At 42.3% G+C, this 116,675-nt stretch overlaps 6 protein-coding genes and 2 long non-coding RNA genes across 11 annotated transcripts; 5 read left to right on the plus strand and 3 right to left on the minus strand.

Moving 5' to 3' along the window:
- Positions 1–9,531: 9,531 nt before the first annotated feature.
- bbc3 (BCL2 binding component 3) lies at positions 9,532–19,527 on the plus strand. The gene is made up of 4 exons (XM_080888992.1): positions 9,532–9,903; positions 11,078–11,471; positions 15,389–15,594; positions 18,506–19,527. The coding sequence occupies exons 1-4, from the start codon at positions 9,832–9,834 to the stop codon at positions 18,599–18,601; spliced, it is 768 nt and encodes a 255-aa protein (XP_080745118.1). The 5' UTR covers positions 9,532–9,831; the 3' UTR covers positions 18,602–19,527.
- Positions 19,528–26,858: 7,331 nt separating this feature from the next.
- On the minus strand, positions 26,859–47,298 carry sae1 (SUMO1 activating enzyme subunit 1). Its single transcript, XM_080888712.1, has 9 exons — positions 47,081–47,298; positions 46,406–46,517; positions 45,248–45,421; positions 37,770–37,915; positions 37,537–37,636; positions 36,926–37,031; positions 31,003–31,147; positions 29,597–29,666; positions 26,859–27,159 (listed from the first exon to the last, which is right to left on the minus strand). The coding sequence occupies exons 1-9, from the start codon at positions 47,170–47,172 to the stop codon at positions 27,067–27,069; spliced, it is 1,038 nt and encodes a 345-aa protein (XP_080744838.1). The 5' UTR covers positions 47,173–47,298; the 3' UTR covers positions 26,859–27,066.
- A 791-nt stretch (positions 47,299–48,089) lies between these two features.
- On the plus strand, positions 48,090–62,498 carry zc3h4 (zinc finger CCCH-type containing 4). 2 transcript variants are annotated; one of them, XM_080888710.1, is made up of 14 exons: positions 48,090–48,393; positions 52,920–53,211; positions 53,304–53,408; positions 53,515–53,719; positions 54,088–54,239; positions 54,324–54,417; positions 54,844–54,974; positions 55,081–55,194; positions 55,795–55,906; positions 56,420–56,529; positions 56,723–57,201; positions 57,652–57,974; positions 58,076–58,324; positions 58,555–62,498. In XM_080888710.1, exons 1-14 carry the CDS (start codon positions 48,314–48,316, stop codon positions 60,252–60,254), a joined length of 4,146 nt encoding a protein of 1,381 aa, XP_080744836.1. In that variant the 5' UTR covers positions 48,090–48,313; the 3' UTR covers positions 60,255–62,498. The 2 variants fall into 2 exon arrangements, with proteins under 2 accessions (XP_080744836.1, XP_080744837.1); XM_080888711.1 differs by having other exon boundaries at positions 57,655–57,974.
- A 5,286-nt stretch (positions 62,499–67,784) lies between these two features.
- Positions 67,785–68,269, plus strand: LOC308401186. Its single transcript, XR_013972484.1, has 2 exons — positions 67,785–68,023; positions 68,104–68,269. It is a non-coding gene; the product is annotated as an uncharacterized lncRNA (long non-coding RNA).
- A 96-nt stretch (positions 68,270–68,365) lies between these two features.
- Positions 68,366–76,638, minus strand: LOC308401185. Its single transcript, XR_013972483.1, has 3 exons — positions 76,516–76,638; positions 76,342–76,447; positions 68,366–71,165 (listed from the first exon to the last, which is right to left on the minus strand). It is a non-coding gene; the product is annotated as an uncharacterized lncRNA (long non-coding RNA).
- A 3,328-nt stretch (positions 76,639–79,966) lies between these two features.
- On the plus strand, positions 79,967–92,388 carry LOC308400513 (cdc42 effector protein 3). 3 transcript variants are annotated; one of them, XM_080888259.1, is made up of 2 exons: positions 79,967–80,120; positions 89,245–92,388. In XM_080888259.1, exon 2 carries the CDS (start codon positions 89,668–89,670, stop codon positions 90,574–90,576), a length of 909 nt encoding a protein of 302 aa, XP_080744385.1. In that variant the 5' UTR covers positions 79,967–80,120; positions 89,245–89,667; the 3' UTR covers positions 90,577–92,388. The 3 variants fall into 3 exon arrangements, with proteins under 3 accessions (XP_080744385.1, XP_080744384.1, XP_080744386.1); XM_080888258.1 differs by having other exon boundaries at positions 79,974–80,124; XM_080888260.1 differs by lacking the exon at positions 79,967–80,120 and adding an exon at positions 80,738–80,772.
- Positions 92,389–93,456: 1,068 nt separating this feature from the next.
- Positions 93,457–101,698, plus strand: ercc2 (excision repair cross-complementation group 2). The gene is made up of 23 exons (XM_080889595.1): positions 93,457–93,621; positions 93,871–93,970; positions 94,891–94,968; positions 95,050–95,112; positions 95,239–95,352; positions 95,445–95,561; positions 95,989–96,105; positions 96,340–96,463; positions 96,590–96,686; positions 96,885–97,018; positions 97,234–97,402; positions 97,509–97,627; positions 97,733–97,802; positions 97,975–98,044; positions 98,544–98,645; positions 98,785–98,848; positions 98,973–99,094; positions 99,421–99,513; positions 99,655–99,727; positions 99,874–99,944; positions 100,146–100,289; positions 100,423–100,566; positions 101,029–101,698. The coding sequence occupies exons 1-23, from the start codon at positions 93,617–93,619 to the stop codon at positions 101,119–101,121; spliced, it is 2,283 nt and encodes a 760-aa protein (XP_080745721.1). The 5' UTR covers positions 93,457–93,616; the 3' UTR covers positions 101,122–101,698.
- A 198-nt stretch (positions 101,699–101,896) lies between these two features.
- klc3 (kinesin light chain 3) lies at positions 101,897–116,009 on the minus strand. The gene is made up of 14 exons (XM_080888329.1): positions 115,791–116,009; positions 111,989–112,237; positions 111,321–111,386; positions 110,179–110,343; positions 109,499–109,574; positions 108,401–108,546; positions 108,230–108,312; positions 107,490–107,577; positions 107,132–107,233; positions 106,379–106,552; positions 106,165–106,264; positions 105,366–105,540; positions 105,213–105,279; positions 101,897–105,092 (listed from the first exon to the last, which is right to left on the minus strand). The coding sequence occupies exons 2-14, from the start codon at positions 112,196–112,198 to the stop codon at positions 105,009–105,011; spliced, it is 1,536 nt and encodes a 511-aa protein (XP_080744455.1). The 5' UTR covers positions 112,199–112,237; positions 115,791–116,009; the 3' UTR covers positions 101,897–105,008.
- Positions 116,010–116,675: the final 666 nt, after the last annotated feature.

Below are 116,675 nucleotides of genomic sequence, written 5' to 3' on the forward strand. Positions count from 1 at the left end.
GCCGCCTGTCCTCCTGCATCAATTATCTACTTAAACGCAGAAGACAAATTTTTCAAAGAAAAAAAATAGCCCACCATTTAGATCCAAAAGAATAAAAATGGTTCTCTTTTGGAGAAATTCATCAGTTATAAAGAGATTTTACTTGGAAAGGTCAGTCAAGAGACAAAGATGGTAATAAAATGTGCAGGAAACTTCCTGTTCAGCCTGTATGAATTCTGTGAATTCCTCTGGATAGTGGCTGACGATGTCCTCCCTGCTGTTACTGCAGTCTCTAACAGCTCTTTCCCTCCTCAGTACTCTCTCCATAACATTGGTAGCAAACAATCTAACTTCCATTAGATGAATGTATGAGCAAAGCCTGGTTTAAGCCTGCAGACCCGTTTAAAGTATCTTTGTGAAACCAGCCCCTGGACAAAAACAACCTAAAGCACAACACTGGGTGTCTGTTGTTTCGACACATAAACACATATTTCTGATTTACTGTGCATGGATGCAATCTGGAAAAGTTCTTAATGGAGCTTTTTGTTAATCTGAACAGACAAAACCAAACTGAAGAAGAAGACAATAATATGTTAAGAGAGGTTACAAATTTCATTGTGGCCACAGATTTAGTTTGAGGTATTTGATTGTGCACACTTTGAGAAAATAAGGTGCTTTATTCTACCTTTATGGTACCACAGCTTGTCACGGTGGCAGTTCTAACACACTGCTGTAGGACCTTTAATAGGGATCCTTGTTTTCACAGATGTGGTTTAAATCTGTACCTACAGGTGGACCTCGAGAACAAAGGAAGGTTTGAAGTCAGATGCTGTGCACCACCACGCTAAAGACAGATACAGACTGAAACTTGTCAAAATGTATCAGATGCTGTTTATTTGGCTTTTATAATCAATAAACCTAAAAATGTAAGATTTAAATTTTACAAAATGCATTTTTCCATTTTACTTATATTATACTCGGTCCTGATATTAATCCTAAAATGTACAAAAATGACAAAATATGTATGAAATATGAAACATATATGTGTACGCAGGTGTATCAGGTGCAGTACTCATCCCGAGGGAGATATTTGTCAGATCTCTGGTTTCATATTGTGAAGAACCTCAGGTTTACTCTCTGAAATTGGATTTGCAGAGTTTAGCTTGGAAAAAGAAAAGCTTTTCACTTTTAGCTTTTTTAAATAACCTTGAGAAGGTGATTCATGCTTTTATCACCTCCAGATTAGATTACTGCAGTTCTTTATACATCAGACTGGGCGAGGCACTTTTATCCCTTTTATGCACTCGCTCCAAAATGCTGCTTGTAAACAGACTCCTGACGAGTGGATGGAAACATTTCACCCATGCTGGCATCGTTACACTGGCTACCTGTACAGTTCATGATTTGTTTATTCACTTATAAGTTCTTGTATTGGCTTGCCACTAAGGCTCTATTAGACGGGTTATAGTTTTATACCCCACGCTGAATGCTTGGGGCGGTTGACTGGCAGCTGTTAGTACTTTAAGACACCAGACAGGCTCTTCCTGCTGATTGGTCTGTCGCAGCTCTGAGGCAGCCTCACCCTCTGGTTCATGTGCCTCACAGTTTTCAAATCTAAACTAAGAACTAATCTTTTCAGTTTGAGTCTGTTTTAATTATACTTGTAATGATGTAATGTTGTCTTCCTAATTTTACTGACTGCTGTCGAGCAGTCTGATGGTGGAGCCACGAGTGATGTCGCACCTGAGTCGACTGAGTTAAGGTAGTCGTTGGACAAACAGGTAATGTTTTGCTCCATCATGAGGCAGAACCATTAAGCAGTCATCATGTCATGTCATCTGCAATAATGGGTCAATTTATGCAGAATGTAGCTGCAGGGACAGAAGAGGACATTTACCGTATCCCTCTCTAAGGTTTTACAGTCATGTGAAATTGAATTAACTTTATGTGGTCCATATATAGGAGTTAGGCTGCTGATAATCAAGATTAACTGATGATCAGTAACTGTGAACATCTCTGTAAAAGCAGATGTTTTGACAGTTTGCATTCTGGAGCATTCAGATGCGTGTTAATGTCACGATCTTCTCAGGGGAGACGTTCCAGTAAATCCACCCCAAGGTCGGACTATGCAATGCTCATGCAGTGCTTGTTTGAAAGGGTTGCCAGGAGACAGCCTGGCAGCAACAGATGAGACCAAAGTGGAGATGTTTGAAGATAATGCACCGTTTGGAAAAAACAAACACAGCACATCAGCACAAAGATCTCATACCAATTGTCAGCACAGTGGTGGAGGGGTGATGATTTGGGTTGTTTTGCAGCCACAGGACCTGGGCACTTTGCAGTCACTGAGTCGATCGTGGACTCCTCTGTAAACCAAAGTATCGTTAGATGTCCCTCAGCTAAAGCTCGCCTGAAGTGGGATCATGCAAAAGGAGTTCTACAACCCACTGGATCATTAGTTGTTCACAGGGCAGCATAGATTTTAAATGTGAGGTCCAGCAGAGCTTCTTTTCATTTTATCTACAGTTGCTAACACCCAGCACAAAGCATCGTTATCATGCCATCCACACTCTGCTAACATTACAACTCACATCTGATAACAGCGAGCTCTGGTCTGCCACAGTGCGTTCAGATAGCTTTACATTTACCTGTTAACAGGTAGCTTTCTGCAGCTCACCTGATGAGGTCCCTGCTTCTCCCGCTGCTGCTGGCTCTTTAGCTGATAGTCACCACAGCAATGAGGGCTAATTTGTTAAATGAAGACAAGAGATGAAGGGAGTAGAAGATAATAAAGGACAGTATAAGGGGGACTGAGATAAGAACCTGGTTTTGAATAACGGAAAATTCAAAACCTGCACCTTCTGTAAGTACTGTGAGCAGGACCACAGCATCATTCCACATTTTGAGATTGTTTTGAGATTATTTGACTGATCAAATTTACAAAAGTTAGCAATGGGAGCCTCAAAATAAACATTTGAAAGGGTGATTGCCAGACAGGAGAACATCAGGAATGAGGGTTAACAGTTTTAACAGTGATTGTGGTATTAAAACGGAAGTAAACATGTACAATATACCATGATTTCAAGCATTATTTAAACCTGTTAGGGTGCCTGGGTCGTTAACCCAGTGTTTTGAGTTTTGCATTTTTATTAAACTTTGATTTTGTCATTATTTATAATTTCTAGTCTTTTGGTTTATATGTTAGAGCTGTATCCCCTTGTCTAGTCCGTGTCTCTGTGTTATGTTTCCAGTTTTACTTTGAAAGTCCGTGTCTCACTTCAGTGTTTCTAATTTTGCTTTCCTTGTCTCGTTAGGTCTGATTTTTCCCAGCTGTGTTTCCCTTCTGTCTCGCATTCCCTGATTGCTCCTCTGTGTATTTAAGCCGTGTGTTTTCCTTGGTCTGTGTCACGATCACCCTCATGCAACACTGTGTGGGCTGGCCGCCATCCTGCTTAGTTGTTTTGTCGTGTTTAGCAATAAAGCTGTGTTGAGTGTGTATTTTCATCTCCGTGAGTCTGCACTTTGGGTCCACCATTAACCCCTGCTGCACACAGACTTGACAGAACATGCTGGCACAAGTTGAAATGAGCCTACTTAAGTAGTCACTGTGCAGAATCATATATGCACATTTAATCTGTTCATCACTTTAATTTTGGAGCTGGGGATTAATTAAAAGTTAAAATAACGATGCATAACTAAGACGTTCACCTTGAAATTCCAAGAGTATCAAATTTGGTACAGGAGTTTTTGTGGGTTTTGGAGCCCTTTGCATCATTATTGTGATTTTTATTTTTTATTTTTTTATTTTGAAAAACGTAAATAAAACTTACGTAAGTAAAGCCAGAAAGTAGATGGATGTTTTTATTTTATTTTTATTTTTTTTGGCTAACCAGGGATTCTAAATTACCCATAGGTGTGAATGTGAGTGTTAACGGATGTCTGTCTCAAATTAAAAACTCAATACCTTTTTACTCTTCTTGTCTGCTTTTCTCCTACATTTGGGTTTCTCCATTCATGCTGTGTAAGAAACACTTGAAGTTCAAGTACATTAGTTTGTTGCCAACTGGCCACCCAGACTCAGAGGTAATGAAAACATAGGAAGGGCTGAAGGATGACTAAGGAAAAGTAAAGTAAATAGGCTGAAAGAAGTGCAGATCAGGAAAGAAAGGATGACCTCAGAGAGTTTAATCCCTGCTTCATGTGTTGGTATGGCTGAGTATATATGGATGTGTTTCTGACTCTTTGGATGAATTTCCATCAAATTTTGTGCATGTTTGTGATGAATGTGTATATGAGTATACCCAGACTGGCTTTTCTGATGCTGGCGGTGATTTCCTGACCTTTTCTGTGGATGATGTCAATAACAGGGTGACATATTTTTTTAGAAACATACCATAACAATTATTATTGCCAAAACATTTAAGTCAGACCTCCTGCTGCCTACAGGATGAAATTTATTAACAGTAAGCTGTCATAATAAGTGTCAGTCACATGACTTTCTCTGTTAAATCTAAATAGTCCTTTTACTTATAATTCACCGATAATTCACTATAAGATCACTATCGAGTCTTTTTACATTTTACAAACACGTCCTTTCTTTCAATGTTGTGTCCGAGTGCAAACTCAGCCCTGGATGCAGGAAAGAGGAGGAGGTGTGGGATGAAGGGCGGAGTGGGTGAGGGTTAAAACGATGATGTCATTGTAACAACCCAAACAGTGGCTCAGCTTTCAGCTGTGGGGACAAAAGCTGAGGCTTTCTGCTTTGGTTACTGCAGGACAAACAGCAGCCACGCACACACGCACATGCACACACTCACACACACACACACACACAATGGGGATTCCTCTGACCTGTCTAAAGGCTCTCATCACGTCTCCTAACAAACGTACAACCAATGAAAAAGAAGCAGATTTGTTTGTTCAGCTCACTTCAACAAAACAAAGCGTTTTACATGAAATTTGAAAAGCATCCAGGTGAAAGGTAAACAAAAAGGTTTTCTTGATTAAAATCTAAAACACAAAGCACATTTAAATTTGGCACTTACATAACAAAATAAACACATTTAAGCTAAACTCTTAACTTTCAGGTCAGATCCATCAGCTGCGTAACCCTTAGATGAAACCTTACCAAATTCAGCAACGTTATGAAGGTTGAGGTTGAGGTTTTCAGTTGGACTGAAGAACAAGATGAGACTCGAGGTGATAGATCTCATTTACATTCTTATCACAGCTACAGAGGTATCGATTACCTGTCAGAGAGAGCGAAGAGAGTGTGTGTGCGTACACCTGATCTGGTGCCGTCATACCGTCTCTCTGTTGCACCAGTGCCCTCGGGTTACAGCGAATAACACCTCCAACACAGAGACATGCTTTGCAGGACAGAAAACAAGGTTGGTGATGCAGTTTGGAACCAAAAACCTGGCAGGTGACTCGATCACAGGTGGCATCAGCAGGTGTTTGGGGAGCCCTGCATTGGGTCTGAACCGTGCAGTTTGCACTTGTTCTCCTGCTGCAGGAATCTCAATATTATAACCAGTCGTTTTTTATGAATCAGAAAGGTTATGTATCAGTCAAAGGTCTGGCAATAAAGACTCAGAAGAGCATTATCCTTCAATTTGCCTCCAACTTCCTTTATTCTAACTGCTCTAACATCCTCATGTTTGGAGAAAGTAGGCAGCTTCAAGCAGAAAGGGGTCTAAAATGCAGCTGTGTACTTTTAGAAACAGGAATGTCGTAAAAGTCTATTTTCCAGCTGGTATAATCTCCACAAACCTTCTGGGACTAATTATTCGGCCTCAGTGTGACTATGTGAACCTTCCAAGGAACATAAAGGTATGTCTTTGTTTTCGAGCTGTTAAAGGAACATGCTTGCACCGTTTCTTCTATAATTTAAGGTTTGATATCAGGAGGAAAAAAAACAGAAAGATTTTTAACTGCACAGGTTAGCAATATCACCTCACGGCAAGTACGAATTTAAGTTTAAACCTGCTGTTTTTCTTCCTGCACATGTGCAGATGGGTTTCACATATATATAAATGGATAAAAAATAAAATGCTGCGTTAAGGTACAAAATCTTTACCAGAGGCTCAAGTCTAGTTTATGTAAGACACAAGCCCCCTGTCAAGGACACAACAGCAGTACCTCAGAGGATATTATGCAGTGAGAGGCTGTTATTCCATTAAAACTACAGTAGTGCACTATTTTCTGATAGTTGACCTGCTTATACAGAAAGACCAACAACATTTAACAGCCAGAGCCTGATATCATCCGCAAGAGTTGGTAGAGACCACAAAAGAGGAAACATTGGACTTGCATTCATGAACAAACACAAGTGCAAACGTCTGGATGTTTAAATACATTTATTTCGATTAGATTTACTCAGTCTAATCAGCTTATCACACTGCCTTGAGAAGTAACCACACAGGTGTGTTCACAGCTTTCAGATGCACTACAGGTGTACAACAAACATAGTGTTTAAATATAAAAATCCAAAACAATGACCAGGATAAATTTCTACATGGAAAGTCTGTAAACAGCATCTGTTTTCCTGAATGTGATCCAGGCCTCAGCCCCACTCATAACCCTGTTTGTGATCAAGCTATGAGTGTGACAGTAAAACTCCTACAAAATTTGCATGGGTGAAAGCAGAAGTGCATCCGAATGTGCTGCTCCTGAGAAGAAAGGTCGAAGACGACAGAAGAAGAACAAAGAGGGAGACAAAGCTGAAGGAAATTCTCCTTCAGTGATAATCCAGTTATTTCAGACTCTTCTGACAAATATTAGAAAGTTGATTATATTTAAAATAATTCATCGTATTCATAATCAAACCAGTAACAGACGCAGCCTGATGGTCTTGACTCAGATTACCATTCATTATCTCGCCCCTACAAGCTAACTGTTGACCACATGTCATGCAAAGTCTGCCCGTGTCAAAGCTGGCAGAGGGTGTTCGCCCGGGCATGTACCTGACAGGAGACCCACCCCCTGCACCAAAACAAAGGCATGTGCAGCAATCTGCTGCTGGAAGAGTTGGAAAGCGTTCCTCACTCGAGCTGCCATTTCCAGCCGATTAACCAACCTCCAACCCCGCTGCTCAGCTGAGCAGCCCCCCTGTCACATGCCCTGCAGCTGAGGGGTGCATCCAAAAAACAATGATCTGAGGGTCAGGGGTCGAGATGACGGAGTTTCTGGTGTCATTTAGGATGCTAATGTTATGCAGAGCTCTCAGACTTGGGGGAACAAAAGCTTGCACAGCTGAGTTGTTGTTGTGACTTTAAACTTTACTGCAGGTTTATGTCAATATGTTAAATATGAGCATTGCTGTGAGGTGAAGGGTTCAGCTCGGGTAACTATGTGGTAGTAAAAGAATAATAACCTTTAACTGCGAACCTTCAGTCGTGTTAATATTCAGAAGAATGTTTCAGTCTAATTCTTCTTCAGCTTTTCATAATTTTTTATAGGAATTAGCCTATTTGTGCCACGAGGATAGGGGACATTGTAAGTTTCCACTTCTAATCTCTGTATGCTGTCAATGTTCTGCAGCGAGCCATGGCTGACAGAGCAGATTTAGAGATATCCTGAAGTACATGCAGGTTTAACACACAAGTAACCGGAGCACACAGGCAGGCCATGGACAAACTTGCTGTTTCCAGGGATTTTTAGACCATGTTTGGAGCCCGTTTACCAAAATACTCCCCCTCTCTCTCCCTCCTACTGATCTCTCTGTGGATGAACAGTTGGTAGCTTTCAGAAGCAGGTGCAGCTTCAGGCAACACATCCCTTCTAAACCAGCCAAGTATGGCATAAAGATTTCGATGAAAAGTGATGTCAGTTGGTTTTTTTGCTGATTTTGTAGAAAACTATAATTAACAACATTAAAACATTTGAGACATCTGTCAAGATAAAGGAAGCACTGTAGGTATGAGAAACACGAGTATACAGGATTATAATTTCTAGTGTTTAGCTGCAGGAAATTCCTGATGAATGCCATTAAATTACTTTTAATGAAGCTTTCAACACACTCGCTTTGCATTTCAAAGACATATCCAGATATGGATAAGGTGGAATTTATTGCTGACGGTGTTGAGCTGAGTCAGAACAAAGCCATGGGTGCACCAGTGACGCTCCTGGATCTAAACTCGGATTAGCCTGCCAGATAACCCATGCAACAAACAGAATTCCCAGGGTTGTGACCTCAGTGCGGAAGATATGTTCCTTTTTTGCATGAATCACATGCACCCTGAACTCACCACAGTCAGAAGCACTAATGTCTTGGTCACACACACACTGATTATGTAATGAATGTGTTGTTAGCAGCACTACTGTATGCTAAAGGCTGACTCAGCTCCACTCCAAACAGGAAGACAGCCTGTTTGTTTACAGCTGCTGAGGATGTGTCTGAAAAAGAGAAGGAAACTAGAGGGAAACCAGCTGGGGGGGGGGGGGGGGGGGGGGGGGGGGTTGTGAGTGAAAGGAGGTGTGTGTAGGTGGGGGGTGTTTTGTTGATCGCTGTGTGGGGCTGTGGCATGAAAAAAGTTAAAGATAAGGGGGAAGGGAAAAAAACAGAGCACAAGAAGGGCATTAACTGTTAAATATGAAGGAGTGTTTGATGTGCGAGTTAAAAAAAAAACCATGGAGACGTGCTGAAGAGGATTTAAAAGTTTTTGATAAAATGTCAAATATAAAGAAAATGTAAAAGAAAGAGAGAAGGCAGGCAGAGGGGACAGCGGTGGAGTTAAAGACAGCAGCATCCTGTCAAGGAGCATGTCTGCACTTGTTGTGGAGGAGGAGAGGGAGGGAGGGACCGGAAGTTAGACAAACCCATCAAAATAAAAGCTAAAGCAAGAACAATGCAAACGCAAAAGTAAATTAAGCACAAATCATTGGATAGGTGACTCAGTCTGCACATAAAGTGAGCCCACATGTGGTGATTTCTATTATATGCACTAACTTTTGCTTTAATGTGTTGTTTTTACACAGACATTAATTTTTTTGAATCATTAATGATATTTGTTAAAATAAGTGTTAAAATACATCTTAGTGATTTTATTTTTATGCAAGTCAACTAGAAAGTTTTAGAGTCCAATTTTGCTTAACTTAGTTACTGAATGCGAAAGAGGCATGACACTCACAGATCCTTGGATTGAAATAGGAAAATTCTGTCACAGAAAAGATGGGAAATCTTTTTAAAATATCATATTTGGCAAACAGATAAGGGGGCTTTCTATTAGATTTGAGTGGTGATTGTACACCAGTGTCCAAGAGGGAAGGTGTGTGTTTGGAGGCGGTGATTGGGACTATACAGGTGAGAGGGGGGATATTAAATGTAGGGACTATGATTGGGAAAAGGAAAGCAGATATATTGTGTGTCTGAGATGGTTTAGACAATTGCAGAGGAGGGATGGTGGATATATTGGACAAAAGATGTTGAAGATGAAGTGAAGGAAGACATGCAGAGATGGAAGTAAGCTCCCTGACAGGAGAAGCCGAAAGAGAAAGATGTGTTTATTTTGGTTGTATTGTGTGGAGTTTATTGTGAAAGGCTAGACCGGATGTTTGACCGATCGCGTTTTAAACGCCGAGACGGACCAGCTCAGACGGAAAACCCTGACAGACAGCAAGCCAGGCAGAACGTAGTCCCGCTACCTGCCCGCTTCACCTCATCTTCATCAATATTATTGTTTTGACGACGTAACCCGAGACAAAAAGAGATTAAAAAAAATTCACCGACTCCATTCACAGCGGGACACCTGGGATGGAGTGACACGGCTTCCTCCGGGCGGACTTTAAACATCTCCGGAGCCTTCTCACCGGCGCATCCACGGTTTCTTTCGGCAGCTTTTATTCCGTCTTATGGCCACCTGTTACCGTCAGGTTCAGACCTGCAGACAGCCTCGCCGCGGATCTTCAGAAAACCTCCACCAAGTAAGCGCTTTCCGCCGGATTTCTCTCTGCAGAAGTTGGCAGCGCAAAGTTGCATCATCTGCCCAGCTGTGGGGATCAGGAGTGCGCTTTAGACTTCACCTGAACGAGCCCGTTTACTTCATGCTCCTTTCAGATTTTATACTCAAACAGTGCATTTTTACACAGAGTTTTATTTTCTTGTGCAGTGAGCTGATGTTCGCGTTGCTCTGACAGAGACAAGCCCCGACATGTCAGAGCACGAAAAGCTAACAACGTGGCGGTAAAAACATAAATATAAGCTAATTTTGTTTCGCGGTAGTGCGGACAGGTTCGTAAAGTCAACGCTGTTTTTTTTGTTTCTGTGTTTTTTTCCTCTCGTGGATTTTATTTTTAAATTGTCAGTGTTGACTCTGTGCCCGGAAATGAACAACATTGGGTGCATTTGTGGCGACAAAATATTAAATAAACGGTTTTGTTGAGTTTTGTTCGTGCCCCGCTTTCTGCTCGGTGACAGCGAACATCGAAGTGTTCCGCCGTTAAATCAGCGCGCGCGTCCCTGTTCTTCGCTGTGTGAGTTCGCGAGCGCGCTTCCTCGTGCACGGGCGGCACGGATTTGTTTACAAACACAGGTCTCGTGCTCCGAAAATGGAGCCGCTGGTGCCTCCTAGCGGCCTACAGCAGAATATACCGGAGGAAAAATCAGAGGCGCTAAAAATAGATCTGTGGTTTTTTATTTTATTTTTTTTAAATCTTCAGTTTACTTGTTTTTACACCGTCCAGCTGCCTCTGTGCGCTCAACAAACTAAAATGATTATTGTCTGACGTATTTTTAGTTGTTATAATAAATTAATTTACACAGTCTTGTATATTTGCACCTTTAAAAACAACGTAACCTCTAAAAACCAGTAAAAACCTTTTAAAACAATGAAAACTAAAATAACTTTGGATATTTATAAAAATGGGCAAAATAATAAAAAATCTATATATAGGAGAGGTCTTAATTTTGAGTTAAGCTTTAGTGCCTGTGTTTATGGAGACTGGGGTGTGTGTTATACTTTCTGATGAATGGCAGCCATAACAAAAACCAAAACCAACGCTGAAACCAATAAAAACAGAACTAAAACTTTAAACTGTAAAAACACAACTGAATTGAAAATTAACACAAAATTTTAAAACTTCTGTCTTCCTTAATTAGGCTACAACTGATATGGCCAGAGCACAGACCATACAGAGCGCTGGAGAAACCCCTGCTGGAGGAAACTCCTCTCTTCCGTGTCACAACACCTGCCGAGTGGAGCTGCCTTGCCCCCTCCACACCTGGCCTGGGATGCTCAATAGTACGACCACCACCCCCTCCTCCTCCGGGACCAGCACTGGTGCCATACACATCCACCACTATCACCATCACCACCATCACCTGCAGCCCATGCAGGCTCTCTATGTGTCGTACCCGCTGTCGTACTCCCACCCAGACGACAACGACGACCCCCGAGTTCACCAGCAGTTACCCGCAGCATCGCCTCCCAACCGGAGGGATTTGAGGTGCAGAGGTGCACCTGCACCCGGTGACGTCTCAGGAGAGCGTTCAGGTAATATTGAATATTTACAGTTTTCACAGTGAGTTGTAGCATGGTGTAATATTAAAACTACGTGGGGTAGTTCTACTTGTTTTGACAGGCTGGCAGAAAAGAAGGTTAATGTAACACCAAGCCCGAGTGCGGTGTTAATCATTACCCTTTCAGCCACAGCCAGAGTGATTCCAACAGAGTAAATGTGGAACATAGTATGTTTGTGTGAAGCCATGTGGGGCACATTCTGTCAGGGATATAGCACAAATACAACAACTCTTGTTCAACAACTCAGGGAAGCTAAACTTTGTCTTGTGCAGTACACTTGCAGCTTTAATTGAAGCTTTATTTCTTTTAATTTGTGGTAGTTTTTAACATATTCCAGAAAAGAAAAAGTCTCTGTCTTACAGTGTAACAGATCAAAATGTCAGAATCTGTCTCAGTTTGTCTCGGCTGGTCAGGTGAGCCTTAGCAAATCTGATTTTAAAAGCCGCTGCAGCAGGAAGCAAGCTGCATGTATACACAACGAGCAGTAGCGGTTGTGATCAGATGTGACTCAGCCACAACCACACGCAAGTGTTTGCCTTCCAGACCCCCACCCTTAAGTAAACACCAGCGTTATCAGTTAGCAGGAGAGTATCGGTTGGTTATGTGTTTACTGGAGCCGTGGCTTTATTTACTTGACATGAGTTTGTTTGGGCAGCGCTGATGAGTGGGGACAGGTGGAGGGTAGAGATGAGATGTTCTCCAGCTGTCGCAGGGATCAACATGTGGTCCCTCTTTGGCAGAGTGACCTTGAGGCCAGCTGGCCTTTATGCTGATCTTTCAAGAAGCTGCCCAAGGCGCCACAGACGCCTCAAACTGCTCAGAGTTTATGGCGCAAGGCCGGATTCATTCCAGGGGACATTAGAGTCGCTGCCACTTTGTAATATTAGTAAAAAGGGCTCTGAAAGCTCATTGTGCTGCTGTCACTCTGAATAAGGTGTCTGTGATAAGATGTTGATTTGTGCCTGAGGCTGTTTAAGACATTCAGCCCTCCGCTTCAGAAAGAAAATTACCTCTCCGGGCGATTCAGGAATCAGGTGAAGTAAGCCCAAGAGTCTGTATCCTGGAGGAAAATTTATCAGAAAGGTGAATTCAGGTGAGGTTGCAGAAGTGGCTCAGCAGGTTTGACTTTAACCCATGCTGTTGTGACAGGGCTGTAGCAATGTAAACAAATATCTTACCATCCTCCTCCTCCTCCTCCTCTCTCAGCTGTAGTTCAGCTGTGCATGCAGGCATGTTGAGACATGTCCCCGCCTGCAATAAAGAAACAATCTGCAGTTTCCTCCTCATGAGAGGCTCAGCCCGGCAGCACAGAGTCAGGTCAGCCTGTCAGTGTGTCACCAGCAGGAAATGAGGCCAAAGAGTCAAAGCTGCAGGGATTTATTCAGTTAGGTTTTTTATTATTATTATTTTAAAAAAACAGCTTTACAAAAGTCGGTTTATCAGATTAAAAGTTTGCTAAGCAGGCTTATGAGTCAATCACTAAGCCAGTTAATGGGCAAGTGGATTTGTTATTCAGTGAGTGGGTAAGTTGATTATTCAGCTATCTGCACAGAAACCGAGTTAATCAATTAGTCGTAAAGCTGTAATAATTATTGAGCCACCATCAGTCAGCCAATTATTTAATAAACCAGAGGGTCAGACTGTTTTCACACATGAACGTTGGATGATTCCTGGTCAGGATGCTTTACAGCAGGAAGTAGTCCGCTTCAAATGTTCTGTCGCTGCAGGAAGTACTTTAGGTGAGAGAGACACCTGAATAGCTGCTATTCACACATCACCGCAATCAAACATTACACAGATTTTTTTTCTTTATCTTTTACCAGGAAGCTGACAGGTTAAAGACCGGACAATGTGCCAGATTTTTATGCTTTCAGGTGATGTCTAGGAAAGTTTGTGGCCACGAGTCTTAAAATGGTTTACTCATTAGTTAATTGCTCCAAAGCTCGCAGCGAGTCATCAAGGTGAGATAGTTTGCTTTGCCGTACAATGCGCTCCTTTGCGGTCACGTCATTCGCGGGCTCGTGTGCAGCGCATTTGCTTAGGTTGTGTATTTGTTAAGGAAACAATGTTTCAGAGCTTCCAGCGCAGTCAGCGGAAATTCAGTAAACTAGATAGTTCCCAGTTCCCTGTTTTGCTCTTCTCTGTTTCGGTTCATCTGCAGGTATCTGTTTCTTATACGGGTGTTATAAAAGTAAAGACACTGCATTACAGACGTCCACGGTATCATGTCACGGGACATCCTCCCATAACGTTATGGCCATATTAGCCTGATGAGTGCTGTACTGCTTAAAGATCATTAGAAATGGTGGTTTTGGAGGCTTGTTGCATCCCAAGTTTATAGATATTAGTGAAATATTAATAACAGAACTAAAGTAGGTAGAGTTATCCAGCTCACCATTAAGCCTTCTGCCTCCCCCGTCGGTGTGTCTTTAGGTTTAGTCTGAGGTTTTTAATGCCACCCCCTCTTCACCTCACCCACCCCTTCTGTCTCTAGTGGCTCCCACACTTAACTGGTCAAGGGGGTCTCTCTGTCACCTTGTCACCCCGTCAGCCTATCAGACGGACAGGTTCATCTAGAAACCCGCCCCCTTTCCTCTAGGTCATCCTATCACAGCTCAGCCCCCTGTGCTGTCTTCCAATCACACGCAGATGTCTCCAGGAGTGCTGCCTCAGAGTTACCTTGGCAACAAGCCAGGGTTTTCCTGTTTGTGTTTTTTTTTTTTTTTTTTTTCTCCTCGCCGCTCTCTCTTTTCTCTCTTCCTCTCTCTCTCTCTCTCTCTCTCTCTCGCCGTCTCACTCCGTCTCTCTCTGTCTAGTCACCTGCATCTTTAAAGGATAAGTTATAATCCTCCTAGCAAAGTGGATGCTGCGGTTGCCGGGGGCGCCACTGGCGCTCGGCGTTGTGCCGGTGACAGGGTTGTTTCAAAGAAGCTGTGTGATTGGACAAAGTAGAAAACAAGCCGGGGAACCAAAGGTGTGCCGTAGGGAGGTCACAGAGGGCATCTGTTCAGCTTTTAGAGACGAGTTATTCAAATTAAAGAGGCCGAAATCTAAAATCGAAGCCAGCAGATGATTAACTTTTAATTAGTTCATCTGCATCAAAATTAAAAGACTGAGGTAGTTAAAGTATTTATCCGGTTACGATGCTTTCCACACTATGAAAAAGGATTTAAGAAATACTTAAACCAAAATGCACAAAGTAAGTACAGATATGTAAATGAAAAGAATAAGATGATATATATCGAGTTTTCTTAAAGTCATAATATCTCAAACAGATTCAGGTCTGATTTTAGTTTGGATTGTCACGACGGAGGAATCAGACTGGAGGCTCAGGTATCTGCTTGTCCAAGAAAACAAAACAAAAATCATTCTGTAAACACAACAAACACACAAAAGCTCTCTATGCCAGACTTATTAAGCAGATTAAGAGATTACTCTCCCAAGTTCCATGAAGAGGAAGATAAGTCACTCCATCAGCCTCCTCCTTAAGAAATTTGTATGTTTGTCGGTCTGTGTGAGAAAACGAAACATTTCTTTTTAGCCTGATTTACTCTCGGAGGTCAAGAAAATCCACCTCCTCGGCCTCTTTTCCCACTGAAATGCATAAAATTTAAATTATTATGATTCCCCTGTATGTAATTTTTAATCCGGTTTTCCTCTGTGGAGGAGTTCAGTGTCTGTGTGGGCACACATCCCCTCTGACTTAACCTGTCTGCACAAGGAGGCCATTAATGTATGCTGCTTGTTGACAATCAATTGATAATAATCAGAAACTCTGCAGGAGCTTCTGGCCGTTCACACGTGAACATTTCTTCTCACTTGAGAGGCAGATGGAGTTCATGGGGAAGGTAAAAATAAATTCTTATATGCAGTTTTCTTTTCTTCTGCAGACTCGAGCAGACAGGAGCTCCAGCAGCCCTCCAGCCGGCTGCGACCTCAGTCTAACATGTTGCCCCGAAATGAGCGGCCATCCTGGGCTTCGCCTCGCCGCAGAGCTCCTGGGGGAGAAGCAGTGCAGGAGCAGGAGATCAGGAGGGTGGCGAACCAGCTGAGGACAATTGGAGATGAGCTGAACGTCACGCTCCTCCGCAGAGCGGTAAGGAGGGTGACGGGAAATAACTGGGCTCAGTTTTAACCTTTAACCCTAAAGTCGCTGAGCTGTTTTGGCGACTGCAATGGTTTTTTTTTTCAGTGTGGAGTTGATGGTGACGTAAGTGCGAAGTGCTTTCTAGTCCTTGAAAGCAGCGCAGTTACATTGATTCTTTCCCCCGCCCTGCTCTTTCATTGTTATCAGGTTTATAAGTGGATGTGAGTTCAATGAGTAATTGCACGTGTGCATGAGAGCGAAGAGAGATCGATATTTGTGAGTGCGAACGAGTGGATCAATTACAACTGTGTGCGCTCCTATCTCCATCTTTTATTCATTGTTTGCTCCTGTTCATTAGTTATCTGTTTTCTATCTGGGCAGCAGGGAAGGACCCAAAGTTAGTCGCTGTTAGCAGATCATGTCAGATTTTAAAAGTAAAAGCCCTTAGTTGTTTCAATACATTTTTGCCATGAAGGAGCATCCACACAGGAAGTGACTTAGAGCAACCTGGTGCCCAAAGACTCTGTAGTGACGGAGTTTCAGCAACTACAAGGGAGCAGGTGTAAAATAATGAATGCTGCGAGGCCATAGTTAAACTTTTCTCACCTTTTGAAGCGAGTGAGGCGAGGGAAGCAGTTGTAGCAAAGGATACTGTTGATACATGAGGGTGTGGCAGGTACGTTAGATGGTAGCCTAGGCAACAGCTGCTCCATAAGAAGTTGCTTTATGTGTGCACTAAATGCCACTGTTAGTTGAAGTTAGGGGGGCAGGGATAGCTCAGTAGGTAGAGTGGTTGCACCATGATCGGAAGGTTGGGGGTTCAACTCCACTGAATGGCTACCCTGAGGTACGCCGGGCGCTGCCCACTGCTTCACTGGGTGAATGGGTTTAATGCAGAGGAGTAATTTCCCTACGGGGACTAACACATACACATTACACATTACATTACACGTTACAATGTGCTTTAAAATATGCAATTTTTTCAAAATAAAAGCCACTGTTAGTTGAAGAAAGTAATGAGAAAGATCAGGTATTTCATATTTTCAAAATAAAATCCATTATTTTGTTAAACTGTTGTTGTTTTCAAAATAAAAGCCTTCAGTTATATATGGGAAGTTATTAGGATGCTTTAATTCTGATGGACTTTTCAAATTACAAGTCCCTTGTAGATATCAAACCCTCGGAATGGTCATAATTATGTCAGATTTTCACAATAAGAGCCCCAAGTTAGTTATAAATGAAGAATAAAAGCACAATAAAGGCCTTGTGTCTAGTATTTGTTTTTTTCAGCTGCAGGTAAGAAACTAAGACCTGCAATAGCAGCAATCCTGAGGTTTCTCCAGAATTTGCATCATCTAGCTCTTTCTTCTTTCTCTCCTTTCATTCAGAAATTAGGTCACACATGGAGCTCTTTAATCCTTTTTTTTCTTCCTTTTGTCTGAATGACAGCGTTCTCCTCCCTTTACTGTCTGTTTCTTTTGATTGTTATTTCTTTATCTCGCTCCCTCTCCGGCCCCGCCCTGCCTCTGTGCTCTACATCGCGTGAGGAGTCGGCAGTGACCTCCCCCCCCTCCCCTCCTCCTCCCTCCCACCTCCTCTCCCCTCTCACTCCCTCACCATCCCGCCTTTTGCACACAAACAAAGATGACGTCACCTCCTCCTGGCTCGCACTCAGACATGAGTTGCTCACTTTATGAGGATGTAGCCACCCACCCGCCTCCCCGCGTACTCCTCCTTGCAGACAAGTGCAGCAGGTTTCAGGGTTTGCTTCTCGTGTAACTGTCTGCCGCTCTGTCTTCACACTGAGAGAGATACTTCAGTCTCTGGGGGAAACTGAGGAAACTGTGCGTGTTGTTTATGATCTAGTCAGTTTTTCTGAACGAGCACTTTGAAACAAAAGCAATGAGGAAAGGGAGGAAGGAGGGATGGAGGTTGCAAAGGAAGCATATAGGGAGGTGTAACCACAACCACAGCCACAGAGGTTCATCGTCCTCCACACAGGAACACTCTTGTTTTCCTCGTGTTCGGGCTCAGCGCTCCTCATTATTAGTCTTTCTCTCCATTTATCTCTTTCTGGCCACTTCTTGTTTCAGAAGCATATATTTATTAATATTTTAAAAACATGAAAAACAAATCAAAAAGCAGGAAAAGGCACCTTTCATAGCTCAACATGGAAACATCTAAATGCATCTATATTTTTTTTTTTGTCCATTCAAGAATTAATAAGAGATATTTTTCCTTTAGTAGATGTTATTCTTTGTCACAGTGGGGTTGACGTATGTGTCTTTTCTGGTTACTTCTCTTCCTAGGAGTAAGACAATGGCACATTTATGTTCAATCATGTGACATTTGTGTCCAATAACACGGTGACTTTGTCAGATTAGGCGATTACAGCGTCACGAGTACTTGCCATGTCACGACGGGGCTACCTCTGCAGGATAAGCGGTTTCTGAGCAGCATCCACTGAGCCTGAGTTAACCTTTGCACCTAAGAAGTTAAAAATGGGATTAAATAACTGGGCAGATGTTTGCAGCTGATATGATTTGAGTAAATCGAGGTTAAACATGATTCTGGTATATAAACGTTCTCTTCATTCAGAGAGGTGTCTGCACAGTTTTCTTCATAATCTTCAACCAATGTAGCATCTCTGAAAGTTCATAAATGATCAGCTGACATCGTTTATATAGTTTCAATCACTTTGTTGTTGCTGCTGCTCCTCCGTGTGTCAACAAGGGCATCTGGAGACAACATTGACTTGCATGAAGCTGCAGCCATGTGATTAAGTGTCTTCTATGAGCTGTTTCGGGGTCATTTTGTCAATGCATGCGCATTTTTAGCATCTAAAAAGGTCAGTTGTTGAATAATGAAATGTTGTTGAATCTTATTTGGACTTCATTTGGTCTTTTCCTTCTCCCTCCAGCACGGCGGCCCTCACTGGCACGACTTCAGAGACGTCTGCCGAGGCCTCCTCAGCTTCATCACCCAGACTCTCAGCACTCTCTACAGGCTCACATAGACTTGCTGTAGCGAACAAGACAACCCGGACTGGCTGCTGCTCTTCATCGTCACTCACACCTGGAGGTGCGACTGAAAACATCCGTTGAACAAAAGAGGCGTTGGGAAGATGAAAGCGGCAGCTGGATCGGGCTGCTTCCTGTGGAAACTGGACCCTGCCTGTCCGTCTGACTGCCTGTCAGTCAGCCCGTCTGCTGGTACGGACCGCTGCTGATGGACTGACCTGTATATTTTGTAAAATTGTTATTATTTTTTTTTCTCAATGTCGTGTCTCGGGGCTCAGCTCTTTATGTAGCAGGTGTGACTCAGCTCGTGTGAGTCGGAGTGTATGTGTGTGTGCACACATGGAAGATGTGGGTCAAACAGAAGCTGTGAGGTCCTTAGAAAAGTTTAAAGCCACTAGAAGTGTATGAGGTATGTGAACCTCTGAGCCTTAGCCCTAATTCCAACCCCGTGCTGTCAGAGTTTGGGATTTGTGATGCTCTTCCAGGGTTAAAGTACAGAAATGATATTTAAAATTAGGATGGTAAATCTTTTGATTTTAATATCAGCTGGAGGATGCAAAATCATTTCAGTTTCAATAGACTGCATCTCTCCAGCTCTTCCCTCTGAATATATAAAAAATTGTGTTTTTCTGCTGCGGTGTTCAGCATTACAGGACTGTCAAAGGCACAATTTGACCCTCGTCTGATGTGTGCGTGTTGCCGTTGTGTCTTTATCGTGCAACCTGTGTCCCTCTTCTTATAAACTGTGAAAACTGGGCGCTGTGGTTGCATCGCAGGGAAAAACAAAACGGAGCGAAGCACAGACCGAACCTTTCTCTCAATCTGCTTCATGTCAGTGTACAATGTGCCTTTCTGCTTGGCGCTCTGTTGAGGTCTAATCTCCAACACCAGGACAATCAGCCCCCCCCCCCCCCCCCCCCCCCCCCCCACACACACACACACACAGAGTGAATAAAACACACTTAATGTTGGAGTGGCTTGTTTGCAGTCACTGGATTCGAGCGTTCACATTACATTCAAACGTTCCAGCTTCACTCGCTCGCCCGCCTGTGTTGACAGTGTTCATAGTTACTTGATCAACTGTAAATATTCTTTTGGAAGATGAAACTTATCCCAATCCAAAGGTTTGGATGGAGAGTTGGAAGATGTTTTGTTTTTTATGTTGTAACTGTAGAGTCTGAATTTAAATCCAGTGGATTTGGGAAGATATCAGCAAAAGAGAAATATATGATTTGGATCTTTATGATTGTTGGAAAGTATTCGATGATGTTTGTCAGGTGAGCCCTCTGGTTGTGGGATTATTTTCATTGTAGTTTAAAAAGCGGGGGGAGGGGGGGGGGGGTCGATTGCTCGTATTAAGAGCATAATTTATTTTGAAAAGTAGCCTAGCTGTAGCATGGTTTTTGTTTGGGGTTTTTTATGTTATTGTTTTTGTTTTTTTTCACACATTCCTGATCAAAAACTTTAATTTAAGCGCTACTTGAGTTGAAACAGTTAAAAAGCGGACTGATTTAGAAATCACCCACAGTGAAAACACTCATTCATGCAGAAACACTCTCAGCAGTACTGTGTTAGAAAGCATTACAAACGGCCTCACTCACACTCTGTTCTCTGCTGTCTTTGGCCACGAAGCAAATGTGAAAAATGAGACGTGAGGAGCATTACTGAACCATGTGAAAGCCACATTTGTGAATATGAAATGAGATGGGGAAGAAATGGTACCAAAAAGTTTCCCTTTAGCCTCTTTTAAAGCACAAAGAAGAAGAAATCTGCCGTCGCAGGCTCATAGCAATACTCAGTGTTTAGCAGCTTGAATCGACTGGGGCGAACCAAACGGACGCCGAGTCGTCTGTGACGATTTTCTTTGTAAATTTATTTCCAAAACCGTGTGATTTCTGTTTTTATTCGACAGCTGTAGTGCTGCTGGTGCTACACATGCTCAAGAATGCAGATTGATGTACTGTAACGTACTTTGGATTAAAGTGCCCACTTATCGGTTTTCATTTTATTTCAGGAAACGTGGGGCCTTTCAGCCTGTCTGAAACGCCGCTCTCACTCGGCCGTTTTCTACGTTTTTAGCACGGGGCCTTGTTTTTAAGACTTTTGAAAGCCTTTGTGTATAAAGTCGTAATGATACCACAGCCTGTAGAAGTTCAGCTGACTCTGAGCTGAGCAGAGGTTAAACCGCTCGCTCCGTAGACTCTCCTTCACAGCCTGTATATTTATATTTGTCCGGCCTTTTGCTCGCAGTGCTTTTAGCCGTGTTTGCCGTCATCAGAGCGGCCGGTGAACTCTGCGAGCTCGTAGCTGATGTTTCTCCTGGTTTAGCGCTCGCCTCTTTCCTACCAGCAAAGCTCAGTGTCGGTCGGCCAGTTACATGCAGTTTGTATTTGCTGTTTTCAACTTTTTTTCTATTGTAAAATTTCTACATGAATTTTGTACTTTTTTTGTTTTTATACAATAAAGATAAGAATAAATATTTTTCCGTGTTTGGAGTTTGATTTCTCAGTTTTATCAGGAAAGTAGGATGAATGATGTGTCCTTCAGGTCCTATGCTGTTTTCTAGTTTCACATTTTTACTCTTTGACTCTGCTAGAGTAGCTTTGCATGATTCAGTTCAAAATAATCCACATTTGTGTTATACTACACCTTTCCTCAGGCCTTTAGTTCATTACCTGTTTCACACAAGTGATTTTAACTCCAGGAGCTCCAGAGCTAAAAGTAAAAACATAAAATTCTCTTGAGTCTAAAGCCTGAGCTTCTAACTCACAGGGTTTACTTCTTTATGCAGTACTGTGCAAAAGTCTTTAGCCCCCTGTAGTTTCTTAATACTTTAGTATGAAAATCGAAATAATGTGCAGGGATTTTTTTTTTTGAAACATCTGCAAACATACACAAAAGTACAGTTTATGAGACAAAAACACAAAAGCACATTTCCAACAAGCCTGAAAGCCGATACTTGGTATGACCCTCTTTATTCTCCAGGCATCTTTCTCTACATTTATTTAATTATTCTGCAGAAATAGGTCTCCAGGATTCTTAAAGGACATTCAAAGCTCTTTGGCTGCCTTTTGTTCTGCTCTTTGTCAGGATGATCTCACACTTTTTATAATAACGATGAGGTCCGGGCTCTGGGGAGGCCAAATAATGGCTGACCATTCTGTTTTCTTCTATCCTCACATGCTTTTACTCCCCTGGCAGTGTGTTTGGGATAACTATCATACTGAAATATGATTACGTTTCCAATCAGATGCTTTTCCAGAGGATCCTGCATCTGATTTTACAGTCAAATTTGATGCTACTTTTCTTTATTCATATTTCCATCAGTTTTGATAGAGGTTTGGCTGCATGTAGACAGTCACTGTTGTACCTCTCACCTGACCTCCCAAATTACTTGAATCAAAAATTTGCAATGTGGATTCATAACTCCAGAAGACCTGTTGGCACTGAGCCTCAAGCCTATCCCAGCTGCCGTAGGGTGAGAGGTGGCATACACACCACCAGATAAACCTACCTCACTAACTGTATGTCTTTATACTGTGGGAGGAAACCAGAGTACTCACCCACGCAGACAACATGTAAACTCTCCACAGGAAGGACCTGTTGACCACTGCACCACCGTGCTTGGGGGTGGGAAGAGTTTTAAATGATTTCTTTGCGAAGTTGACTGTCACATGTAGACACAACACAGGCTCATCGCTGGAGTTTGGTTCTTGTAAAAATGTTTTAATGATTCATTGGTTAGTGTGCATTGGCTTAACAAACAAAACAACATCCCCCTGGAAATTGTCAGGTACAAGGACTGGACTGAAAATGAGTGAACAAGCAGCCAAATGTCTAAACAACTATTATTCAAGAACAGTTTAAGACTGAGGAGAAAGTCTGGCCCCTTGGAGGCAAAATGTAAAGAAATGAGGGGTGGCTTGAGAACTTTGTTCATATCTGTTCCCAGATTTTAGGATTTGTCTGTTTTCATGCAACTGACAGATTATTAAGCTGCTGTTTGTTCAGCTTTAATTATCACCTTACAATGATTTCATACTGCCTTTAAGGTCTAAAGATAAAGACTGTCTGCAGGCTTATTAGCTTAAAGCTAATACATAAAGGGTGCCGAGGTGTGTACGTTGGCAGATGCTCACTTAATTCTCTCTCGTGGTGATGTAATGTAAGAAAATACATTTAAAGCTAATAATAAATCCGTTTAAATAACCAGCGTCGCACTAATATTAGCAGGAAGCCCAGCTGGAAGCTTGTAGTTTCATTTTGATTTGTGGGATGACATCACTCTGGTGATACAGGCGAGGACAGCAGCACCGTTTTAGGATGTTGTTCATCAGATGTTTACAGATGTTGGTGCTCTGTGGCTCTGCGTGACAGCGGGTGGTGGACATCTGGAGCAGATTAGCAGACATGAGGTCGAGACCCTCGCTGCTCACAGACACACCACAAGTGTTTACAGCGATTATCAATGCAACAATCTGACACCAGATCAGGACTGAAATACGTACGCAGGCACATGTTTGGGGGCTTCTAAAGAGGCCATGTGTGACTCCTCTGTCATTTAATGTTTACTCTGAGATATTGATATTAAATTTACTTCATCAGTTATCCGTTTTAGGATTGTTTGCTGTGTGGTTGATTCATTTTTTAAAAATGTAATAGAGCGCAATTTTTCTTTAGACTTCCTCTTAGCAGTGCACTGTTGATGTAACAGGCTAGCTTTAGTTAAAGAACAGTGTGTAAACTCAGTGCATGAGAAAAATAAAAGCCATTTTATTTATAGAAACCTTATTTTATTTAACCATTATTTAAGTCATATTTAAAGACAAAGGAAAAATAAAATAAGAGACAACACATCCATCTGATTTCTGGGCGCTGGAGCCTCTCCTGGCTCTCTGTATGTTAGCCCTTGTGATTGGCTGGCGGCCTGTCCAGGCTGCATTCACCTGGACTGGGATAGCTCATGTGGTAGGTGCTACATTAGGGCTGTTGGCTTCAGATCCACTGTTCAGTTTGTTTGTTTGTTCCCTGCGTGCACTCCAGCTTCCTCCCACAGTCCAAAGACATGCAATTAACTGCTAAAAGAGTTCTGGTGAGCCTTTACACTGTTCAGCCACACTAACACTGGAAGCCACGATGACTGAAACAATGTTTATGACACTCCTAATTATTGATTTAAGCATAGTTCTTTATATTTCCGTGAATCTTTTGGCAAAGTTTCATATTCAGATATCAAATTCAGAAAATTCAGTGTACACAAACACAACAATAATAACTGCATCAGTGATACTGAGCAAGGAGGTTGTTTCAAGTTTCAAGTCTAATGAAAAATATAAATACCGCTGAAGTGGCAGACGCTTGTATTGAACGCGACCAGTTAGAAGAAGTAATGATGTCAGCGTATGACGTAGCACATTTTTCTGTTAAATCAAGATATTTTAAGGTTGTTAAGCCGACCTGTGGAACATCAGGACATGTTTTACGAATTTATGAGACTAAATGGATAAAGAAAAAATATTTGGGCGATCAACTAGAATTAGAAATGACTGTTAGTTGGAGTCTTGATACATTTTACATAATCCACAAAAGACACAACTTTATCAGAGACAGACCTGCTGCTGAGCACACACACACACACACACACACACACACACACACACACACACACACACACACACACACACACACACACACACACACACACACACACACACACACACACTGTCTGTTACTGAGTCAACAGGCAGCACTGGAACTAGATAGCCTCACTAAAACTGCTCAGCACAAAGAGCCAATCACTTAGCTCTGAGAGTAAAACTCGGGATGTGATTGGCTGCCACAATAGGCACTTGGTTTTTGCTGCTAAGTGGAGGCCGAAACGGAGAGAGTGACCACACAGCAGGAGCACCGGGCTGGGATTTAACTGTGTGTGTGGGGGGAGAAGAAGAAAAAGAAGAAGGAGGAGGAGGAGGAGAGGACAGAAAGAAGGAGGCTGAGAGAAGAAGGGGATGGAGAGAAAGAGATAAAGTGCAGTGGAGTCAGCATGTAGTCCTGAGAGCACGGAGAGTGAAATGAATGTGTGTGTTGGTAGATAAGAGTTTAGGTTTAATTAAAGGGGCAGAATGAGCTTAAAGGGACCTTCCATAATTAATCTGCTTTGCTAATCCCGGGAAAAGAGCAGCACCCGTGCTGCCTAATCGCCCCTCTGGTTTCATCACAAGGGTCGGCTTGTTTTGGTGCTCTATAGCCCTCAATCAGACAAAAACACGACACCACTCAAAAGTACACGGAGTTACTCCATACGTGGGTATTTTTCCGCACCCGGACTCAACCTCGTTCTCTATTCATTCTCCTCGTTCTGCGTTGAACTTGCAGTGAACCCCGTGTGTGAATAGATCCGGTCCCATCTTAATTTAAAAATATGTTCATTTCTGCAGCAGGAGCCAAGAACAAGTGTGAGTCAAGGGATAGAAATATCCCCGTCTTGAGTTCTGACAGAATCAGACTAATACCAATTTGACATGACGGCTTTTATGTGGGGCAAGTTACAGCTGCCCGAGATTCTTGTTTACTTTTTCATAAAACCCCTTGAATGAGTGTTAGAGCTGTTCTACAAACGCAGATACAAGTCCCACATTAGTCTTACTGTAAAATACCTTAAAAATACACTTTCCTTTACAGGATTTGTGTACATTTTACACAACAAATTACAGTGAACTCAGTGGTTTAAAAGTTTGGATGTTGAGCCACAACATTAACTCTTTACCCATTGAAGCTTTCCTTTAAGACCTTCTTATAGACAAAATGACTGGGTTCACATCAGACGTTAGTGAGGCCGATCTCTACTATTCTAATAGTCACCAAACCACAACTTCAATGATATAGGATAAGGTATCAAAACTCATCTTTAAGGGTACAACAGAGGTTGTCAGATGTCTTTATGCGTGAAAGAGTATTTTGGGTATTTTACAGGAAAGGAGACACAAATGATACTGTAAATAATTTTAAGTAGTGTTTTGCAGAAAAACACTTCCCAATCTTACATCATAAGTGTGCTATGCTTTTTGGGGTGCAGGCCATATTGAGTGAATTACCCTTTTATTGTTTTTAAACCTTTATTTTTTTACACAATAGATTTTCTATTATTTAGTTGAGGTTAGACAAGGTGAAGCCACTCCATAACACAACCCACGTCTCAAAAAGTACTTTACAGCGTACTGCAAGATGAGAAAATATTGTTTGTTTTTCCTGCTAAATTACCAGGAAATTAGGCAGTACTAATATTTAAGATATAGTTATTTGTTTGTTTTCTGTAAAAACCTGACTTGTTATTCCCTTGTTCTAATGTACCTACCTTTAGGTATTTGTATGCAATTTCAAATAAAATACACTGGAATTCTTTTTAATTACTGAGGAATTATGGCCTTTAGTCAGAGGCTGTATTAGAAAGTGTTACCAAAGGAAAAAGGCAACCAAAACGAGGACGAGCCTGAGGTAACTTTCACTCTTTATGATTTAAACAAGACTTCACATTATATTTGCTTTAAAATAAGAAAGGTCATTTATCGCAGACCATGTCTGACAGCCTCGTTTGCATGCAAAGGTTCACAGTATCATGATGATGTGCACTTATCTGGTGAACGTGCTGCATCAGTTATAATCTGCACTGCTTTCAGAGATCACCGACATGCAGCAGTCAGCACTCGCCGAGGTGAGCCAGGATCAAAACATAAGTCACTTTTTCCACTGAGCATCAGGTTTCACAGGTATGAGGGCAGCAGCATAAACACCACACCTAGGGGCTGATGTAATGATGCTGCCTGTCTGTGCTAATGCTGTTGTTGCTGCCCTGTTTTGGGGCATAAGAGAGGAAATGCTGCGACTTTATGTCACGTCTCATTTGAATGGCAGCCACCGCCCTTTCCTATTTCTTTGCTGTGCTGTGACATACTCACTACACCACCATGTTTGGCTGGATGAGTCACATGTCAGGCGATGGGAGGCTATGACCAAATACAGTCATACACTCTGCGAGACATCATGTGTTGTTGGTGTTGTCGGTTGTCTCTCCCCTTCAGATAAACCACACTGATATCAGCCCTGAATGTAGCCTGCGTGTGATTTCTCTCTCATGCCGATGCAACGCTGCAGCTCAAGTCCTGGACTTTAAAATGTCCCCAGCAGCAAAGGAAGGAGAATCATCAGTACAGTTTGGTGGAAGATTTAATAAAAAGCAGACACGAGAAGCTGAAACATTTTACTACACAATGTTTTATTAACAAATGTAAAAAAACAAAAAATCTTCCTGCTGTTCGTGTATCAGATTTTGGGGCGAAATGGATCCAACTGTGAAAAAAATAAAAAGAAAGAAAAGAAACTGAACGAGTAGAACAAGCGCTGCCATAAATAATCAGACAGGACAAACTGAAGTTTGCCTGTAAGCCGGCGTAGCCTGACACGTTCAGTTTGGTCCAAAGTAGTCCACCACGCCGTTGCCTTTACGACCGTCGAAGAAGAAGAAGTTGCGGTGAGGAGCGTCTCTCTGAGAGAGAGCCTGAAGACAAAGAGGGGAGAAAAATGTTATGTTATGTTATTTAAAGAGGAACTACAGTGGCTGCTTGCAAAAGTTCGGCCTCTCGTCGAATCTGCGAGAAATAAAACCTCCACGTGCTTCGTCGGCAGGATGAAATACTCTACTGCAGCTAACCAAGTTTCAATGCCGGGGTTTAACTTGACTAGAGCCTGTCACACTTCTGTCAGTTCATAAATGGACTTAATGTTTCTGTGTATAAGAGAAATCAGTCAGATTCACTGTGAGAGACATCAGTCTGGCTGTTGCAGCAGGTTTCATCATCATCATCATCATCATCCAGACAGCAGGTTGGCCTTGTGCCAATATAACGCAGCCTGATTCTGAACTGTCTGTCCTCTCCCCCCCCCGGCCTGTCTAACACACTCACCCTGAAATGAACTCGCCCATTTGTGTCGCCCTGCGCTCACCCCAGAAAGAAAAACAGGTTTCTAATCTTAACTGCGCCTATCTGAAATGTTTTTAGGTAAAAAAAAAAAAAAAACAGGCAACATGTTGACTGTTGTGTTTAACCACAAGAGTCGCTGGTAAGCAAAAATCACACTAAAGACTTAGAAAGCTCCCTGACTTCACTTATAAAAAATAAAATACAATATCAATTTAAATCCAGCTGATCTTCCCTTAAAGACTGTCGCTTTGAGCAGCCCCTGCAACTCTTTCGGCTGTCCTTCCCTTCATGCCCCGGATTTGCTTTTTGCGTTTGATCTCCTCCCAGGCGTTGAGTTTGGGAATAGGACAAAGTCACAGAGAGTCAAATCTGGCAACTAGGGCATCTGACGAGTGGAGACTGACACAGTTCAGGAGCTTTAGCCTGAACGTCTCCATCGGGATGTGACAGCAGAGCTTCCTGATTCTGATCTGGATGTTATATTAGAAACATGCAGGCATCAAATCACTATAGTATCATTGACTATAACATTATTCCCATAATCCCTCCAAATTCTGGAGGAAGTATGGGAGTTTGACCATCTAATCTACACATTCTTTGGGAACTTCAGGAATGCTGAAAACTGGGCGACCCCTGGGACACCTGTGGGCTGTGGTGTACGAAGTTTGAGAGCTGATCCAAATTTGTTACGAGCTGTTGGGTCCCTGTATACTCAAAGTGAGAACTGAGAACATCTGGTGCACAGTCAAGCACATTTTCAGTGAGTTTTGGACTCCTTGAGCTGCCCTTTGTCCTCAGATCTGTTCATTATATTTATGGACAGGACCTTAAGGCGTAGCTCGAGTGATCAGTGTGTGTAGTACTCCTGCTTGTGTTGTGTTGATTAATTCTGAAGGTCACTGCCTGGATGAGTCTGCATCTCCACATCTGGCAACATGGTTCTCTGTCAAAAAACTCACTGTTCTGTCAGAGAGTGGGTAACAGAGCAAGGTGGACCGGGGTGATGTCAGCAGAGAAACATGAAAGTCGGGTCAGTTTCCAATATTCCATAAATTTTTTCCACATATGCAATTCTGGGGCAGGAGGACTAGATCCTATCCCAGCTGCCATAGGGCGAGAAGCGGGGTACACCCTGGACAGGTGGCCAGGCTGACCCAGGGCGAACACAGAGAGACAGACAACCATTCCCAGCTCTGGGCAATTTAGAATCACCTATGAACCTAACCTCACCAACTGCATGTCTTTGGACTGTGGATGGGAGCCAGAGCACCTCAGTGCTGCAGTTTGAGGTTCACGGTGAAGTCTGAGAGTTCACAGAACAAGACTTCCACAGAGGGATCTAAACATGGAGGCTGTGCTGCCCAAGGAGGAGGGGTTGAAGAGGAGATCAGCTGAATTTAAGTATTGTTGATTATCAGCAAACTGATTCATGTAGAAACAAAGAAAAGAGTGATTGCTCTGTAAGATATTTCACTGCATAGATTTTGGCACAATTTCAAGGAGCTTTTGTTATTTTTAATAAACTGATTAGCCTGAGGGAATTAAAACAACAGAACAAGCTTGATTGTTACCCTGAGATTACAGCATGTAGGAAAGGTGTTGGTGTCACCGTTCAGTCGCTTTTCTTCCCACTAACAGCTTTCATTAGGCTCTTTTATGAATGGGGTCATTACGGCTTCAGCTTGAGAACAGTACAAATCATCTCTCCATTTAAACGGCTGCTGCCAGAGCGTCACACCGAGCTGCACTGTGGTCACAGCGAAAATCGCTTCTGCACCGAGCAGAGCCGCCGCCGCTTCTCTGGATCCAACCCAGCGACCAGCCGAGTGGCCACATGTCAGCTGACACACCAGACCTGCCGTCTTCATCACAAAGTCACCGACTGAATACCGTTAGACGCTTCAGAGGGGATGACATCAGCCCTTTCACAACGTTTCCTGAAGCTGCAAGATTCATACAATTCTGTGTGCAATTTGCACACTGCCCCAAAAATCTTCATGTTTACATCCTCACCTTAACAACTTCCTGTCCCAGAACTCCTCCCACGACTGCACACACTGGAGACATCTCAGAGAAGCAGTAGCTGAGGATAAACAGTGCAAGGAAACATTAACCACTAAATAGAAAGTGTAACGCTAAGGAAGTGACTAACTAAGTAACTAAAAAAAGAGCACAAGAGCCACAAAACAAAGAAAAAAAAAAAGTTCCATAGTCTCATCTGCCAGCTGATTTATTTGTCTTGCTATGGCTGATGTGAACTAAATAAACATCTTTTCACTCACACTAGAAGCATGTGTGTTTGGGTAAATCGGTTTGCCATCGCCCCCTCCCCCAGGTGATGTTATTTTGTCTCAAAACACTGGTGAGAAATTGATTAGAGAGACTTTGAGAAAAGCTAACATTAATGTGCTTCTTCCTGCCATCAGGGTGGATGTGAGGATGTAGTCGTGGATTAATGAGCTTGTGTTTATAAGCCAAAAACTGGCAACCCACCGTGTCGAAAATCAAAAGCAGTGAAGGTGAAATTACAGCCAGGAAACTCATCTGCAGACTGAGAGCAGCTAACAGTCGGCCTTTAATCAGAGCCAGCTGCTGAGTCTTCATCGGCCCTCGTGCCCGTGTGTGCCACGTTTTTTAAAGTTGAATTTTCCTGTTAGAACAGCTGATAACAGCCATGCAAGCCATCAACAAGCCCTGACATTAAAACCACATCTATACTGCTGTGTGTGTACATGTATGCTGTCTGGGATTGTCTGGGTTGGAGTCTGAAGACTTTGAAAGCTTGGCTAACAATTCAGACTTTTTTCTGGGATCAGTAACGTGAACTTCTTATTGTGATTTCCAGCTCAGTAATTTTATCCTTGAACTACTAGACTAGCTTCTCATGAACACTGGGCCTTGGTGGCTTCTGAAAAGCATTTTTTATAGCAGACAAAAAGGATTTCACAGGTATTCTACATACAGCGAGCTCATTATTTGAAATTTTGATCATCTTTAACATCCGCCCATGTGGCAGTAAATATGTGACAGGAAATATGGAAAAGCAAACACCTTCAATGTTATTCAGAGATTTTATGTTGTGGTGGATCGCTGTTTATGCTAACATTAAACTGCAACTAGTGCCTCTAATTCTCTGATCTCTGCAGAGATCACACATTACTGTAAAGGAATAAAGGAATAAAGGCTGCATGCACAGTTATGGTCCTGTTTAGAGATTTAACTTTCCTTAAGGTCACAGAAGAGATGCATGGAGAGGCATTATGGCCGACAAGAGGGTCAAAGTGAGGAAGGTGGCTTCGACCTTCTAAAAAAAGTACATTCATCTTGATTATATAAAATAATGTCTATCAGGGGAAGTTTGGTGTGTTTGTGTTTGAAAGAGCAGATGATCTATTCTGAATCGACTTATTTAAAGTCACCTGATGAAGTCGTCATTCAGGAGGTCGCTGTTCAATGACAGGGACTCGAGGACGTCGTCACGGATTTGCCTCAAGAGTTGACTGTCTTCTGGAAAGGACTGCGGGTCGGGGTCACGGCCTTTGTCTGTACGAAACTTCAGCAGAACTGTGGAGAGCAGCAGACGGGAGGAAAGAAATGACAGTTGAGACGCAGGAAAGAAGTTTGAACCATTTAACTAAGGCAATATTTTCCACATAATCTATTGCACTATTGCCATTTATAATTACATCACGCTTTTAAGTGACTTCCACAGTGAATTATCATCTTATGGAAAGACAACATCTCCCCTGCTGCTCCCTTTGAACCAGGATAACATCAGTATGTGGTTGCACCATCAACCATTTCATCCGATTAGGCCCACGTTTCCCCCACATCAAATTAAGAGCGCGCAGTCACAGACTCCTGCGTGCAACACACATCCACCTGCACAGGATCACAGAGGAAGTATTAAGTCTGCCTCTCAGAGCGAGAAAGATGAAAAAAAAAAAAACCCAAACCTTTCCTGTGTCGGCTTTAGGACCGATTGAGAAATTAAAAATCAAAAGAACAAACTATTTGGTCATGTGCAATATTTCAAACAACAACCGACTTCTCCAGCTGCACCACACAGATGCACACATCAACACCTCGCCCCCGTATTTCCTGTTCGTCCATTAACTCAAAACCACATGAGGAAGTCAAGTCCTCCCACGGCCATTTCCACCAGCGTGGCACACCGCACACACAGTACATGCTCACATGTAGCAGCGATGAATCATTCTCACACCTCGGCTCTGCCCTTTATCAGTGAAACTTTGTTAGTAGAAAGTTACAGGCTGGTACAAATGGCATCACGCTCGGGAAGGAAATCAAACTGAATTTCATAACACGATATAATAATGTGAACATGGATGGAACAAAGATACCATCTCTGAACATACACAGGCAGCGGTGATACCATCGCAGATTAGAGTGGAGGGGAAATGCTCGAGATGGTCCTTAATGCCAAATCCTGCACATTCAGATCAAAAACAATGGACAGAGTGAGAATCATGTTCATCTTGCAGAGGTAGGCAGGTGGATATTTATTAGCACAACTAAATCTTTCCTTTATTACATGTACACCTCAGATTTAAGACACGAAAAATGTGTGTTATCTCCATATTAGCACCTACAACTAAACCTGTTTGTGTCCACGGCACACCAAACACATTAAAACAACATATCGGTGGCATTATCTACGTAAAACAGCCTCGACAACATCCAGCAAGCTCTTCTTTTATTCATTGGTTTTTACTTTTGCAGAAAGTGAAAGTGAAAAATAACATTTCCACTCTGAAATTGACTAAAACAAATAAATGAGACTGTTTTAACAAACAAACCACAAACAGAGCACATCAGTTTAGTTCACATGAAACTCCAGAAATCTCTCCATCATCAGGACCTCTAACACAAAAACTGGTGAGGTTTGAACGTAACATCCATGTAGGTATTCTAATACCCTCAGACAGTTTCTCAGCAGGGAAAGGCTGAAGTGCTCGCAGGGATGAGTTGCTGCCCTGAGTGGAGGACTTCACGAGTGAGGGGAGCGGGATACCGACAGGTGGATTTGGGCAGCGTCAGCAGTGATGAGGATGTTGTGGTGAAAACAGAGCTGAGTGTAAAAGCAAAGCTGCTGATTGGTCGGCAGTCTACGTTACTTTCCTGACCACAAGCTCTGGGTAGTGACCGAAGACAGGGACCACGGAAACGAGCTTTCTGATTGGTTCGGGCCTCTCCCTAACAGATAGGGTGATGAGGAGATCACATTAAAGAGAGCTAGCTGAGGTGGTTCTGGGGATGTCTCCTGGGCACCTAAGGTGTTCGAGGCATATCTTACTACACATGGAGGACACACTGGAGTGATTATCTGTCAAGTGTGGATGGACGGTGGTTTTCTAATGGTGCTAAATCAAACAGCACTCTGCAGAAGGAAAATTACTCGTATTTATTTATTTATCTTTTGCACCCACACCACTAATATATACTTTGCCTCCTGTGAAATCTCTTATAAGGGACATTTGGTTTCCACGTGCCTCTTTACCTTGATTGACGCATTGTTTTGCATTAGCTAACGATCCAACAGACAACATACTTGGGTGGAGCGCTACTGACATCCTTGCTTCAGCTGAAATCATAAGACATGTAGAATTTATGACACATTTTCTGTTGTCTTTAGTTTGCTCATCACAAGAAAGCAATGCCTTTTCCCGTTATTAACCTCCCCGCTGTCAGTTGGGGCCTTTGATGTGTCACGCAGTCGACAGTTGTGCAAACCGACGAGTTCTTGATGACAGGAGCTTTTTAAAGGATTGCGTTAGAGTACTTTGTATGAGTCCATATAAAGTACTGATACCCTTTGTGCTGTTATGTTGTGCATTCATGATGCACCGCTGTCACAAAATTCCACGGCACAGTCTCTATTTGAGAACCACTGAGCTAACTTAATGAAACAGCTTACACTGGAGCTTGAATTCAAAATCGCATCCTTTGAAGTCTGAAATACTTTCTGCACAAAATACAAAATGCCTCACACACAAGTTTCAGCCATGTTGCAAAAACCTTGGCTGAATGGCCAATTTTATTTGAATTTACGCTTCTCCCAGTTCTTGGATGCATGGGGCTGATATTTAAATGATAATTTTAGGAAAGAAAAACAATTCAGAAATCTCTGTGAGGCTGATTTTAATAGTAATTAAAGCCTTAGTTTCAGATAAAAGTTGTTTTTTTTTAAAAAAGGAGGAAACGCTTGTGTTCAAGTGTCATCTTATCTTCTGCTGGTCATTTTTTTCCCTCTGACTACATCTTAAATAAAAAGAGGAATTAAAGAGATCATAAAAGCAAAGACAAAGGCATACACCCTACACACGGTTCACATCTCTCGACTGTTCCTTCCTAGTGAGACAGGAAGCAGTTATAACAGAGGAAGAGCCACTTCCTCATTGGTGGTACCAAACAACCACCACAACTTCCAATTATAGCAACAGCAGACGAATAATAACACTGCCTCCCATCTCGCCTTCACAAAACAAAAAAACAACAACTAGGTGGTGTTTCCACTCAGAAATTAGCCTGAAACTCAGCAGACTGAAGACAGGGCGAGGCTGCAGCGGGTAGGTGGGTTTCAGATGGGGTGTTATTAGACTAAAGGCCATGACAGCTGGCAAAAACTAAAATTAACCAGACAAGACTGCCTCAATGCAAAATCCACCGGAACGAGATGAGAAACTGAGGAGCAGGTTGACCGTTTAGTAAGCAAATAAAGCAGACAGCCACTGTCACATGACTGCATGTGGCTGCTGTGAGTGGGTGTGAAACAGTCTTAAAGGGAATCTCTAATGCTCTTTTTCAGAACCTTATTTTTGGGCTCTAACAGAGTAGCTTTGCATGATTCACTGGTCAAAATAGTTATCTTATACCAGTCCTTAGTGCCGGCTTGGCCAACTCCAGGCCTCGAGGGCCGGTGTCCTGCAGGTCGTAGATCTCACCCTGGGTCTACACACCTGAATCAAATGATTAGTTCATTAACAGGCCTCTGGATAGCTGCAAGATATGATGAGAAGGTCATTTAGCCATTTAAATCAGCTGTGATGGACACATCGAAAACCTGCAGGACACCGGCTCTCGAGGCCTGGGTTTGGACACCACTGGCTTAGAGGATGCGTTGAGGAGCTGCACTGTCTGAAACGAGCCCCTTTAGCCCCTCCGTTTTTAAGTCAACTTTCTTCTGATTGGCTGCCAAACACAAGTGGGTGGAGCTTTTGCACTCACAGTCAGAACTGTGTGCCTGAGATGATCAAATTAGAGATTATGATCTTTGAAACAATAGATCATGAGCTCAAATCCCAGCCAGGCTATGCATCCAGTAAAGATCCCCAAGCTGAGATCCAGTGCTAAAGTCTACCTCAGAACATGAGCAAGATATACATAACTGAAGCAGCTCAGGTATCATCCAACTTAAAGTCTGCGTCAGGTTTTGAGGTACCAGGATATATCGATGTAGGGTGGGCTACTGGACAAAGGTATGCACGGATGAGGACTGATGATTTGACAATTACAAAGGCCAGAGCCCCCCAACCCCCGACAGTAACCTCAAACTCCAGAGGAGCTCTTTGCCTGGTTTGAGAACGCCCCTCCCCCTTCACCCACCTCACCACCCCCTCCCTAAAGGAACATGAGGTCAGAAGGAGACTGACCTCATGTCAATTCCATCAAAATGGAACTGATGTAATGAGAGGGGTTAACAATAGGTTTGTGCTTTGAGTAAAACTGTTCTACAGCTTGAATATGAAAGCATTATGTGTGTGTTCCACTTAAAAACGTCTTTGATTAAAACACACTTAGATGTTTAAACTCTGAAATCATTCCAGGTCAGTATTTAAAAGCTTATTAATAAAATACCAGTTTTATTAATTTTATTTAGTCTAGTCTATGAAAGCATTAGTCAACAATGTTAACTGACTATTGCAAAAAATAAAATGAATACAAATAAAATGCTGATAATAGAGGGTAACTGCAAACTCTGTAACTCTCAGCAGCTCCCTTATTCACAGGGGATCTCCACAGCAGGTAGCTCAGCATATTTGATTTGGCAGATTTTTACGCTGCATGCCCTTATCGACGCAGCCCCATGGGGAAATTCTACGAAACGTTTTGAACGTAGCGCATTGTGGTTAATATTTGTGATCAATTCAACCAGTGAAATTTCCCATAAACTGTGGTTTAGCGTATTTATGCACACAAGTGTTTTCTGAGTTAACACCTTTAATAGTTGTCTTTGTATTTCCTGTTCTGATATGCTTGTTGTCGTGCGGTGTAGGTGTCGGGCCACTCTCTGTTCTACGCTCAGTGCACATGACTGGCCATGGACAGCTTGTGATGGAAACTAGCGTGCAGAGTGTGGGAATGGTGCAGGGCCAGGTGACAGGAGGGACAATAACAACTCTGTGGAGAAGGTCATCAGACACACATAAATAACCTGAAAAACAGGAAGGTAAATTTATCTCATGGATCAAAATTTGGGGCCACGGTTACGGAGCATTTAACAGAAACGATTCCAATATATCATTTGGAGCAGGATACCATCGCTGTGTTTTAAGAATACTCTTTATTTTCCAACAGTTACCGAATATATTTGACAAAATCTAAAGCTACTGTGTTTTATCTAGAAGACAATCTTGCTCAAATCCCACTGGCGTTTATATTTAGATGACATTTACCACGCTTTACGGACATGACCTTCCACGCATGTGCGGTGATATTTCATCAGCTAAACTGGAACAGTGATTTTTGCATGTTCATGGTATGTGTTTCAGTCTAGCTGCAGGACCCTACGCTTTTTCAGTTTCCATTTTCTATACTTATTTAAACCCTTCAGGATTCTTTATGTTATTTGCCCAAATCGATGCATGGGAAATCTTGCCTGCCACAGAAATGCAACAAATATTCAGCTCTTTTATGCAATTCACATGTACGTGCTAATGAAACAACATCACCTAAAGGTGAATTAAAATTAAATTAAATGTAAAAAACCTTTGCAACTTCTTCACAAAATCTTTAAAGGCTAAAGCTTTAGAGAAAAGTGTTCATACACATGAGAAATAATTATACAGAATTCAAATGGTCATTTTTAAAGACAAAGTTTAAAAGTAGTACATGCCAGAAACTGTTAAACAGACTTCGAAAAAATCGTTATAATTTTCTGTAACATGTTGATATTCTGATTATAATTTCACTTAATTCACAAACTGAAAAATGATCAGCTGTTACTACAACAGATTTTCTAAAAATGATGCTGGAAAGTTTATTTTTACATTTAAAAACTCAATCATCCCACATTTGGAAACAAAAAATGGCTTTATGTACCTTGGAGCAGGAAGTAGTCCACTGGTGTTCGCTTGAGACCGGCTTTGGCCTTCTCGCTTGTCCAGTCGACCGCCAGAGCCTCCTTCAGAGTGCAAAAACTGGCCGTCTGATTGGTTGGAGAAGATCAATATGGAGTGAATAGGTTTTGAACTGATTTGTTCGTTCCTTGTTTTTAGGACAAATATAAAGCAATTTATATGATGACAACCTCCTATTTAATAGAACGCTAATTTTAAACATTTAACATCGATAATGTTCTTTTTCTATGTTTTTTTCCAGTTTCAAGTTTAATTCCTCAAAAAACAAGTAATGAATGTGTCTGATACTGTTATTGCTAATGTGATATCATATAAGCCCTTTTTAAAAACATAAATTAGAAAGAGAATACAAAAGAAAGATCGATTTTAGTTTGAGCCTTTGAGAAAGAAAGAACTAAAAATGAGGGTAAGTGCTGTTATATTCAATATTCCTTCTCTTAACTAAAGGCAAGATTGCTAATACATCTCCTTGTTTAAGTTAAAAAACATCTTTGTTTATGTCAGTTCTTTCAGTCTACACAGTTAAGACGAATAAACCTGTGATACGGTGAAAGCTGATAATTGTGCACGTACTTTTTTCACCATGGTGGTCTCGTTGGGGTCGACTTTGGCTTTCTTTGCCTTCGGGCCGTCGTTGGACTCACCGCTGGGTTTTACTACTTTGGGTTTCTCCCTTTAAAGAAGAAACAAGAAGAAGAAAGTAAAAATGAAGGTTTCTTAATATGTCTGAGGCTATGTTACAATACACAAAACGACCAGCTTTATTCTCAACAACTGGGAATAGAACCTGCCCCCATCGCACTTACTCGACATAGTTGTGTGCCTGTCCCAGGTTGCAGAACATGTAACCGTAGTAACCGTAGACATCTCCACAGAACACTTTGATGTTGTGTTTGGAGCAGAGCTGGTCAACGCGTATCATCAGGTCTCTGGAGCAGCCTGTCAGACACACCTGAGGGACAAAAAATTCCCAAACAAACACAAAGTGTTAAAGGCTCGTTAGGGATTCAGATATTGAAATAATTTAATTCAATTCAGTTGTATTTATACAGCACCAAATCACAACAACAGTCGTGTCAAGGCGCTTTATATTGTAAGTTAATCATATGACCCCCTATGAGCAAGCACTTTGGTGACAGTAGGAAGGAAAAACTCCCTTTTAACAGGAAGAAACCTCCGGCAGAACCAGGCTCAGGGAGGGGCCATCTGCTGTGATTGGTTGGGAGAGAGAAGGAAGACAGGATAAAGACATGCTCTGCAAGAGAGCCATAATGAGATCAACATATGTACAATTAATCCCAGTGAGTAAAAAGGTTTACCTAAATGCTGTTTCAGACAGTTTTTTCTACCCTTGGCTCTGTGTGATGACACTGAGTGCAGATATCCCTAATAAGGTCATCTCGAGCATATTTAAACCATCTGTTTGTGAGGGGCAGCCAATCAGAATAGAGGTTGTTTAAAGGGGAAGGAGTTGGAACAGCTTGTTTCAGACAGAGGACGAACTGGAGGCTGCACCAGTATGAGATAAGGATTAGGATTATTATGATCTTTGAGTCATGCAAAGATACTTTAGTAAACACACTGCGGTGGAAATGAGCATGATAGGTCCCCTTTAATACAAATCCTACAGTTTGCAAACATGAGGTTGAAAGTGTAGACTCCTTTTCATGTGACCTTTTATTATTATTATTTTTTTAAATCCCGTTCTACTAATATCAAGTCTTTTCTCCCACTCAAAAAATTCTCGTTTTCCCAGTCTTATCTTGATCTCAATCATCAGAACCTGAAGGCTAACGAGCAAATCTTTCCAGTTACAGATAACAAAGCAGTTTTTCTTCAGGGCAGACCGAGCAGTTTCGTAACGCTCTCAGACGGAGACACAAACAACTTTCAAGTCGTATGATCATGGTTACTGTTACATTTTATTGAAAACTTGACATTTACTCTAAAATCTCTACACTTTTTTTGCACTAGTTGAAACATACGACTTTAACTCCCACTCTACAGTCGTTGGGAGTTTTGTCTTTGCACTGTTAATTATTTTTATTCCGTCCTAGAAAACCTCCTCTGTGACGGTATACCTTTAAACAAACGTGAATATTTATGAGAGATTAAAGAAAACATTTTTGTTTTATTAAAATGAGACACACAGGCTGAGCAGAATAAAGGAAAATTCTTAAAGTTACTTTATATTCAGCATGAACTTCTACCCTCTTTTGCATCCTGTTTGGCTGTTTTTGTGTTTTGTGCACTTCTTTCCTTAACGGGTGCAACTTGCACACCATAAATTCAGACCTATGCCCCAGTAAGCTGCTCTGGAAAAAACATGACACCACGTCAGCTGCTTATTCCTTTCTACACCGGGCTTCAAAAGAAATACGCTGGATTTCCCATTGATATAAACATTCTATGAAAAACATCTATTAATCCCAGAATTAAAAGACTCTTTGTGTACAAGACTGTCACTATATTTAATGAATTTGTGTCAAATCTGACCTCCATACTATAAATACTTTCTGAGGTTCAGGCTCTTGAAGAACACAGGGGTGCGTGGAAATTTTTGTCATAAGTCATCTTATTTTCGTCCACACAACTTCATCTCTATGTCAGACATTAAATTACTGTAGTTATAGATAAAATCTTACAGTAATTAGATTGTGACACTTGGAGCAAGTTAAAGTTAATTAAGAAACTAAATTCTGACCCAACCGTATGCACTTCAAGGGCTTACAACTCTCGCAATTTTCATTGTGTGAAGGTAAAATTTAAATGATGAAGCTGTTATACAATAAATAAATAAAATACAATCAGCTGATTCTGAGGACATTTCTCAGATTTACGGGTTTCGCGTGGAGAGACCCAACTGCTTAGAAACATTTGGTCCCAAAAGAAGTTATTTTACTTAAAAATCACCTGTAATCCCCCTTTAAAAAACAAAAAAAAGCAAAAAACACCTGAAACTTTCACTGCATGTTCATTCCTGGAACAACAGAGATGCTGAACAGCAGCTGGTGAGCTGCCAAAACACTCGAGACACACCTACTGCAGCAGTTTACCACCGAGTGAAACGAGATTAAAGTCATTAAAGTGACACAGTGTACTATATTAAAGCCAGGCTGACTGATGGTGTTTTTGATGTCTTTGTGTTGGTGTTGCTACGGGATCATCGCTGAACTGACCAATCACGTTGATGCGACACCACAGAGGCATCCTTAGGGAAAAAAATACTAAAGCAGGCACTTACCTGCACTTCATAGTAATCTAAAATAACCAGCACCACCTATAATACTGAATGAATATAAAACACTTGATGTAACTCAAGCCCTGGTTGTTTGTTTGGCGTATTTTTTATTTATTTAGTCATTAATTTTTTTATGGTTAACTGGATTTTATGTTTTAGGCACCTCATTATTTGAGTCTCTTGCAGCAGAGGAAGTGTAGGTTGTGGTGGGTGAAAGGGTTAAACAAATGATTTCCACCCACAACACTTGAGTTGGTGTCCCTTGTGAAACCAGAAGCAAAAGCAGAATTATTATTTTAGACCCAGTGGAATCATCATAAAAAATATTTTCAGTTTTAGGTTTCGGTTTGGGTGGCTCAAAAAACAAAAACACCACCTTTTTACAGTGTTAGTCATGTATTAAAATGTCTTTCTGTGTTTGAAGCACCAAAGCCAAACTTCCTGGAGCGATGATGATATGAAGTTGCTGAAGTTGTAGAAAAAACACCAACATCTCTGTGTGGCGAGAGACGCAGTGGGCTATGATATAACCAGAGTGGGCTCATGTATGACTGTAAACAACTGACCGGTGGGCAGGGTCTACCTTATCCAACTGACCCAGTCCAGAACACCCAAAACACCCTAAACCCACAGATAAGACGGCTGCCGACACCCCCTCATCGCACCGGGCAGGCCGGGGCTACAGGACCAGTGTTTTTAAAACACTCTCTGGAGATTTGAGGAGTCTCGAGATAAATAATTGTTATCATTTACACACCCACACTATGACAAGCTGTACAGTACAACACATTATCTGCAAGACGGCCGATAGCTGAAAACACAACACAGCAATTAAAACGAAACGTCCCCATTTCACCTCTAATAGAAAGAGCAACAACAGGCGCGAGCAGCTGCACAAACTGCTTTCATAATGGGAATCTTCGTATGAGTAACCTGGCATGTTAGTCTTCTAGACATTCGGCGTAGTGTTGTGTCAAAAAACGGAGGTGAAAATAAACTTTACTCTCTAAACGAACATAGTCAGAAAATATGCAAAAACTTCAGCTTCAAACTGCAAAAAATGGTTCACGAAAACAATTTCAATAAACCCGAGAAAAAAAGAGACAAAAGCGCCCCCTGGGGGTCGAGCCATAGACAAACAAAATCAAACACACACACGCTCTGGTGAGCCATTGTATGGAAACATAAAGCGTTTTTGAATACTTCCAGCATTAATTACTTTTCAGTGTTTAACTGAGGCATAATGATAGCAGTTATACATTTCACAGTATGCACTGTTGCACAGGTCAGAGTGCTTTTACAAAGTGAAACGCCCCACACTAGCCTGGATTTCCCTTTCAGGATAAATGGCAGATAAACTCTGAGGAGCTAAATAAGAGTTAAATCAAACACCAACGATAGCTGGTGGTTTCCAGGTCTCAGCAAATGCACGACCTCTTACTGCTCACAAACAAGCTGCATGCAGCCAAACCAGTGTCCAAAGAAGACGTTTATGTTTTTCATATTAGATAACCACGGGTATTTTAATGTGCGCCTGTGTTTTCACTGTAACAGAGGACCTTTGTTCACATCCAAATACAGAAAATGTAGAAAAATGAAGTTACGAGCAGAGACGCATGCAGGACCAAACACATAGCTGTTAAAAGCGTCTTTGTGGAATAATAACAGGGAGGTAAAAATAAGAACTTCTGAGAACACGACTGGGTTTGTTCAGCCTCATAATTGGCCTTTGGGAAATGAAGCATGATTCGTCGGCATACAGATTAGGCAGTGAGTCTAAGCCAGTGTTTTACCTTTACATTAATCAAATACCATTTCACGTACATTTAAGTCCACTTAAATAAAAATAAAATAGTTACAGATTCTCCTTTGAGGCAAGGCTGAAATCTTTTTTGTAGAAATGTTTTATATATAAGAGCAGCATCAGAAATAACCACGAGAGGCTCGCTGTAGCCAGATGCTTCAGTTCGGCTGAACACTGAAGAGTTTGGGCCACTGGGAGAGGAAACACCTCTTGCACGCTTGAAAAACCTTGGATTACATTTCAAAGGTCGATGTTTGAGGAGGTTTTTTTAAACAAGAAACTCTGGTGAATTTTGGTGCCTGCCCCAAACCGAGCCGAGGGAAATGACCAGCATCTATCTTTTAACCATTTTGTTAATTGTGAGTTTTATTTACTCGTGCACAACGCTGCATTTTATTGATCAAACTGTCAGATATAACAGGAAAACCCTGTAAAATTAGCAGCACAGATTTATTGTCTTTAAAGGAAAAAAATGCAGATAATTATATTTTTTTAGCAATACATAAATAAAAAAAAGGGTAAAGGATACATTTCAGATTTATCAGCGTGTGTGTTAGTTATGACGTGCGATTTTTCCTTTTCTTTCCTACTTGAAACCAGAGTCTGAATTGTAAACACTGTCGGCAGCTCTCTGCAGGCACACAGATGGACACTGTGTGCTTTTCTATTGTATTCATCCCTCAGTAATTGGGCTTCTCAGATGAAAACTGTGACCACACTCCAACTGCTCCGCTTTAATCACCCTCCATCTTCCCGCTGAGCCACACACAGATACATCAGTGGAAGCAGATAAAAGCAGCAGAGACCCCCTTCTGTTTTCCACCTTTTTTTAATCATTTCTTTCTATTTTTTGTTTCACCTTCTCTTCTTTAAAAGTTTCGTCCTCCCTCCATCTGTCCTACTAACATCCTTCTCAACCTGTCCTCACTCTTTTTTGTCTTACTGCTCCCACCCTCGTCTTCCTCCTGTACTACTTTCCCTCCTCCTGACACTCATTTAGCACCCCCGGAGGGAGGAAGACTGCCGACGATTCTGGCTCAACGGGAGGGGAAAAAATCTGTTATTCTTCTGATAGTGTTCAAATGAATTCTCGCCGTCAGCTGACAAAACTTAGATCGCGCCTAAGCAATGAAACCGAATGTAAAATGCAATAATTCATTTGTTTTTCCTGACAACAACACAAAAATACTGTCACAGTATTTAGCACCAGCTACTCACTACATCATATTTTACACGATGAACTCAAAGAGGGAAGTAAATTTCTATTACAAGGAAAACAGAAATGTAATATCTTAATCCTGAGCTCCTACACTATGAAAAAGGTAATTATTATTACTCCTTTGTTAAAAGTATCTCCTGATCCTGGTGATGCAGTCAGAAAATTCAACTAGGTCTTGATCTGGAACCAGTTTTCATGATCTCCTGGTAATGGCGTGCGCGCCAGAGCCCACCTAGCGTAGGGTGAAAGGCACCCAGGACAAGTAGCAATCAGGAAGACAACCAGGAAGCAGGACGACCCGGAGAAACTCACACAGGCAAAGGAAGAACATGCAAACTCCACACAGAAGTGCCCGAGCCAGCCAGCTGCCGGATTCAAACCCACAACCTCCATGCTGCACCGCTGCGTCACCGCTCCGACACTCTAAATGAAAACACTGAACTGAAATAAAATAAAGACTCCAAGAAATCAAAAGCTAATAAAAAGAAAACAACTGTAAGAACTCCTCCTTTAACTGAAATAAATATGCGTGACAATATTTAGGGCTCCATTCCAAACGGCATTAAACCATCACAGGTGACTCAGACTAAATAAACAGGAATGAGACGCACCACCTGATCTTATGTTATGTATCATGCAATAACGTGTCCTGTGCTGCTTTTTGATTAGAAAGTTTGATTTTCAAATCAGCAAAGAGACCGACTGACCGACTCGCTGACCCGGACATCCTTCTGCCGGCTCACTGAGTGAACGACGCTGTTAAAAAATCCATTCGCTTAGTTTAGTCTTTTTATTCCTTGTTTGCCCTTTTCCCTAGAGCTTCAGGGCTTCCCCTGTTACCCCCGTGTTTAATGTTGCAACAGTTTGAAGTGTGGGTAATTCCCTCAGGCAAAGTCTACACAAACAAGGAAAGTCTGCTCACCGTGGTTTGACAGATGGGTACTTTAAGTCAGTGTGGTCTTAGTGAAAGGTGGGTTAGGGTTGGGGGGGTTAATGTGGCCCTTCTTCCTTCCAGCCTCTCGGGTTTTAAGTTGTTCAGTTTCAGGTTTAATCTCCTCACATACACAGCAGCATGGCTGTGTTTATAATCTGCATATAATTATATATTAATTATATCAGTGCAGCATCTAATTCTAAACGTCACTATTTTCACTGGCTGGACAATGAAGCTCATGTCATTACCACACCTTGCAGACATTATCTCACCGCAGGTGTTTCAGTGCACCACATGGTCTGATAGCGCCACCTAGTGGTCAACCTGTGAGGTGCAGTCAGTCAACACTGCTGAAAAATGTAACAGGACATTTTTTAATCAGAGTTCTTCTTCTGGGATATCGATCTGGTCGGTTAAGCAGCAGGGCGGGTTTTTAATCAGTTTCAGCTGTTTCGGGGTCACTGAAATTAACAGCAGGTGCACTGGAGGGGCAACAATGAGACGATCCTCAAAATAGGAATGGTTTTACAGGTGGAGAAATTTTCTCCCTCCTCATCTTTTCTGACTGTTTTGCATTTGGTTAGGGTCAGTGTGAAGACTGGTAGCATGAGGCGATACTGGACGCCTATAGAGGTTGCACAGGTAGGCCACCTCCTCCAGGATTACTTATTGTTACTGCTGTGTTATTGCTGTGTCTCCCAGCACAGTCTCAAGAACATGGAGGACATTCTGGGAGACAAACAGTTATTCCGAGAGAGCTGCACAGGACCGTAGAAAGCCCGTAACCAAGAAGCAGGATCGGTATCTGTTCCTTTAGGTGAGGAGGAAGAGGATGAGCGCTGTCAGAGCTATAAAGTGACCTCCAATGGGCCACTGGTGTGAATTCTGACCAAACAGACAAAAACAGACTTCAAGAGGCTGGCCTGACAACCAGGTGTCATTTTTAACTGGAATTTACTTTAAAACAGCAGCTCTGAGGTAAGCATGTCTCATTGGTTTAAATTTCTGTTGCTTCACCTCCTTATCTTGCACCTCTGGTGACGAGAGGGGAGTCAGCGAAGAAAGGAGTCAGCATGTTAAACTCACCGCATCGAACTGGAGGAAGAAGTCGTCTGGTTTGTCTTCGATTCTGTCTGGGTCAGCGTGCACTTTCACCATTGGGTTGAGGTTCTGCGCTCGCTCCAGAGAGGCCTTGGCACGATTCTGACCCTGAGCCGTGACTGGAACCAAGAACTGAGCTCGGCATGACTCCTCCGACACCTGGAAGACACCCCGACAGGGAGCGCACAGCTGGATGAGGCTCTTACTGCAACTGTTACTGCTGTTGTGCTCACATAACAGATCTCCTTTTAGACTAAATACACACAGACAGGTGTTAATTTATATTTATGATCATAAATTATCTATCATATTTTTACTCCACTTTTCCCTCATGTAGTGTCAGAGAACAAGGAACAAGAAGACAGAAGTGTGCAACTTTTATTATAAAATCATCACAGAACAGCTAAATTACAATGTTCAGTTTTACTTTCCCACAAAATGTGAATTCCCGCTGACAGATCGCACATTTGGTGTTTGATGTAATTTGATACAAACACGCTTAATAATACGAGCCTGTCGTCAGATTATCAGAGGAACATTTTTTTATATGAATTTTGATGTTTTTGAAAGAAACAACAACAAAAACTGCTTAAATAAACCCTGATCAGTCTTGTCTTATTGGCCTGGAACTGGAAAAATGCACAGAGTGGGGTTGAGGTTGGAGGGTATCAGACAAATACTGAACAGAAGATATCTTCTATGGCAAGATGTGGAAATGTTCAAAGTGAATATTAGTTATTTACATCCTTTCTGTCAAAAACTAATTCAGTTTCTCTGGATGCAACATTTCAGTAGGAGAAACAAGTACCAAAACAACTGTTCTTTTTCTATCTGGGGATTACCTGTACAAAAAAAGGTTTGCATTTTGACGCACTGTATTTCATCTTTTGTTGTACTTAAAACATTTTTCATTTGTTGTTATTTTAATACTTAAATGCACTTTTTATCAATAGCTTTGAAAAGATCTATCTACTGGAACCACCTAGTGTGCATTTTTAGTACTGCAAATCTAAAGGTCTCACATACTATTCCACTGTTTTATTGGATTTGAGTAAATGTGTTTTGTTTGAAAAATGTGTAAAAGAATTCCTGCTGCTCTTGATGTGACATCTCTAATCAGGGATAACGATGAAGAGTGCTTACCTGTTCATGGTCCAGCAAGGTGAGTCCTTTAACGCCAGCTAAGATTAAGTTCTTGGCCACTTCAGCCCCGAGACCACCCAAACCTGCCAGGAGCACTCGAGACCCTCGCAACCTGGAATACAGACAGAATTTAAAAACCAGTTTAAGTACTGCTTACTGTGTGGTTTCAGAAGTAATTGTGTGCTGATTGGAAGAAAATCAATATGAAATGTTCTGTAAACATTTTGACTACATTAAAGAGATTCTTAAAAAAACATTCAGACAGAATAAAACGAGCAGCTGTTACAAATAACGCATATTGAGCCGTTTGAGAGTGAAACTAAAGCTTGATTTTGTGAGATTCAGCAGCCTTTTTGAAGCTTTAATATCACGTGAGCATTAACTGAAATATATCCTTAAACAGTTAATTCACATGTAATAATTCCAGTTTGAACAAGAAGTCTGTGCCGATATTATTTACATCATCTGTTTGAATGAAGCAATCACAGAAATTACCTACTCAGCTAATTATCAATATTTTCAAGTAAGATCGCATAACACATTTATTATTCATTAGTAAATTATATAATTTAATCGTGGCTTTTTGTAAAAGATAGATTTCTTTAACGATGTACTCGAGTAAGTACAGCAAGTCAAAGCTCCGGCTGCACCGATTAGCCTCCCGAGCTAACTGACCTCTTCTGGGCATCCAGTCCCCACAGTCGGATCTGGCGGTCGTACTGTGCCGCTTCCTCCTCACTAATAACCGGGTCCTCCTTCTCGATCATATCGATCACTTCAATTCGTTCCAATGAAGGTAAATCCGGGGTAAATTAATATTTTGTGCAGCTACAGATGGAGCTGTTTCAAATGCCGCGACGGTCCCGCTGAACAGGCGCTAGCTGATGACGTCGACAGAACAAAACAATAGATGACTTTTTTTTTTTAACGAAGTCCTTTTCTAACGAACTTTTTTTTGAGGATATGTATTTTTTCTTATTCGTAGTTTCACATGTTGTAAATAGAATGCTATATTTATATTAATTTCACTTAATAATAATTAATGTCGTTTTAACTTTTAATGAGTTCAGTATTAGAAATATAGATATAGAAACATATACATATATCGCCGTGCTGCGATTTAGCGTATGCATTGGTCACTGAGCCCTTAAATTTTAAACTTGAAAGCGTACGTAATTAAGTAAGTTTCAGCTTTGTCACGTAACTGTGCAGGAGATTGGGGCAGATTTTCCCTGGGTATTGCCTTAAAATCAGACTGCCCGCAGAGTGTCGAGAATTTAAGAACATATTGAACCTTTGTGTTATAATGACCCTAACAAGTACGAGGCCACGGGAGAAAATGGGATGTAGAATGACCAATCTTTTTATTCACTAACACGAAATATTATACGAAAGATAATACAGCGACCTAAGAATAAAATACAGTGAATGAAATTGACTTCAAGCCAACGTAAATAACAAGGAGAAATACATCGATCTAGTACGAACATTAAAAAAATATATACGTTTTGAAATCGTTAATAATCGAATAAGATTACTTGGGGAGACGGTTTACCTGCAAGTCAATATCCAGGCCACATTTTACCCTGTAAATTTGCCATTCGTTGATTTCCGTGAGGAGCGTACGCTATTCGTCATGATGTCACTCTCGGGAAGGCCAGCCCCTTTTCTCCTTGGAGAAGACGGTCGGCCATTTTAGGTTCATCAGTCGTCATTTCACATCGCTACAGTAGGACGGAGAACGTCAGGACTCAATATTTCTCTTACAACTGTAGTGGAGAATTGCCTACTATGAACTGAAACTCTTCCTAAAATCAAAACAATTAGATCCTAGTGTGAAGTGACGCATAAGCCAGTAGTTTCCAGTGTCGAGTTGTAATTTTTTGCACCTCAATGTAGCTAGAGGAAATGGCTGTGGAAAGCATGACTGTCCATCCAAACTCCCCAACTACCAACCACGAACACAACAGTCTCCTGACTGACGAAAGGTCGAGTAATTCTACAGTCATATTTAAATGAAATTATTTATTTGTCCTGTGCTTTTACACAAAAAGCCCGGGGTTTCTTTTTCCTTTTTTTCTGTCAGAGGGATTAAATTCGCCTTTTCTGGAAAACGAGTACAGAGGTAACGCCATGTTGATACGACAACGCCAACTGGGAGGCCAAAAAAACTTCTGGGATAACGCTGTTCCCTGTGTTTTATTTACGTTTATCACAATCAACGAGCAATCGACTCGAGCCAGCCTGTCTCAAGGAAAAGAGATGAGGTTGAAACGGCTGATAAATCATACTTTAAGCGACCATACTTAACAATTCGACGATTGATCACGGCGCCTTGGTTAACTAATCACCCTCTCTTAAAAAACTTAACTAATTAGTTCAATTAATCGTGTGTGTTTGGTATCAGTAGCGATCACAGCGGTAAAAGGAAAAAACAAACATTAAACTGGTGGGTTTTTTTTGCTAACGGTGAGGCCTACTCAGGCTAGCAGCGTTAGCATGTTAGCTGGTGTTACTAACGTATGCTGTTGGCAACAACAGAGAAAGGCTAAGCTAAGGGCTAATACTTATGTTGACTGTGATTTTTAAGGTCGTCGATATTTCTAATGGCTGCTGTTTTTTAAGTAGCCCAACTTTAAGTTATTTGATCACTATCGTCGATTATTATCGGTTCAAATGCATTTGTGCCGTTGGCGGAGCGTAGCGCTTAATTGCACCCTTGGCGTTACGCACTTAAAATTGTCATCGTCTCATTAATTGTAAATAACTCAAATAAGAAAAACCCTTTAGCTCCCCTTATGAACGCCCTCAAACATTTAAGTTTAATTGTCGTTAAATTTAGATTTTTTTTCGTTTTACTGTAGTTATGGATGTATTTTAACTAACATGCCATTTTTATTCACAGTCGTGCCCACACTGACTCGTCCCCAACATCCCCCCGAAGTCCCCCCCACCTCCCCCAAAATGTGTAAAACGTCTGCAAAGCATCCCAAAAGTGTTTAAAGTCAAACACAAAAGTTCCCTTCTCCACTGTCCCCAGTTGGCAAAATTTGCTGTACCCGGTTGGTCCCCCACTTTCCAATCCCCACAAACTCCCACTTAGTGTCCCCGAAAGTTTAGCGAGAAGCTTTATTTTTTTGTTGTTTTGAGTGCAAAATGTGAAGAAAGCCCGTCACAGTAAGTATTCCCCATTTTAAATGTGGCCCTTTGTGCTTATAGAGTTAAGTTATGGAGTCGAATATTGAGCTAATAATGTGCCATAATGCATGGTAAACCATTTGATCCGGAATAATCATGTGCTCTGCTAAACCTAAGCTGTCTGGTAGGAGGTTTGTTTGGAGATTTTACACTTTGGATATAAATGGAAACTGTCTGGTGTAACTAACATGGCGAACTGATCATGCACAGGACTGGACTTTATTGTGCTCAGCTTACAAATAACAAAGTAAATAACAGTTTTTCCTCTCCACAGCTCTGTACAGCTAAGCTTGTTTTGGTAGTATAGAGTATGCTTGAATGGGGTTTGCTGTTTTATGTTATTCCCTAAATTGGGAAGCAGCAGGTGATATGTGTGTGTAAGGGGGTATTTCAGAATTGCAGGGGGGCCAACAGCTTGTGCCCATAGCGATTCCCAGCCACCCCCTATTCACAACAACCTGCCTCCACAATACAGCCAAATCCCTGTGCTATGAAAGGGAGCCCTCCTTTGTAACAGGTCTGTGCAATCATGCCAGTCATAAAGTAGGGGTCTGAGTTTGTGGTGTTTGATTAAAAGCTGATAGCTTTTTTAGGACAAATCATCTTATAGAGTCTATTAAAGTGTTTTAGATAATATGTCAAAAATGGACTGGACTGGGTTAGTTGGTATCTGATACTGCGTGTCTTTTTACATATTTCCAGAGAGAATAAGTGTAGTTTAATTCTGGCTCATGGTCCCGAGTACCAAATATGAAGACAGATTTTGTAGTTTATTCTGGATTGTGTCTTGTGAGCCATTAGCAGATAACTGATTTTTTTTTTTCTGGCAGTGAATCCAGGTTTTATGAGCCCATTTTTAATAAAAGTGAGAGTTTACTAGGTCATCTGTGGATATCTTTGCACTCTAAAACCTAAAAATCAGTCAAATCTGGAACAGCTACTAATGAAAGATGACCTTTGTACTCCTTGAAGCAGTCCCTTGGCAGGCTACATCTTGGCAGCAGCCAGGATTTGTGGTGGAAGTTGGACTTTGCTGTAGACAGTTTTCATTCTTTAAGCTAACGTGTTTGTGGCATTCTCTCTTTTTTTAATAATATATTTGCTGTTTTGAGGGGAGAAATTGGGCTCTGATGATTAAGGCTGATTAATTTGCTTCCCCTGAGAAAGCCGGTGAGCTGAGGATGTGGTGCATACTACACGTACAGTGGAGTTGACATTTTGCCTCAAAAGCAGATCAGCTGTCTTCCACCACCTGCTCCATCTTAGCTCACTGTGGGCTCAGAGGAGGACAAAACCTGCCTTTGAGAGTCTGATACTGAATGGCAGTAGTCTTCTCAGTGAATCAGTTAACTCCTGTTCACATCATCCAGAGCTCAGACCTCTCCCTGACTGCTGGACACAGTGCTTGTCAGCCTACTTTGGGTGTTGGCCTTTAGGGAGGTACTAATATTTTTTCTTTTCTTTGTTACTAACATTTTTGTGTCAACATTTTATGACGTGTGTCTTGCACAGTTTTGACGTAACAGAGTGCCACATGGTTTTTCTTTTCCTTTTGTGGGCCGGCCCAGAAGTTGGCATCGATCTGGCTCCCTCAGCTAAAAGCCAGTAGGAAGTTTCCACGGGCTTCTAGATTGTGGCAGGAAATGTGCTCTGTGGGAAATAAAAGTTTATGATAAATACATATTTTGTTCGGCAATTTAATCTGAGATTAAGACCCATTACTGCAACACTCTGTTGCAAGTTCTTGTTGTTGTTTTGAGAGATGGCCAAACATAAACACGTTAAAGTACTCAACCTTCTCTGAGGTAGTCCTCAGTAACAGCAGACATCAAACAGCAGGAACTGTCTGTTTATTTTTTTTTTCTACACCAGATGGATGTCCTTCATATTAGAAGTTAAAATACATTCAAAAGAGGAAAAAAAAGGCCTTATAGGGTATTTTTTACTCTGGCAGTGTTCCAGCTGTGGTGGCTAAAATCTGTCTGCGTACAGACAAAAACACAAACACTTGGCATATTGCGCAGACTTCCTTTGTGGTTACTTCTGCTGCTGTAGGAGTGATGATTGCATTTTATCTGTGTATGATAACACACGCACAGAGGCTCACAAGGTGAAAACACACCAGTATTGCTGTCGTGAGTGTTAATAATAGAAGCACAGTATTACATATACACATGACCTAATTTGAAGTCTGAAATTGTTCGTGCTCGTCACGTTATGAGATTAAATCCAAAGGAAAGGTGTTGATGCTTTCTGGAAGCTGTGTAGACGATGTAGAAAGTTCGCCTTGAATACACAGTATTTTAGTTCACCATTCAGCGTGTTTTTATCTATCCTTCTGTTTGGATGACCTAGATAATATGTCAATAAGCAGCTGTGCAGTCTAACCTCACTGCAGGAGCGTTTGAGTTTGTTTTTTAATCTTGAGTGCGATTATATATCCCTCCCAGTGTATGCATAAAGTGTTGTGTTTGACATTTTAGTGTTTCCTTCACCTGGCTTATATGATTGAAAGGTCATCTTATTCTTATGGCAATCCCAGGTACTTATTATGTGCAGTCTTTACAGGAATGCATGTGTATACAAATACAAAATCATTAACTTTAACATCAACCTGCCATAGATTTCAAATTCTGCAGTTAAATTTACATTTACCCATCTTACGGTGTGACAGACTGTCCATCAGAATACACCGTATAACCTTGTAAATCTTCAGCATCAGAAATTTTCCTGGCAGAAAGTGGTGCGTGCTACAGATTAATAGTCTCTTTTAGAATTATATACAACCATCAGCTCGTGTTTCATATCACAGTCACATGGCAGCAGTGTAAGCAGAGACCCCCAGACCCCCCCCAGCCAGATCCTCCAGCTCTCCAAGGGGACACGGAGGGGTTCCTGAGCCAGTTGAGAGACATGATCTCTCCAGCATGTCCTGTATCTATCCCAGGGTCTCCTCTCAGCGGCATACCCAGGATACAAAAATACAACAAACAGTAAACAAGGATCTAGATTAATTTGACCGATAATTTTCTGAAAAGTCTGAAATCGCAACGGCTCAATCGGGAAAAAATGGCACCATCTATGATATTAGCAGCAGATTATGATCGATGACTCGTTCTTGAATTGTGCGTGTATCCCTGTATCTTCAATTTTCAAATTCGCCGAGCCTCTGTACTCGTTTTCGCCGATTTACCCCCAGCTGCGTGTATAAAGTCGTTCTTGCTTCCTCCTCTTTGTTTGTATAATTTTATTGTGCATTTATCTTTGTAAAATTTTGTGACCATAATATTAAAGATGGCTTTCTTTTCATATACAGGGCAGAAGATGGAGAGCTGGAGGAGGGTGAGTTGGAAGATGATGGGGGAGAAATGGAGGAGGAAGAAATGGCAGGTGGTGTGTCAGCAGTCGGTCCAGGTGGAGACGGTGAAGAAGTGGGTGGAGGTGAAGGAGGCCACGAAGGGTCGGCGGAGCGGCCTCGGCGAAGTAGGGAGCGCCACGCTAGCAGCGGTTCAGACGACGAGAGAGCCCACCGTCGTAAGAGGAAGCGGAAGAAGGAGCGGGAAAGAGAAAAGAGGAGGTCCAAGAAGAAACGCAAATCACGACATAAAGTAAGAATTGTAGTAAACGCAGAGATGAAAACACCCGTTTTCTGGCTTAACCCAAAAATATCAACTCTAACATTTGTCCCTTTTTCTCTCAGCGTCATGCGTCCTCGGATGATGACCACTCAGACTACAGTGATGAGTCTGACTACAGTCCCAGTGAGAAAAGGAAATATAGAGAGTACAGCCCCCAGTACGGTTCTGTAAGTCTGAAAAGAAAACTTTCCCAACACACATGTTACGTGTGCATAATATAATGTGAACATGATGAAAGTATTCTCAGTTTATCAATGTCTTATCTCTCTCTAGTCTCGTGGGAGCTACGGTGGCGCAAAGAGGGGTGGTTACATGAAGATGGAGAAACAGGGTTACGGAGGTTACGATGACTACGAAGATGACAACTTTGAGGGAGAGGAAGATGAAGACATGGGGGATGACGACTACGATGACTTCACCAAGGAGCTCAACCAGTACCGAAAGGCCAAGGAGGGAGGAGGCGGCCGTGGTGGGCGAGGTAATTTCACGGCAGTTTGAAAAATAGACTTTTTAAACATATTCTGCTGTATGCTAAATATGTGCTCAGCTGACAAGTCAACACGGTTTCATAGCAAGACTGTACACGGAAAAATCAAACCTAAGATCCAACGTTGTGACAAGGCCAGCTGTCTTTTCTAGGGATGTTTTCAAACAAGGAAAGAGAAAAATGTATCACTGTGTTATCAAAGTTCACTATTTTACCTGCACCACAGTTGAATTTGCACTCGAGCATATTTGCATACATACACACAACTTCTCTTATCAATACAAATTTCAGATAAGTTGCTGACAGGTGGAATCCCACTTTTGTAGCTTATTCTTACTTCTCTCTTTGTCTTCGTGCAGGGGCCAGAGGTCGTATGAAGAACCACAGAGGCCGTGGATTAATGAGAGGAGGGAGGAGGGGAAGAGGAGGCGGCAGAGGAAGAGGAGGGCGAGGCGGAGGAGGAAAGATGGGAGGAGATGATGATGGAGACGGCTACGGAGATGAAATGGAGGTGAGGATTAGAGCTCAGAATTATATTTTGCTCCAAGTTCACAAAGAGTCAGTTAAATGACAATAATAATCCTTGTCCTTACAGTATGGAGATGATGACTACGACATGGGTGATGATGACTATGATGACTACTCGAAAGAGCTCAACCAGTACAAGAAGTCCAAAGACAGAGGCAGAGGTTTGTTTTTCGTCTCTTCCTTCCGTTTCCTTTTATTTAAATTTGACCTACGTTGTTTGTTTTTTCTTGTTTTCATATGTTATTGAGATAATTGTGTGTGCACGTATTAAATATGGACAAAGACTCAAATAATGCCATCAGTGTATGTGCAAGTGTTTCTGTGAGCCAAAAACTGAGGTACCAGACTGTTCTAAACACTCAGTTTCAGTATTCCTTTTAAAATCTTTCATCCTGTTGATGTCATAGAAGCTAGATGTCCATACTATGGCACACAGTTTGTGAGGCCAATCAGCAGAAAGTTGCATTAAAGGGAGGGTTAAGGGAGCTAAAATGGCTAAAACTAGGATTTATGCAAAATTAATGGGGAAATATATCCTTTTTTTTGCCCAAAAGTTCACTCACACTGTCTCTTGATTTCTCCACCAGGTGGTAAAGGGGGCCGCGGGCGAGGCAGAGGTAAAGGAGGGCGTGGCATGATTAGAGGAGCAAAGGGTCGAAACAGAGGGAGAGGAAGAGGAGACATGGGGAATGATGACAACGGAGACATGGACAACGGGGTAAAACTTTCATAATTATTATGAGCTCAGGTTAAGCGCCCTGATCTGGTAACAAACTGGACAGTACAGCTAATTTGTATTTGCTTGTTGTGTGGGGTGGGTTCAGGATGGTGTTGGAGGTGATGGACCGGGAATGGGGAGGAGGAATCAGAATGAAAAGCACCAGGACAAGAAAGGAAAGGCCATCTGCAAGTACTACATCGAGGGGAGATGCACTTGGGTAGGATGGCACAAATATCAATAATATGTATTATTAATGCTCTTTTATTGTATACATACAGTTAAGTTCACTTTTCAAAGTGCACATATACAAATTTTGTATTACATTAGTTCCAATCGGACATGCGCACATCTCCTTTGAGGTTGCATTAGGAAGGGCATCCGGCGCACATCTCTGCCAAATCAAACATGCAGAGTTGCCCGCTGTGCTGAAAGTAACTTTCTAACAGTTTTTCATGATTTCATACCTCAAACGCAAACACATTTTTAAAATAGTATTTTAGAGTTTTATAAAGATGTTTTAGAAAAAAATTTACACTCAACTATACTGTTTAGCACACTAGCTACCTCCTACCTGGATAAAAATATAACTGTTTCCAGTGGAAATTTCAACGTTTGGTGCCAGGAATCTATAGCTTAATGCAAATATTTTAAAAGGCTTTATACTAATATAAACTCTTATAGCAGCATGTAATAACCACAGCTGCAAGATAATGCAGAGGAAATGTCTTCTGTGTTGTTTATTTTGGTCTACAAATTATCTGTTGGCTGCTGTCTCAGCCCTGACATCCATAACACACACTTTTTTCCCATACAACAGGGCGACCACTGTAACTTCAGCCATGACATTGAGCTGCCAAAGAAGAAGGAGTTGTGCAAGTTCTACATCACTGGATTCTGTGCCCGAGCTGACCACTGTCCTTACATGCATGATATCCTTTGCTGTTGACCACATGGAGAGCCTATTTATCAGTATAGATAAGGCAGTCTGGAGTTGTGGATCAGAACCAGTTTTTCCAATCAAATTAAACTTGAATCTCTGACTAGTAAGTCAAGTTAAGAGTCAAGCTGGCAATATTTACCAGTATGAAGTTGCATAAGTGAAATCAATCCAGGGTTTACACCTGTTTATTCGGGCCACCAGGCCAAAGTTGACCCTTTGCTCGATATGTGCACCAGTGTTTTGTTTCAGGGTTTGTTTTTTAAAAGCTCCAATCGTTAAAATGACCATTTAGTTTTCATATTAGTTTTAACAGCCATTAACACTATGAAGCAAAGATGAACTAGCAAATTGTTTTATCCAATAATCAGGGTAAATGATGTATTGTTGTATGTGAGTGAGGTTAAATATGATGCAGTGCTGTATCAGTCGTCGTACCCACTTTGTCTGATGTTGACACAGCTGATAATGTGACACGAGTGTTCCTCCTTGACTCCTGTGCTACGTGAATTCCCCTGTAAGCTGTTCCACACCACAGGGAAGTGTGTCAATGGTGACGAGTGTATGTTCTCCCACGAGGAACTCAATGATGATACTCGGGAGCTGCTTAACAAGGTAGGAACCTCCGACCTCGAAGACAGTCACCTCGTTTATCTTCTGTAAACTCTCACAATATTAAGTGTATATAAGTTAGATTTTTGTCACTCGCACAGTCTGCCAGTTTAAGTTGACAGACTGTTGTTTTTGTTTGCCTTCAGTTATGTTTCTTTAAGATTCACCCAGCAGAGTATTTTTCTTGGTTTTGTAGATGCTGGCAGAGGATGCAGAAGCTGGAGCTGAGGACGAAAAAGAGGTGGAGGAGCTGAAGAAGCAAGGAATTAACCCGCTTCCTAAGCCCCCTCCTGGAGTCGGCCTCCTTCCAACCCCTCCCCGGCCCGTTCCTGTTGAAACCAACACAGGTGGTGTGGATTTTGCTGGGCCTCCAGCTGGTGACTTTGGGGGTCTTCCTGGACCTAATCAGGTGCCCATGGCTGTCAAAGGTCCCCCAGGACCAGGGCCTGTTCCTGTCCCTGGTCCCTGCGTCGGTCCACCTGTCCACGGTCCTGATGGAAGTCCCTTCCAAGGTGGCCCGCCGAATCCCCCTGGCCTTCCTCCTCCTCCCCACATGGGTCCCCCACCTCCTGCTGGTGGAGGAGGAGGAGGAGGAGGCATGGGGAAGAAGATCCCCTCGTTGTTTGAGATTAAAGTTCAGCCCACAGGACAGCTGGCCCAGAAACTCGCAGTTAGGTAAGAGATCAGAAATGCAAAGAATTAAAGTGAGTATTTGTATAATCCGCATCCTGACTTTGTCTGTAAGAAGATCCAAGTTCTCAGTTTTTGGAATGTAGGAATACTGTCTGAGGTTTTTACTCTGAGAACTGAAAACGTTTTCTGAACATCTGTGAAATTGCGTTAAGGCTGAGAAGCATCTGCTTAGATTCACAACAGCTCAAAGGTTCCTCCCAAAACCCGCGGGCCCTGAGTGTTGAGTAGACAAAGGATTTTCAGTGCAATAATTATTTTAGTGTTTGGTTATTGGTTTTGTCAGACTTCTAGGAAATGCACAACTAGCAGAGAATAATGTGTAACAGGAACTAGTATCTACATTTTTTTAATTAACTCTAAATAATTAAAAAAAAATGTTTGCTTTGAGAGTCACTATCCGAATTCTAAATCACACTCCCGCTTTTGTATTAGAAGCCAGGGCCCCAGTACCAACCAGGGTCAGACCCCAACACCTGGACCTCAAGGGCCCCCTGGTGCCCCTCCTCCCAGATTCCCTGCCCCTCCAGGTATGATGCCCCCTGACATGCAGAACATGGGCCCCAACCTTGGAATGAACCAGGGCCCTCCCAACATGGGACCCGGTGGACCACCAATGATGGGAGGATTTCCACCAGGAGAGGGCCCTCCACATGGAGGTGCTATGCCTCCAGGTCCTCCTCAGGGAGGAGGAAACTTCTACAATAACTTCTACAATCAGCAAGAGGGTATGAAGATGGAGGGTGTGGTTCAAGAAGGTGAGATCATTTTATACTAAATACCAAAATAGAGTTGGAGCAGCTTACTTCAAACAATAGTGGCTCTTAAACTTATGAGAATGTTGTCTGTTCCCTATCAGGTGACAGTTACCAGGGTTTTTCCGGTATGGACGAGAGAGGAGGCACAGGAACATTTGGAAATCAGTCAGGCAACCAGGAAGGCCCTGCTAATGGAGCCACAGCCAATCAGGGGGGGATTTCTGTGCCTGACTTTCTGCCACCTGCTCAGCGCGTCCTCTTCATGAGGATCCAACAGAAGCAGCAAGAGGAAGAGGAAAGAGCTCGCAGGATGGCTGAGGGAGGAGCAGAAAAAAGCAGAGACACTGAAGGTAGAGGAACAGCACCTGCATCTGTGTATAAATGATTCCTGTGGCATAGTGAGATGTAGCATCCTTTGCAAGTATTCCTCTTTCCGTATGACTGTCTAAGAACAGGAGAAACCTGTAAAACCAAAGACTTAAGACTTAAAACCATTTTGTGTGTAACAGAAATGAGACGGAGGTGACCCTTTCAGTGATTGCTTAGAGTTGACCAAAATGTCAAATCCCTCTTTTCCTAGGTGACTCAGGGAACTGGTATTCTAGCGAGGATGAGGATGGCGGTGGGAGCGTGACTTCCATCCTGAAGACCCTCCGTCAGCAGACCCAGGCTCCTCAAAAATCTGACGTGCATCCGAGCGACCCACGCCTTGTGAAAGCCTCTCCTTCCCACCCTCCGGCTCGCCCAGCAGACCCCCGCTTAGCTCGGGATCCACGCTTGGCACGTGCTGCTGAGTCAGCTCAAATCTCTGACCCCACCCACTCCACACTCGCTCCATCGTCATCTGGACCACCTGCAGACCCCAGGCTAGCTAGGCTAGCTGCTGCTGCCTCAGCAGGATCTGCCTCCCATTCGCCTCCAGCTGCTAAGCCTGAACCTCCCCTGGTCTATAAGCCCCCTCCGCTCACGACCCCGGCAGTGGATGAGGAGGAGACTGAGCGGGTTCTACGGGACAAGCCCGTGCCGATTCCTCTGGATCCGCTCATGGGTATGGCTCTGAAAGACCCACGTTCCCAGTTGCAGCAGTTCAGCCACATCAAGAAGGATATTGTTCTTCACATGCCAGCATTCGCTAAAACGATCACCTGGTCTCCTGAAGATCTGCTTCCGCTCCCTATTCCCAAGCAGGACCTGCTTCCTCTACCCCCGGGCATCCCTCCCGTGTCCACCCTTGACTCACGTCTGTCCCGCGGTCAGCAGCAGCAGTTACACACGCCACTCACTCACTCGCAACCTCCTTCCGTACAGCCTCCTCCTTCCTTAGACGCCCCTGCTCCCTCCTCCTCAGCTTCTACCCTCCCAGAATTTGAATTTCTGTCTCGCATCCTGAAGAATGTTAACTCCAGCACGTCCCAGACTCCTTCTCCTCCTCATTTACCCACACCCCCTACCACTATGCCAGTTATGGGTCAACCTCAGTCCATGCCTGCAGCTTCTATAGAAAAGCCTGTTGACCCCCGTGTTGCCCGCAAAGTCCCCTCTGATCCCCGTCTCCAGCCACCGAAGTCGGCACTGAAGCAGCCATCAGAACCTGTGCCCCCTCCGTCCACATCTCCTGCACCAACATCTAGTTCTTCTCCACCTGCCATCGCTCCCTATGACCCACGGTTGCTCTCCTCAGTTGGGGCAGGGCGCAGTGTAGGGGCTGGGACACCAGGGGGTGCCAGTGTGCTGAGCAGCATTAGTCTGTATGACCCTCGGACTAACAAACCAGGCAGCCCTGGTACCAGCAGTGGCGCTAACAACTCTCCTAACTCAGCCAGCCAAACTGAGTCCAAACTCAGTGACCCCACAACGAGTAAACCTAAATCCAAGGAGCCCCTCTTTGTTCGGAAGTCTGCATTGGACCAACCTGAGCCAGAGAAAAGTACAGAGCAAGGCACGGATAGATACAACAGCTATAACAGGCCCCGGCCCAAACCTGCGCCCTCACCTAACTCCACAGCTCAGGGCGGGCCTGCTGCAGCTGGGGTGGCTGCAGCTGGAGGTCAGGGTGCTCCTGGATCTGCTGCAGACCAGGCGCCTGCAGGGGTCCATAACCTACCAGTATCCTCTTTATTTGGTGTTGTGAAGCAGGCTAGTAAGCCTGGCGGGACAAGCAGCCCCTTTGGGGGAAACAGCCCTGCACAGTCTGATCAGGCGGCCGCAGAGCAGGACAACGGCTCCCTGAAGGAAGTTTTCAAAGGCTTTGACCCCACAGCCTCTCCCTTCTGCCAGTGACACTGATCCTGGGACCCTGACGCCCCAGATGTGGCAGCTGGGTGTGGGTTGTTTCAGGTTTTTGGACACTGAAAATGTCAGTGCAAAGAGAAACGTGCACTGCGGCAACTGCCTGTAAGACGAGTTTTGATAAGATTGGCAGCAGACATATTACACACAGACACACACACACACCCAAACACAGTGTTTCAGATTCTATAAAAGACTCTCGGGTACCGTTTAAAGTTTAAAGTGAAATCTCTATTTTAAACAGACTTATTGATGTATAAATAGATGTATTCTCTCATCTCAGTGCTTAATGAAAATGATTATCCTGACAACAGACACACATTTATATGGAATGAAACTTTAGGCATCACATGTGTTTAAATCTCCTTTTATTTAAGTTTCTCACATCCTTCTGTTTCATATTTCTTCTCTTCTTAAAGCTGATGTGCTCGTGTATATATGCATATTTTCTGGTTAGTTACAGATGGCTGTGCTCTTTGTAACAAATTAAAAGCTTTTTTTATATCTGATTTTCCCAACAATATATTGTTTATTTTTGGTGTTTCTTTAAACAGAATCAAGAGCACTGAGGCAACTTACTTTACACCTGTCAAAAACTAAATGCCCTCCACATCACTGCCTTTGCTTTCATCCACTGTCCTCTGTCTTTGGCGTCACATCAAACTAAAGCATTTTTTTTTCTTTCCACGTTACTTTTTTTCTGCAGAAATGACTGAAATGGTCTTTATTCTACTTAAATGCTTTTTTAAGTATTTTTCTACTCCTTTGCACTGTCAGCTTGTGTCTCTGAGGCTTGTATTTATATTTTGAGTGGCTGTAACCCTTCAGGCTGTTCATGTACAGCTCCATTTCAGGTGTTTAGCTCTTACAGGTGACAGGCTCTTTAATCACTACACAACCGTTGAAGCCCCTAATTCTCACAGATTTTGCCTTTACTCCAGTCTTGTTGCTGTGAGGAGAAACAGACTTTCACTTGAACATTTATTTTTATCGGTTTGTGAATATGGAGAGCACTTAAGCTCTAGTTTCCATAAAGCTTAAGGGGGCGTTAGGAAAAAGCAGGAAACAGGTTTAGCTGCTCAGACTGATGACTGACTCTGTCACTTCGCTCTCCAATGGCACATTTAGTTAGCGGTTAGTTATCCATTGAATCATGTCCTTTTATCTCTGCTGCCAAAACTGGTTTTGTCAAAGTTATTTCCATGTATTTCCTCCTAATTACATTTGAATTTGGACCACTGAATTAAAAGTCATCTACATCTCAGCGTTTAGTTTCTTTGTTTTGTTTTATTAGCTGTTCTGAATAGAGAAGTTTTCTGCCTTGCATTCTCAATTGAAATGCTTGGCTGGTGGCACCATGACAATCATAAACTACATTTGGACCTAAAATTCAGACGACTTGTACGTGTCGCACTCATCTGTGCCCCCTCCTGCTTTTCATCTGAACCATGCCAACCAAAATAAATGAAACAAACTAAAAAAAATGTTTGAAAAAGTGGACGTGTAATTGTGGAAATGTTCACGGTTTGGACTCGCAGCTTAGATGAGAGTGCAAGTCTTCTCTCCAGAACGTCTGCCATAAACGCCATGAACTGTGTGAATTAGAAGTGAATCCAGCGTCTGAATCAGGGTGAGGGAAAGCGGTTGTTCCTGTTTGTTGTAAGGGGGGAGCGGTTTCATTGCCAGTCTCGTTGGCGAATCTGTACGTGAGCGGTCAGTTGTGGCGGGTTCAGATGTTTTTGACCTCCAGAAAGTGAAGATTGTACAACAGCTCTCAGGATCGTGTTCGTCCATCTTGTGTATAAACGTTTTAATTTATTTTTTTATACTTGAGTAAATATACTTCCTCACTTGTAAATTTTGAGCTGAATCATTTTGTATGTCAGAGATTACCACTCACCCTAGTGGGGCGTCGGCGCGCTGCAGCAGTGTGAGGAGAGGAACGACGTTCACGTCTGGTTTTGTGTATGAAGATTCAGATAAGAAAAACTCACTATTATGTCGTCCTCCCTGCCAGTCCATTTAAAAGCCTGTCAGGAGGCTGAGTGTCAGCTATAGCAAGTGTGAAAGTTGTTTGTTTTTTCCTTTATGGATTTCTTTTTGTTTGGTTCCTTTTTTTTCCTCACTATGTAAATTTGACCAGTATCCAGTTCCCGTCTTTGGAGGACTGGAGTTTTCTAACTGTACACTGTAGGTGAGGTTGTAAGTATTTAAATAAAATTAATACATGATCAACCAGTTTCAAGTATTTCCTGTGTTGTCAGTACCTCGGATGATTCATTTGACGCATTTTTGTTTTCTGTCAAAGTCTCTAAGTAATTCATTGAAGTCACGATTGTTCAGCCGGATGAAGGTTGTGAGCGCTGAGCTGTCTGTCTGTGTCTCCAGTCAAATCAGATTATCTAAAAACGCCCTTTGGCCTGCTTTTCAGATGTATTTTTCACAAGCAGGCTGTCATTTTTTTTTATCTTGTTCTTTTATATATTTAGACCTGAACCGTGCAGTTCTTGGCTCGGCCCCTGTGGATTTGGATCAGTACCTCAGCAGCACACAGGCTGTTTCCTGGTTAAGTACGATCCACTACTGACTCACTTCCTGCTACCCTCCCATCCTGCAGCACTGGCTCCAGGAAGACAAACTATTCATCCCGAACCTCAAAGGTTTCCTATCACACACGCGAGCGCACATGTTCTCCTCTGCCAGTTTGGTTCTACGTGTTGTACCCGCCTGTGACCTTCAGCACAGCACAACACAATGTTATACGAGGTTATCCAATAGCTAATTAAAATGATTATTACCTTTATTTAATTAGGAAGTCTCAGACATTAAATCTCGTATGTCTTCCTTGGCCAAACGAAGTAACGTAAAACACCAAATCTACAACATCATAAATTCAACTTTAAATTCTAAGGTTTTAGAAATTGGAAAATATTAGTATTGTCTAAAGATTAGGTAGAAACAAAGTATGACATTACAAAATTATTTAACAGAAACTACAGGGCAGTGATTATCAGTTGTACACTACTTTTTGTAAGGCGTTGGACAAACATGGAGTCGGCAAATGTCTCAGCAAATTCACCCCACGGTGATGTTCAGGCCTCGGCTGGCTCATGACGACAAAATTAGAAAAAGAATGAACAAGTGGGGCTTGTTTGGACGTGTTTCCAGCTCACGTTTGCAAAGTTGTATCTGAACAAACCAAAAGACTTCAGGAGCACGGCAGACCAAAGTGGAGATGTTTGACAATGATGCACAGCATCAACTAAAGAACCCAGAACATCAGCACAAACACCTCAAGCCAACTGCCAGCACGCTGTTGGAGGGGTGATGATTTGGGCTGGTTTTGCAGCCACGAGGCTTAAGCACCTTACAGTCACCAAGTCGACAGTGAACTACTCTGTTTACCAAAGTAATCTAGAGTGAAATGTGAGGCCGTCTGGCAGGTTGGTTGCTCTGCTCTGCAGAAGGACAATGATCCCAAGTGTGTGCAGACCCCTGAGGAACAACGTTTTAGAAGTCAAGATTTTTCATTCTTGACAATAAAATATATTTCATGGTAAGACAGTTATGATTTAAACCATTGTATTGTTTTATCAGAAAATATTTTAGCATGGTTATAAATAAAAATATCATAATTTAATGTGACAAAGCGCTTTTAAAACTGTAAAGACTGCCCTGATTAGGTCACATTTATCTTTGACTTGGGTCTTTCTTAATTTGGCCTGAGGAGGCTGTGGTGCAGATGTTTATCAAAATTTGGGACATCTGCACGTGAACTGCCTTCAATAAACTTTGGTTTGTATTGTAATATCTATTCTCAACTTCTTCTCCATTATAATTTATTTATAAAACATCAAAACAGCTAAATAGGTTTACATTTTTAGTAATGACAAAACTGAAAGTAAAGTAAAGACAGTCTGGAAAACCCACTAAATTTAAAACAAACAAAAAAAAGAAATCACAAAAACATTCTTCACTCTTCAGCACAGCTGAAGTTTTCCAGATAAGATCCGTGGGATGGAATATGGTGATCCAGACTTCTGAGAACATGCAACCTCATTGCTGAAATAGGGAAATGTGGAGCGCTGTCATCTGCTTTTAGTATGATGCATTGGGTTTTTTTGTATTGTTAAGTGGATGACCTGTACTGATAGTGGTGTTTTCCCAGAGTTCCCTCACACTCTGAGTTGTGCGTTCGGCGTATCTGTTATCAGTAATCTGCTTAGCTCCCTGTTCGGGGAAACTACCTGTGGTGAGAGTATATTTAGAAGACGTGATCCTCTTAGAGGACGACTTCAGCTTGGATTTGGACTCTGATGGTCTGTGAGCCGCAGTGCTCGCAGTGCTGGTCCTGCGCCTGTGGGGGCGCAGTGTGAGAAGGGTGACGTTGGTGGCCAGGCTGAACTTTCAATCTCCATTCACAAGATCTCTTATGTCTCTCTCTTTTGTGCCCGTCTGTCTCGCTATCATGAGAGTCTCTAAAAAAATTCCCACATGCTGCACGCTGAAGAGTGGAGGACACAGATGTTAAAGGACTAAAGGGATTTATTGCACCCAGAGGACTGGGAATTACTATTAAAGAGCTTCTTTGCTTAAACAATTAACCAACTAATCCCATCATCTGCGTTAAATAAAAGTAAAGAACATATTACTGTCCTGTGGTCGTTGCCTCTCCCAGGCGCCCACGCTCTCCAGACAGGGAGTCTGTCTGTCTCTGTGAGCTGCTTGTTGGAAGCCGATTCAGATAAGAGTGTCTGTTAACGCCAGAAATACACAAATGTAAACTCCACCTCTCATTTCTCCTCTTTGTCTTATTATTATGTTGGGACAGCCAAGCTGATCATTTTAACACAACTGCCAGAAAGTCCTTCTGAACTCTGTGAAAACTGCAACTGAATCCTGCAGCAGATCCAGCTCAGAGACTTATTAGACGTTATTAGGCTTATTTTTAATCCTCGTGTTTGGCAGGAAAGTAGGAACTGTGTGCGCTGAACCGAACAGAGCAGCAAAGAAAATGCCACATACATACATAGTTCTGTTCATTACCGTTAGTAGCACACGGTAGTAGTTTTTATCCACAATACACACAAAAAAACCCTCAGATGCTGTGTTGTAACCTGATTAAAGCTTATTTTATTAAATAACAGACTCAAACTTTGACCTGATTCATAGCCGTCTAATCCTAATCCCACTGGATATTACTTTGTTGTTATGATTGTTGTGTAAACAAGCAAACAATTCAAAGACACTGGATAATCTGAGGTGTCGCATGGACCAAAACATAACGTCCCTGAGGTGTTCTATTGGATTTAGGCCAGACATTGTCGTGGACCAGGAGGAACCCTCTGCACAGCTTCTCTAGACCCTTTAACGTTTGTCACGTGTGCTCAAGGTAACCCTGCTGTCATGTGTGAAAAGCACAGTGGTGCACCTGGTAATTCTGGTATTCTGTGCCAAATGCAAGTCGGGCTCGATGGTGCTGGGCAGTGAGCACAGGGTCCACCCTCGTGAAGTACGCTTCTGATTGTTTGGTCAGAGACATTCTAAGCTGCATTTTGTAGCTCTGGCAGTGCTCATCCTGTTCCTCCTGTCACTAAGAAGCAGATACTGGTCCCGCTGACTGGTTAAGGATCTTCTACGGCTCTGCCCAGCTCTCATAGAGTAAGCACCTGTCTCCTGGAATCTCCTCCATGCTATTGAGCTTGGAGACACAGCAAGTCTTCTGGCATCGGCTTGTATTTACGTGCCATCCTGGAGGAGTTGGACTACCTGTGCATCCTCAGCAAGCATGTGCCTGTAGGGTCCAGGTATCACCTCATGCTACCAGTAGTGACCATGACCCGAGTCAAATGCAAATCAAGTGAAATAACAGTCAGAAAAGGTGAGAAGGGAGGAAATTTCTGTGTCCCTCACCTGTAAAATCATTCCTGTTTTGAGGTTTGTTCCATTGTTGCCCGTCTCGTGCAGCTGAAACTGATTAACAGCGCCCTCTGCTACTTACCGACCAGATCGGTATCCCAGAAGTTTAACTGACGCTGATTAAAACCTGTTCCTTTAATTTTTTTGAGCTAATGTCAATGCTATGTGGTCCGTGTGATCAGTAGAGTAACAGCCAGTTGGGAATGTTTCAGACTGACCATATTAGGCCTCATGTAATGCGTTTTTGGGAGAAAATGTACAGAAAATGCAGGAAATGATAAAAAGTTCAAACGTGTGGAATGTCCCTTTAATGTTATTTTTATGTGCTGAGGAAGAGGTGCGCCATCAATCTGTTTCTGCTCCTGCTGAGGCATGTTGCCAGTTTGTGACCTCTACACAAACTGGCAACATGCCTCAGCAAACTGCACCTGGTGGGATACAGCAAATTGATATCCAACTGAGTTTAACACCTCTATTTTCTGCTGATGCTTTCTGCAAACATCAGCTATTTTAAAAACATATTGTTGTTGTTTACAGTAATTAAAAGTCTGAATCCTTCTTGAGGGAATCAGACTTACAATGTATCAAATCATATGATAGATCACTTAAAGTTTGACGTATTTGATCCACCAGGAATCAGATTAACACGAGTTCTGCAACAACGTTTTTTGTTGGAGATGGTGAAGGAATCGTGACCGGTTCTCCTGCATGAGAAGAAAAGTCGAGAACAGGACGCTCCCTTCTGTGTCAGCTCCACCTGCTGCGTCAGAAGGATTTTCTTTAAAACTCGCCTGGTGCCACTTCTTGCATCTTCTGTTACTGCGCTGACTCCACCCATCTGGTGCTCCAGAAAATGTAAGCACACAGCTACACCCGATGAGTTTCATACAGCCTATCGTGACGTCAGAAGACCCTAAGAACAAATGATTTCTGAGAGACTCTGACAGCTAAAAGACTTGGCAGTGTTCACTGTGGCCTTCAGCTGCAAAGTTTCCGATGAATAGATCAGCAGTGTGAGGTTGGGATGAACAAACTGACATCACTGTGCTGGTATGTATCTGTTCAACATGTGACTGGAGCCTTTGTGGAAGACACATGCTTGTGCCTGTGCACATAAGTGCCTGTGTGTGTTCCTATAGATCAGCCTCACAGCTCAGTATCTGTGTTGTATCGGCCTTCGTGTGTGTGGCTGTTTGTATTAATCATCATTTCACTTACAGTAAATACAACCCTGAGATCATTTTTTGTGACAGTGTAGCAAAGGGTGGGTTTGATATCAAACTCATCTGGATTAGATAATCCTGACCAGAATGAACCCTTAGACTCACTCTCCCTTTAGTTATCTGCAATAGGCCTTGGCTGCTGGGGGCTTCCCATGATGCACTGAGTGTTTCTTCTTCAATCTCCTATTTGTTTATACACCATGTTGTATTCGATCATTAGTTATTACTAATCTCTAAATCTCTTCCACACTGTTTGTGTTGCCCTTTTGCCCTCCCTCACCTTCGATCGTTCACTGCAGATGGCCCCGCCCCTCCCCTGGTCCTGCTGGAGGTTTCTTCCTGTTAAAAGGGAGTTTTTCCTTCCCACTGTCACAAAGTGCCTTCTCACAGGGGGTTTGTGTCAAAACTGAGCAGTTTTGGACTAATATTATAATATATGTATTTTGTATTGCTGTCCCTCGTTCTCCCTGCATATGTGTCTGTGTGGGTGTGGCCCTGGCAGGTGATTGGCCACACCTGAAGACCATGTGACACCTGCAGCTGATCAGGCCTCGTCGGAGGAGCTACTTGATAGTGTGGTGGAGCTCTCTCCGACGCTGGATCATTGCGTGGCTTCACGTTAGTCTCTCGACCAGTTCTTAGTTTGAGTCTCCTGCATTATTGCATGTCTGACAGCTGCCTCTCTCTTATGTTCCCAGGAGTAGCGAGAGACGAGAGGGCAGCGAGCATGGGGTGCTCATCACGGAGAAGCGGAGACAGGAGCACTAACACTGGGAAGAGGACACGTCACGGGAGTCGGGAGAGCACGGGATTTATTGTCATGTTTTTCCATCACTGTAAATAAACGCACTGTTTATACACAGAGCACCGCGCCTGGGTCCTCATTCCCCATATCCCCACGGTCTGCCAGCCAGACCGTGACAGTTGGTTGAATATTGGGTTTTTTAAGATTATTATTCAAAGGTTGTTACGACCCGGCTCAAAAGCCGCAACATAAAAACAGAGATGAATAACAGAGTGTGGGTGAGAAGAGGTTTCATCCTAAAATGGAAAACCAGGTTGGCTAAAATGGCTGGTGCCACCAAGGCAAAGACTAGTGCACTGCCGGGAAGCTTGCCTCAGGTATGCTTCTATCCACACCTGACTAGGTGTGGCCAATTAGCACCAGCTGAAAACACTGAGACTATTAGAAGCTGCAGAGGGACGTAACAAAGGTCTTTAACTTACAGTACAAAGAACCTTGAGTGCTGGAAATACTCACTGTATGTTCTGATTGAATTACCTTGAATGAACGCGACATGTGGACGAAAGAAACCCTGCAATTCTGCATGTTTTCATGCAGAATTGTGTTACTTCTGGACCACACCGTCCATTTCAGCCAATTCCTACCAACATCAGCTGATGGCTCAGCTGATACCCTTCAACAGATCCAATTGGTAGACATACAGGTGGAGCTGTTCAAGCTGCTTTAAGCGTAATTTATGGTTCCACAAATGTGTCTGTCTGCATAAGTGTGTCTGTTTGTATAGTGAACGTGAAGCTACTTTGCAACCCACCTCCTCCCTGGATGCCATATCTGACTTGTTGCCACTGAGGCCTGCTCTGTTCGGTGCTGGGATCTTGATGCTACTTTCGGACTCACGCTTTCCACATGTGCACATGGAAAAACAGAATCATGTATATGCAGATGGAAATAACGACGTCCCTTTGACTACAGTGGTCCTGATGTTTTGGTTGCTTCTGTCTGTGAAGCCTCCACTTAGATGTTTTTAAAGACTGCTGGATTATTATGGAGACCTTTTGACCCCCCAGAGTGTCGTGGGAACTCTGCTCCTGATGCTGTCAGCGATATCTAACTGGGACTTGGACTTTACAGGTGGATAATGTGAGATGATGAAATCAACAGCTGATTGATTTAACACATTATCTGAAAAACAAACCAACCAACAAACAAACAAACGATCAGACTTCAAGGAGAACTGAGAGCCTGAGCACATGTATGTTATGTTGTTTTGCATAAGGGTGAGAGTGTGTGTGAGATAACAGCATTTAGCCCCCACTTCATCAAACTAAGAGTCTGGGATTGTCAAGTTTGCAGTTCCCACGAGGCCTCGATGCACACACACACACACACACACACACACACACACACACACACACACACACACACACACACACACACACACACAGGCAGTCATACTGCATTCCCTAGGCTCTTCTAGCCTCTTATCCTAACTCTCCACAATGCATGCCTGACCCGAACCTTTACCCTAAGCCTGACCTAAAACTCTTTCTTACCTGAACCCAGGAACCAGGTCCTAACCCTCAAACAGCAGTTTGAAGGCAGAAAGTGGGAAGCCTTCCAAAGGTCTATAACTCCAAACTGGTCCCCACAAGATAAACATTTACGCCGCTTCCTGTGCCTGGTGTAAAAAAAAAAATTCCTCCCATTGCTGCTCCCATCCTGGGAAGACTCCTCCTTTCTTTTCCTTTTTAAAAATTTACTTTCCTCCCTTGTCCTTTTTATTTTCCTCATTTTCTTTCCTTTCTCTCTTTCTTTCCTTGTGCTCAGGTTACTACAGTTCATGGTTTGATGGTCACTGTCCTTGCTGCCATCAAAACAAACTCTTTTCATATCTCCTTCCGTTTTCCTCTTCATCCTCTGTACTGGTCCCATTCCTCCTCCATGATGGATCGCTTGTGCAACTAAACAATGCTGTGCTTTCCTGTCAGAGCCAAAAGGAACATCACATTCTTAGCCCGGCCAGAGTCTGAAAAAAGAAAAACGTTTTCCTCTCTACACTGATAACCATCCTGAAACTGACATTTAATGTCATTCTTCAAATGCTGTGCGGATTTTGGGAGAGAGCTCTTAGAGATATAAAATCCTGGAGTATGTTTTCAGCAAATATGTAAACATCTAAAAGTTATTAAGCCAAAACCCTGAGTGTAATCTGAGATAGTTTATTAGACTGTTTATTTAGAAAGGGACAGTCAACAGAGTCTGTGCAATGCAGCGCAGATGTCTTGAGAATCAGGGGCTGGATGTTTTCAAAATAAGATCCTGTTTTTAATGTAGACTTTTCCTCGTGAAGTTTTGTGATGTCCTAAAATTTAAGCCTGTGATACAAACTGTCTGAAAGTGTGTCACCATGCACCTCGGCTGAAACAGGAGGAAAGTTAACCGAGTATTGTCTTTCATCTGGACCTTTAAGGCTAAAGTAAATCACCCCGTCAGTACAAAAACAGAATTTTATACCTGCCGACCTGTTATCGGTGGCATTTTCATGGATTCAGCAGGAGGAAATGGAACAAATGTTTTCATGACAAAGTAACAAAGTGTCTAAAGATACAGTTTAAAATTGGTTCTTTATGTTAGGTGTCTTTTTTGATCCTTAAATGATTCATAGATCAGTGTTGAGTGGCTTAATGAGCAAAAGAAACATTCACCTGAAAATGGTCGGGTACAAGGACTACTAAACGTCACCTTTATAAACCTGTGGAAGAAAAACTGGAAAACAGGGGAAAAGAACCTTTGTTACTTCCAGTGCAGGACGTGTCACTGCCTGAAACAGTTTAAATGTGCTATTTTTCCCAGTGTCATCTTGTCTGGGTTGCTGTGGCTCAGGATGATGAATGCTTTGTCAAATCACAGGTATGATGGTTTGACCCTCGCATGGAGGTGAGGGAAGCCAAAGTATGGATGGAGCAGACTTCAGCAGGTCTAGGCTGTATATAGTTGCCGTATACGTGTGAATCACTGAAGGAGAAAAAGCTCGTAAATAAATACACCCACTTACCGACTGTATATGTAAGATGGCTATCGCCACGGTGACGTCACCATTGGTTTTAGACTCAGTGTTTGTGTTTTTGCTGCTACGGTGTTAGTTAATGGAAGTCGAAGGTGCCATTTTTGGACAAAAGGGTGGCGTGTGAAGCTAACAGGTAACGCTAGCGAACTTGATTAGCAAGCAGCCCTCCACAGATGGATGCACAGATACACACCTCTGTTAATCAGCAGAGAACTACGCCTTCTTGGATCAAAACACTTGTCACTTGACAGCCTGGATGAGTTATAAAAATATTTGCACTGCACAGTTTTTATGAAGGAAGAAACAATTTTCCACCAGAATATAAACAAATTTATTTCAGCTGTAAAGTAGTATTTCAACATGGGCGTCATCACACGTTGGAAGTCAGCCTCAAAGAGAAAGTGCTGTTTTTGGCCCTTCCACGCTGGCCTTATTTTTCAAGCCTAGAGGTTCATTAAATCATTTTAAGACCCAAAACATAGAAATATCAATGATTCTCATCTGCTTAAGATTTATTTGTAGTAATTATTACATTAAAATCTTAAATTACATTTGTGAAAAATGTCCCATGTGTCTGACTGGAATATAAAGCGGGTAGCTGATGTTATTTTTTTTCACCCAAGTGTTCATGACTCTAGTTTGTCTGATTGCGCGATCAGGACGATACCGCCTGAGCAAAGAATGCCTCGGCGTTGTTAAAGCATGCCGCAGCATGCCGATGGAAAATACACACAGTAGCTTTGAATGACCCTAAACCATTTAACACAATCATCTTCAGCTAAGTTTTCTGGTAAGAGCAGGAAAACGAACCAATTAAAATATTTTTTAAATGAAGATGACAGCACGACCTGCCATTCAGAAAGCTGCCAAAGCTACGTGAACACATTTCAGAGGCTTGAACACACATTCCTCAAACGGAGCTGCAGCTCACCGACTTTTATTAAACTCCGGGGAATCGTTTCAGATGACGTCGGCACAGCTTGTAGTGTTGCACGAGGCCTCCGTTCCCAGAGACTCCCAACATCAACATCTCAACTTCCTGTTGTGGAGCAAACTGAACCAGTCCACAGGCCAAATTTAAAAGTAGCTATCCACAGCTGGCGTGTTCCCAGAACCGCGCTCACGCATGCAGAAATACACACATACAAACACACACTTAAACAGACAGTGCAGTAAACATTGGCACCGGACTTTGGACTCGCCTCTGTTGGATGTTTCTTAAGAATGGAGATACACACTTCTTAATCCAAATGACACAAACACACACAGACATGCACACACATACGCTGGATTTAGCACATGCACATAAGCACCGGTTGCTTCTCAGGCCTGATGTTTTACAAGATAAACATTGGTGACTGTTTTAAAGCTTCCTCTGCTTTTCCTACGCTTCACACACAAACACACACCTTAGCTGCCCTGGAAACGTTCCAGGACCAACAAAGCATGCTGGATGTTTGTTTGTCTTGTATTTCAACTATTGAGGTTCCCAGGTTTATGCTGTCTGTCAATCACTCGCATATAAACACACGTGTTTGGACTGTAAACTCGACTACTCTTCATATAGCCCCTGAACCTGCCGCTAACATGAAACTAATTGACCTTAACCCTTGAACTGAACCTCAAAGGAAATGTTTGATATTTTGGGAAATCCACCTATTTATTTTTCAGCCGAATGTTAGATGAGAAAACTTGGAAACTGGAAAGCTGGAAAGTTTTTTTGCATCGATAGATTGAAAATCTGTAAGTTCTGTAAAAAATGAGGCTACTTCAGAATTCCAGTTCCTCTAATGGCCACATAAGGCTGACTCCAAAACTCCGTAATGGTAAAAATCCCAGAAATAAACAACTGCAGTTTTGGTCTCTAGTGAATGGGAGATTTTTTTAACTATATAACTCACTTATTTAATTTACATTAAGGCTTGAACCCATGCATTAGTCTGCTTTGATGAGTGCTTCAGGTGTAGTGATTAGTAAATAGTGCCTACAGGAGAGCGCCATCTAGGCCGCAAGGCAAACAGCGAATATGGCTGATACTGGTGAACGCTCACATAAACTGTGATGTCACCGCAGCCCCATAAACGATTTTAATGGCACCTCAGAACCAGACTTACTGCAGCATACGCCTCATGATTGCAACTCAGAAAAAACAGCATCAGTGCTGGTTTAGGAAAAACAGCAACAACTGTCTTGATGATCGAGGTGCATGAGGCAAAACGGCCGCACGTGTCAGCTGTGATGTCACTTTTAACCCCTGAGTGCCAGTGTGATAAGCTCAAGCATAAACTCATTTTAAAATCTGAACTGTGTCTATCAGCCGTCTTTGTGGTGTTTGTTCCTTTAATGTAATTAAACGCATGCCTCCCTGAGCCTGGTTCTGCTGGAGGTTTCCTTCCTGTTAAAAGAGTTTTTCCTTCCCACTGTCACCAAATGCTTGGTTATCAGTGGTTGTTGGGGGTTTCTCTCTACTAGGTTCTTTATCTTACCTTTTTTTTTTTTGGCCTTTTACAACTTTATTTGACAGATACAGTGGAGAAAGGACAGGAAAGCGAGGGCAGAGAGAGAGGGGAAGACATGCAGCAAGGGGCCGCAGGTCAGACTCGAACCCTCTTATCTTATCTTATCTTATCTTACCATAAAGCATCTCGAGGTGACTGTTGTTGTGATTTGGCGATATATATGAATAAAAATGAAATAATAGGACTTTTGTGTGTTTAATTGTACCAACACACCTCCAGTTTTGTTGAGTGCACTTCCAGTATTTTAAAAGTGTGTTGACACTAGCGGGCAAACTTTCTTCTGCCAGCTCATCTGAATTGCACTTCGACCCTGAAACACCCCTGTGAGGAAGTGAGCACCATGCTACACGTCCTCACCTTCGAGATTTCAAAATGAATTTCTGGACGCATACGTACAGCCTGTTTCCCTGCTTCATTCAGGCACAGCGATAAGTAGAAAAGCAATCATCCGGCCGCTTCCCTTCCTCTCTTTCTCTGCTGCTATTTATTTCGGTGTGTTTGTTCCAGGAGGGCGGGGGCTCTGACCCTCCACATGACCTCTGAGCCTTGACAGAGAAGAGGAGGGGGAAAAGAGGAAGGAGTGCAGGGAGAGAGGGAGGAACGCAGGGAGACCAAAGAAGAGGAGAGCATTGTGGGAAAGGAAGGAGGCTGAAGAGGCTGGAGGAGCAAGGTTTATGTCTAATGCAACGACACACTGCAGTTGTCGAGGTGAACGTATGTATTTGTGTAAGCGTGCATGTCTCTGTCAAGCATTTATGTTAACAGCTGAATATTTTAAGGCCACAGTGACACATTTACGGTGTCCTGTGTTTTCATGCCCTCAGTCCTCTTACATCATTCATTGTTTTGGTTTCCACCGCCGGGCGACTCTCTGGGAAACCCAGCTGGAAAAATGGCGTGACATTTACAGTGTCAATCTGCAGGGAAGCCCAGTGGCACATGAAGCACTTTAACTTAACTCCCCACAGTTCAAAGCCACGCCAGCTGATTTTATCTGGCTAATTTGATCCATGTGGTTATTTTTAAAGGAGCGGTGCACTGTTCACTGCTGAATTTACTTGTTCTCTGATATTTTATGTCTTCAGTCTGAGGATGTTCAAGATAATTTATCAAAGGGGCTGCCTGTGTTGCAACAACAGATAGATTAGGTTGATTTAAATATTTATAGTAGTTTATCCACAGGCTTATTTTATACTCTAAGTGGATACAAGTCACTACATGATGAGCAGGCAGTGACCTCACATCCAGCCCTCGTGTCAGCATTTGGTTGAACTAAACACATTTTAAAGCATCCAGTTTTTCCAGTATTGTTTTATTTTACACGCGATGACCGATTCGCTGCAAAAACCAGACTTACATTTACTGTGATATGATGGTTCGTAACAGATGCTGGATAAATATGGCAATGACCAAAATCCCAAACTAAAGGCTCTCAAACTGTCTACAACACAGCCGGTGACGTCACAGCGGCTGAGTCAGCCTTTTTTTCATGCAATCTACATGTTATCAGTTTCACAAAGCTCCCTCCAATAGCACATGAGAGACTACTTTAATTATCAGGGCAGTTATTTTGGAGCTGAAAATAATCTTCAACAATCACTGGTACATAAAAACCCGCATCTATAAGCTCAGCTGACACATTTCATTTTAAATAAATGAATAAAGCTTGAAAACTTTCTTAGCTTTGCCCAAAAAAAAAAGTTTGAAAAAGCTTTTATCCCCTCGAAGTTAAATTTCGACCAACATTCTACCGTTGGAGCGTCCGCCTATAGATTCAGTCCATCTGGGTGTAAACTAGCGTGTATTGATTTTTAAAATCAAGTTTAACTGTGAACCTTCAGACAAATTAAAAGTAAAAAAGAAACAAAATATCAATTTGCAGATATCAGTTTTAATTTGTATCATTTTTGTTACATCCAGTATTTTATGCATGAATGATGTAGAGGTCTCAAAAGCTTGTGTATCAAAGATGATAGACTTGGTGATACAGGGTTAATAACCACAGGCATTGTTGTTGTTGCCAGGAAGAATATAAGAAAGAATTGAATTGTAATAAAGAGAAACCAGCATCATTAAATGCTTCGAGTGTTATAGATGTTACCCAGGTGGCTGTAAAGTGGTTTTTGACCTAATAAATGCAACATAAATGCAAATTCTGTCCTGCGTTTGGAGCTAGAGGAACAAAATATTTCATAGGATTAATCAGGAACATGACTGTTTATATTAAATCTCAAACCCTGTAGTTTCTGAGATATTTTCTCTCACCTTACCCAGAGACACAGGACCACAAAGGCAGTGAAAATCCACAAAACAATCAGAAACACGTGCAAAGAGACGTGAAATGGCCAGTCTGCAGGTCCTCACAGTGGATGTATCTTTGTCAAGGGCCGAAACTCACTGCTGAAACTCAGAGGGCTTGTTTATGTCTCTCGTGTTTGTGTTTATGAATGTGTACTTGTGTTTTTCTTTAAAAAATTCCAGTTTGATCTTTTAGATTACCGTTAAATTATTAAGGCTTGATAAAATTTCCAAAGAAATTTGTAAATATAATCTGAAATTGACTCCTCTAACTTCCAACCAAGTCAGTATTACTAACTTCCTTTACCTCATTTCAAAGCTGGTGTCTTTCTTCCTCTTCTCTTTGCCTTTCCTCGTCTGTTTTCCAGGATTCATTTTCCTCTTTTTCTCCCTCTTCCTTCGGCCAATCACCCCTGAGGAGCAGCAGTTTGCTTCAATCACTGCAAACTAAATGGAAACACATGGAGGCTCATTTACTCACAGATTCCCAGAATTCCTGCCTATGAGGTCACTTTGTGTCTCCGTTGTATGTTGTTCGTGACTCTCGCTGCTCGGAAATGGAAGTACACGCCTACGCTCACCAAGAGCCACTGCAGGGCTGCATGCTGGACTGTGTGGGTTAAGACCAGTGAGGCTACAGCATTTTTGAGATTTATGGCTTTCTGGGTTTATCTGAAGTACTTCAGGAAGCTAATACAGATAAAAAAGACACACTGACTCAAGCGCTAATAGGACAAGAATAAATGAGCAGATGTTAAGTAGCACTGTTCATTTCACATCAATACAAATCTTAAATAATGAACTTGAAACTAACCATGGGAGCTAAATTTTATACTGTAGACTAAAAATATTGTGTAACTTCAGCAGATATGTATTATTTATACTAAATGATCAGAATCTACATTTAAATGAGTTTTATGGAGATTTAATTGTGTGTAACAGAAAGTAATCTTCCTGGGAAGTGAGTCTTGAGATGACTCGACACTGGAACTTAATCTCAGGTCTTTTATTGTGAAATCTGTGTCTCGTGGGGACAGATTAATTCCACCTGGCTGAGTTAGCCTCTTGCATAATAACCAACAATAAGAGAGGACAGGCTGGCCCTGACTGTGCTCCTGCCTGCCAGCATCGCCTTCCAGGACCAACGTGGTGCCATGTTCCAGAGCGTGAGGAAATGCAACCTTTTTCCTTCTTCCTGCAATTCTGCTTCTTGTTTCTCTTCCCTCTCTTAACGAACTGCAGGCAAAAAACAAAGCAGAACGCTTCATATGAAAGCAATTCATAGTTTTAGATTTAATTTAATAGCCTTCTTGTTTTTGTTCTCACATGAATAACTTAAACAGACCTCACACTCGTCCTTGCTTTGGGGTTAAGCTCTGTTATTGAATGCAAACACAAACCTCCACCCCCGACTTTGTGTTTAAGAAGTGGAGAAACACCAACCTCTCAGGGGGTCTCTGCATGGGGCAGCACCTGGGGGGCCTGGCGGCCTGTGCATTTGTATGTGTGTGTGTGTCAGGGAGAGACAAATGATAGTGGTCTCATGGATCTGCAGATGGACCCACCCCATACTGCCCTGATTACATCTTGAATTACTTAGGTGATGTCATAAATCTGTGTGTGTTTGCGATTCAGTGATCTAACCACATCTTGTGTAATTCTTTGCTTATCTAGTTTACACATTCCACACGCCTTCAAACACTTGCAGATAGCGAGTGAGAGTAATACAGTGGGCAAGCGAGATAAAGCTAGAGTCGTTTTGGTCTCGCTTTGAGGAATTCCACCGAAAACTTTGAGATTTAACCGCTGCTGAACTTCTGGGACCCTTTTTGCTTCCCTGTGTGTCACAGAAGAAGATGAAGCGCTTCCAGAAACGCACACAATGAAACCTCAAATCCCCAAAGTAACATCTCCCGTGCTTTGGAGGTTGTTCTGCACGTGTGCAGTTTTATTGTGTGATGCTGCTTCAGCGGAAAAGACGCCAGCGTTTCTTTGCAGAAGGGCTCAAAGCACACTCGAGTGGATGAGCACAGAGGGAATGGGTTTAATTTGCCTTGCAGGCGTCCTTCAGGAGCTGTAAACAAGATGTGTCTGCAATCTGACCTGCGAACAGCAAACGTCTGCATTCTCCATTTGTTGAGTCCTCATTACTTTGCAGCAATTATGCCCAGCACCAATGCTGTTGGGAGCACCAGACTGTGCCTCCAAATTTTGTGCTCCAGCAGTAAAATAAACTGAAGGCCAATTAAAATGCATAATTATTCCCTGTAATGCTGAGACTTTATAGCTCTGTGGAGACAACAGGATAAATGTTTATTTCACTGACCTAGATACAACAGAAGGATATATGACATTAACATAACCGTTAGCCGTCGGTATATGAAGTCACGTACACAAAAACTCTGTGATAACTTCATATACTACAGAACCAAGTTGAGCAGAAGCAAAATGTTTTTCTGTCGTGATATTTTTAAGTGAGTCGCATTCCTTGAGTCAGATATATTTCCCAACCTAACAGCACGATGATGTCTAAACAGATTAATACAGACAGCATTTATCTTCTGTGCTCAACTAAAAAAAAAAAAAGAAACTGCAGGGTGAATTGCTGAGATTTTGAATGCAGCTCACAGCTCTCCAAACGTCTCACCATATTTTTCTTTATGAACACTAAACAAAGTCTGGTGAGGCATCCGAGAGACCTGCTCTGTTTTCTGAATCACTCTGCATCAGGCTGGCTGCTGACTGCAAAGCAGCAGGTCTGTGGTTTCGCGCCTGCTGCTAATCAAATTAAAGAGCAGTACCCTCATCACCTCCACACAGTCTGTCACATCAGGAGATCAACAGTAAGAGAGCTCTGTAATTGGCTGGTTAAAGTGAACAGATGGTCAGTAAACTGCTCAGTTTCACTCTGGGTCAGTGGGGATGATTTAATTACTGATCAATTAAATATGAACGAGTTCATTCTGCAGTAAAGAAGTCATAAACTGGGATCTACGTCCTGATAGTAGGCTAATTCTCACCATGTGACCTGTGACCTTTTATGGTTTCGCACCTGTAGATCAAAGAGGTGTTTCATCGCCTCAGTGTCTCGGCGGCTTCGCTGCTCTTTCACGGTCATTTGTATGATTAACACTGTCGCTCGTGTGTTATCTGAGAAGTTCCGGTGGTTTCAGTCCCACGTGCTCATGTAACAGTTTATTAATCACGGCGTCTGCGCCTTCAGTGCCACCGGAAGCTAATCTTTACCTTTAAAAAATAAAAGCCCACACTCGTTTTTGCCAAAATGAGTTCTGTGTTGATTAAAAGGCGTTAAATGGGTTCATTATCAAAGTGATTCTCAAAGACAGGGCTATTTTTATATTTATATTTTATAAAACAAGTAACTTATTTCAAAAAATGTTCAAGATTAAATATCACGTTTAAGGTTATTTTATACTGCCTTAGTTCTTTTTATTTATTTATTTATTTAGTGTCCCCACTGAGTCCAAGGGTGGTGGGTGATACAAAATGCGACAGCGCTTTAGAGCAGCGGTCCCCAACCTTTTTTTGCGCCACGGACCGGTTTATGCCCGACAATATTTTCACGGACCGGCCTTTAAGGTGTCTCGGATAAATATAACAAAATAAAACTAGAACCAGTATCGAAAAAAAGATTTATTCATAACACACATGAAAAGACCTAGGAAAACAGAGTTAACAATAAAAACGATAACAAAATAACGCTGAAAACCGATAAAAACCCTGAAAACCATACATTTTACACCTGAGCCTCAACTCTCGCGGCCCGGTACCAAACTACTCACGGACCGGTACCGGTCCGAGGCCCGGGGGTTGGGGACCGCTGCTTTAGAGGAGGATTACCTTATTTTGAAATTCATGACCGGAAGCATTCCCTGCTCAGTGCTGCAGACTTGACTCCTGTAAGGGAAGAAGAGGTGACCAGTTTACTTTCTCCGCTCAGAGCGCTCAAGAGACAGTAATCAGCCGTCACTAAGAGGTTTACCTGCCCTGCACCTCAGCCCTGTGTCGGTGGATTTTACAACCAAACTAGAAGAGTGGGTTTATTTCCCGGAGAATGACGGAACTGTAGGTATATATCAGATAAATCACTTTATTTTATCTTTTTTTTGTGTGGTCAGCTGTTGATTTGTGGTCATAGATTACACTTTGAGGAGATTTGTAGTTTTGTGTAACAAAAATAAGAAGAATGAAGCAGTGTGTGATTTTATTTATGAACATGTGTGTGTGTTTTCTGAGAGGCACTCCCTTTAGTTTCAGCGTGCGCTGCCTGCGCAGTTTGGCTCAACGAGCAGACAAATCTGAAGGAACGCAGTGTTTAAAAATAAAGGTTTCAGCACGTGTCCCCGACTCCTGACGTCATAAACAACGTAAAGCTATGCGTGTTTAATGAATTTAATTTCTAAAATACTTTTTTTCTGGGGACACAATACAGCCAGACTCTTATTTCATCCACCAGTCAACTCTGACTCACCGCGCAGTGACAGAATAGGCGATGTTGGACAATCGCTCCCCATCTGGGCTCGTGATGATCTAATTTCTAAGAAGATTAAGTGTTGCAGAAGAAGCGCCTTAGACATCCCCCCCCCCCCCCCCCCCCCCCCCCCAGACGGGGGAGGCTGACATATTACTCTATTTTATAGCACGTCACTGCTACATGTGCTGCTTCAGGAGCAAACTACTACCCAAGAGTGGAGGTCACAGCCAGGAGACACTCGCTGTAAGAGTCTGATGTTTTGTTTTTGTAAAAAATATGTATGTATATCGGCTAAAGTTTATTAATACTTGAAAACAAAAGCCTCGTGGGTCAGTCAGAGCTGACTGGACCTGTATCTGTGGCTGCATGTGTCGATTTGCTCCAATGGTACCAATCAGTCAGCTGCAGGAAGGCTTCAGGAGGACATGGGATGATCTGAGAGGCTGCAGTTACATAACGCGCACGGAGGGAGAGAGGGGAAGTTAACTAGAGTTCGCCTTCATTCAGTTTGGCAGCATTTTAGAATAGAATAGAATAGAAAAATAGAATATTTTTGATTATTATCCTCCAGACATTTATGAGCGGGTGGGGGAGGAACAGTAACGTTAAACCTAAAGCCAGAAAAAAGGGTTTGTTCAACATTAAAGACTCGTTACAGCGCACATTGCGTCACCTGGGGTTTCACATGAAGTCTGCTTTACTGTACTTAGCAATAATCGCTGTGAGTTATCAGCCAAGGAGAAGCAGGCTGGATGTACACCCACGGCACGAATGATAGATGGAAAATTAGTCACCATCAGCTCTCAGACACAAACTGCATTAGCGTGAAACCACCTTGTGGGAAAACAGCCAGATAACAGACGGAGTAAGCTTTGCTTTTATGGCAAAAATAAACGGATTAATGGAGGAGAAAATAAAAGCTTTTGTCAACAGTCGCCTGCTGAGCGCAATTACGCGCCACTCTGCGGAGAATAACAACAATGAAAGCAGCCGCAGAGTCGCGCGTTCAGGCGTGTAGTACGTGTTTGTCCCAGGAGATGACAGGACTCATGGGTGGCTCCGGTCCGTTTTGGTGGAGAGACTTTAAACAAACTGGGCCTGAGAGCAGAAACAGATGTTAGTTCGGCCTCCTCTGTGGTTGATTGCATCATCAGCAGTGGCCCAAATTCCAGCTTCCAGGAAAGGTGATGCAAAGAAATCCCAACCAGCCGTCTGAGAGTTTCTCCCTCCGTTCGTATTTAGGCTGATAGGGCGAATAGGAGTACACATGTATGTGATGCCCACCTCGGTGTGTCGCAGTGAGGCTCAGAGGTCAGTCAGTTTTATGTTGATGTTGTGGTTGAGACAGAATTGCGCTGGGAACCCACGCTTGAGCTCAAGGACAACAAACATTGGAGTCACGCTTCATCGACACTACAAAGCTCCCAGTAGGGGTACGTGTGTATAAGCGTGTATTCGTGTATTCATATCTTTGTGGGTACCAAAAATTGAAAGTTTACTACTTGTGGGGCCCAAAATCCTGGTGCCCACCAGTTTGAAGGCATTTTGAGACTCAAAATGTCCTTTTGGTGACAGGGTTACAGTCAGGTTTAGGGTGAGGGTTAGCCATTCATTTTTCATGGTTAGGGTAAGGGGCTAGGGAAAGCATTAGATGTCCCCACAAGACAGGAATACCCGACGTGTGTGTGTGTGTGTGTGTGTGTGTGTGTGTGTGTGTGGGGTAAAAGCCAGGGATAAGAAATTGGTTTTAGAGAGATCTACTAAAAAATGAGAAGCGCTGCGATTGGTTGTCTGATCTTTTGGGAACTGGCTGCATAATTAATTGCACTCCTTGTGATCTTGTATTAAGTAATTCAAGTCTGTCCCAGCCATCAGTGTGAGCGTCTCTCTGTGTGATGGTGATGACTTCAGTGATTGAATTTCCTCACTAATAACATTACACAACAGTCTCCTCTCTGTCACTTAGATGCAAGCGAAGTTTGTAGCTCTGCGACTCCTTCTACACAAAACTGCCTTCGCTGCAGGAATATGACCACGTTTTCTCCTACAAATGGGTGACAAATTAAAATAAAAGGAAAGAAAAGTCAGGGCCAGAACAGCTTGATTACTTTGAGGCATGATTTTCCAGAGGAGAAAAGGAGTGCCATTCTTCCTCATTCGGTGTTTTGATGATGGTGGTGGGGAGCACTTTGCCAAAAACACTTCAATTACGTCAAGATGACTGTGACAGAATAGAATATGATTCATATCATTTTCTAACTAATCAGACTAGTTACTGAACCTTCAGGCTCTGTTTTCATCCCAGAAGAAACCTCCCCCATTATTTCATCACCGGATAAAAGCAGTCACTCAGAAAGGAGGCCAGCCAGCCATGCCCATCCCACAAAACTAATAATGAAGCCTGTTAGTTAGAAATTGAGTTATATCTGATACTATTTTTTTTTTTTTTAAAGCATCTTACACGTTTTATTTCATGAATTAACTGGAATAACTCGTTGAGAGTGAGTGGACAAACATGACTTTTTCTGTCACAGTATTTTTGCCAGAGTAAAAAGCCCAGCAAAAAGAGAGGCCCAGCAGTTTGTTTGCTGCTCTCAGCTGTTCCTGAGTCTGTAGGTGTTGTAATTGTAGATGCATATTGGGATTGTTAGACCATGAAGCTGCTGGAAATACGTTTTGATGGCCATGTTATCGAAAGTTTAGTTGGCAAATGTGAAAATAACAAATAAATAGCGTACAAAGCTTTGACACGTAGAGATCCATTAAAATATGGGTAAAAAATAAAGCATTTTGTCTCCTTTTCCAGGCCTTTTGAGTCAAATTTAACCATAAAACTCATAAAAATCCAGAGAAACTGTTTCTCCAGCATCTGAAGAAGCCTCCACCCTTCTGTACCAGTTCTGACCGGTCCATTATTCCTGTTTGTCTTTGTACAGTCGTGGTCAGTCTCATTTTATATTTATATTTATATATATATATATATATATATATATATATATATATATATATATATATATATATATATATATATATATATATATATATATATATATATATATATATAATTTTTTTTTTTTTTTTTTTTTTTTTTAGTTCATCAGGTGTGGTGTTTCTTTGCTTGGACTTGTGCTGCATAAATATAACTGGTATTTTTTTGCCCCCTTTGTGTTAAAATGAGCGCTGACAAGTTAATGTCGCTTTCTTTATGACTCTCAGAGGCTCAAATTAGACGGAGCTGTTTATGATGTCATCTTAATGTTCTGGCTGTCAGACGGAGAGAGTTGCTGCCCTGCTCGGTTCCTTTGCTGCTCGTAGCTGTTTGTGCAAAGTGTTGTTGTAGGACCAGAGAGAGAAATGAAGGAAATGAGGGTGTAAATCACATCTGGTACAATAGGCAATAAAAGATGCCATAATGTCATCTATGGGATGGTGAAGTCTTGTTTTGTCCCTAATCATAGGCTTCAATTTCACCCATCAGAACTGGAGCTTCTTGGATGGGCTCATAGAACCAATATCCACATAACAACCCACATTATTTATCATTCAAAATGCTCCAAAAATTCCACTCAAGACGTGCAATTCAGTGAGGTGAGTTAGTGGAGAGGCAGCCTACACCAGTGCATGCATCCACTTGTCATTCAGATAATAATTTCAAGCTCAGAGCCTGAAAACAGGTTAAATGGGTGATTTATACCTTAAACTGGCATTTACTTGTCCAGCAGGGGGCGACTTGATATATAGAAAACGTCCCCTTCGCTCTATGATGTTGGTGAACACCTTCCCGATGAGTTTGTTGTGTCAGTTGCTTGGTTGAAGTGATACTGAACGCAGGGCAAAGTTTATTTTTGGAAATTTTGATTGTCAGCCCAACAAGGGACAATTGTTGCAAATTAGCAATAGCTATAAACTTATGTGCGTTACATCAGTTTCGTGTTTGAACTTGGACTATGTTAAACTGCACTGTTGGTCTGCATTAGAGTCACAAAGGAGGATAAAGCATGTTTCATAGCTGGCCTTAGTTGGGATATGAGTACGCAGTGACCCTCGTTTCAAAGTTGGATACCTCAGCTTGAGGCTTCATCAGAGGACTTTACCGGTGACGTCACTGCGGCTACATCAAGAGGTCATTCATTGAACTGCAGTTTCTGGCACTTCCACGTTGGTTTAGGAGGTTTCAGTAGTTGTTACAGATCAGGCCTGTATTGGCTTTTATTGACCCGTGATTATCTGTGACCTCAATTGTGTCTTTTTCTTTAAATAGTCTTGTTGGAGTTTAGCCACATTCTTACGACTCAGGAGGAACCATTTCACTTTTTACTACACTATGTTTATCCTGCAGTAATTGCTGTCGTGCAGGATAAGATCTGACATCTGAAACATGATGATGACGATGATGATGAAGAAGCATGGATGTCACCAGTGTAACGTCACCCATCAGTGGGCTTTTGAAGCCTTTTACCATTTTGACTTTTTTCAGCTGGGGGTGGAACTGAGGGAGAAACCGCTCATGATGACTTGTGAATCACAAAATAGCCACACCCTAACTCATACTCTGCTTCATCTTCCTTGTTGGTCTAATTCCTGGAAACCAAAATATTGAGTGAATATCATATAGTGTTAATTGAGACTTCAAACTCGTGATTTAAACCATAAACTCATTAAGAAAGTCTTTAGGCCTCCATAGAGGCCTGACGCTAACTGGGCTGAAAACACCTGGAGTGTTAATAATAAGTGGGGAAGTTACCCTTTCATGTCTTTGCCAGTATCGGGGGAAGGGTTTGAGGTGTTTTCACCCGTCAGACACTGTCTGAACTTCCGATTGCTCATCACAGAAGAGAGCCGTGTGTCTTCATCCCGGAGATTTGAGTTCATCAGACCATCGTGTGTCAGAGCTGAGCTAATTAAAACAGACGGTACAACAAATGATTCAGGTCTGCTTAACTGGAGCCACTTTATTTAACTGCCCGGACAGTTTCCCTGCACCATCCTTCAATACAGACAGCAATTTAATTTTATACTGTTCACATGCTCATTAATGCAACTCTCGACATGATCAAGACGACCTGTTAAAAGTCAAACTGAGCATCAGAAAAGGGAAGAAAGGTGATTTAAGTGACTTTGAGTGTGGTGTGGTTGTTGGTGACAAACGGGCTGGTTTGAGTGTTGCAGAAGCTGCTGATCTGCTGAGATTTTCTTACACAAACATCCGTAGGATTTACAGGGAAGGGTCCAAAAGAGAGAAAATGAGCGTCGGTTTTCTAGGCAAGAATGCTTTGTTTATGTCAAAGGTCACAGGAGAAGACCAGACTGCGCTGAGCTGACAGGAAGGCAGCACTAACTCAAATAGCTGTGCAGAAAAGCATCACTGAGCATGCAGCACATCAAACCTTGAAGGAGATGTGTTATGGCAGCAGAAGACCACAGTGCGCACTCCTGTCAGCTTTTCTTGGCACGCTTTGGGCTCCTTAGTACCAACATTTAAAGTCCTCAGTCCACCTGAGTGTTGCTGCTGACCACGTCCATCTCTTTACAGCCATGCTGATCTACTGATAACTGCTTCCAGCAGGACAACACACTGTGTCGCACACCTCAAATCATCTCAGACAGTTACTCAAGTGGCCTCAATCCAATCGAGCACCTTTGTGATGTACTGGAACAGGAGATTCACATCATGGATGTGCAGCTGATAAATCTGCAGTAACTGTGTGACGCTGTCAACTAAATATGTACCAAAATCTTAGAGGGAAGCTTGCAGCACCTTGTTGAACCTGTGCTATGAAGAATTAACGCAGTTCTGAACGAAAAACCAGTACTAGCAAGCTGTACCTAATGAAGCGTCCGGGGAGTGTATCTCAGTTGTTTTTAGCAGCTTTTAAATAAGATTTCACTTCTTTTTTCACTCCGATATCTAAAAACCACCAATGCTCAGTGGGCTCTGTTTTGACAGAGAGGATAACTACTTGTAATGTTATTAAAACACATCCAGTTGGTTTGATTAAAAGAATAAATGAGAGCTGCATAGTTTCTAATCATTTATCAGCACAGTGAAGTTTGACCTCGGTCTTAAATGAACCTGAACCCAGAGCCACACTCTCTGTTTTCACACTCTGAATGCTGGTTAAAGAAACCTCCCCCTCTCCTTCTGTTCACTGAATTTGAGAAAAGCAAATTTCACTTGTGTTGCATGTGTTTGCTCCTGTTCGTTTGACTGTTTTTATTCCAGGGTGTAACCTGTGAGGAATCTTTTTTTCCACATAGCAGTGTTTTGAAACTTCAGGCCTCATTAAAGCGTGTCCCCTGGGTGGCCTGCATGTGTCGCAGGATACATGTTGCAACGCGAAAAGACTCCACCAAAGCTGAAGTTCTCCCGTTTGTGCCGGCGGTTTCCCAAGAACTCCGTTTGACGGGGCAGCTGGAAAATACCAAAAGACGGAAATAAAATCCTGATAACTGATGAGAGTTTGTCCCAGAGCAAAATCACAGGAGGACTGAGAATTTCTGAAGAAGTGAAGCAACTTATATAAAAGAAGCAAACAGTTCAATCTCAAACTGAACTCAAAGTTTACTCATTTCAGACCCTCTTTCAAATTTCAAGCCGCATGTTTTTTGTACTCTAACCTGACCTCAGTCTGACCCCAGTGTGAGATTCACAGGTCCCCTTCAGATGCCTCTGTGATGTGCTGGAAACTCTGAAGCTGAGCTAAAAATCTCACTCTGGTATTTTTAATGTTTATTACGTATTTAAAAAGCTAAAGAAAAATAACCACGACTGAGTCAGAACTGATAAGAGTCATCAGAAATACAAAGATTTAACACCGGGACAGTAACGATTCAGAGCTGCACAAATCAACCCTGCTGATAAACAGTTTTTTCACTCAGACGGAGGCACGAATATGACTCAAGACGGCAGATTTTATTTGTTGAAAGAGATCTGTTTAAGCAATCCAAAGTATTCTCAGTAAACACACCCAGTGAGGGTCGGGCAGTCACAAGAAACACATGACGGCTGTGCGATTTAAAGAAAAATGTTTTTATGCTCATTGCGAGCGTGCTTCTCTCATTTCTAAACACGGAGACCGCACATAAAGCAGCAATTTGACTCACAAGATCTGAAAATTATACAAGAAAACAAACTATTCAAGACCAAATTCTTCCAAAGGTTGACCAAAAGTGGGTCAACTGGTTTTTAACATACAACCAGATGGCTCTGAACTGGTTCTACTGTTTCTGTTTTTCTAAACGATGCATGGAAAGCTTTTCTCTAATTCGCCTATTAAATGATGGAGGCTTGTCTGAATGCAAGTCTTTGGGTCACTGAAGAAGCAAAAGCAACAGCTCTGTGCAGCAGAGACGGTGTCAAAAATGACAGCGAGAGAGCGAGTGTAGCTTTTACCAAGGGAAGTACTGCCGTTTCCAGGGTTATTAAAGTAACCTTAAATAAACTAAAATCAAAAACTAAAACAGTTGTTTTTTTTGTTTTTTTTTTAAGATCACCCAATCTAAGGTTTATGCCTCAGCTGCCCTAAATTAACAGCACTGGTAATTAGCTATTATTTTTGTCTAATGGTAATTTACTCTTTAAATTTTTAATATTAAATTATAATAATTGTTGTTATCTGTGAATTTTCAAATGTACTTTTACCAAAAATACTGAAAAAATATTAAAACATTTTTTTAATTAAGACACCAAATTAGTTTTTTTGCAAACACGAACAATAAATTAGTTTTAGCGGTTGAATGCTTGATTAATTTCTCACTTCTCAGGTTGCCGGCTCAGATTTGGGTATCTAAACGTAAATTCAGTCTTTTTTTTCTGACAGATATCTAAATGATTTGTGTACTTGTCTTTATGACAGATGCTCTAATACATTTTTTATTTTTTTTTTAAGCACTGTAGGTGTAAAAACTGGACTTCAGTGAGTAAAAGGACTGGCACTTGACTCTTTTCTGCTCTTACTGAACACACAAACTGCTTTTTACTACTGGCCTCTTTCAGCCATTCACACTAGCTGGTTTTTTCCATTCCTAAGCAATTTAACACAGATGCATAATGTCAGCGTGTTACTGAGCATAGAACAAATTCTCACCTCAGACACTTTGTCAGTATCGGATATTTCCCTGTTTTTTCACCCCTTTATTGTTTTCTAACCATTGGTGAGGCGACTCTCAGTGTTAGTAGGTTTAATCTGCTATGACTGAAGTAAAAGAGTGGAAACTGAAGAGCTGTGGATAAACTGTGGTCCTGAAAAACCTGCACTTCTACATGTTTAACCAGTTAAATAACTGGAGTTCTGATCTCGAGGCTTCGGGTGTTCCCTGTGTCTTTCTCGGGAAAGACACTTTATTTCCTGATGAGATGCTGTGATTAGGCACGAGGTGTTTTGAAACCGACAGTTTCAGTGTGGTAATTTGTTTCCACTGACGAGGCTGAGGGGTCTTTGGGAATGCAAGACTAATGCGTGACTCTGTAAGAGCAGCCCGAGGACCTCCAGTCACACATTTTCACACAGTGTGGGGCAGGCAGGGCCCTCTGAGCAAACACTGTGGATTCTTGGAGTGTTTTCCTTCAAGTGTCCTCTGGCTATCTGAAAAAGTGCTTGTAAATCTCCCCCCGGCTTCATTCCTCACTCTGTCCCATCTATCTGCTTTTCCTCTCCCCCTCGATCTCTTTCAGCCGCTTTTTGACTCCCTTTTCGCTCTGATTTCTCCTCACAGATCTCCAGTGTTTTGATGTCACATTCCTGAAGTTTCTGAGGAACTTGGAGGACCGACCGGGCAGCAGACGGCGAGGCAGCCAGAGATCCCACTCTTGATCCCCTGCGCTCGGCGTTCGCTTTGATATGGATTTTCTGCGTAGGAGGGGAAGACAGAGGGAGCTGATCTGAGATCAAGACCTTTCTCCTCTCCCTTCCTGAGTCACATGTCAGTGTGAGGCTCAACCGCCGGGTTGCTATCGCTACTCTGACCGACCTAAATACTTGTTTACTCGCTTGGAGAAGCAGAACAGACTGAATATCTGAGCTGAGAGTGGGGAAAAACAGCCAAGAGAGCTTCTTATCAACTCAGCACTGTTTGCTTCCCGCTGAATTTCTCCTGCTGGAGCTCAAACGGCCCGAGGAACCCAACCGCCACATCAAGATGCCTGCAAAGACGCCCATGTACCTAAAAACAACGACTCCCAAGAAGGGAAAGAAGCTGAAGCTCCGGGACGTCCTCTCAGGTGATATGATCAGCCCCCCGCTGGGCGACGTGCGTCACAGCGCACACGTAGGGCCCGAAGGCGAGGGCGACATGTTTGGAGACGTGGGCTTCCTCCAGGGTAAGATGGACATGCTGCCACCCACGAGCCGGACGCAGAACGGCCACGCCCGCTCGCACAGCATGGAGAGAGACTTGGGAGAGGGCCTCACCGCGAAAGATGACGTGCACAGCTACGCCTTTAACGGCTTCCATTACCAGCACTCATCCAGCGGCCTGCTGAAGAACACCATCTCCATGCCTGTGTTCATCGCTCACGAACAGGCTCCACCCAAACCGCCGCGCCTCCATCTGGATGGTCCCTCCCACCACCATCAGCAGCCTCCTGCGGCTAGCCCCAAACAGAACAATGGCTGCAGCCAGAGAGACGGTCAGCGCCAGCAGCACCCGACTGTGTCGCTCTGTGAGAACGGCGTGGTGGGTCGCTTGGCGTCCGAGCCTTGCCGTGACATCTCCCTCTCCCCAGCCATCCGCAGACTCGTCCCCTCCTCCGGCTCCCTCTCTGAGGGCTCCTCCGAGGACTCCATGGCAGAGATCTGCGGGCCACAGGACGTTCGCCGGGGCCTCAGCCTGGACTCCGACACCTACCTGAGCAACGAGGATCTTCGGAGCGAACGCAGCGAGTCGCCCTGCACCGTCTTCCACCACGCCGGCCTCACAAAGCCCTCTGGTGTGTCGCGCTCTGACTCCATTGCGGGGTTGAACCTGGATCTGGGCCCATCCATCCTGGAGGATGTGTTGAGCATCATGGACCGCTACAAAGCTGAGGACAACCACTGCGAGCTGTGATTGAGATTAATGAGACAAAAAGATATATTTATACATGGTTTAATATATCCTTTAAAACTCTGAACAGACTGATGGAGACAAAAGATGGAGGGACTGACGGAGGAGGGAGGAGAACTTTTTTTTTTTTTTTTTCACCAACTCCTGAGAGCCGAGTCTGAAGGTGATAAAAGACTTCAAGAAGCTTGAAATGCAGGACGTTGCTGCTCGAGCCTTCAAAGCTGAACCTCATGCACATAGACATTTAAACTATAACACAGGGTTGCCAACGGTTACATGCACACCATCATTCTCACGGTGTCCAAACAAACCTGCAGACCCTCCTTTATTTAAAACAAATACACCCATTTGCATCTATTTTTGGGCAGGTGTTTTCTGCCCATTTTAGAACCAAAACAGGTCCATAAGCATCCTGTTGCTTTCAGCTGATGGGGGAAGTCTTTCCTGTGAGTGTATTAAATACCTGCAGCTTCACAAGGATACATGTGGGAGTCCCCACAGCGAAACAGCTGCACATATTTAACCAAACAGTCCAACAGAGCTAACTGTATTAGTTATTTAGAACTATTAATTAACCCTGCAACAAAGCTTTTCAAAAAAACTTTTCAACTTACAGTGTTTATGGATGTTTACCGTAACAGCAGGCTGTATAGGAGGACGACATCTTTAATCATTAATTTAACCAATAAAATAAGCCAAGAGGCGTTTAGAATTTTTACCAGCAAAACAAATTTGGCAGATTTATCCTGAAAATTACCTAAAATACGTCGCTGCTCCTCTTTCTGGGTTATTTAAAGCGAGGAGGCATCCAAAAATGACACAAAAAAGATTATCGTCTTTTAAAACTGTCCCACATTCTGAGACAGCTTCCCACATTTTTAATGGACCTAGTATAGAAAAGTAAAACAGCTGCGCTGATCCACAAGTACATCCCAGCTGAGAGCGTGGGATAGAGAAGTGTGCAAAACGAACAAGTTATCAGAGGAAATGCAGGCTGTCCTTCACCTGTGACATGCATCATTTTTGTGTGTTTAATTGTCCCACATAAACATCGCTGCCCTCATCTCACCCCAACTGAGAGCAGAAAGTTGGCAGCCCTGCTCCAAGTTAACCAGCACAGTTGCAGTAACATCACCACTGCTCCCTTTAATCTGTATCGCCTGTTAATCTGACTCTCACTGAGGATTTCCTGCTCACTTCTCTGCAGAGTCAAATATATTTGTCTCCAGATCGGCCTGGGAAAACAGGAGGAATCTCCAGCTGCACAGCTATTAATTCTTTCAGGATAAATGTGTATTTATGCAGCAGAGTTAACATTGCATACATAGACTAAGCTACAAACTGCTAATACTACTAGTTTAATGCTGCAGGTTAAATTCTTCATCTTTGCTTTCTAAGGTGTGATTTGGGGATGAAATGTTGACATCTCCACTCTTTTACATCAACTCTGCTGCTGCTGACTTTACTGTCATCCTCTAATATGATTGTATCCCATTTAATCAACATTTCACTGGCAGGTTTAACCTTGTGTTATTTTTTTTGTTTTTTGTTTTTTGTTTTTTATATATCATCAGAGAGAAGCTGGGTATGCTTAATGTTGGTGTTGTTTAAAAGCTTTAAGGGTAAGAATAAGAAAAGGTGCTGCTTTGAGTTTTGAGATATGTCTTTATACATGCTGTGGCTCACTCTCTGCCTCCCTGACGTTCACTGTCTGCATGTTCACAGTAGCCTATTATTCAAATGTCATCTATGATGTATAATTAATCTGTAAATGTACGAATAAAATGTTTCCTACTGCAAAAACTTTGCGGTTGCTTCTTTGCAGACACACACTTTACAGACATTAACACTAGTAGGCATACTTTATGGGTGTTTTTCACATGCAGCGATGAGGTGAATAAAGATTTCCAAACCTGAACCACAGTGATGTAACTACAAAAAAAATACAAAAAGACTGAAATTTAATCTGAAAACTATTAAAAATGAAACCACTAAAAACTAGTTTTCAATTCAGCGCAGGTGCAGTAAAAGTGTAAATCTGTATAATAAATGTTAATATGTGTGAAACTGAAGAACATGGAAAGCAAAAAACAACAACAAAGGACTGTAATTTTGTTGACTGGCTATTTAAAATTATTTATTAATATATTCTGAGAATTCAGATTGCTTTGTTTTGGTAGCGGATGAAAAACTCATCCCAATAGGAGTATTTTGAAAGGACTGTAGTGATTCTAGTGTGCACAAGGGCGATTTTATTGCCATGTGCTGCCCCCGTGTGGTCATTCTTTGGAATGGCAACTCTTTAAAATGACTAAAATCTCATTAATGCAGCTGACTTAGAACTACTTCCGGAAAAGCTTGTGAAAATAAAGTTATATAATAGGGTATTCCAAATAACACAAAATATAATGAAATTACCCAACACATGCATGCCTTTGCTGTAGACGCTGAAGCCCAAATAATGAACGAAAGCATGGAGAAAGCACAGCTGTGAATTACAACTATAACGTAACAAGCAAGACGACCGAAAAGTCACATTTACAGCTACACAGTAAGATGTAACAGCTGTTTGTGTCGATGTTTGGCAACACAGTATACCATTTATGTTAGCGTTTCTTTTTCAAACTATTCACCGGAAATGAAATTGTTATGACTCGCATGTGGTCAAAGTTAGCGTCGATAGCAGCAGGCTAACACTTCCAGTTGAAGTAGTCGTAGTCAAATCTAAATGTAAATACATAAATAAAATAAATAAATAAAAGGCGATAATAACTATAAACTGATTAAATAACGGGTTTTAAATGTAACTTCGAAGCATTACAGAGGAGTATTTAGTTTTCCTTTTGGCCTGCAGGGGGCGGTAATCCGTCTGATAGCGTTCAAACGATAAACGAAGAAGAATTAAATGCTGTAGCAGGCTGTGGCGTTGCTAATGCGGCGTTTTGTTTTGTGTTTTTGGCGCACATTCAAATTTTAATGACTGTTTTAAAATAACACAAGTTACGTAAAAAGAAGAGGAGCTTCCGCTAAACGTGCTGTGAAGATGAAGTGAGTGTTTTACTGAGTACAAACAGACAACATGGGCTTTCAGTGTTAGCGCGTTTCCAGCAACTGTGACATACCTGAGCCAAGTCCACATAAAATCAGAGTTTTGTGGCTCTAGTTTATCCAAATCACTGTTTTAACTTTTATTTTAGATGTCTCGCACTCATTCACACATACTTGGCTTAAAGATAGTCCAGAATGAAGCCTGTACAGCTGCTGTGCACTGTTAACATCGTTGCTGTTTCCTTGCAGGCTCAACATTGAGGGTCTGCTGGTGTATTTTCCCTATGACTACATCTACCCCGAGCAGTACTCCTACATGCTGGAGCTGAAGAGGACGCTGGATGCCAAGGTGGGTGGCGTTAGAGGTTAATCTGAAGGTGTGGTTTTCATGCACAGTGCTCCTATCTACACAAATACCCTGGGTTGGATGACACGTGTGAACGAGAGTAATGAACAGTGGAGATGAGGTGGATTGCATGGAGATGAGTGTTTTGTGACAGAATGATATCAGCAAGAGTGAAAGGCATGGTTTACAAGATGGTAGTGAGACTTGGTATGATGTTTGGTTTGAAGACGGTGGCACCGTAAAAAAGACAGGAGGCTGAACTGAGGATGTTGAGATTTTCATTGTGAGTGACCAGGCTGGTTAGATTACAGTTGAATACATCAGAGGGTTGAGATTGTTTGTAGACAAAGTTAGAGAGGCTGGGATGGTTTGGACGTGTGCAGAGGAGGGATGGTGGATATATTGGTCAGAGGGTGTTGAAGATGGAGCTGCCAGGCAGGAGAGAAGAGGAAGGACTCAGAGAAATGGATGTGGTGAAGGAGGACATGTGATATATGAAGCCTGTACAGCTGCTGTTGGGGACAGAGGAGGAAGCGATGCGATAAATTCATTTTGGTCTGAAGAAGATGGAAGATGAGTCATCTTTTTTATCCAGTTGTTATTTCAGTTATTTAGGATGATCATATTTTCTGCTCTTTGCTGTTTCCAGTTAAAGAAAAGTTCACATTTTTCTTCCAGTCATGCATGTATGTATTTTGAAATTTGAGTTACTTTTTTCCTCCTTTTCTTCCTTGGAGGTGAAGAGATGATTCCTAAAGTTACAGTGTTTAGTCCAGATTTTACCTTTTGTGTCATCGTGTCGTATTGTGTTGCTCCTTCAGGGAAGTACAGTGTGTCCACTGACACACAAACACACACACGTGTTTAAAAGTGTTTACTTTCAGCTGCTGCTTTCTGTGTTAACCGAACCTGTTCCCGTTCAGGGTCATGGAGTCTTGGAGATGCCATCGGGAACAGGGAAGACCATCTCTCTACTGTCCCTCATTGTGGCCTACCAAAGGGTGAGTTCAGCCTCTCTCATAAACGGTTCATACTAACAGCTGGTGGCAGATTAGCATGTAAATATGTTCTCTCTCTCTCAGGCTTTCCCTCTGGAGGTCACCAAGTTAATTTACTGCTCTAGAACAGTTCCAGAGATCGAGAAGGTGAGTGGACGTCAAATCAGTCGTCAGTGAAGCGTGTTTCTACTGTGTAACTTTCTTTTTGAGTTAAACAAGAAGAAGCTTTCAAAGCCCCGACGTCTCAGACTGTGTTTGATTCTTTCCGATGAGGTTGTGGAGGAGCTGAGGAAGCTGATGGAGTTTTACACTAAAGAAACAGGAGAGAGCAACAACTTCCTGGCTCTTGCTCTTTCCTCCAGGAAGAACCTCTGCATCCACCCTGAGGTATGAACACCTGCATCCCACAAAGCCAGAGGAGCGATTCAGGATTCAGCTTTCTCCTTTCAAAAGTGACCGACACGCTTGTCTTCACACAGGTGAGCTCTCTGCGCTTCGGTAAGGAAGTCGATGGGAAGTGCCACAGTCTGACAGCATCGTACGTCCGCGCACAACATCACAGCAACCCCAACCTGCCCGTCTGTCGCTTCTACGAGGTAAGAACTCACATCAGATGGTGTTTTTCAGCAGAAGCAGAAGTTATTTTTTGTTTTGTTTTTTGTAATGGCTGATGACATGACAGCATCAGGCTTCAACGTAACGGGTGGGGTTTGATCTTTATGGATTAAAAGTTTAAAAACAAGTTCAGGTTTCTATTCTTTAGTAATCTTTTCATTTCTGTGCTGGATGATTACAACGTACTGGCTCAACATGATTAGTTAGGAGCATTTAATCAGCCTGAAAATCTAAATCCAGCCACTACTCGACACCATCAGATATGCAGATTAGAAAAGTGTTTTTGCTTTCTGGCTGTCGCCTACATGAACTCAGGAACTGATAAAGTTTTATGAGTCTCAGATACAAACTGTGTAGGTTTGCAATGCCTGAAAACTGGGAAACAGGAAAACCTGGTTTGTGTTGCAGGAGTTCGATTCAGTCGGCCGACAGGTGCCTCTTCCTGCTGGCATCTACAACCTTGATGACCTCAAGGCCTTTGGCAGGAGGAAGGGCTGGTGTCCTTACTATCTGGCTCGCTATTCAGTGAGTTACTGTGAAAACGCCAAATCCGTGACCATGTAATGTGTATGAACATGAATGAGATTTTGAGTGTTTTATTACATGTAAAATGCTGTTTGCATGCTTTTATAGGAAAAACATTTTTCTCACTGGCTGCTCTAATTGGAAAATAAATGATAACACGCCAGCTTCTCATTACTGAATAATCCAGAGTTTAATGTTGTATCTTGAAGCTTGTTTCCTCTTGATTTCTCTCAGATCCTGCATGCCAACATTGTGGTGTACAGCTACCACTACCTGCTGGACCCCAAGATAGCTGATCTGGTGTCTAAAGAGCTGGCAAAGAAATCTGTAGTGGTATTTGATGAGGCTCATAATATCGGTGAGCAATTAATCTGAGTCTAATATGCACATTCGGTGCATTTAACTGAATGTATTTGTCTATTTTAGGAATTTGTTTACAGTAATTATTTAAAATAATTCATATTTTCTTTCACTCTCTCCTCAGACAACGTGTGCATCGACTCCATGAGCGTAAATATCACCAGGCGAACGCTGGACCGCTGTCAGACCAACGTGGACACTCTCCAGAACACCATACACAAGTAATGCTTGCATCATCACTTGCAACATGGAAATGCATCCATGTTTTCCTGAACGAATGAAAGATTGCACCAATAATTGGAACGTCTTTGCTCCTCTTACTGGCTGTAATTTTGCAGAACAGATTAAAGAGACAGAAAATAAGGAAATCTTACGAATGAGTATTAATCTAAGCTACTGTAATCTGCCTGTGTTTATAGGATAAAGGAGACGGATGCTGCTAAGCTGAGGGAGGAGTACAGACGCTTGGTGGAGGGGCTGAAGGAAGCCAATGTGGCGAGAGAAACCGACATCTACCTCGCAAATCCGGTGTTGCCTGATGAAATCCTTCAAGGTTTTTCCTTTAATTGTTCTCTCAGCTCAGAGTAAATTTTGAAGCGCTGGTTTAGAAGTAGAGTTTGGTAGTAAGCATTTCAAGTTGTCTCTATTAAGTCCTCCGTCCGCATCAAACTCCAAACATTGGAACTGTAATCTTTCTGGACGGTTTAGATGAAGAGCCGAATCTTATTGTAGACATGAGCACAAACTATCCTCCTCTCTTTCTGTCAGAGGCGGTGCCTGGCTCTATTCGTACAGCCGAGCACTTTGTAGGTTTCATGAGACGCTTCCTGGAGTATCTGAAGTCTCGTCTGAGGGTCCAACACGTCGTACAGGAGAGCGCGCCGCAGTTCCTTAAAGACATTTTCGAAAAAGTCTGCATCGACCGCAAGCCTCTAAGGTCAGTTTCAGCTTCTTTTCTGCGAATGCGAACAGCCTCGCTTAGTCTCTTGGTTGTTTCTGTTTCCCGTCTCTTTATCACCGATCCATCCTCCTTGTATCTCCAGGTTTTGTGCAGAGCGGTTGCAGTCGTTGCTTCGAACTCTGGAGATCGCCGACATCGCAGACTTCTCAGCTGTTACTCTCATCTCGAACTTCGCCACTCTCGTCAGCACCTACAGCCAAGGTAGTAAAAAGTCCCGCCTCTGTTCAACTCCAAGTAACACGGTGGCATTAATAAATGTAGATGCTGTTGGATTATGATCTGTAGTATCTCTCTGTGTCTAAAAAGGCTTCACCATCATCATCGAGCCCTTTGAAGACAGAACTCCGACCATCGCCAACCCCGTGCTGCATTTCAGGTGAGCTGCACAATGAATTCTGAACAAGTTCATGTGCTGCCGTCTGCAGAGGAGATTACCTGTGACTGTCATTTAGTTTCATTCTTTTACACAAAGCGTTTTAACACAAAAGGAGATGCCAGGTTGATATCTGTGTATCACAGGTCAGTGTGTTTGTCTGTTCCCCTCTCAGCTGCATGGACCCGTCTATAGCCATCAAACCAGTTTTCCAAAGATTCCAGTCAGTCGTCATCACCTCAGGGGTGCGTACTTCCTGCTCATTTCAGTCCGGTGACATTTAATTTACATTTTTTATTCATTAAAGGTACAAAAACAATCTGGTGACGTCCGCACAGTGAGTGAAGTAATCAAGTTTCCTTTTTATTCTTTGAAACAAAATTAGGTGAAGTTCTCGCTTCATTTTTTTCCCTGCAGACCTCCGATAATAACATCATAATACTGTAAAACTTCCATTCAACACGTTCTGTCTTGAAATATAATCCTGCTGTTTATTCAACGACACGTGTGACTGCTGAGTTTTTCTTACATGTGCAGGAGTCTGAATTCCTTCTTACAGTGTCTTGTTCTTAGTTTTAAACGTCTAAGTGAAGCCGTTAGAAGCACCTCGTTTGTTCCTGAGTCAACAGACATCAGGTCATCGCCTCTTTGAAGCCTTTGAAATGAAAGATCTGATTCGAAGGATCTAAATGAAAGCCTGATCTAATTTCACCATCTTACCCCTGATGTTTCTCCTCTCTTCAGACACTTTCCCCCCTGGACATCTATCCCCGCATCCTTGACTTTCGCCCGGTTACCATGGCGTCCTTCACCATGACACTGGCGCGCACCTGCCTCTGCCCTCTGGTCTGTAACAACACTTAATATGAAAAAAACCCAACTGTGGTCCTGGGTGGAGTCACAAAAGCAGCACCACCTTGGAGACATGAACAAAAAGAGGAGAGAAACATAAACATTTCCATCACTTTGTTTCTGTCTTCCACAGATTGTTGGCAGAGGAAATGACCAGGTGGCCCTGAGCTCCAAGTTTGAGACCAGAGAAGATTTCGGTTAGTAAAAATAACTTGTGCTATTTGAGCGTGACCTCTCAAATCAAAGGCCGTACAACTACAAATGACAACGCTGTGTTTTCATCAACATGTAACGAGATAATTTTCATGTTTGCTTCTCCAGCTGTGATTCGGAATTATGGTAACCTGCTTCTGGAGATGTCTGCGATCGTTCCCGATGGGATTGTGGCGTTTTTCACCAGCTACGTCTACATGGAGAACATCGTGGCGTCCTGGTATGAACAGGTCAGTGTGTGTAATCCACAAGCATCTGAGTAACTGAAACAACCGCCGTTTTTCTTTCGTGAAGCTGTAGAAATCTGACATATCTTTCTGTAATCTGTGAAGTGGTTTTATTTTAAACATGTAAAAAAATAGAACAATGAAGGAAAAAAACACAAACAAAATAAAACATAAAGAGAAAAATAATCACAGTAGATAACTTTACATGTTCAAAAATGAGCAGGAAGAAGCATTCTCTTATTTAATCCCAGTCCGTTTAGTAACTAATATATTAACAGTAAATTAATTTTGTGTGTTTTTGTTGTTTCTGGGGTCACGTTCGCTTGCAGGGTATCCTGGAGAATATCCAGAGAAACAAGCTGATCTTCATCGAGACTCAGGATGCTGCAGAGACGAGCATGGCCCTGGAGAAATACCAAGAGGTCAGACCCATTATTGTAGTAGTATTTAACTAACAAAGAGACCAAAATCATAAATTGAGCCGTGAACAAACAAACAGATGTTCAGGTCTTTTGTGTTGGTACCAGACTTTGACCTTTGACCTTTCTGTCTCTGCTGTTTAGGCGTGTGAGAACGGCCGAGGAGCAATCCTCCTGTCTGTGGCCAGAGGAAAAGTGTCTGAAGGGATCGATTTCGGTAAGTCATCGAGTTGCTCTGTGCGGCTCCAGCAGGACAAATTAAAGCAAACAGCAGAAGAAGAGTCCTGCGTGGCTGGAGACGATAAGGTGAAGCAAACGTGCGCTTTGTCGCTGACTCGGAGTCTCGTTGTGTTTTCTGTTCAGTGCACCATTATGGCCGTGCTGTCATCATGTTTGGAGTGCCGTATGTTTATACGCAGAGCCGCATCCTAAAGGTCAGAGTCACCTCTGTGTGGGGTCAAAGCTCAGAAAGTTAAATCTATTCATATTTTGTGTGATGTTTGCTATTTAAGGATTTATATTATCAAACGAGTAACAAAACCACACATTTTAGTTTGTGTTCTTTCCCTTTTCTCAGTCTGGATAGTTTTGTCGTGATTCCCTAAGGGTTTTTCTCTCTCTGTAACTCGACTCAGGCTCGGCTGGAGTACCTTCGGGATCAGTTTCAGATCAGGGAGAACGACTTTCTGACGTTTGACGCCATGCGCCACGCGGCTCAGTGCGTAGGCAGAGCCATCCGAGGCAAAACTGACTATGGACTCATGATTTTTGCTGACAAGGTGTGTCTGAATATTTGTCTGATCCTGCCGCAGTACTCCAGGCTTCTACACTCTGCTTCACAGCAGCAGTCCTTCGAGTTTGACGCTGGAGTAGCTGAGCGAAGCCTGTACTAACCTCCTCTGTGCTCTGCAGCGTTACGCACGAGCAGACAAACGTGGGAAGCTACCCCGCTGGATTCAGGAGCACATCAACGACGGCAGTCTGAACCTCACTGTGGACGAGGCCGTGCAGCTTTCCAAGCACTTCCTGCGGCAGATGGCTCAGCCTTTCAGACAGGTACAACCGGCCAAGCATCACAAGCACCACTGCAACGAGTAAACAAACACAGGACAACTCACTGGCTTTAAAAGGAGCAAAGCAGTGGGTTTAGTGATCTTCTCCCCGTGATTGGCTCAAACATCTGTCCTCTTGTCTAAGAGTCTGCTTCATTTCTGAAGCTAAATGAAACTTAATGTTATAATTTAATACCTTAAATGGGGAAAAGTTTTATAATCTAGCAAATTAATCTTAAAGTGTCTGACGAGTTGTTGGTGTGATTGTTTACTGGCACAACTCTGGCACCAGAACAATCAACCCACTGCCATCGAGATCATGAGCCACCTGACTTTGTTGATCAGATGAATAAATGCTGCTGTAAAGCAGTTTGAATTGCACGGAGCTGCACAGCTCTTATGAGCGCTGACGTTTCCGGACAACAGCTGACCAGGCAGCCATGCTTGCTTCTCTCTTTCTCTCCAGGAGGACCAGTTGGGTTTGTCTCTGCTGACTCTCGAGCAGCTGGAGTCGGAGGAAATGCTGCAGAAAATCACTCAGATTGCTCATCAGACCTGAAGGTGACACGAACCGTATGACATTGTCACCACAGCAGCACCATAAACCGAGTCATCAGCTGTCACCAGACTAGGGTTAAATATGGGTCGGCTCTAAAAGGGCAGGTCCACCTTAACTTTAGGAAGGAAAAACTCAGAATTATGTTTTAAGTGTCTGTTTTTCCCCAAGTGGTAAAAATACTGTAAAAGTATTTAAAGTATTTTCAGCTCTGCTGGTGACAGTAATGACTTCTGACAGGAGAGCCGCTCCCACACCAACGATGTGAGCCTCAGTCAAAGCCGCTCATGGGTCAGTCAGTATTTAAGGTTGCACTCGGTCTGCAGAGTAGACCATCTGCAGACCTTTGAACCACTTAAGTACATATTTCAGTACTCTGTTCAGCTTTTCACTGAAGTACGGAGCAGTAAACTTATTTTCCCCTTTATTAATCAAAGGAAGAACCCTTTGCTTCTGCAGACACACATGCTACAGAAAATCCAGCAACACACTGCAAAAACTCAAAATCTTACCAAGTATATTTGTCTTATTTCTAGTCAAAATTATCTCATTACACTTAAAATAAGACACAATCAGCTACAGGGCAACATTTCAGTAAGCTAAAGGAACTTGTTTCAAGACAGTGAATCTTGAAACTAGAGAAAAACTAGAGATTTTTCACTTGTTCCACTGGCAGATTTTTTCACTTATTTTAAGCTAAAATATCTTGTATTAAGTGAAAAAATCTGCCAGTGGAACAAGTGAAAAATCTCTAGTTTTTCTCTAGTTTCAAGATTCACTGTCTTGAAACAAGTTCCTTTAGCTTACTGAAATGTTGCCCTGTAGCTGATTGTGTCTTATTTTAAGTGTAATGAGATAATTTTGACTAGAAATAAGACAAATATACACTGACTAAGTTCTAAATGTGCGTGTTTCAGTCTTCAGCATTACCGTGATGCAGAAGTTTCAATTCATTTAGTTTTTTTTTAATTTCTTTTGATTGGTGAAATGTGTCAGTAGGTCAGCGTGTTGCATCAGAGATGTGACACTAACACTGGTGTCTGTGCAGCGTCTGTCATACAGACAAGAATACTGTCAGGTTCCTTTTCTACTGCAGCTGTACATAAATGCTGTTTTATACTGTTTTCCAACCAGGAAGCTGGAATATAAATGTTTGTATTTAACAGCTGACTTGTGTTTTTCTTCTGTGGGAAGTGTTTGAATCGAAAGTGTTCATCCATCACTCGCTGATCTTAATATTTAGACAAAAAAGGGCTTTAATTTATGAAACCCTGAAAACATTTTCAGACAAACAGAGGAAAGAAAACACACATATACAAGGGTTATCGGTGGCTTAGTTTAATTTATTACAGCTCAAATTTGCAAATATAAAACAAATATTCATCTTTTCCACATTCTTACATGTGCTTCACTCAGCTTGTAACAGACTGTCGTTTAACAGCAGCTAACACGGTGCGACTTCAGCCCTTTAAACAGACTGCAGTGGCTGTCTTCTACCACTGTAAATGCAAAACAAGATTCCTATGAGGAGTCTCATGGAATGAAAATCTTCATGGATCAGGTGGTAATGCTGCTTTCAGGGACCCAGTCTATTATCAGAATTCTCAGGTGTTAGGGTTTGTGTAAAACTTGTTATTCAACGCTCTTTGTAACAAATCTTCAGTTCAACTAGTTTAAAAAAATATCTCTAATAAATATCAGAAAGTAGAATGACATTCCACATTATTTGAATCTTTTTGTAGTAGTAGATTTCAGGCATTTCAGTGAAAAGCATAGATGTAACATTAGAAGAATACATCAATATCTAAACATAGGCTACCTCAGTAGTTGATAATGCTACTTCTACCAGCGTAGAGTGAAAGCCTCGAATGCACCATCATATTTATGTATCACTCGGCTGCTGAGCGATCCACCCGTCCTCTCTCATTGCTTGTTGGTTGTCTCATGATTTGATTACTTTCCTGGTTAGACATCAGTGATGTTTGCCAGAAACATTTTCAACTTGGCTACAAAGCTGTACCGCCGCTGCTATTTTTACTACTTGTTCTTGTGCTTTGCCTTGGAAACATTGTATAAATCTACACGGCGGCTTTCGGTAAAGACTTTCATCTCGACCTCAAAACCAGTTTAATATTATCAGGCCAAAGCTGACATTTGGGCACACAGCAAAAAACCTAAGGAGACTTTTACACATCTGAAATTCAAAATGCAACAAACGGATAATCAATAAATACTGAACATAGGCTACGTTCACACTGCAGGTCTTAATGCTCAATTCCGATTTTTTGATCAAATCCGATTTTTTTTGTCTGCTTGTTCACACTACAAATAAAATGTAACAGCAAACGCGCTCTAGTGTGAACGCTCAAAGCAACCCGCATGCACAAAAGAAGACGTCACACACAACGCGCTCTGTTTAGACCCAGAGCAAACAATATTGTTTGACTGATGGCCCTTAATATAAAGACTTCGGACTTGACGTTTCCCAATTTTTGCTTTAAGTTATTTTGTTATTTACATAATAATGTAGATGTATCGGATTCAGTACCACATACGAAAGTGACCCAGATCGGATTTGAAAATATCGGATTTGTGCCGTTCACACTGTCACACCATGATCGGATATGGGTCGCAGAGGGTCAAAAAAAATCGGATTTGATGCGCGTTCGCCTGCAGTGTGAACGTAGCCTTAGAGAATGATTTACATCCATAAGCAGTTAGAAGATATTACCTATGTACATATGTGCAAAAGTACTGACTGTAAAAAGTACTAAGTTAAAAAGTCAAATATTTGCTTTTGTAAAGACAATTTGTTTTCACAAGGTGCAAACCAACAGCTGGAATCCTGAAACTGCTCCTACTTGTTTTTTTTTTTTTGTTTTTTTAAAGTTGTTCCTTATTTTCATCATGTCCGAGCAGGACTTCTGGTCCAATAACGCAGCAGTCTAACAATATAAATTATACATGACCAGCACATTTTAAAGGCAAAATACACGTACCTTTTTTTTTTTCTTTTTTTTTTTTTACTTTAAACAGTGTAAACTTTGATAGCTTATCATCTTCCTCGAACGTAAAATTACACTTTACATTTTAAAAATTGTGTAAAGAACTTTACATCCCTGCACTGCTTCTCAAATTACAAACAACTCCATTTAAAAAATATGATCTTTAGTATCAAAGCATCAAGTGAAGTGTCTTAAAATTTCCCATAGTTCAAATGTTAACCTACAGATTGCCGCTTTCCTTAGTGTAACGTGGTCACGTTTGTGTAAAAACACAGTCTGCAGGGGAAATGCATTTAAACTAGATTAAAGTGATTTTAGCACAACTTAAAATTAACCTGCTAAGACGCGAACTCTTTCATGGCATGCATTTTTAATTTCTGTTTGCTATTTGAGCTGATTGGGGAAAAATTTTGTATTGTGGTCTAGACAACCCAAAATGTGATGTCCACATATGTGGACGCCAGGTCCTACGAGTTCAAGATCAAAAGTTAACTGGAAATCATAGAACTGAACCTAAAACCAGGAATGACGGGATTTAAAACTTCAAGTGATCCGGAAGAAAATGTCATAGTGCAATTCCGATAACGTCAAGTTAAAATTCATCACATGACCCAGCCCTCTATTTATACTTTGTTGTTTTGTTTTGTTTTGTTTTTTTTAAAAAGAAAAAACTGAAATTGTGCGTTTTTAGAATGAAACAAACTAATTTTAAAAGTCAGATTTTTGGAAGCATCTTAGTCGAGTCAATTATCTTTTTTTCCTTGAAGACTAAAAATGATGAATCCACTCAGGCCTGATGTTCCCACACTGATTAAACACACTGCTCTGTGCCGATCGTCATCTTTGAAAGGTGTTGCGTTTTTAGGGGATATTCTTATTTTTGCGTTAGCTGTTCCCACCGAGTGAGCCTCTTCTCATCAGACTCTGAGTGCTGGAGCTCAGGCCTCGAGTATCCGTCAGCTGGCTCGACTGATCAACAAAAAAAAAAAAAACACAAAATGTGTCTTAAGAGGTGACGTTTATCTTAAATGTGCATGAGATGCTTGCAGATTTCTGGTTTTCAGACTGTGTGGTTAACAGTCTGCTCACCTCGCTGCCATCCTGACTTTCTCTGACGCCAACGTTCAAAACATTCAGAGAGTTTGCCCTCTTCATCCTGAAAACGGGGCAGAACAAACTGTTCATCAGGTGGCTTTTCAGCATTCAGCTGGAGCTAAAACACCTTGTTTACAGAGCATTTACCCAGCATTCCTTGGGGTTGTTTCCTCCATTCCGACTCCTTTCAGCTTTCGGACCAGTTTCTCGCTGCTTCGCCTGATCGACTCTCTGAGTTTGGTGAAGGAGCCACTGCGCTTAAGTCCGTCCTGTGTGGACCCGCCGTCCTCCACCACGCCGGACCAGCTGGGACGCCCGTCACCTGGACAACAGACATAAAACAAGCAATTGTTTACATTGAAATTTGAAGTTTCTTTCTTTTTTTGGACACAGTTGGACATTAATACGATAAGAACAATATAAAACTGTACAGTATACAAAAAAAATCTAAATAAAACTGTTTTTGCAGAAAGACTGAGACAGACCTACATTTAAAAAATATGAAAACTGCTGAAATAAAACTACAAAAATGACAGATTTCCACAGAGTCTGACTGAGACTTATATGATGAAATAGTATATGAGGCAAAGAAGCTATTATGTGTCATGTATCTGCTGTCAGAGAAGCCCCTAAGGACAAACTCCGGGGCTTATAGGGTAAATATAGGGTATATTTGAATGCAAATCATGCAAACATTAAAAAAGGTACATTAGCCAAATTCAACATGAATACACAAAGACAACACAGAAAGCTAAAACTGAGCAGAATGAATCACAGCTCATGTTAAAATGATAAAAATGAATGTGTTATGCCAGCGTTAGGTAGTTTTCTCAGTACTCAGTGGTGGAACTGATCCCTTGTGGTTATCTCACGCTCTTAAAATGTCATCGTGTCACGAGAACAATTACATAAACATGAGCAGTTACATGAAGTAATCTGTTTGTACCTTCAACAGACCCAAACTCCTTTTCATGCGCTCTAGTCAGGATCTCTTTGTAAAGAGCTTCAGCTTGTCTGTATTTCCCCTGCTTAAGATAACATGATGCCTGAGGGAGAGGGAGAGGGAGAGGGGGGGGGGGGTTTAAATGATGATTGAAAAAAATAATAATATCGTAAATAACAACAGCCTCAGTAATCCAGACAACGAGGTTTCCTCTCACCAGGTTGTTCTTGGTTTTAGCCACGTTGGCGTCGTCTGGTCCCAGCTTGCTCTGGTAGATGTGCAGAGCGCGCTCGTAGTACTGCTCCACTTCCTGGTACTTCCCCTGGTTCTGACACAGCAGAGCCAGGTTGTTCAGCTGTTTGGCCACATCTGGATGATCTGTACCGAGAACCTGAGGAGGCGACAAAAAAAAAGGTGCACGGTGAGGGACGATCAACCAGTTACTCTTTCCATAACACTTCCAGTATGTGATACAGGGGATGCCTGCTCACTCAGCTCTGTGACATCGAAAGATAGAGGACATATTTAGATGTTTAAGTAAATTAGCAAGGGCAGCACGGTGGCACAGTGGTTAGCACTGTTGCCTCCGGAGTTCAATCCCACCATCAGACTGGGGTCTTTGCGTGTTCTCCCTGTGCGTGGGTTCTCTCCAGGTACTCCGGCTTCCTCCCACAGTCCAAAGACATGCAGATAATTTAAAGTTTCCAATTAACCTGAGTGTGAATGGTTGTCTATGTGTTAGCCCTGCAACAGACTGGTGACCTGTCCAGGGTGTACCCTGCCTCTTACCCTAAGACCCCCTCATGACCCTGAAAAGGATAAGCAGCAGAGAATGGATGGATGGAAGTAAATTAGCAAAACATTTAGTCTGTTATAAGTCGGGCATCCATAATCTAGGTTAGATTAAGGTTAAAGTGAGTTATTAGTAGGAATTTGGGATATCTGTTGTAATACAAAGGTGTTTTCTTACCTTCTCTCTGATCTCTAGAGCTCTTTTACAAAGCGGCTCTGCTTCCTTGTATTTTCCTCTTTTCCCATAAAGCACTGCCAGGTTGTTGAGCGTCGCTGCCACCTGCATACACACATGCACGCACACACACAAATACACACCAGCTCACTCACTAAAGTCTAAACCACATGAAATGACTACAAAGGGAGCCAATATTTGCAGGTCAGGCATGTCGGAAGCAACGAACAACAAATGAGGATCAAAATTCTTGTAACCCACAAGGTTTTATGTTTCATGTTTACGCTGATGAAAGAGAACGCTGAAACCAGTTTTAGCCGCCTCATTATAAGTTTTCTTCCAGTGCAGCCGAGTAACTTACAGCCGGATGGTCCATCCCAAGAGTTTTCTCCCTGATGGCCAAAGCATCGTTCAGCAGGTTGGCGGCCTCTTTGTATTTGTTCTGATCTCTGTAGGGAAACAACACAAACCACACTGTTCACCCAGTGAGAAGCGTTTGGCTTGTTAAGGACACTTCCTCCCTAAGAGTTTCAGATAATCTATCATCTATTACAAGAAACTTTTATTAAACCTCAAATTTGCCAGGTATCACAAGCCAGAGTCAAAGCCACAACCAGTCAGAGCAATATAATGCTGATGACAGAGAAGCCGATCCGCTTAATTACTGCACACCAACTGCTTACACGGGACGCTCGGCTCAAACCGGGCAGGAAAAGCATTTATACACCTACCTCAACTGATACAAGCACAACAAACCATTTTTTCCATCTAAAACTGAATAATAAATCACTTTATCTGCAGCATCATTACGTCTTTAACATTTGAAGACATTTAACATTTAAAGTGCATCATTCTGCCGGCAGAGCTGAAGGAAACGACGTGCACCAGCTAGACAAACGGCACTGATGGGTTAGACGAGACGAAAGCCGCGAGGACATTTCTGAACTGAAGGTGAGTCACATGACGTACTCGACCGGAACAAATAAAGCATGAACTCTGAGTCGTCTGGAAGACCTCGAATGGTTAACCCAGCTTTGATAGTGCCACCGCGGTAGCTGTAAATACCAATACAGACGCTTTTGCAATGCTAACTGACATCACCTGTACACCAGCGCCAGTATATTGAGCATGGTGGCTACGTCTGGGTGGGTGTGGCCAGAGGACTTTTCCAGGTCTTCCAAAGCCTGCGGAGACACGATGAGGTCATTTTAAATGGTTGTCAGGCGATTTGTTTTGGTTAGCAACAGTTAGGACAGTGGAAGCCCCTCCCACCTGTTTGCACAGCGGTACCGCGACCTCATATCGTCCCTGGGATGCGTACTGGATGACCAGGTTATGGAGCGTTCGAAGGCGGGCGGGGATCTCGTAGCCGCCCTGCTGGGCTGCAGCTGCTGCACTGCTGTGGTGAGGCTGGGACACTAAACGACAAACAAACAAATAAAAGCAAGACCATGCTGACTTTAGAAGGGCCCAGTTCCATTTTGGATCATTTTAACAGGTCTAACAGAGAGGACCAAAAACAAGGCAGGGTGGAACCTAATATTTAATTTGACCTGTTTTCTATACTGTATGTCTCACAAATAAAGTATGATGAAAACTATTTTTTAGACGAATGGATGGATGGTGTTAAGCCCAAATAAAGATGTATTACATGAAAACTGGCTGCATAATTGCACTGCTATTTAGGCAATTAAGTAAAATTGATCATAATAGAAAAGTTTAAGCGTAACAATAAATGCAGGCGAAATTTTTTAATTTTCCCATTTCATCTTTTCTCCCTGGTCACTCACACTCAACCTGCAGTCGTCTAACCTCTAAAAACACTAAAGTTTATATCTTTAAGTTTTTGTCAGGCTTTAACGCTGTCAAAAAACAAAAGTCAAAGGAGGTAGCGATGCGTACTCATGTTTCACCATTTTCTAAAAGGAAGCCGCTGTCCTAAAAGATAACTTCAGACTGGCGTCGTATTTCACACTACAGAGATTCACAGATCGCTTTCATGCTTCCACCTTCATGCGCTCTAAATTCATGTGTAAGCTGATAAAATGCGTTTGTTGTGTGTCAGCAGTTACTCAGATATCAGGATTAGAAGCAACAGTTACACCTTGAGCTTATCTATGACCAGTGAAGATGTAAACCAGTATCTGCCTCCAGTTTCAACGCTGACACTTCTCAAAGCACTCAAACTAAATCACGATGAGAGTGGTGCTCAATGTATTGACTAATTTAAATTAAAAACAGTTTGCATTTACTCAACACCTCCTCTGTATCCAAAAAAAATCTATCAAAAAAAGGGTTTTGTCATTTTGGAGACAGGGAGGTGTTCAAAACGATAATAAAAACACATTTCAAAGCCTAGAAGAGCCTCACTCGAAGACTGCTCCTCATCCTCAGCAGGAAAGAGGTCATCCAGAGACTCTTTGTTGGAGGAAGTGTCTTTGTCATCCTGAAATAAGAAACACACACAGCACGACTTAGAAGACAGCAGTACTAACGGTAAGCTTAAAAGTTGACTATATGGTTCATCCGTTTCAGTAGCTGCTTTTTGTCAGCGAGCTCTGATAAACCCGCAACTGCACACTGTCCTACACGCTAATTGGCAATGACAGGAAGGCAGCTGAGTGAAGCTAAAGCAGAGAGAGTGAAAACTGGTGGTGCATTCATCAGATGCAAACCAGCTGGAATCCAAATGAATGCTAATGTTGCTCTATGACATTAGAGCTTAAACAGTTTGCCAACACATCAGCAAAAACTTGCTAAACTTGCTGAGATGGGACATGACGTCCTTCTGCCCAGTATATAATTACAACAGCTTTAGTAAAGTCCTCCAAACCTCCAGCTGCAGACAAACTTTCAGCATATTAATTTGATGAATATACACACAAACACCATGGTTAAGATTCCTGTGCTGACACAGCGAAGCGCTGACTCTCCCTGTTACTCATCTTGAAGGGCAGGTTGTTTGTTGTTACTCAAACTCTCAGCTGGCTGGTAAATACCAACAGACTCTTCTGCAGACATATGTGGGTTAGCATGTTTTCTGTCCTCACCAGAGGCGGCTCATCCTGGTCATACTTGCGTATGGAGGACATGAACTGCAGGTGTCTGTTCTGCTCCTCGAGGGTGACCACCTCCTGCTCCGTGTCCTGAAGCCGCTGCTGAGCGCCAGCCAGCTCATCCCTCAACCACTGGTTCTCCTGACAGAGACGACGAACCTGAGAGGGAGGATGCAGAAATGAGAGCGAGGATGATACATAACAAAGAGAAGAGGAAGGAAACAGGCAAGAGAATGAAGGAGCCATGCAACAAAAACGGAGACACTGCCATATCTAAATGCTTAAAGTTACAGTGTGTAACGTTTTCACCAGTAGATATCAGGAGAATGCAGATTGCAGCCAATTGAATCCTGTTTTCTTAGCGCTTCGAGTGCTAATCTAAGCTACGGTGGCCGATGTAGGACAAACATGTTTTAGTCAGCCAAGAGAGATCAAAAACATTACATTCAGCCACATCCCGCCAGCATATTTCTACCAGTTTTCATTACAAAAAAAAAAGCTTTTGTACACCTTCTATTTTAACATATTTGAAAAATATCAACAATAATCAATACATAAGAAACAAAAAACTAATATGTGCCATTTAAATATTTTGCAGTTATGTTTTCATCCAAGTCACTTCAAAAGCTCTTGCCGCTGTTCATCTGTAGCGAGTTTTCTACAGATAGCAAAGTGACCCCAGACTGCAGTTTTTCCCCCTCTGTGGCAGGTTGTCAGTCCACTGTTTACCTCAGCTGTCAATGCCGGGTGTGAAGCATGCTTTTCTAACTACTGTGGCGGAGGGAGTAAAAGGAGTGTGACAAGACAAATCTGCTGACTAAATTAGGACTAGATTAGCATGTTTATGCGCATGTGTTACAGCCCTGAGTGAGATGAGCAGGGAGAGGAAGACAATTTATTAAGACATCGTTTCCTCCTTTGCATTTTGTTTCTTTGGTGAAGAGGACGTCTTCTTCTTCGGCGAGACATATGATGCTTCAAATCTTGAATCTAAAGACGGATATATGAATTTGCCTCCATGACAGGTGAATGCTAAGTTAGATGTTTGCTTTAACAAACATTTAAAAAGGGAGACCAAATGAAGCAGCCTATGATGAGTGTCAACACAAGTATACAGGTCTTTTCAACAAACTCACCTGAGCTCGTAGCTTTTGTTTCTCTGCCTCCAGAGAACCGAGGTGAGCTGACAACGCCATCATCACCTGAAGACAATGTAAAAAAAATGTAAACCCAACAGAAACAGAAACAACAGAAAGAAGACTGCGTGCACCATGAAGGGAGATCAGTGACTTAACGACTATGCTTCAGTAAATGAGCTCAAAACTTGTCAACAGCCCGGCTTCAGACAAAACAAATCAAAGGAAAAACAGTCATCAGTGTCTCGGGACACCAACAGGAACAACAACAACAAAATAAATAAATAAAAAATAATAATAAAAAATGACAGACATCAGATATTTTTATGTGTCAGTTCATTTAAGTTTGTCATCAACCATTCATGACAGAAATGCAAGTCTCAAAATTAATTTTTCTTTTTCAAAATAACTGCGCCTGGCAAGCTAAACACGTTTGTTTGTTCAAATAAAAACACAGTCAGTTAAAATAATTAAAACTAAACGTAAACTCAAAACTATTTCATAAAAAAAAATCACTTTGTTTAATATGTAAAGTACAAGAAGTTCAATTTTAAATTATCTGGGAATGTTATTTTCTTCCATTTCAGCCTTAAAAAAAAGCTTGAAGACAAAGACGTGTGACACAAGATTTCATTGCGACTGCTTGCTTCTTTATTTCCTGGTGGTACCTGTGCCTCACTCAGCCCCAGCTCTATCCTCTCCAGCGACTGGTGGATGATGCTGGTCTTCTCCTGCTCAACGCTGCTGCTCTCTGGCACCGCCCGGCTCTCCAGCGCCTCCTGCAGGCTCTCCAGCAGGCTGCGGTTCTCCCCTCTCAGCGCCTCCAGCCCTGCGATCACCTGCTGCGTGCGACACAGAATCTCCTCCCCCGACAACATGGCTGCTGCTCCGAGGTTCCTTTTCTCACTGCGACCGACCTGAGAACAGCACATCATTACAGCATTATCTGCAGTGGGAGTTTATTATGCATTTATTTAGCAGTAACGGCAGAGTGAGAGCTGTAGGGGGATCAGTGCTACATGCAGCTGAAATATTTATGAGTAAAAGTGATAACAGAAGCTGACAGCAGCAGTAACTGAAGCCGCTGAAGTACTAGAAGTAGAAGCAGCAGTGCAATAGTAAACACAGATGGATTTTCTAAAATATGAAAGGTGGCTTAAAGCATAATTTAAAAGTGCTGTTGGTGAAGTGTATACGTGACACAGCTGGTGGATAAATAGACTACATGGAAGGTCTGTGAAAAATGCAAGCAAAAGTAAACTCTGATAATGTTTGTTTAATCTGAATCCAGCCCCATGAAGGGAGTGACTCTCTGATGAGTCAGCCTCGTGCCTGCTGAAGGGTCCCTCAGTGCGAGGGCTGTGGCAGAACTACAGCAACAAGCTTTGGGACCAACGGAAACAGGAACAACCACTCAGAATCTGACTTATAGTGCAATAGATGATTCATTAAGACCATGTCTGCTGCTTTTTCAGGAAACTTCAAGGGTCACATCACCCTGTAGGTCTCATTCATACCTACATGTTGACATGTGTTTCATCTTCTAGCTGAGATTCCTGAGTCAAAATCGTTTCTGCTATAGTCATTTTATAGAAAACAGTCTCAAAATATTAGACTCTATTTAGTCAAAGAATTAAAACCACAATAACGCTGAGTGAGGGACCACTAGACATAAATACAGCAGGTACAGACGAGATCTGCAAAGAGTGGTGCGCTCAGCCGAACGCATCATTCAATCAGAACTCCCTGACCTGCTGTCCATCTACACCAAGCGGTGCAAGACCAAAGCTAGGAAGATTATGATGGACCTCTCCCATCCCAACAATGGACTCTTCTCACTGTTGAGGTCTGGGAAGCACTTCTGCTCCCTTAAAGCCAAAACAGAGAGAATGATTTTTAAGCCCCCTGCTGTACTCACTGTACACTTATGACTGTGTAGCCACATCAGACACCACCTCCATTGTCAAGTTTGCTGACGACACTGCTGTTGTGGGCCTGATCTCCGACAACATCGAGACGGCCTACCTGGAGGAGATTAGGAACCTGGAGACCTGGTGCCAGGAGAATAACCTCCTCCTAAACGTCAGCAAGACTAAGGAGCTGATCGTGGACTTCACTACAAAGCAGGCGAGGAATTACAAACCCCTCATCATCAGTGGCACGCCAGTGGAGAGAGTGGACAGTTTCCGATACCTGGGTGTCCACATCACTCAGGACCTGTCATGGTCCTGTCACATCAACACCCTGGTTAAGAAAGCCCGTCAGCGTCTCTTCTTCCTCAGAAGACTTAGAGACTTCCATCTGCCACTGAAGGTGCTCAAGAACTTCTACTCCTGCACCATCGAGAGCGTCCTGATGTCAAACATCTGCACCTGGTTTGGGAACAGCACCAAGCAGGACAGACGAGATCTGCAAAGGGTGGTGCGCTCGGCAGAACGCATCATTCAATCAGAGCTCCCTGACCTGCTGTCCATCTACACCAAGCGGTGCAAGTCCAAAGCCAGGAAGATTATGATGGACCTCTCCCATCCCAACAATGGACTCTTCTCACTGTTGAGGTCTGGGAAGCACTTCTGCTCCCTTAAGACCAAAACAGAGAGAATGAGGAGGAGCTTCTTCCCCCAGGCTATTCGGGCCCTGAACCAGGTGTAGGACTGGACTCTCCCAAACACGTCACTATAAGACTGGACTCTCACACACGTCACCACACGCACCACCACACATTTCCTATAATCCTATAATTCCTATAATTTATAATCCTTATCTTTATAATCTCTTCTGCTATTTGCACATTCTTTACTGTAAATTCCTAAGTTAATTTGTAAATTTTTGTAGTAAATTGTAAATATTGTAAAACTTTTCTTCTGTCATTTAATGGTCGGGCATTGTACAGCTACAAGCATTTCACCCCCATGTCATACTGTGTATGGCTGTGTGTGTGTGACAAATAAAATTTGAATTTGAATTTGAATTTGAGGAGGAGCTTCTTCCCCCAGGCTATTCGGGCCCTGAACCAGGTGTAGGACTGGACTCTCCCACACACATCACATCACCACACGCACTCTGGTTTTTCTTCATGCACACTTCCTATAATTTATAATCTCTTTCTGCTATTTGCACATTTTTTTACTGTAAATTTCTAAGTTAAATCTGTAAATTTTGTATAACCTGTAAATTGTAAATACTGTAAAACCACTGTCATTTAATGGTCGGGCATTGCATTGCACAGCTACAAGCATTTCACCTCATGTCATACTGTGTATGGTTGTGTGTGTGACAAATAAAATTTGAATTTGAATTTGATTACAAAGGTAAATAGAGTAGGTCTTTGTGTCCACACAAACACCTACTCGTTCTCAGTGAAAGGTCAGTAAGACTGAATAAAAGCAGATCCTGTGTTAACTCGGTCCACTTTAAGGCTTGCTGGTTTTAAACAGTATTAAATGTGATTAATTCTCAAAGCAAAGTGTGTGAGGAGAGTTACCTTTCACAGGTAACTCCAACCTAAAACTACACAGAAGCAGATTTCTTATTGGTTTCACTGAATGCACTTTTTTCAATGTAAAGTGGATTAAAAATGTAAAGAACACTGTAATTCAGCACTGTCAGGGAGTACTTGGCTACTCCGCTACAGGAATGTTGTGGAGAAAACCCAGAAACACAATTCACAGCTGTCAGCAACTTCACCACAAAGAAAAACTCATAGCTTTCAGTTTCCTCTTTTCTGATCTCTTCTGGGCACACACAGAAGCGAAGTGAGCCTCTGGAGCTAAATACGAGGGTTCACAAGCAAACAAACAACATGAAGGTCACTTTAGTCACTATTAAACACCTCTTTTTGCATGTCATGCCATCAACTGCATTAATACAGGATCACACTTTTAAGACTTTTAAGATTAAGAAAAACAAATGTATAATAGAAACAAGTTGACAAGACAGAAAATCCACTTCTACATGGACAAACAAGAGCTGCTTCTTCTTTTGGCGGCTCCTTTCATTGGGCACCAGTGTGTATCATGTGCCACCCTATCCCTCCACAGTGGCAGCCACTGGGGTTGTAGTTCCTCTGACAGTTCCTCTGGGGGGGGCTCTGACATGTTTGTGCCCAGGGCCCCAGTATCTCATAATCCGCCCATGTGTTTATAACTGGATGTCTGGCCATCTGTCCAAGCAGCCATGATGGATTTAAGTGTCTTTTCCAACCTTTATAAGGACGCTGGTGATAATACAATGCTGCTGGACACAAACAGCGCTGCGTCACATTTCAACAGCACATTTCAGCTGTGTGTTTGTCAACAGTTTTAAAAGTGTCCACTGAGTCTAAACACCACCGGCTGCTGCAGCTACAAGACAGAAACATCTTCCTGCACAACAACACAATAAAAAAACAAAAACAAAAGATGTCTCTCTCACACAGACTGCTGCGCCTCATTTCAGATCCACAACAACCGACAGTTATTTATAGCCTACCTGCTAAGTCCAAACTCCCGCGGCGCGCTTTCGTGTTGATCCACAGTTTGAATGAAATAATGGTTTTTATGTGTAAACTGGAGCCCGTCAGTCACTGCGGAACATCTCCGCTCACAGTAATTTTCAGTTTATTTATTTTTAAAGAGGCGGGACGGAGAAAAGTGAACGCTGTTAATCGTTCACCTGCCGCCTCCTCCTGTCATTACGCAGCCAATAGCATCAAGCTAGCTTTAGCAGAACTGAACTTCCGCTTATCGACTTCAAAATAAATGTTGTACACGGGACCCTGTACTTCTTGATTTCACTTGTACTTCTATGATTGTTGTTTAATCCATATATATTCTTAATCAATGGATCTATTTTCAGTTTAAGAATGTTAAACTGCAATTATTAGTGATAAAATAATTAATGACTGCATACCTCAACAATGTGTTGGACAAAGGATGATGAACATGGAGATGCCAGGCAGAAGGAAAAGAGAAGGTATTGAGGAGGGACATGCAGAGTGTGTCATGTTGATGTGACAGAAGAGGATGCTAGTGATAGGGTGAGAACGAGACAGATGATCCGCTACAGTGAGTCATAAATGGAGCAATCGAAAGAAGAAAAGTAACTGGAAACACTGAGAAAAGTGAATTCCTGTCAGATGAGCTTGATTTCTGCATTCTGTCACTAGATGAATGGATGGATTAATATTTTTCCTCACAACTATTTTTAACACAGCTTGCATTTTATTTCTCCCTCAGGTAAAGTTATTAATCAGTTAGACTAAATTGGCACAAGGTGCTCGCCAATTCTGAAGAATATAATTTGTCTTTCTGTTCCTTGGTATCATGTTCCATAAAACACATTTATGATGGGCATTTCTCAGCACAAGCAAAGACA

The sequence above is a fragment of the Rhamphochromis sp. 'chilingali' genome, assembly GCF_963969265.1.
Source record: "Rhamphochromis sp. 'chilingali' genome assembly, chromosome: 8".
NCBI lineage: Eukaryota > Metazoa > Chordata > Actinopteri > Cichliformes > Cichlidae > Rhamphochromis > Rhamphochromis sp. 'chilingali'.

Excerpts from the sequence above, each read along its gene's own strand:
- bbc3 (XM_080888992.1), top strand. The coding sequence starts at position 9,832 with ATGGCCACCTGTTACCGTCAGGTTCAGACCTGCAGACAGCCTCGCCGC. Across the intron at positions 11,472-15,388 it reads CGTCTCAGGAGAGCGTTCAG|ACTCGAGCAGACAGGAGCTC; the intron begins GTAATATTGAAT and ends TTTCTTCTGCAG. Across the intron at positions 15,595-18,505 it reads TCACGCTCCTCCGCAGAGCG|CACGGCGGCCCTCACTGGCA; the intron begins GTAAGGAGGGTG and ends TTCTCCCTCCAG.
- sae1 (XM_080888712.1), bottom strand. The coding sequence starts at position 47,172 with ATGATCGAGAAGGAGGACCCGGTTATTAGTGAGGAGGAAGCGGCACAG. Across the intron at positions 37,916-45,247 it reads TCTTCCTCCAGTTCGATGCG|GTGTGTCTGACAGGCTGCTC; the intron begins GTGAGTTTAACA and ends TTTGTCCCTCAG. Across the intron at positions 31,148-36,925 it reads GGACTACTTCCTGCTCCAAG|TTCTGCTGAAGTTTCGTACA; the intron begins GTACATAAAGCC and ends TGCTCTCCACAG.
- zc3h4 (XM_080888710.1), top strand. The coding sequence starts at position 48,314 with ATGGCTGTGGAAAGCATGACTGTCCATCCAAACTCCCCAACTACCAAC. Across the intron at positions 54,240-54,323 it reads GCTACGGAGATGAAATGGAG|TATGGAGATGATGACTACGA; the intron begins GTGAGGATTAGA and ends TTGTCCTTACAG. Across the intron at positions 56,530-56,722 it reads CTCGGGAGCTGCTTAACAAG|ATGCTGGCAGAGGATGCAGA; the intron begins GTAGGAACCTCC and ends TTGGTTTTGTAG.
- LOC308400513 (XM_080888259.1), top strand. The coding sequence starts at position 89,668 with ATGCCTGCAAAGACGCCCATGTACCTAAAAACAACGACTCCCAAGAAG.
- ercc2 (XM_080889595.1), top strand. Across the intron at positions 98,849-98,972 it reads TGAGACCAGAGAAGATTTCG|CTGTGATTCGGAATTATGGT; the intron begins GTTAGTAAAAAT and ends TTGCTTCTCCAG. Across the intron at positions 99,514-99,654 it reads CCCTGGAGAAATACCAAGAG|GCGTGTGAGAACGGCCGAGG; the intron begins GTCAGACCCATT and ends TCTGCTGTTTAG.
- klc3 (XM_080888329.1), bottom strand. The coding sequence starts at position 112,198 with ATGTTGTCGGGGGAGGAGATTCTGTGTCGCACGCAGCAGGTGATCGCA. Across the intron at positions 105,280-105,365 it reads ACAACCCCAAGGAATGCTGG|GATGAAGAGGGCAAACTCTC; the intron begins GTAAATGCTCTG and ends CCCCGTTTTCAG. Across the intron at positions 105,093-105,212 it reads AAAGTCAGGATGGCAGCGAG|TCGAGCCAGCTGACGGATAC; the intron begins GTGAGCAGACTG and ends TTTGTTGATCAG.